At 45.8% G+C, this 111,283-nt stretch overlaps 2 protein-coding genes across 4 annotated transcripts; both read left to right on the top strand.

The window, feature by feature from the left end:
- The first annotated feature begins 15,939 nt into the window (after positions 1-15,939).
- On the top strand, positions 15,940-104,891 carry RNF157 (ring finger protein 157). 2 transcript variants are annotated; one of them, XM_049859036.1, is made up of 20 exons: positions 15,940-16,106; positions 37,219-37,337; positions 72,380-72,468; positions 77,358-77,504; positions 78,095-78,212; positions 79,748-79,814; positions 80,128-80,171; positions 81,134-81,181; positions 83,944-84,015; positions 84,740-84,899; positions 85,084-85,196; positions 87,855-88,093; positions 88,837-88,945; positions 89,192-89,323; positions 91,571-91,682; positions 92,117-92,307; positions 92,567-92,632; positions 93,659-93,707; positions 95,441-95,551; positions 101,139-104,891. In XM_049859036.1, the coding sequence occupies exons 1-20, from the start codon at positions 16,019-16,021 to the stop codon at positions 101,258-101,260; spliced, it is 2,196 nt and encodes a 731-aa protein (XP_049714993.1). In that variant the 5' UTR covers positions 15,940-16,018; the 3' UTR covers positions 101,261-104,891. The 2 variants fall into 2 exon arrangements, with proteins under 2 accessions (XP_049714993.1, XP_049714994.1); XM_049859037.1 differs by lacking the exon at positions 89,192-89,323 and having other exon boundaries at positions 101,139-104,888.
- A 1,044-nt stretch (positions 104,892-105,935) lies between these two features.
- Positions 105,936-110,255, top strand: FOXJ1 (forkhead box J1). Of its 2 annotated transcripts, none has more exons than XM_049859834.1 (3): positions 105,936-106,043; positions 106,571-107,234; positions 109,015-110,255. In XM_049859834.1, the coding sequence occupies exons 2-3, from the start codon at positions 106,737-106,739 to the stop codon at positions 109,771-109,773; spliced, it is 1,257 nt and encodes a 418-aa protein (XP_049715791.1). In that variant the 5' UTR covers positions 105,936-106,043; positions 106,571-106,736; the 3' UTR covers positions 109,774-110,255. The 2 variants fall into 2 exon arrangements, with proteins under 2 accessions (XP_049715791.1, XP_049715792.1); XM_049859835.1 differs by having other exon boundaries at positions 105,940-106,043; positions 106,540-107,234.
- The last annotated feature ends 1,028 nt before the right edge of the window (positions 110,256-111,283 follow it).

Below are 111,283 nucleotides of genomic sequence, written 5' to 3'. Positions count from 1 at the left end.
TAGGATTTGAAATTTAGGGTTTGCCTTTGGGAATTGCGGGGGGTGGGAAAAGAAACAGGAGTTTAAACAGATTGGGGAAGGGGCAGAAGGGATTTAAAAAAAAAAAAAAAAAAAAAAAAAAAACCACTGCCAGCAAGACAAGTTGATTCCGACTCATAGCAACCCTGTAGGATGGAGTAGAGCTGCCCCATAGGGTTTCCAAGGCTGTAATCTTGACGGAAGCAGACTGCCCCATCTTTCTCCTGCAGAGCAGGGGTTTAGGTTAGCAGCTGAGTGCTTAAGCCGCTGCACCACCAGCGCTCCTTCAGAAGAGGTCAGTAAGGTAAATATTGCTAGGGACTCACTGTTAAGAGATACTGTTTCGGGAAAATTGAGTATGCTTTCTCTCTGAACTACTGATTACAGAATGTTTTAACGAGTTAAGGGTGTGCAGGACAGAAGGAGGATGATGCTAAGCAAGCCAAAGTTCTATTTTGACTTTGCCTAAAGTGGATTTGGTGTCCCTGGATGGCAAACGGATCGGCTGCTAAATGAACGGTTGGAGGTTCGAGGCTCCTCTGAAGAAAGGTCTGATGATCTACTGCCTAAAAACCAGCCATTGAAAACCCTTCGGAACACAGTTCTACTATGACACACGTGGGGTCACCATGAGTCAGAATCAACTCCACGGTAACCAGTTAAAGTGTATTTCAGATCGCCATCTAAGAAAACTTGACCGTATAAGAAAATAGTACATAAATAAGGAAAAGATTATATACCCAATGTTTATGTTCTGATGGAAAACAGCCTCGGGCATTATGAGTGGCTCTCCTTTAGTTAGTCTTCTTGTTTGGAAGGAAGGAATAGAGTCAGCTTTTTGCCTGCTGAGACCCGCTTAGGAATTGAAGTCTCTCTGGCTGTAATTGCACTTGTTATTGTTGTTGTTGTTGGGTGACGCCCCACAGCGAGCCTACCTAGGCTGAGATCCAGAGGGTGGCTGCAGAGGCAAGTGCCGCCTTCTCTTCCAGTAAGTGCCAGGTGAAAACAAAAGTGAGCAGCCACGGAGCTCTGGCCACAACAGCCCCAGAACAAGGAAGTATTGTCATTGTGTGGGGCTCCAGTTTTCACAAGTACATACAGGTGTCAAGCATGCCAGGGCCATGAGTAGTAGGATCTGCCCTGGGCTGAGATGGTTCGGGCTCCAGCATAATGACACCCCTGTGAAGCCCTAGGTCTTAAATAAGTCCTCAAGGGAGGCAAGGGTCCTGAAAATGCCCAAATTTCCAACTCTGTTATTGCCTGCACGTCAAGGAAGTCCATCCCCAAGGTCTATTAATGTTTACCATTGCAGAGCACAGGTGAGGGCACCTGAGAGAGGTACAGAGGGCAACCCCCCCTCAGCTGAGGGACTTGGTTCTGATTTTCTTCTGTGGGCATAATAAGGTCCCTCAGGGGAGAGGGAGGGAGAGCAGCAGTGTGCCACCTGTGATTTGTGGTCAAGAGAGGTGAAAGCACTTAATCAATACTTTGGCTTCTGAGAATCTGATTTGAGATGAATGACTGGGGTCAGGCTTCTCTTTCTTGGCTGTGAAATGTAGGAACGTCCCCCTCCTGGGAGCACAGGGGGAATGAGTGAGGTCATGTTTGTAGAGGGCTTTGAGCTGTCAGGATGAAAGCAACTCCCCAAGCACAAGGTACTATTAGCCGAAGGTATTATTATTTTAATCTGAGAGCACAATGTGAGGCAGGTAAAACAGGGCTATAAACACATGTCCATTAATAACAAACAAAACACAGTGGTAGCCTCAAAAGAACAAAATCCTTGTTACGTTAATGGTCTGGGGTGCAGAATGAACAATGATGCAGCAACTGAGACCCTCTTAGCTGGTATTTCCTAGGTGCCCAGGACAAGAAGGGTGTTGTGAATGCAGGTCATAGAGTCAGTCCTGAACCAGGCACACAATACCTGAACCATAACCAACAGCTGCAATTTATCATTACTTCCTGGGAGCCAGGCCCTGTTCCAAGAGCTTTATGTCTATTAACTCCTTCACCCCTCATCACAATCCAGAATCCAATTTCATAGAGGAGGCACAGAGGGGTGGAGCAGATAACCCAAGATCACACAGGAATAAGAGGTAGAGCCAGGCATTGGCCCAGTCTGTTCTAGAATCTTGCAGCTAACCACTACACCATACTGCCTCCTTTAATGCTGCAAGTGCCTCCTTGGCGGGCCTCACAAGGGGGCCCCTTCTAAACCAGAGCTATCAAGGGCACTGGGATTTCCGCTGGGGATGCTTGAAATGAGTGAGCTCTGGATGGCCCAAAAAGGGGAGGAGCTGTCTTGGGCAATGATGTGGGGAGAGGTGGAGAACTGGCATTCCCAACCTCTATTTCTGCCTTGCATTCAATTTCTGTTCCCTTCCCTGCCTCCACCCCTTACTTCCCCATCACAAACAGATCCAACAATGTTGAGAGAGGAAACATGAGTGTTCTCAGGTATGGAAGTCCACCATGTGTAGGCTCCTGTGGGAAGCTTTTTATAACCTCTGCACACCTTGTTTGACTTAGAACTCCTGATGGACAATGGAAAATTCCAACATATAAGATCACACGGATGTATATATGTACATATATGGCTTTATATGTAATCCATGCTCATTGTAAGAGATTTGTAAAATAAAAGTAAAAGCAACCTAAAATATTATCCATAACTCCATCACCCAAAAATAATTATTATTAGCCTTTTTTGTGGCTCTTCTTTCAGAGCTTGTTAAAATCTATCCACATGTGTATTACTACTTTCTGGGCCCCACATTTAACATCTCCTGAACATTTCACTGCCTTGTTAAGTAGTCTCTGATAACATCATTTTGACTGGCTGTAGAGTCACCTGGTATCTCCTGAACATTGCATTACACTGTTACATAGAGTTGGTAAATGTCCTTTGATCAGCAGCATATTATTCCAGAATCTGCCTAACCAATCCTGGTGTTGGGTATGCAGGCTGTTTCCAACGTTGAACTGGTGTAAACATATCTCTTGGCTATGACTTGCCTTTTCTCCTTCCTCGTGCTTCTTACTTGTTTGCCCTGTTACACCTTTCTCCTGCTCTTGAAGTCTAACTTCCATTCATCCTTCAGGTCCCAGCTTGGATTGTGTTTCTTCTTGGGAGCCCTCCCTGATCTCCATTGCTAGACTGATGCCTGCCCCCAGCACCTCCTTCGTTTCCTCCCTTGGAGCACTAGTCCCCGTGTCGGGTATGTGTGTTTACCACCTGTCTCAGGCAATGTGATGGTTAAGGTTGTGTGTCAACTTTGGTTTTGCTTCTCTAGAGAACCCAGCCTAAGACAGGCAGTAAGGATGTTCCTAGTCATAGCTGAGCCATCTTCACCATCCTTGGTACACTTGAGTCTATTGTTGTAGACACCGTGTACTCTGAGTGCCTTCCAACCTACATGGCTCATCTTCTACCACTAGATAGGCTTTTTATTGGAAGTAGGTCACCAGGTCTTTCTTCCTAGGCTGTCTTAGTCTGGAAGCTCTACCAAAATTTGTTCACCATGGGTACCCTGCTGATATGTAAGATATTAGTGGCATAGCTTCCAGGATCATAGCAACATGCAAGCCACTGTGGTATGACAAACTGACAGACCGGCAGTGGTAATAATAGTCACTCTCTGGAGAGAGCATACTATGATCCCAGCTCTGAAATCAGCTCTTTTTTGGGATTATCTCATTTAATACTCACTTGGAAACTCTGGTGGTGTAGTGGTTAAGTGCTAAGGCTTCTAACCAAAGGGTCGGCAGTTCGAATCCGCCAGGCGCTCCTTGGAAACTCTATGAGGCAGTTCTACTTTGTCCTATAGGGTCGCTATGAGTCAGAATCGACTCGACAGCACTGGGTTTGGTTTTTGTTTTTTTTTGACTACCCAATGAGGAAAACCTGGTGGCGTAGTGGTTAAGTACTAACCAAAAGGTTGGCAGTTCGAATCCATCAGGTGCTCCTTGGAAACTCTCTAGGGGAGTTCTACTCTGTCCTATAGGGTCGCTATGAGTCGGAATCGACTCAATGGCAGTAGGTTTGGTTTTTCGGTTTTTGTACTACCCGATGAGGTGGGACGGTGCATATTATCATTTAACAAATGCGAAAAGGGAGGAAGTCGGAGACTTGCCCAAGATTACTCAGCTAGTTTGAGGTGGAGCTGAGATTTGAACCCAGACACGGCGTTAACTCCAGAGCTGGAGCTCTTGAATATCACATTCTACTTTCTAGCCCTTCCCACCCCCTGGAATCTACCTTATCTCTCCCTCAGTGGAACCCAAAAGATACAAAGCTTGTCTGCATTGTTGTAAGTAGCCAGTCCTAGATGATGAGTTCCCGCTGGTTTACACCAGATTAAGTTTTCCTTAAATGTCGTGGTGTGTTCTAAAGGACAAAGGCCACACCACTCCCATCATAAAACCCCCCATAGTTACTGGCATTTCCCCAAAGCAGCACTCATGGTCTGTACACTCTGTCCTGTACCTGCCAGCCCAGTGATAAGGTAGCCCTTCCTCTCGTTGCTAGGTGTGTCTTCTGGCAGGTGAGTCCCTGGTAGTCATTTCAAAGGGATGTTTGGCCAGACCAGGGGTGTAGGAGAAAGGAGGGCAGAGAAATGGCCATCCAAGAAGGGTTCTCCTTCACAGAAGTCCTCAATTGTCTGATAGGGCTCAGGACTCCCAACTGCCTTCTCTTGGTGGGACAGGACTTGATTGGCCTGGAGCTTGTCCCCTCTAGCTCCACCATTGTGTCCAAACCACAGGAGGCCTGTTACTGCGGCAGCTGTGACTCCAGGGATAGACCTGAGCCGCCTTCCTTCCTGACCCGCCTTTTTTTTTTAACTTGAGAAATATAATGTCCACCAAATGCATGTATATAACTTATCTGCACAGTTTAAAAAATAATAAACCATCACCCATGTACCCACCACAGAACTTAAGAATGCCAAGACCAGTTCCTCTGAAGCCTCTTGTGTGACCCACCCTGAATGCATGCCCCCTTTTCCTCCCCAGAATCCTCTATCTTGTATTAACCACTCCCTTGCTTTTCTTTGTCGTTTAATCCCATAGGTATGTATTCCCAGACAACGCATTGTGGGTGTGGTCGACGGATTCCACTGCATAAGCCACTCACTTTTCTGCCAAGCCCAAAGCTCTCTCCACCTACTGTGGTTGGTGGCTTCAGTGGTATCACCTTACCTTGTGGATCACTCACAGCCAGGGCTGCTCTCTTGCTCCCTCTTCCAAGGGCTCAGACAGTGACTCGGACCCAAACTAGCAATCACCAGGAGATAGGCTCCTTAGAGGAGGGAAAACAAGCTGGGAAGGATTTAGACAGAAAAGAGAAAACAAAAGAAAATGATAAAGACCATTGCCATCGAGTTGATTCCTACTTATAGCGACACTACCTGACGGAGTAGAACTGGGCCATAGGGTTTCTACGGTTGTAATCGTTATAGACGCAGACTGCCACATCTTTCTCCTGCTGAGTGGCTGGTTTTGGTTAGCAGCTGAGCACTTAACTCACTGCACCACCAGGGCTCCTTCAGAAGAGGTTGTTTGGTGGGCTTGAACCACCAATCTTTTGGTTAGCAGCCAAGCGCTTAACCACTGCGCCAACAGGGCTCCTTTATTTTCACTTACTTACGTCTAAATCCCAGAGTCACAGAGGGAATTTGAATTGACTAGGACTCATCTATCTGTTGTACTGTGGTGGCTTGTGTGTTGCTACGAAGCTGAAAGCAGTGCCGCCGATATTGCAAATACAGGCAGCGTACCTCACGGTGCACAGGTTTCAGCAGAGCTTCCAGACTAACACAGATGAGGAAAAAAGACCTGGCAATCTCATGTCCAAAAATTAGCCAATAAAAACCTGATGAATCATAACAGAGTATTGTCTGATATTATGCTGGAAGATGAGCCCCCTGGGCTGGAAGGCCCTACACAACAGCCACAACGATGCACTCAAACACGCCAACAATCATGGAGATGGCGACGGACTGGCCGACGTTGCCTTCTGTTGTACCCAGGGTCGCCATGAGTCGGAGCAGACTCGACAACAACTACCAATACAACGCCAGCAGGCAGGAGAGAAACGCTGTTAAAGTGGTGGGGAGCTCTGCGGAGATACTGCTGGGGGGTCAGAGGTTTTCAGGAACACCCATAGAAAAACCCGTTTCCAATGAGTTGATTCTGACTCATAACAACCCTATAGGACAGAGTAGAACTGCCCCATAGGGTTTCCAAGGAACGCCTGGTGGATTCAAACTGCTGACCTTTTGGCTAGCAGCTATAGCTCTTAACTACTACTCCACCAGGGTTTCCTTCAGGAACACAGGAAGCCAGAATACATAGAAAAATATACACATATTAAAGAAATTAAAAAGGGAAAGTAAGCCCTGCAAGAGAAGATTTTGTTTAAAATAAAGCCCCTGTAGCTTCGTAAGTTTGGCAGTGAGAGGACTCCTTCTCCTTCAGTAGCACAGCCCCTCAAGGCCAAAGTGACCACGTGCTATCCTGACCCCAAGTGCCCAAGCCACACTGAGGAGCCTTTGGCCCCGCCCCCTGCTCTGAGAGGTGCCTTTAATAAACACAGGACCATGTCCTGCATAAAGAGGAAGGAAGCATTTACTGAGAACAAGAGCACTGAGCTGTACACAACAGAATTGGGAAACCACCAGAATGTGCCTCATCACCAACAACATCCGTGGCATGCTGTCCTGTGCCCAACATGTCCTGGATCCTGGGAGAAGCTGGAGAAAATCCCATGTCCTGCCTCGGGGAGCTTCCAGACCAGAGCTGACCCACTGACCAGCTTGTGTGTGGGCCCAGTCATCAGAGGGGACTGAGCATGGGGACAGACTCCCCCCAGCAAGGTCTGGTGCCAAGGCAGGCTGTTACGTAAGCACAGGGTCACTGATCACCTCAGCATTTGGAGAAGGGTAGATTACTTCTCTGCCAGGGGTCTTGAGAAGTTTAAGACCCAAAAGGACTTTCCTAGAAGAGAGAAGAGGGAGGTTCAAAGGGCTAGTTGAGAAGCTGATCCTAATTCTGATAAGGAGATAAAGTAGAAGGAAGTGGGTAGGATAAGGAAGCGAGATTAAACTTGGAGACAGGCAAGTTGCAGCGGGGAGCCAGGGAGGAGAACAATCGAGAAGCCCCTTCATTGCCCTTTAACCCTGGCGCCAGTCTGGAGATACCTGGACAGGTTTTCCACATAAGAGCTGGTAGGGTTAGTTGTCAGCGGGTGTGGTTCCGTGGGTAAGAGCTAGGGTTTCCGACTCAGGCAAACCTCAGGCAAATTCCTGCTCTCTTCTGCTAGCTGAGCTTCAGTTTCCTCATCTGGGAAATGGAAACAATAACAGTATTTTTCTCTCAGGGTTGTTTTGAGATAATGATTCAAAAGTGCTTGGACGCAAAGATCTTCATTTTTTAAAAACTCCCCAGGTGACATTAATGCACAGCAAGCATGTGCACACACACACATACACCACATGGGTACACAGAGAGATACACAGACAGAGATACACAGACACACACAGACATAGATATCCTCATACACAGATACACAGACAGACACACGGATACACAGATACATACCTATACACACACAGGCACTCACATAGATAAATGGACATACAGACACACAGATACACACATGGACATACACAGAGACACAAAGACACACACAAATACACAGACTCTCACACAGAGACACACAAACACACACGAATACACAGGCACACACAGTTGCATAGACACATAGATATGCAGACACACAGATGCACAGATACTTACAGATACACATTCACACACACAGACACACAGACATACACACAGATACACACACACGGATACACAGATACAGACACACACAGACACACAACACACACACATAGACATACACAGACACACATACACTCAGATACCCCCACACACAAACTCACACACAGATGCCCTCACACACAAACACACCCACACAGATACCCTCATATACACAAACACTGGTACCACACACACACTTACAACACATACAAAAACAGTCACACAAGACACCTTCACACACAAACACACCCCTCACACACACACTCACACAAACACACACTTGCACACAGACACCCTCACACAAACACCCTCACACACACTCTCACATCCTCACACATGGACAAACACACACTCGTACACAGACACCCTCATACACAAACATACAACACACAGATACCCTCACACACACATATACACAAACATTCACACAGATACCCTCACACACAGACACCCTCACACCCTCACACACACAAACACACACCCAGAGATACCCTCACACCACACACTCACACACAGATACCCTCACACACACAAAACACACTCACAAACACACACTATGCTGGGGGGGGAATGTGCTTGGACAGAGTCTTTGCTCAAAAATGATTACCCTTAATAAGCATTTAAATAGCAGTTTATTTAGTGAGCACTTACCGTGAGGGGGAAACAATGCACCCAGCCCTTCTGGGGGATTTGCAGAAAAAAATTTTTTTTTTAAGGCCAGGGGCAGGTGGTGGTAAACTGGCTCTGGGGAGTGGAGGGAAACCTGGATTTGCAGCCTTTGACGTTTCTATGGTGTAAATACTTTCATTACAGCCGATTTCAAACTACCAACAGTTTAACAACTGGCTGGCAAAATTCCTGAATATTTTAACATTCAGTTCTCCTGAGTGGCCCCAACTCAACGTGCTTTCTCCTAGTTAGCAAATGACATCTGAGTAAGAAGTTAATAGTGACTGAGCCCTCTGACTCAAGCATGCACACACTCAGTCCACAGACCCTGATGCAGACCAAAGGCCCTCAAAGGGCCATTTGGGGGCTGTGGTCACTTCTAGAAGGCACCTGGTCGTGCAGTGGTTAAGTGCTCAGCTGCTAACTGAAAGGTCAGAGGTTCAAACTCATCAGATGGCCTGTAAGGTCCCTTCCAGACCTGACATTCCATCCTGGACAGGCATTTTCAAGAAACCCTGGGAAAAGGAAGAGAATTTGTTCTCATTTTTTAACTCTGCTTTTCTAAGTAACTGCAGTTGCACTCTTGCTTTGTTAAAGAGAGGTGCAGACTGTCACCTCCCTGATCCTCCCACATTCTGCTTTCTCTGGGCAGCAAGAGATCGAAGCGGAGCTTTTCCTTTGCTTTTTTAAACTCTATGGTGGTAAAATATATATATAACAAAATTGTGCTATTTTAGCCATTTTTGGTGTAAAATTCAGTGATATTAATTACATTCACCATGTTGTCCAACCATCACCGCTCACTGATCCATTTCCAAAAGCTTTGCATCATCTCACACAAAAACTCAGTACCTCTCAAGCAATAACTCCCCATCCTGATAACCACTAACCAATGTTTCTCTCTATGCATTTGCCAGTTCTAGACATTTCATATAAGCAGGGATCATGCAATATGAGTCCTCTTGTGTCTCACTTATTTCGCTCACCATAAGGCTTTCAAGGTTCATCTATGTTGCAGCCTGTGTCAGAACTTCATTTCTCTTTACGGCTGGGTAATATTCCATTCAACTGTGTGGATCATAACAAACTATGGATAGCATTGCGAAGAATGGGAATTCCAGAACACTTAAGTGTGCTCATGAGGAACCTTTACATAGATCAAGAGGCGGTTGTTCAGACAGAACAAGAGGATACTGATTGGTTTAACGTCAGGAAAGGTGTGCATCAGGGTTGTATCCTTTCACCATACCTGTTTAATCTGTATGCTGAGCAAATAATACGAGAAGCTGTACTATATGAAGAAGAACGGGGCATCAGGATTGGAGGAAGACTCATTAACAACCTGCATTATGCAGATGACACAACCTTGCTTGCTGAAAGTGAAGAGGACTTGAAGCACTTACTAATGAAGATCAAAGACCACAGCCTTCAGTATGGATTACACCTCAACATAAAGAAAACAAAAATCCTCACAACTGGACCAATGAGCAACATCATGATATATGGAGAAAAGATTGAAGATGTCAAGGATTTCATTTTACTTGGATCCACAATCAACAGCCATGGAAGCAGCAGTCAAGAAATCATAAGATGCATTGCATTGGGTAAATCTGCTGCAAAGGACCTCTTCAAAGTGTTGAAGAGCAAAGATGTCACCCTGAAGACTAAGGTGTGCCTGACCCAAGCCATGGTATCTTCAATCGCATCATAGGCATGTGAAAGCTGGACAATGAATAAGGAAGACCGAATAAATAAGGAAGACCGAATAAATAAGGAAGACTGAATAACAAATCTGTCTTGGAAGAAGTGCAGCCAGAATGCTCCTTAGAGGCAAGGATGGTGAGACTGCGTCTTACATACTTTGGACAGATTGTCAGGAGGGATCGGTCCCAGTAGAAGGACATCATGCTTGGTAGAGTACGGGGTCAGTAGAAAAGAGGAAGACCCTCAATGAGGTGGATTGACACAGTGGCTGCAACAATGAGCTCAAGCATAACAATGGTGCAGGACCCGGCAGTGTTTCGTTCTGTTGTGCATAGGGTCACTATGAGTCGGAACCGACTTGACGCCCCTAACAACAACAACAACAATATTCCATTGTATGTATGTATATCATGGCTGGACTTTCTGCCTACCTGATTAGCTTGCCAGATAAGCCCAACGGGGCAGATGAGTCAGTGCTGGGCTGAAATGTTAATGGCTTCCTCTCTTCACACTGACTTTTCCATGCAAAATGTGCAGCCCCAGCTCAAAAGCAAAAGAAGGACAGGGAAACTAATGAGGAAAAAGGAAGGCAGGAGTAAGCATACAGGGTCTGACATTTGATAGAAACAATCTGACTAAACGAAAACTAGAGTAAAATACAATCCACTCTCCTAATTTCTTTAAACTAGTTCTCGAATAGAATGAACGTCTCAGACCTTGCGTTTCTCCAGACGCTAGATGCCTAGGCAGCAGCGACGACAGATTGGTGAGGCAGGTTAGGCATCTGCAAGGCACTGAGAGCGAGCATCTTCTTAAATTTTACAGCTTAGGTGCCTCACTCTCCTCACCCTAGGAGCTGTGCTGGGCCATGCAAACATTGCCTCCCGTTTTGGCCTGAACTTGAAAAGTAGATGAAGAAGCTACAAACCCAACTGCAGCTTGCAGCCACTGGAATAGTTCTTTGTTAGCAGCACACAGGGAAGTGTGAAATTAACAATAAGGAATTCGCATTAGGCCAGAAGCAAAATAGGAAAGTCAGATGGCTGAGTTCCAAACGGACAAGGTTATTTTCCTCTACAGAGAGCCTTAGGTTTGCCAGCAGAACCGTTTGCAGGGTTCCAAACCATGTATGTTCATCAGACACCAGTCTGGAACAGGCTGTGAAGTTCTCTGCTGGTGGTTTCAGCTTTAACCCCCTGAAGCCGCACGCAAGCCAGGACTGAGAGAGGGGATCAGGGTCTATCTTCTGCTGATTGGCCTTATCTTTTGGACAGTCCCTACCCCTATTCAAGGAACCCTGATGGTACAATGGTTAAGTGCTTGGCTGCTAACTGAAAGGCTGGCAGTTTGAACCCATCGCCAGCTCCAAGGGAGAAGAGACCTGGTGATCTGTTCCTGTAAAGATTACAGCCTAGAAAACTCTATGGGGCAGTTCTACTCTGTCACATACGGTGGCTATGAGTTGGAACCTCGACAGCATCCAACACTGCCCTTACTTAGAACAGCCTGGACTCTAATCTTCCTCCCCCGCAGGGAGTAGGGCAGAAAGGCCAAGCAAAGTGCCGAGAAGAAGCAAGGAGCCTGTCACAGCTCCTCTGGGTCACCCAGGCACCAGCTTTCTGGCCTGCCCAGCAGCCTGCAATGCTGTACTGCAGGGCGGTGTCTGTCAGCTTCTCACCTGCGGGCTCTCCTCCCTGTTACAGTGAATCTCTGGAATGAGTGGATGTGTTACAGGGGTGGAGAAGGCACATTTGGGCTGAAATCAGGACAGCCAAAATGAACAAAATTAAAAGCTCCAAGTGACTAGCTGACCTACAAATCATTTGTCCCCATGCCTCCCCATACTCTCTCCTTTCTCCCTTAGAGAAGAAGCGCTGGGACCTGATAAAATCCTCGGCTTTCACCCGCCTGCCTCCTGCAGATGCTTACAGAAAATCCCTGAGATCCATAAATGTTGGGTTCTCCACTGGGATTCTCCCAAGGGCTGCATCCACAGCAAGGAGATGGATGGGATGCTGTGAGGCTAGTTACATAAAGGACACATGGTGTTTGGATGTAATTTCCCTATGCCCACTGTGCAGCCCATCCCCAGGCCATTTTCCAACTGAAAAGCATTTTTATGGCTCTCTTGATGGCAATTGCTTCTGGATTTTTCCTCCTCTCTGTGCCCTCTTGTCCTTCAGGCTCACTCCCTGGCCCAGATCTCTGGCCAGAGAGCCAAGTGGAGCCGAGGAACAGTCAGAGAAGAATGTGGCCCTTGGCTGTCCCAAGGGCTTGCCGCTTATCTCGCCTTTGCCCTGAGCACTCTCTTTTCCAAAAGAATAACACGAGCTTACATTGTAGACTGTGGAACTCTAACTCAATTAATACACAGAAAAATCCCTTTGATCCAGGAGATTCTTTGAACTACATCTCCCCCCTCATCCTATCCTTTTCTCTTTTGCCTCTTGACCCTGGACCACAGGTCATCACTTCTTTTTCAACTGAGCCTTGATTCTCAGATCTTATCGCATCTTTGCAATAGCCAGTGAGGGCTGTGCTATTTTGTAGACCAGGAAACTAAGTCTCCAATATTAAGGGCTTAGCCCAAGGTTGTTGTTGTTGTTAGGTGTCATCAAGTCACTTCCAACTCATAGCAACCCTATGTACAACGGATGGGAATGCTGCCTGGCCCTGCACCATCCTCTCAATCTTTGCTATGTTTGAGCCCATTATTGCAGCCACTGTGTCAATCCATCTCATTGAGGGTCTTCCAAAGTTACACGACTGGTTAGGGTCTTGAGTTGTCCAGCTCAAAGTCCTGTATTCTTTCTCTATTTCAGTTTCTTCAACTGTAAAATAGGGGGGTGTGAATAACTGTGAGGGTTAAATGCTTAAATCTGTGTAAAGCATTCACTACAGGGCCTGGCACATTCAGCACGCTCAACAAATGCCCACCGATGTGATTGTTCTCCTTTACTCTCCCAGGCACTGGAGTTGTGATTCAGTTGTGGAAGGAGAAACCAAGTTTTAGACTCGGGGAATGTTAGCGAAGATGGGGAATGAACCCAGGGTCCATCTTCCAGGCTCAAAGCAGACCCAGATGGGACCAGATCAGCTTCCTTGTAAGAAACAGGACTGAGCTTCCGATAGAACCACATCCCTGCCCGGCCTTGGCTAGGCAAAGGAAACCCTTAGACATGGATAAACCCAGAAAGGGAAGAGATGACACTTTTATGACATGAGGACAGGAAGAACAAAGGCCTTTAAGCAGAGGCCAAGATTATAAAGCAACATTTTGCACTGGGATGTGCTGAAGGCCTTTGATTTTGAGGCAGTCCCAGATTCTTCCTTTGCCCAGCAATAACAAGGCAGGAACTTGTGTGGTGAAGAGGGTATCAAGGAGGATACCTGCTCCCTTCCACAAGTAGGTCTGAAAGCCTTCTAGTGGTTAGCTTTGAGGGGGGCAGGAAAGGGGATGGGGGAATGAGGGGGCAGCTCTGAACTCTGCACAGCTCCCCTGCTTGGGAGAGGCTGCTGTTTGGCTTGTCTGGGCAGGTATAGCAGTCAGTATAAACAGCCTTCTCCAACATAAATGAAGACAACCAAGGCAATTGGGTGTAGATGCCTTTTAGCATGAGGTCTGTTGGCTACTGCTGAAAAACCAAACCAAACCCACTGCCTTCTAGGTGATTCCAACTCATAAAGACCCTATAGGACAGAGCAGAACTGCCCCATAAAGTTTCTAAGGCTGTAAATCTTAATGGAAGCAGACTGCCACATCTTTCTACCTCAGAGCAGCTGCTGGTGAGTATGAGCCACTGATCTTTACAGTTAGCAGCCAAGCACTTAACCATTGTACCACCAAGGCTCCTTACTGCTGAAATCCAAAAACCCATTGCCACGAGTCGATTCCGATTCATAGTGACCCTATAGGACAGAGTAGAACTGCCCCATAGGGTTTCCTAGGAGTGGCTGGTGGAAACTGCTAACCTTTTAGTTAGCAGCCATAGCTCTTAACCACTGCACCACCAGGGCTCCTCACTGCTGAAAAATACAAAGTATAGTCAGGAAAGAATTGCTGATTTTTGCTGTTGAGTTGGCTCCAACTCATGGTGACCTTATGTGTAACAAAATGAAATATTGACTGGTCCTGCACCACCCTTACAATCTTTGCTCTGTTTGAGATCATTGTTGCAGCTACTGTGTCAATCCATCTCACGGAGGGTTTCCCTCATTTTCTCTGACTCTCTACTTTATCCAACATGATGTCATTTTCTAGTGATTGGTCTTTCCAGATGAGTGTCCAAGTAGGCAAGATGAAGAGTCACCATCTTTGCTTCTAAGCAGCATTCTGGCTGTGCACCCTCCGAGACAAATTTGTTCATCTTCTGGCAGCCCAAGGTCTATTCAAAGAACTAGGCTCTATCAAATGACTTTATAACCCTAATCAAGGGAACTAGACACCCAATGCTGGACTTCAAAAGTTGTCAAAAGGAAACAGGAGCCAGTCATGTTCTAGCAGTTGAAATTTGTGCTGATTCGTCTACTCTTTCAGAGAAAAACACCTGACCCACAAATAAGTGAAAGGTTTAAAGCACAAACATCTGTAATTACACTTTGGAACGATGTCTTCTCGTTGTCCAAGCTTCCCCCTGCTTTGTGTGTTTTTATCAAGAGAAGCCCCTGGCTGCCTGGCCCCATTCCCTCTCCCCAGCTTGCTTCTCTTCTAAAGGAAAGCTATAGGTCTCAAAGGTACAGTTTCCAAGGTGCAGTCCGAGGCTGAATATCTTGATCTTGAGTTGATACTCTGCTAACTCTAGGACTACATAAGCTGTCCAAAGGATCTATAAACAGGAGCTAGCGAGAGGGATGACATCTTCTTAGTTGGTCATCAGCATTAACTAGTTAATCTTACTGACCCCTGGGAGCTCGGGTCCAGGCGTTGGAGGGCATGAGAGATGTGAATACTACAGAATTCTTTATTCCTAGCCCACTGGAACGGCTGTAACTTCAGCTGCGGTTGTTGAGAACGCGTGTGCCCCTCTCCTCCCACTTTGTGAGGTGTCTAACCATTTAGATTTTGCAGATTCTGAGGGTGAAGGATGGAGGAAGCTTCTTTCAGAGCGGGAAGCTGCAGCGGGAGGGGGCCGCACAATTTCGACGTTTGGAACAATGCTGAGCAAACTCCTGGAGAAGGCCGCAGGAGGCGGCTCCCTGCGCGGTAATTTGAGCCGGGGGTAAACAGGGTCGGAGGGGGCAATGCTTCCTCACCTTCCCAGTGGACCCCTCCAGCTCCAGCAGGGTCTTCGGGCGTCCTTTTCCCGCTGGCCCCGCCCCTTCGCGCTGGCCCCGCCTCCGGGCCCCCGCCCCTCCACACAGACCCCGCCTCCATCAGCTGGGCCCCGCCCCGACCGCGCGCCCAGAGGCAGCGACCCCGCGCGCCTGGCCGGGCCGCGACTCCCCGAGCGAAGCACACGCCGCCGGCCCCTGCCGCATCCCACCGCCCATTGGCTGGCCCGGCGCGGACGCTCCCGCCCCGCCTCGCCATTGGCTGGCGCTGCCGCTGTCCCCGCGCGCGAGCCGCCGCTGACATCACGCGGCCTGGAGAGGCGGTGGCGCCCCCGGCCCAGCCCGCACCCCCCCTCGGCAGAGGCGCCGCCGCGGTGCCCGCGGAGGATGGTGCGCGGCGCGCCGGGGGCCCCCCGCCGCCACAGCCGCAGCGCCGCCGCAGAGCCGGCCGCGGCGGGCAGCCGAGTCCCGCACCCGACGCGGGGCGAGCGGCCGCGGTGAGGCGGCGGGCGAGGCCGCCGCAGCGGCCATGGGGGCCCTGACCAGCCGGCAGCACGCGGGCGTGGAGGAGGTGGACATCCCGTCCAATTCCGTGTACCGCTACCCGCCCAAGTCCGGTGAGGGCCTGGGGGCGGTGGGCGCGGACGGACGGGCGGGGGCCTGGGAGCAGGGACAGAAGTGGGGATCCGGGCCGGGCTGCTCCGGTGCTGGAGCCCAGGGGTCCTCGGGGACGCGGGGGGCGAGATCGCTCTAAAACGTCGAGGGCGAGAACGGAGGGGGGTCCAGGCCCCCGGGCGAACCAGAGAGGCAGCTTTTGGAGCCTGGCGGGGTCACCGAGGTCACCGAGCCCCCCAGCGCAGGACGTGAGCAGCCTCCATTGTCGTCTGTCCTGAGACCGTCTGCTCGGTGGGGATGCGGCTCCGGAGAGGTGGGCGCCCGCACAGCCCGGCCCGGTGGGCCACAGAGCTCGGGTCGCCTGCCTTCTCACCCAGTCCCCTATTTCCTCGCAGGGGTGAGGTGAGGCGGGCTTGGCATCTGTCTCAGGTACCTGGGCTAGGTGCTGTCCTTGATCTGCTGCATCCAGCCCTCCGCAAAGGGGACAGCTTCGAATTAGGTTTCTCGTGGACAAGCTTCCATTGCACGCTGGAAGATGGAGGCCGAAATGCGTTTTTGCAGTACTGGTGCTGCTAAAGAGGCTATCAGAAGAGGGAAAAAAGTGTCTAACAGAAGCGTTTGGGAATCCAAGTATCACAGTCACTCCATTTGTCCCTTTGCCAGAGTAGCGGCAAGCCTGGTTTTTTGGAATGGGGTTAGCTCTTGGACCAGGCGGAGGTATTTAAAATGTATAGAAGCGTTGTGCTTGTTTTCCGAATCATTCGTTCAGTTCAAAAGATAAGTGTTTCCAGCGTCCGGGTGGTGGCATAGCATTGGAGATGGAAGATTTGACAGCAGAGGAGAGAGGATCACCAGAACGTAGCCCACCTGACCAAGCACCAGTCAATTCTAAACTGTTAGTGCGTGACCTGGCTGCCTGCTCTTTGTCATCTTTAATTGCTATTCCAGGACTTTCCTGGGGAGACGACTACCAGCCTCTCTGGCTTAGGACCCACTGGGGATTTTGGTAATCTTGCAGCCAGGTGTCAGAACTGGAGCGAGATATTTCTCCTCTGGTTGAATGTAGACACACTAATGGGATAAGCTGGTCTCAACAGTGTATCCAGTCTCTGCCAGGTGAAGGCAGGGACCAGACAATGAACCTGCATCCCTGCAGAGCGTCTGGCAGAGCCATGCTTCTCATGGCTTTTATGCCAAAGAATGAATCCTTGCAGAGAGGAATGAGATTAAGAGCTGTTTTAGAAGAATGGCTGAAGATAAAGCTGTGGATCACTTGTATTTTAATACGTGGAAAAAGAAAACCTTGGGCTAATTATGACTCTGAAGCCAGCAGTAAAGAGGGCATGCATTTTGCAGGAGTATTTGTGGGTTTTTTGGTTTTTTTTCAAATCACTTAGCTTTTATTGATCCGAAGATGGAAAAGGTTTTGCTGAGCTCCGAGTTTTCGATAGCACTTGCTACCTCTGGGGAGTATTCACCTCTCTATCACATATGGGAATTAACATAGAAATCTCTGGAAGCCTATTCCCCAAAGGATATTAATAGAAATATGAATCTTGGATGATGATAAATAAAAGAATAGTTTTATTTTAACTAAAACTTTTCTTAACACTCAATACTTACAGTCTTAAATAATCCTCTCTGCTCTACCAATCTTTTTACCTAATTGTAACTCGCTTTTAGTCAGAAGTTATGTTTGAGGGAAAGCTTTACAGTAAGTGGATAAATTATGTATGTTGAAGGTAAACACAGAAAATATGTCTGAGAACATTCATTTCCTGGTCAGCAAACCCTTGTAATACTACCTGAAGAGATGTATGAACTTGCCAAAATGTTTAAGGCTAGAGGCATTTCCTACCCTTCATCTGACCTTTAAATTGACCTGGTTCTTTATGGGATTATAGTATTTTAGACCTGAAAGTGATCTTAGCATTTGGCCAGACCTACTTATTTCACAGGTAAGAAAATGAATTGGTATGGCAAGGGTCACACAACAGGCTAGTGCTCTTTTTACGAAGCTGTTTGCCTCTGCCTTTTACATGGAATTGGATTTTGAGCTTGTCCTTTATGATTTGTGGAATGGAGGCTGATCTATGTCAGAACTGAAACAAAACTCGGAGGGCTTGTCCCTGCTGAGAAATCAGACTGGGCTGATTTTGAGAAGTTTCTCTCTTCTGGGTAACGATAATGGGACAAAGCAAGAACAGAGTGTGACTGAACGTTGTTGGCTAGGTTCTAAACTGAGCCCATCCTCTGGCACATGGACAGTCGCTAAAGCTGTACCACCTGCGGGATGGTTACTATGGAAAGAAACACTGCCATCTGTCCCTGTAGTGATGGTCACAGCACCACATAGAAATTTCTTTTTCTTTTTTTTATTTTCAATGGCACCTCTAGCTTTTATATGTACATTAAACCTGAAACATCTAAAGTTGCAGAGAATAGCTGATTTCATGTAGGAACTTGGGTTTGTTATCTCATGAAATGGAAAAGTGGCCTTTTCTTTTCTAAAAGTAGGTGGAGATAAAACAGGTTAAATTATTTAGATTGTTTACTTTTTGACTAGGTTACATGGCTCAAAATTTAAAAGAATGAAAAGGCGTACAGTGAAAATCGTGTTCTAACCTCTGTAGCCCATTCACTCAGCTCCCCTTCCTCCTCAAACCCTTCCCATCCTGTGTAACCACTGTTACTGGTCCCTTTGTGGTTAGTCCAGAGTTTCTTGTGTAAATACAAGGATAGCATGCTATTTAGACTGTTGTTTACCTTGTTTTTTTCACTTTCAGAGATGTTGGAGATCTTTTTATACTGTTTCCATATCTGAGCATTTCCTTATTCTTTTTTTTTTTAACTGTATAATATTCCTTGTAGACATGTGCCATCATTGTTTTACATAGCCTCCTATCGATGGACACTTGGCTTTGTCCCAGTCCTTTACTATTGCAGGTAACCAGCAATGAATAATCTTGAACATATGCTCTTAGATGATTTTTAGCGCCGTTAATAAATGCATGAATATTCCTCATTTAAGAAACAGGAAAAATGGTGGGAGTTAGTTTCTGTATAGTATTTCCATATTACAGCAGCAGGCAATTTGACTGTTCTGCTGCACTATTCCACTGCATTTGGTTGTGCCCTTGCAATTTTTGAGTTAGAGCTCATCCATGCTTTTAAAGTCTTCTCTAAGACCTTTGCTTCTTTGACAGCCCACAGATCATTTGTTCAGCAAAGGTGAGGCTTTGCTGAGTTGTGTGTTTTTATGCCCATTTTTTGACAGGAACATCCACATCGATAAAAATCACTAGACCTCCTTCCTCTGGCCAGGAAAAAGTAGGCATACTATAAAGAGAGTTTAAATTGTTTGAATTCAGTACCTGATAAATCTAGTTCGTTTCCTTCTACGTATTTCAGGAAATTTGAAAATAGAGGCAATTTATTTTGCTTAGGTCTTAAGAGGTAAACCTGCAGCTTTTAAAAGCACTGTAAATATTCAGAATGGGAATCAGCATCCTGAGCAGCTAATAACATCATCATTCTCTAAATTTTTGTTGTATCGGAGACATGCATGCTTGTCCCATGGGCCTGTCCTACGGCCAGAAAGGTTGTTAAAACCATGAATAAAAAGTCTTTGCCTGTCAAATAATTATATAAAAGTTTCTCTTAGCTTTTAGGAGCATCAATTTAATATTAGTTTTGAAGCCAGGGATTAAAAGTATGAAATTTACTACAGAATAAAGAATATGTGGTCTGCCACAATTTGTCTGATGCTTTAGGTCCCTCAAATCCATAGTAAATATACTTCATACTATAAAAACCTAAATATTGCTCCATTTAATGATGAAGACATCATGGTCAAATGCTAGGATTTTTTTTTTTGACATTTAAAATGTCATTTTCTTACTTTGCAACCCCCAATATTTTTGCTTTATTTGTGCTTCATTGAGAGTAGACTGATTAGTTTCAGTTCTTTGTCTTAAGACTAAGGGGCTTTGATTTCCTTGTGATGGTGGTTTGTATTGTTCTTTGGCATCTCTCTTTCTATTTATTGTCATTTACACACATTATTGAGCAATATTTTATGGATTATGCTACCCACAGCCATCGAGTCGATTCCAACTGATAGTGACCCTATAGGAGGACAGTGTAGAACTACCCCATTGGATTTCCAAGGCTGTAATCTTCACAGGAACAGACTGCCACATCTTTCTCCTGTGGAGTGGCTGGTAGGTTCGAACTGCCGACCTTTCGGTTAGCAGCCAAGTGCTTTAACCACTGTGCCACCAGTATATAGAGGCACCAGTATATAGAGTCTGATTCTTTTACTCCGTTATTTTGATGCTTCTGGAAGACAGCAGGATAGAAGCCCTCAAATCAGCTCTCTAATTCATGATGTGGGTCACAGATGCGGGTATTAACAACACTAGCTATTTAGTGGCTTCCTATTTTAACTAATTATTCTTGCCAGCCAGGTGCTAATCTCAGGTTCTTAATTGCTGAAAGATTGGTTATGCTGCAAACATGTAAAACAAATTTTAAAATTACATAATTTTTATTAAAAACCATTATTTAAAAATGATGTTTCTTCCAAAATTTTAGTGTTTATTATCTAGTGTCAGAGGTAGAATATATGCATACAGATAAATAATAATAGAGAATACAACATGACCAAGCAGGAATCTATCCCAGGAATGCAAAGTGGGTTTAATTTCTGAAAGTCAGTTGATATAATACACCCTGTTACTAGAATAAAGGACAAAAACTACATGATCATCTTCATATAGAACAACCATTTAATAAAATCCAACTCTCATCCATGATAAAAACTCTCAACAAACTAGGAATACAAAGGAACCTCCCTCAAGCTTATAAAACGGATCTACAAAAAACCCACATTTAACATCACACATGATAGTGAAAGACTGCATGCTTTCCTACTAAGTTTGGGAACAGGCAAGGATGTTTTCTTTCACCACTTCTCTTCAATATTTAGGAGTCACCAGGTGGTACAAACAGTTAACTGGCTTGGCTGCTAACTGAAAGGTTGGTGGTACACATCCCCCCAGGGGCACCTCAGAAGAAAGGCCTGGTGATCTACTTCTGAAAAATCAGCCACTGGGAACCCTGGGGAACACAGTTCTATTCTGACATACGGGGCCGCCATGAGTTGGAATTGACGGCAACAGGTATTCAATATGTAGCGGAGATTCTAGCTAGAACAGTAAGGCAACAAATAAATAAAATTTTAAGAAAATTAAATCCATCCAGATTGTAAAAGAAGTATAAAAGAGTAAATCGTAAAAGAAGAAGCAAAACTTTCTTTATTCAAAGATGACATGATCCTGTATGTAGAAAATACCAAGAAATACACACACAAAATATTAGAACAAATAAATGAGTTTAGCAGGGTTGCAGATGCAAGACCAAATACAGAAAGAAACTATTTTTTACCCAAACAATAAACAATCTGAAAATTAAACAAAACAATTCCATTTCCAATAGCATAAAAAAATAAATTCTTAGGAATAAAATTAACATAAGAAGTACAAGACTAGCACACTGAAAATTCTGAAATGTTGCTAGATTGATGCTTTACTGAAGAAATTTTAAAAGATATGAATAAACAGGTAAACATTTCATGTTCATGAATTGGAAGACTCAGTATTGTTAAGATGCCAACAATGTTCCTCTTGATCTATAATTTTAGTGTCCCCCAACCCCAGTGCCGTCGAGTTGATTCTGACTCATAGCGACCCTATGGGACAGATATAAATTTAGTGTATCCTCCATCAAAATCCCAGGAGGCTTTTTGTAGAAATTGTTAAACTGGTCCTAAAATTTATAGGGACATGCAGAGGACCTAAAATATCCAGTACAGTTTTGGAAAAGAAGAACAAAGTTAGAGGATTCCATCACCCGGTTCCACTACCCAATTTCAAATGTTCCTGTAAAGCCACAGTAATCAAGACACCATGGCGTTGGCACAACTTGAGGCATATAGATCAATGGAACAGAATTGAGAGCCAAAAATAAATGCTTACATCTATAGTAACTGATTTTTGACAAAGGTGCCAAGACAATTCAATGAGAAAAGGATAGTCTTCTCAACCAATGGTGCTGGCATAATTGCAAAAAAAGGGAATTTTGATCATTTCTTCACATCACCAAGAATTAACTCAAAATGGGACACAGAATGAAAAGACAGCCCACAGAAATGGGAGAAAATATTTGCAAATCATATATTTGATAAGGAACTCATATCTGGGCTATATAAAGAATAGTAAAAAGACAACCCAATTAAGAAATGGGCAAAGGATTTGAATAGACATTTCCCCAAAGAAGTCATAGAAATGGTTAATAAGTACGTGAAAAGATGGTTAATATCATTAGCCAATAGGGAAATGCAAATGAAAACCACAATGAGATACCACTTCTAGGGTAGCAACTGTTGATAAGGATGTGGAGAAACTGAGGCCCTCATAGACAGCCGGTGGGAATATGAAATAGTGCACCTGCTGTAGAACACTGTTTGGCAGTTCTTCAAAAGGTTAGTTATATGATGCAGTAGTTCCATTCCTAGGTATATACCCAAGAAAAATGAAAACATGGTCCACACAAAAACTTGTACATGAATGTTCATGGCAGCATTATTCATAATGGCCAAAATGGAAACAACCCAACTGTTTTATCAACTGATGAATGGGTAAATAGAATGTGGTAAAGCCATACAATGGACTATTATTTGGCAATAAAAAGAAATGAAGTACTGATACATGCTACTACATGGATGAACCTTGAGAACATGCTAAGTGAGAGAAGGCCACATATTGTATGAAATGTCCAGAATAGGCAAATCTATAGAGATAGAAATTAAATTAGCAGTAAGCAGGGGCTGGGGGTTGGGGAAAATGAGGAGTGAGTACTGATGGTACAGGTTTTCTTTTCAGGGTAATGGGAATGTTCTAAAATTAGATAGTAGTGTTGGTTGCACAACTCTGAGTATACTATAAACAATAGTACACTTTTAAATGGGCGAATTGTATAGTATGTGAATTATATCAATAAAGCTGTTAAAAATATGGATCATAAAACTAAATGTAAGAGCTAAAACTATAAAACTTCCAGAAGACATTGTGTTGGGTAAAAAGTTCTTAGGTATAACACACCCAAAGTGCAATTGAACTTCTTCAAAATTAAAAATGTTGCTTCAAAAGAAAACATTAAGAAGATGAAAATATTTGCAAATCATGCAACAAATTTGTGTCAAGAATGTATCAAGAACTCTTACAACTCACTATTAAGAAGGCAAACAACCGTATTTAAAAATGTATAAAAGATTTGAGTGGACATTTTACCAAAGAAGATTTAGAAATGGCTAATAAGCACATGGAAAAATGCTCAACATCATTAGTCATCATCATCATTGTTGTTAGTTGCCTTGGAATTGATTCCTACTCATGGCAACCCCTTGTGTGCACAGCAGAACTGCCCCGTAGGATTTTCAAGGCTGTGACCTTTCAGAAGCAGATCACCAGGCCTGTCTTCCGAGGTGCCTCTGGGCAGGTTTGAACTGCCAGCCTATTGGCTAATAGCTGAGTGCTTAACCATTTGTGCCACCCAGGGACTCCTTGCTTGTCTTAGGGTGAGAGTTCCGTTCTCTCCCCATCCTTGCCAACGTGTGTTGTTTTCTGTTTATTTTATCATAGCCATCCTGGTGTTGGTGGAGTGGTATCTCATTGTAGTTTTGATTCGCATCTCTGTAATGGCTAATCATATTGAACATCTTTTCATGTGCTTCTTCCCCATTGGTGTATTTGGTGATGTATCTAAATCTTTGCCCTTTTTTTTTTGATTGCTGTCTTAGGCTCAGTTCTCTGGAGAAGCAAAACCGGGAAAGCATATAAATAACTGTATAGAGAGATTATTTCAAGGCAGTTGTAGAGGCTGGAACACCCCAAGTCTGTGGGTCAGGCTGGAGTTTCTCTTGATTCATGTAGCCACGGGGGTTGGTGAACCCAAGATCAGTAGGTCAGACAGCAGGGCTCTTGCTCACAGGCTGCCAAGACCTATGAATCCCAAGATCAGCAAGCAAGACCACAGGTAAGCTGCTAGCTCAAGTCCCAAGAACCAGAGGTCAGATGAAGAGGAGCCAGCAGGATCCAGAGCGAGCAAAAACCCACGAGCCTTGACAGAATGTCCACTTATTTTCAATGCAGGCCACACATCCAAGGAAACGCCCTTTCAACTGATTGGCTGCTCACAGCAGATCTCATCATGGAGGTAATCACATTATATCAAATGTCAGCATGGAGGTGGTCACGTCATCATACAACTGCCAAACTACATCATAACTGCCAAACTACTGAGACTCATGTCCCAGCCAAGGTGATACACAACCTTAACAATCACACTTGTCTTTAGGGAAATTCAAGTTAAAACCACAGCGAGATACTACTTCAAACCTACTAACATGGCTAAAATGTAAAAGACAGTATCAAATGTTGGTGATAATTCAGAGAATTTGGAAACCTTGTGCATTGCTGGGGCCCTGGTGGTGCAGTAGTTAAGAGGTTAGCTGGTAACCAAAAGATGGGCAGTTTGAATCCATCAGCTGTTCTTTGGAAACCCTCTGGGGCAATTCTACTCTGTCCTATAGGGTCACTATGAGTCGGAATTGACTTGACAGCAATGGGTTTGGTTTTTTTCGTTTTGTGCATTGCTGATGGGATTGTAAGATGGTACAGCCACTTTGGAAAACAGTTTGGCACTTTCCTAAAGATTAAACATAAATTTCCCACGTGGCCCAGCAATTCCACTCCTAGGAAGCTACCCAAAAGAAATGAAAATGTGTGCGCAAAGACGTACACAAATATAGTAGCATTATTCATAATAGCCAAAAACTGGAAATAATCCAAGTGCCCATCATTTGGTGAATGGATAAAAAGAATGTGGTATATTCATACAAATGGAATACTATTCAGCAATTTAAAGGAATGAACTACTGATACATGTTACGATGTGGATAAACCTCAAAAACATTACACTTAGTGAAAAAAGCCATATGGAAGACTACATATCGTATGAGTCCATTTATATGAAATGTCTAGAAAAGCTAGATTTATAGACACAGAAAACAGAATAATGGTTGTCTTCGATCTGGGGAGGGCAGGGGATGGAAGTGGGGATTAATTGTAAACAGGCATGAGGGAACATTTTGGGGTGATTGAAATGTTCTGAAACTAGATTGTGATGGTTATTAAAATCGTTGACTTTTACAATGGGTAAATTTTATGCTTTGTCTGTTGACCTCAGTGAAACTGTTAAAAAACAGTACAGAGGGGTTTATGCCAATTGAATAAAAGAGAACCTCTTGATCCACGAGGGTGAGGTTTTTGGGAACAGATGGCATCGGAGGTAGACTTTGAGGCAGAGCAGAACTTTCAAATAATCCACTGTGAAGAACAGTTTTAGTAATGACCTGGAGATTGGAAGTGTTCTTGATGGAATCAGAGAAAAATGTATAGGTTAGTTGGGTTGGAGCAGAAAGTTCTCCTAGAAAGGTAGTGGGAAATAAAATTTGGGAGGTGGGTAGGGGCAAAAATTGAGAGGGACCAACTGGTGTTCTAAGAAAGATTTATCTCTTAGGGTTATGAACTGTAGAGAATAGACATGATAACCCATTGTGACTGAACCTGGAAAGGGTTGAGGGTCTTGACCAGGATGCTTTGCACAAAACACATGTTCAATGTTTTTGTTGTTTTGATGACTATGATGTTTTTAGCCTGGATGACCAAAGAAATGAGGCACCATTGATAGAAATTAGACATCTGGTGCAGAAGCTGCTCTTGAAGTGAGTCAGCTGGGGCTTTACTGCTCCTCAAAGTCTAGGCAAATTAGAAATCCACACATTTCCTAAAATCATAGAACGTGGGGTTCCAGTGCTTCTCCGTGATTTCTGCAGAATTCCCAAGGTGCTAATGTTCTCATGACCATCTTGGCTCCTAGGTTCCAGCTTGCTGCCTTTGCCTCACACAGATGTGACATCAGCCCATTCTTCAGTTTCTCCAAAAAATTCCGCTGACGTAAAGTATTCAAAGTATAGATTTTATAAAAAAATTTGTGGGGATGATGGAGTTGTGATTACAGTGTAGAAATGCAAATAGCCCCAAAAGAATAATAGACATTATTACCCTTAAACTGTACTTCAGCCAGGAAGTTTTACTGGCTCTTAAGCTCACCAACCCCAGGCTTTCTCTGTCTTAATGTCTCCTTTCTCTTATTTCTCCTTTTTCCCCTCTTCTCTTCACTCTTCCCTCTAAGTAGGAAAACACAATACTCTTCATGCCTTAGATGGAGAAGTTTGGGTTCCATCAACAAGCAACAAAAACATCCATGCCCTTGTTGCTTCACTCTTCATCCTAAATAGCTCATTAAAGTATATCCCAAAAAAGATAGTGCCTTCCCTAAGAGGAATTCTGGTGCCAGCTCTTAAGATAAAATATCCCACCTCCTTCCAGAAGGAAAAGTTATTAATTCAGTGTTAAACATTGAGTTTGAGGCAAAGATGGGATATCCATATGGAAAGATTTGGCAGCTGGTTAAAGATTTTGACTGAAACTCAAAAAAAAAAAAAAAAAGACAAACATTTGTGAGTCAAGTGTGGAAAAGGAGAAGCCAATATTAATTGCCTACTAGGCCTAACGAGCTACAGTACACACGTTACCTTATTTGATTCCAACAATAATCCTTAGAAGGACATATTATCTCCGCTTTACAAATAAAGAAACCAAAACTCAAACAGGTTAAATAATTTGTCCTAGATCAAACAGCATCAGGATCAAACCCAGTTCTGTCTTAAACCAAAGTCTTTGATTTAATGCTATGAAGAGGAGAGAGAGAATGTAGAAAGAAAAGAGGACTGAGCTCTTAGAGACATGCTCATGTTTATGTGTTTATGGGCTGTGGGAAAAATTGGAGCAAGTGAGAGAATGAGTGATCTGAGAGGCAGGAAGAATATTCGAACTTCCTCGGGGTTATGAAAGCCACGGGAAAAAGAGAGCTTCAAGAATGAGTGTTGAAGTTTGCTGAGAAAAGACTGTTGGTTTAATGTTCCAAAGAACAGTTTCAGTAGAGTGGTAGAAACTATTGTAAAGATTTGAGGAATTATTGCATGTGGGATGGAAGCAGAGAGAGGAAGAATGGATGGATGGTAGGTGAGTGGATGGACATTTAAGGTATGGCAGAGGAAAGTCTTTTTGTATTTGTTTCTTAAGTTGGGGAGACCAGAATATGTTTGTATGAGAGGAGTAAAAAGCCCGTGGAGAGAAAGGAATGAAAGTATTGAGGAGGCAGGATGGTTATTGATGAAGTTTCTGAGGAGGTAGAGACAGTTGGGAATTAGAACTCGGGCGAAGAAGCTGACTCTGGAGTGTGGAAAGGAGGAATACTTCCTTGAGACCAGAAGAAAGTGTGGATGGAAATATAGGGAAGTTATAAGGTGTTGAAACTTTTGCAAGGGTGAGAAGGGAGCTTCACACAGTCAAAGGGGTGAAAGCACCCCAAAAGAAGAGAAGAAGAAGGGCAAGGGCACACAGGTTGGGGACTTGACAATGTGGAAGGGGTTTGGATTTATTGATGTGTACTGAAAAGCTGCAGTTTTTAAAACTATATTGTACTGGTTCAGAATAGAATAAAGTCTAGATCTAGGCATATATGGTATAATAAAAATAGCATTTCAAATTAGTGGAGGAAATGGAATATCCAATAAATGGCGTTGGTAAAATTTTCCATTCGAGGAAAAAAAAAAAAAAAAGGATTAAGCCCTCATCCCACACAGCCCACAGAACAAATTCCAGATGCAAAAACAATCAAATAGCAAAAAAAAAGCAACATAGACTGCAAAGAGCAGGGAATGTTTACTAGTAGGGAAATGGTTAATTAAATTAGGGTACTCAATGGAAATACAGTGTAATGGTTAAAAGCATGCATAGGCTCTGGAGTAAAAATAGCTGGCTTGGGGACCTGACACTTCTCTTACTAGCTGTGTGACCTTGGACAAATGAACATTTCTGTGCATTAGTTTCCTCTTCTGTTAAAAAAAAATAATAACACCTACCTCATAGGGTTGTTATAAAAATAGTGTGGGAGCAGTGGCTGACCTCCTGTAACTTCACAAGGGGGAAGGAGAATCAAGATCAACAGCCCAAGGCTGATTCCCGTGAGGCGGAGGTCAAACATGCCTCCTCTATTGCCATCTTTACCAATTGTGACACCGACCGTCTCTCCCACGGCACTCTCTGCTTCTGTGTTGGGTTTGATAATTTGTTGCAGTGGCCACGCAGAACTCAAAAACAATACTCACGGTTATGGGGTTTATTAGGGAAATAACAGTTTACCACTCAGGTTCAGGAATGGTCAGGATACAGTTCTTCCATCAGGGCAGCCTCTTCCCAGCCATGCCCACAGGTACGCCTCTCTCTGGTCCCTCAGCCTCTGCCCTGCTTGGGCAAGTGTTGCAAAGCTTCACCAGTCAACCGTGGCCTGAAGGCACTCAGCTTAAGCTCCTTGGGTGGACAAACCTAGCTCCAACAAATGTCCAGAGGCACCCCACTCCTCCAGCAGCAAGCCTCCTGCCCAACGGCACTCAGCTTTCTCACTCCATGCCCACTGCACCATCTCCTGCTGGTCCTCCCATTTCTCTGCCACTGCTTCTCCCTGTCTTCAGTGTTACAGTCTCTTTGTCTCCTGGGTCTAGGAGGGCTTCAGCATGGGGATCCCAGGTCCAAAGGACGAACTCAACTTGCTCCTGGCTCTTCTTCCTTGGTGATGGTGATGAGATCCTCTCTCTGCCCTGGAATTGGCTTTCTTTTAAGCCTAGTGGGGCAAAACTGACCAAACCCCTTGTTAGGGTTCCATGTACCTTATTAGCATAGCCCCTCCCAGTCAGTTGGTGGAAGTTACAAGACCATGGCAAGAAAGGCCACACAAAAGTGACCCATCACACCACATTTGTGAGATCCATGTAGTGCTTCTTGGTATAGCACCAGCACTGACTAAGCACTCAATAAGGACTTATCATTACCATATGGGACAAACCCCGGGTGGTGGCTCAAACGGTTAAGCGCCTGACAAGATTGGCAGTTTGAACTCACCCAGAGGTGCCTTGAAAGACAGGCCTGGTGATCTGCTTCCAGAAGGCCATACCCTTGAAAACCTGATGGAGCAGTTCTACTCTGCACACACAGGCTCACCATCAGAGTTTATTACACTTCTTTCTTTCTAATGGAGCTTTGGAAAGTAATGATGTTGAAAACAGTACATGTTGTAAGTTTTTTATGTAGGTCTGGAGGTCTTTGCCTTTGTTTCAAAAATACAAAGTCAGGCAATGCATACCATGTGTTTTGTTTTATTTTCATTATACATATTGTATTTTGGTCAGGGAGGGCATACCTTGAACTAATGAACTTATCAGTTCTTCCATTAGACATGGAAAACAAAATATTTAAAATTGATGTGGAAAACAAAATATTTTTGAAACTAAAGTGTCTTTGATTTACAGTTCCTCTTTGCCAGAAAGGAAAAAACTGGGGCTTTTCTGGTTGAACATTCTATCATCAAATGCATTGTTCCTCTTTTTGCTATCACAGTACAGGAAAAGGAATAGGCAGATAATGTTGGTGTCGTGGAGGACCCCGAACACTTGGCTTCTCCTCCACGTACATGTGAAATCAGAGGCACAGTTTCCGTGCTCTCCCCCTCACTCTGTTCTTTGCCTGTGGCTTATAGGGTACAGTGTACAGTTTATGGTAAGGGTTTTGGAGTTGGCCAGATCTGGGCTCAAACCTTGCTTCTGCTGTTTCTTAACTGTGAGACTTTATGTAAGTCACGAACTCTTCCTAGATTCTTCACCTGAAAAGAGGATATAAGAAAACCTGTCTCACAGATGACATTTAAGAGGGATAATTTGGTAAAGTTTTGTATCTTGTTTACAACGTTGTTGTTGTTAGTTGCTGTCTAGTGGATGCCAACTCATGGCAACCCCATGTATGCGGAGTAGAACTGCTCCATAGGGTTCTCAAGGCTATGACCTTTCCATTTACAGTATGAGCTGGCAAATTAAAGCTAAAATTCAACTTATGACAACCACATAAATGTGACATGTGCCAATTTCCTCCTGCCCATATGATTTGTTTTTTACTGAGGTGAAATTCACATAATATAAAATTAACAATTTTAAACTGAGCAATTCAGTGTCCTTGAGAACCTTTACAATGTTGTGCAAACTCCACCTTTGTCTAGCTCCAAAACCTTTTCATCACCCCAAAGTAAAACCCTGTACCCATTAAAAGAAAAAGAGGAAGACCCTCCACGAGATGGATTTACACAGTGGCCGCAACAGTGGGCTCAAACATACTAGCGATTGTGAGAATGGTGCAGGATTGGGCAGTGTTTCGTTCTGTCTTACGTGGAGTCGCTATGAGTCAGACCGACTCAATGGCACCTAACACCAACAACCAATTAAAAGCAGTTACTCCTCAGTCCCACCTCCCCTCAGCCCTGGAAACCACCAATCTCTTTTCTGTCTGTATGGATTTACCTATTCTGGGTATTATATAATATAAATGGAGTCATACAATAAGTGGCCTTTTGTGTTTGGCTTGGTAATTAGCATAATGTTTTTGAGGCTCATCCATGTTGTGGCATGCATCAGATCTTCATTTTCTTTATGTCTGAATAGTATTCCATTATGTCCCATCTTCTTTAGCCATTCATCTGTTGACGGACATTTGAGTTGTCTCCACCTTTGGTTATTGTGAGTAGTGTTGCTATGAGTCCATATGACCTTAATGTTTATTATTTCATTTCTTACGGTTATTTATTTATTTATTTATTTATGGTTATTTTAGACCAACCAGTAAAGGACTATGGGCAACAGCTCGGAAAGCCCTGGTGTTTGCTGATCGTGTACTGTAAAATATGTGGCAATTACAAGTCGATTAAAATAAAGTTTGTACTTCGAGTTTTCTGTTGCTGTACCCCTCCCTCCCCGACTCCCACCTGCTTTCAGTGTATTTATTGAGGAAACGGGGTCATTTGTCTTGTAGAGTTTTCCACGGTCTGAATTTTGCTGATTGCATCCCTGAGCTGTCATTTATCATGTTCTTCTGTTCTTTGTAAACCTTGTAAGTTGGCAGTTGGATCCAGCAGCTCAATCAAATCCATGTTATCTTTAAAATTTTTGAATTGTACATATGTATGTCTTATTTATGTCTTATTTAGCAAGATACCTTGTTGTATTTTACATCAGTAGTCACATGTCCGGTTGCCTTTTTTGATTTAAAAAAAAAACCTGTTGCCGTTGAGGCGATTCCGACTCATAATGTCCGTATAGGACAGAGTAGAACTGCCCCATAGGGTTTCCAAGGAGCAGCTGGTGGATTCAAACCGCTGATCTTTTGGTCAGCAGCCAAGCTCTTAACTACTACGCGGCCAGGGCTTACTTTTGGTTTGGGGTGTTTTTGTGTGTGTGTGTGAGTGATGAGTTATTAATTTATTAAGGGTTGTAGAACAGTGATATTCTAACTTTATCGGTCTTTTTTTTTTGTTTATTAGCTGGAATATTTCTGTAAAGAGAAACTTCTCATCTGCTAATTGGCCACTGACCCAGAGGTTCAGATTGGACGGGAAAGGCAAGATAGGTTGCTCACTGCTTTTCCTTTACCTCCCAGTTTTCCAAATAATGAATCGGTTCACTAGCATCCTCCAGTGGTGACCATCTTTTAAAAAAATTAATATTATTATGAACTCATGAACTTAATGCACAAATTTAATGATTCCAATCCTTGCAGTTATTCTGACCGAAGCTCAAGAGGCCCTATCTTCGGCCAGTGGGAACCTTTCCAAGTCGGCTTCTGAGTCCTGTTGATGTGACCTTGGTAGTCTTTGATAGCGTCCTTGTTATCTTGTGCGAAAAGATCTTCCAGGCTAGTCTTCTACATTTCCTGCCCCAAACCTGGAATGTGTCCTGCACAGAGCCCTGGTTCCTTTTAGTGCAAAATGGCATTCGGAGACCACAGTCTGGGTGCTGGAGGAGCTCACTGCTGCTCTGTTGGTCATTACCTCCAGGCCTTTTGGTGGACACAGCTAGGAAATAGTGTTTGTCTGTAAAGATAAAATACATCATGCGTTTTATAGATACTTCTTTTTTTGAAATAATATTTTATTGTGTTTAAGGTGAAAGTCTACACAGCAGATTAGGTTCCCATTAACAATTTCTACACAAATTATTCAGTGATATTGGTTATGTTTTTCACCATGTGTCATCATTCTCATTCATTCTGTCTGGTTGTAACATTTCCAGTACTCTAGTTTCCCCGCCCCATTACCTTCTTGTCTTTGTTTTAGAGCAGTTTTTGACCATTTGGTCTCACATGCATGGTTTTTTTTAAAGGAGCTCATTACTCATGGGTGATATTCTTTATTTTATGAGCCAGTCAGTTATTTAGCTAAAAGTTATAGATGCTTCTGATTCAAATTCAGGACTGTATGTTTTTTTTCCTTAATGTAGTCTTTCTTTAACTTTCTCCCAGGTGAGAATTCCTGATTCTCAGTGATGTCAGGTATGATAAAATATCACATCATTACTCATTTGCTTTATATCACAGTCTCAGAATAATAATACCAATATTACTACCAATAATATGATTACTATAAACAGTTTTTTTTGCTCTTTTTTCCTCATCCCATGAAGAACCTATTGCTGTTGAGTCGATTCCGTCTCATTGGGACCCTAAAGGACAGAGTAAAACTGCCCCCATAGGGTTTTCAAGGAGCATCCCGTGGATTCGAACTGCTGACCTTTTGGTTAGCAGCTGTAGCTTTTAACCACTATACCGCCAGGGTTTCCCCATTGTATATGTTATAAATTAATGTTTAATTTGGTTTAACTTATGTAAAAATAAACCATATTTTTTTAAAATGGTTGTATGTGGAGAGAGGGAACAAGTTGGAAGATACAGAGTTAGAAACTAGGTTATTCTTGGAATATGCATGGTTTTGTGTAGTTAACGCTGGAACCATGTAAACATTTTACATAATTATAAAATTTAAAAAAGCAATCCCTAAAAATCAAAAATAAATGAAGCAAATTAACCTAAATTAAACGTTTGTTTTTTTAAATATTATGGATATGTATATGTATTCATAAGAAGCCCTGGGGGTGCAGTGATTAAGTGCTTGGCTGCTAACTGCAAGGGCAGTGGTTCAAACCCATCAGCCGCTCCATGGGAAAAAGATGTGGCCCTCTGCTTCCGTAAAGATTACAGCCTTGGAAACCCTATGGGGCAGTTCTGCCCTGTCACGTGGAGTCGCTATGAGTCGGAATCAACTTGACAACAATAGCTTTGTTTTTTTTTTGTATATATATTCATACTGTTAAAAAGTAAAAAAATAATAATTATTATATGTGTGTATATATATAAGTTGACCAGAAGGTAACTTTTATAAGGATTGTTACGTTTTTGGTGTTGGTGTCTGTCGATGTGGCAACGGTACATAGCTGTGTGCTGCCACTATAGAGAGCCTCAACAAGAGACAAAGAGCTTTACCCAGTCTGTCAGTGGGCAGTTTGCTCTATCTCACCAATCCAGTTGAGAGCAAGTTGTTAGAGGGATCCATTTCAAAGAAAGGAAGAAGAGAAATTTTGATTGTCTTAAATTAATTTTTTTCTTTTTACTGTTAAGGGTCTTAGAAGCTTATTCTACTTTAATTCATTACAGGTCTACACATTTAAAGCACCTCCCACTTAACGGCCAAGAGTCTAGAAGAAAACAGCATCAAAGAATTACTAATTAAGTTTTGAACCGGGTTCACGTTAGTTTTAAACTAGAAGTCACCTATATAATTTTGAGAAAATCATTCCCAGTTACAAGTATAAAGCTAGCTTTAACACTTTATTCAACGCATTTTTTTCCTGAAAGGTTGGCTACATTGAATGTTTGTAAATATCATAATTTCAAACTATAAATGAAATTGTATTTTAAGCGCAGCCCGGAAAATGAGGCATTTAAAGGAACTTTGCTTTTTTTTTTTTTTTAACTGAAATGAAAAATCCTTTTATCCATGATTTATTGACCCTAATTTTAGAGTTTTGTATATCTGTGCTCTTTATTTTTAATGCAAGGCAAAACCATCATTGCCTCTACACACCTTTTTTCATAACTTCTTTTAATATTATGGGAAAAAAGACATTTCCAATAGAATGCGGTCAGCTTCTTTAACCTCTAAGATCCCGAGTCATTAGTCCTCTCCTGCTAGGGTCACCCACTTCCACCTGCACACCAGTGATCATGGATTTGATTGCCCCACGTCCCAAACCTGAGTGCTCACAGGTATTGGAAACTCAGTGCTTCCTACACTGAACTCGACGTGTACAACTTCAGGCACCAAACCTGCTTCTTTCTTTTCTTTACTGTGGAGCAAGGCGAGCCATCCTTCAATGTAAACTCTTTAGCGTTTCTAATTTCATCTACTGTATAATAGATATATAATCCCTAATATATAGAAAATATATTTTACTAAGGTTCAGAGGTAAGTGACTCTTAAATTGTTTGAGATGACTGCTGGTACTTAAGGCAGCTAGGCACTTTCCCTCTCTATAAATTATGCACTTGGAAAATAGGGCTAGCAAGTGCTGACATAAATAATTGACAATTAAGCTTTCCTAAATGATCAATTGCACTGTTGTATCACTGCAGATGGGTGGTGTAAAAATGGCACGATGAAGAGGAAGGAGAATCAAGATCAACAGCCTAACGCTGATTCCTATTAGGCAGAGGTCAGACATGCCTCCACCCTCCATACCTTTTACTGATTCTGACACCAACCATCCCTCCCAGGGCACTCTCCACTTCTCTGCTGGGTTGGATAATTTGTTACAGTGGCCACACAGAACTCACAGACAATACTCACACGATTATGGAATTTATTAGGGAAGTAACAGGTTATAATTCAGGTTCAGGAATGCTCAGGATACAGTTGTTCCATCAGGATAGCCTCTCTCTGGCCCTCGTCTTCTTGGCCCTTCGGACCCTCAGCCTGGCCTCTGCCCTGGTCAAGCAAGTGTTACAAAGCCCTTTTAGCTCTGCCAGTAAGTGCCTGGAGACGCCCCATTCCATCAGAAAAGCCTCCCGCCCGAAGGCACTCAGCTCTCTCGCTCTGTGGGTCAGCACACCCACTGTACCCACTTGGCTCCATGGGCTAGGAAGCCCACCATGCCGTCTTCTGCCAGTCTCCTGGTTCTGCAGCCTCTGCTGCCACCATTTCTCTGCCACTGCTTCTTGCCGTCTCTTGCTGTCTTCGGTGTTACAGCTTTCTCTCTGTCTTCTGGGCCTAGGAGGGTCTCAGCACAGGGATTCCAAGTCCAAAGGACATACTCTGCTACTGTCTCTTCTTCGTGGCTACAGTGAGGTCCCCTCTGCTTTGGGATTGACTGTCTTTTAAGCCTAGCAGGATGGCAAAACTGACCAGTCCCCTAATTAGGGTTCCATACATCTTATTTTCATAGTCCCACCCCCACAAGGGTGCTGTGCATCTTATTTACATTATTAGCAATCTAGCTAATCTCCTTGGTGAGCCACAAGTACTTCATTTGCATAATCCACACCCTGTCATTTGATGGGAGTTATGGAGACTGTGGTTAGAAGGGCCAAGGGTCTTACTAAGTCACTGCACCACAGCTGGTCTTTGTGTTTTTAAGCTTGGTGGGTAACTTTTAAGAGTTCCTCAGTGATAGCATTGATTTTGGCTGCTGTAACTCTCAAATAATGTTTCCTTGCTTATGGTTTAATTCAAGAATTGCCTCACTTTGTGGTGATTTTATCCACATTGTTTTGTTTACGTAATAGGTGTTTCTAGGCTAAAGCTCCATGTGTAGAAAATCCAAAAATGAATGTTTGGTTCACTTTTTCTTCTCTGTCTTCCTTCTCCACAGTTTGATACTAATTTTTTAGTTTCCTGTAAATCTTCAGCAAAAATTGCAACTGACTTAGGGACTTTGTATATATATATCCTAGTAGTATAACATGTAAATAAGCTTTTTGCCATCTTTTTAAGTTCTTTGTATTAATTTGAGAATTTGGGGTATATGAGAACATTGATAAGGCATGTTATGGCATGAGTCCCTCACTTAGAACAGCTTACCTTAATGGGAGAATTAGATTGGGGTAAGAGGCATTCGTTTAGTTGTCAAAGTTGAAAAGTATTCCCAGATAGAATTTGCAGTGTTACCTGAGTCTCCCTTTGTTACTCCTCAGCACCATCACATCCTGGCATGGTTCCTGGTCCGTCTGAGTGAGGTTGGTGGGAATTCTGACCTGATTTCATCTGGTAGTGTTGACGGTATCCCTGCCTCCTGCCTGGCTAAGGTGGGGCAAAGGGGACCTACCATGACTCATGTCCTGCAGCTCTGGCCGTCAGCGCTGTTAGTGAATTTGAGGCTGAGGCTTGGCATGCTGTGTGGTAATTGGTAGGTAAAGCCAGGGACAGCTGTATTATTTAAATTCGTATTTTCCTATGAAACAATCATTTATATCTTTTGGAGCAAATTAAAGTATAAAGAGACTTTATTGTAGAGGGTTATGGAGATGTAGATACAGTAGTGGCTGGGTACTGAGACATCTGTGTATGCGTATGAGCTGGTTTATGAAAATCTAACTGAAGAAAGGTATGCGTGTGTACACATGCTAGTACCTGTGGTTAAGATCCCTGGGATAACCGTTTCAAGTGTAAGAAAAAAATCGGTAACAAAATACATATATATGTTCATTAATGTGGGTTGTGTGGCGTTGCTGGTCTTTTACAGACTGATTATGATCAGGAGTCAATGAACGAACGTTGAAAGGAAAACAATGATCTATTTTATGTTTGGTATTTTGGATTCTTCTGCTGTGATTTTACTCATTTTGTGCCATTGTCCAAACTCAAGAAAAGAAGACACTTCTGGAGTTAGGAATTGTTCTAATTATTTGTTTGAAGGGTTAGAAATTTTTTAAAATCAGTGTTTTTACTTCGGTTTGCCTGGTTTCCCTGTGTTTGATTTTTCTGTTTGTCCCACTCCAGGGAGCTATTTTGCCAGCCACTTCATTATGGGAGGAGAGAAGTTTGACTCACCTCATCCTGAAGGTTACCTGTTTGGAGAGAACAGCGACCTGAACTTCCTGGGAAACAGACCAGTAGCGGTATGGTTGTGATCAGCTTACTTCCACATGAAACTTAAGTGGCCAGAAAAACATTCTCACAAAAAAATTTTGCACCCACTGGTTCAGCAATGTTTGTAGCTTGGTCTGAGTTGAGAGGGACCCTAGCAGTCACACCACAGCCTCTTTGGTCATGCTGACCTGTGGAAAGGCTACCAGAGTCTGCCTGAGGGTCAAGATAAGTCTCACAAAAAGAAGCCATCCCGAGGATTCGGCCCTCGACCTAAACGTCAGCTGGAGAGCCCGCCCCCAACCAGGCCAGCCCTCACCTTGCTTTTTTGTTTCTTCTTCACAGCACTTAACACCTTTGAAGCATTTCTTTACTCGGCTCCTTCTATGTTAATTGTCTGATTTCCCTTTCAGAATGTAAACTTCACAGGTCGAGGACTGTTTTCACTGTTGTGTCTCAGCACTTAGAATAAAGCCTGGTACAAGATAAAAACCCATTGCCCTTGAGTCGATTCTGACTCATAGAGATCCTAGAGGACAGAGTAAAACTGCTGCATAGGGTTTCCAGGGAATGCCTGGTCGATTCGAACTGCTGACCTTTTGGTTAGCAGCCATAGCTCTTAACCACTGAACCACCAGGGTTTTCTGGTACATGGTAGTAAAGCTCTTAGTAAATATTTGTTGACTAAATGACTGAAAAAATTTCTCTTGATAGCTTAGTTGATATTAGCATACGTCTCTCCCAGCTATTCATCCAGCTTATTCCGTTGACTTTTACCGAGCCCCTCTCGGCACCCGGCGTGAGGCCTTGTAGTAATGGCAGTGATGTGGCGATGAGGGGCTACTGTGTGCTGAGGAAGGCTCAAGAGGTTTTCATACACTTCTCATCCTTCTCATGAAGACCCACCTGACAGAAGATTTATTCTTACTCCCATTTTACACGTGAGCAAACTGAGGCTCTGGGAAATGAATAATAGTAGTAGCTAACACTGATGAAGTGCATATCATGTCCCAGGCACTGTTCTAAGTTTTTAACATAAAATTTCCCCAAAGCACATAACTAGATCTGTCTGGTGACAGATTAATAACCTTTTCTCTGACTCCCTCTGCCTCAAAATATTCTGTCTTCTTCAAGAAACTCCCAGTTACAGCCGGGCAGACAAAACACCAAACAGGAAATGTTTAAATGAGAATACAGGATCTCAGGTGATTTGCATTCCATGGGAATTGAGAGTGGGAGAAGAGAGCAGCAAGGATGGATGAGTGCTGCTGCTGAGGAGAGGTGGAGGGAGCGGAAGTGAAGAGGGGTTTTGAAGAATGGCTGGGTTTTGACTGGACAAGCAGGAAAGGGGCTTTCCAGGAGCCAGGCACAGGGAGCGCAGGCCTGAAGGCACTAGTTTTTTGTTGAATGGGCAAACATTTACTAGTAACTACTGTGGGCCAGGTACTGTGATCCAGGTACTGTGATAGGCGCTGGGGAGAGAAAGCTGAAATGAGCATGCTCTGTTCTTCCCTGGAACAATGAAACCAGTCTGGTCGGAGTGGACATTTCTTGGTGACCAAACAATATTGGAAAGGTAGGTGGGGACCCTTTCCTGTAGTGTGGGGAATAGCTAAGATTTTTTCGGCAGATGACTGGCCTGGAGAAATTGTTTTTTTTAGGAAGATAAATCTGGTGATGATCTTCCACCTTCAACTCTAGTTGAAAAAAAAAATTGAGGGGTCATGGTCATTCATTATTTTATCCTTTCTATCTGGAGTGACCACTCTTCTAATTCTTAGTCTAGTAGCACTCTTTTCAAAATACCAAATCCCTTCTTCAAATTAAATTATGCCAACAAATACTTATCAAATGCCTGCTCTTTGTGCTATTTCTGCCTGAGCCATCAGAGTGGAAAGAGCTTTCTGTTTTTCTGATCGAGCTGGGTAGGAATTTTTCCTCACTCACCAGGAGTCAGTTCAGGCTTGGAAAATGGCCTTTTCTTCTTACACAGACTTGACATTTCCATCCATTTCTTCCTTTCTTGGTTCTCTCCTCTGGTGTCAGAGGAGTTCATATGCTTTTAACACTCCTGACCTTTCAGTCCGTAAAGACTATTTGAAAACAAATAAATGCTTCTTTACGTTCATTTTGAGGTTTATGCTGGTTGACAAACTTTCTCAAACTGTGGTTGCCTTGTGTACATTTCTGTGTAGGACAATGAATGATAGAATTCTTCCTGCCGCACTGGACGGCAGCCTTGACCTTAAGTTTGAGGATTTTTTCCCAAAGAAGCATCAACATTGGAGTTTTTTTTTTTTGTCATTGTTTCTATGCAGCAGTCATTAAGTATGCTAAATGTCATACAGAGCGATTTTTTCTAAAGACATCATAATTTCATGTTAAGAAAGCAAATCTTAGAGTAACCTCAAATAGGTACTGTCTACAGATAGTGTATAGAACAAATCTAGCACATTTTCCTTGTCTTTCGCCATTTGCTTTTTAATAATAATAATGGCTAACATTCACTAAACACTCTTTGCCAAGCCTTGTTCTAAGCGCTTCATGTGTGTAACCGCATCTTGTCCTCACACCCTAATGAGGCAGGCCTGTTTTCCTCATTTGGCAGCTGAAAAACATGAGACACAGAGAAGTTAATAAAGGTTACAAGGCCTGTAAGTGGTCGACTCAGGATTTGAACCCAGTCAGGTCAGTGCCAGAGCCTGAGCCACTCTACCATTTCTGCTGATAAGGTCAGGTGTACTGAGGCCCTCTGCCCACATCCTGTCCGTGAGTTCATTTGTGTAGATCATCCAGTGCAATTTGTGCCATATGGGTGGATATCTCAAGGGAGAACCGTGGCAGTGCTATGTTCCCTTGGTGTAGCTCTTCAGAGTTCATATTTGGTGTGTAATTCCATCTGTGCCGACCTCTGGGTTTGGCCATTACTGCACATTATACTTGTTTAGGGCAAGGCCCATTGACTGAAGATTGATATATAGCTTGTGTTCTGAAGACCTGACTTCTACTCTCTAGTAACAGAGCTCAGGTATCAGCAAGTAAGCGTCAGGCTACAGAGGAGATGGAACAGCCTTTTAAAGCCATCAGCAGCACAAGGCAAGAGCAGCTCCTCTTTCCAGAGAGAATGAATATGGGGAGTGGAGTGTGTTGAAATCAATTGTTATATTAAAATATGAATGCCATGGACTTCTGGCTTTTGGGACTTGTGGTATTTCCTGTCATTCTGAATGGCCAGACTGAAAAACGGTATCATTCAACTGAGCTATCACTTAGCCTTTAGGATTTACTGGAGCACTGCTGATCTACCACCAAGGATAATCCATCAAAGCCAAATTCATTACCAATTCCTAAGGGTCAGGTTTAAAGAAACTAGAGCGTGTGTATATATAGAAAAGTGGTTGGAATCAAGATTTCAGGTTTTATTTACATCTTACAACTAAACTCTGTAACCTTGGCTCTCAAATTACCCATTTGTAAAGTGGGGATACTTCTGACTTGGTAGGAATGTAATGCTTAAAGAATGACTTGAGATTGCCAGATGAAACGCGTCTGGAGCAATGTTAGCGGTGCTTGCTAACATTTCATGTTGGTTATTTCTACATCTGATGGCTCTGGGGGAGAGAATATACATGGCCTTTAGCATATAACTCTCGTAAGTATTGCTGTATCTGTAAGTGTTTCTGCTTTGGTGCCTGTAGAGAGGAGCTAAAGCCATTGTGTTTATGGATCAGATTCATTTGGCAGACGAAGAGCATATGACACAGATAAGTTAATAAAGGTTACAAAGCCTTTAAAAGTGGTGGACTCAGGATTTGAACTTAGGCAAGCCGGTTCCAGAGCCTGAGCCACTCTGCGTTTCTGCTGATAAGGTCAGGTGTACTCAGGCCCTCTGCCCACCCCTCCCTGCCCTAGGTGGTAGAAGAGCTGGTGCTGTTTTTTGCTCCTTTATTGAGTTAGATCTTGTTCTGTTGAGGTAGATTAGTCCTAAAACCCTAAGTTATTTAGAGGATTTAAACCCAAATCCTAAATTAGTGACTTCAGACTTCTCAGATTCTCAGGTGGCACCTTGACTCTACCTGCCTTTTGCAGCCAGGAGCTCAAATCCTTCCTCTGATCTGAGAGGGAAAGTAGCTGAGCTGTAGTTTGTGCTCAGTGGCTCACATCGCTGTGTCTTCTCAAGTCAGCCCCCATGGATGCGGTTTCTTCCTGCCCAGGCTCCCTGCAACCAGGGCTACCACATCAGAGGCATGCACCGGTGTGTTTTCCTGCTTCCTCTAGTAGAGACAGACCAAAATGTAGTTCAATTCAGTTTCTGTAAATCAAATCCTTTTATTCACATGTGCTCAGGGAGAGGATGTTATTCAAAGGAACTTGACAAGTATATCCGTTTGTGAAGTAGAGTTTTGAGTTGATGTAGGGCCAGTGGCATATCTAGGGCATTGCATCGGCCTTGAGCACGTGGCACTACTGAACAGTTCCTGTTACCCCACTCTGGCCCAACGTCCTTCCTCAAGCACGGTAATGTGTCAGTTAGAAGACTAACAAGCTTGACTTCTTTTTTTGAGCTGATGCTATGGTAAAGTTATCTAAAAGAGGAGTGTCAGATGTTTGGACAGGGGTACCATTTCAGTGTTTGCCATAGGCACCCTTTTCCATAGATAAAGCCACTGGCCTTACCAAGTTAATAGAAACTACTCAGTGGCGCCACAAGTCCAGGGCTGGTGCAATAACTGCCATACCCTAGTTACACTTCTGTAAACGTGTAGAGGTTTGTGGCAAAAAAAAATAACATTATTTTATCAGTCATGTTACCACTCATTCATTGATTCAACAGGTACCGTATTTGAGTCAGACACTGATAGGAACAGGGAATAGAAAGATGAAAAAGACATGGCTGCTGCCCCAAAGGAGCTTGCCCATCCCCATTTTTGAGCCTCAGTTTCCCCATTTATAAAAATATTTTAAATTCAAAAAGTGGTAACTGTTATGATCTGATTTGCAACTTAGGAAGTTAACCGTGTAAATCAGCTCACAGTATAGAGACTGGATCAGAAAGACAGGAGGTAGGGAGACCAGTTAGGGAATGGTTTAGTTTGGCTAAGACACTGAGGCCGGAGCCCAGGTAATGGCATTGGGAATAAAGACAGTGCAGATCCAAGAACTGTGGGCAGTACAAGTTGAGGGGGAGGGTAGTTAAGGCAAAGGGTGCTATGAGGGGCAGCCTGTGCGGTTTGTTTGGAGATTTGTGTGCACCCAGGCCCCAGTGTAACTGGACAAACTGGGCACGTCACAAATGCCCTGACACCTATTGCCTTACAGCCCGAAAGCCCTTGCAAGGAAGGGGTCTCTTTTCCATGTACGTGTGTGTGTGTGTGTGTGTGTGTGTGTGTGTGTCTTCTATATTGGGTTATTTACCTTTTGCATCTTATCTTTTTCCTTTTCCTTCCTTTATAATTGTGCTGCAACTGATTCTGGCCTCTGGTTTGACAATATTTATTAAATTTCTAAATGTGCATACTAACTCAGCTATTTCACTTCTCTTAATCTCTTCTACAGAAATACTTCTGAGGTGTGAAATGTCTCGTGTTTACCATGTATATTGTTTACAGTGTATATTGTAGTGGTGAAAAATTAGAAACAATCTAAATGGCCATTATAGGGGAATGGTTAAATAAACTATAGTACGTCTATACCATGAGTTATTATTCAGCCAAAAATGAGGCCCATCTGTGTATACTGACATGAAAATACGTCCATGTCTTCTTCATTCACTGAAAAATGCTGGTTGTTAATTCTGTACAGTATATTGTATGGAGTCTGATTTAATTTCTGATAAAATGACATTATATGTATACATTTATGTATACATATATGTGAGCATAAAAATACATATAGAGAAGAATGCATTTTAAACTGTTACGGTGGGAACTCTTGGGGCGCATCAGAGATGGGGTATTTGCTTCTCACTTCATGCTGTTCTGTGTTGTTTGCATTTTCTGCAATGAGCCTGTTTTCATTGTATAATTAAAAACACTTAACTGTTTAAAAAGCGAGAGTGGGAATACTTCTGAGCAGAGGAAGGAAACTAAGAGAATATATAGAAGGAGGAAGATGAAGGAAGTTCACAGAATAATGGTTTTACCTTTTTTAAGCGAACTGCAGGAAGGGCGAGGTCCGCTGAGTGTGGTTGGGATGTGTACCAGGAAGCGGCTGGGGGCTGTGGGGACAGCAGAACAACGGAGTAAACGTGGCGAGCGGTGGCGCCCGGCGGCGTTGGTCTGGAGGTGTCAGCATGCCATGATTCACCTTTAGGACATTTGATTCAACATGGAGGCCGCCTGCTTTTTAACAACCTGAGAATAAAAGAAACCCCAGCCTTGAAAAGGGCTAAACTAAGGAATGAATAACCATACTTTATTTTTCTTTTTAATTGTACTTTAGATGAAGGTTTACAGAGCAAATTAGTTTTTCATTAAACTACACACATATTGTTTTGTGACACTGGTTCCAACCCCACGACATTTCAACACTCTCCCCTTCTTGACCTTGGGTTCCCTGTTACCAGCTTTCCTGTCCCCTCCTGCCTTCTAGTCCTTGCCCCTGAGCTGGTGTGCTCATTTAGTCTAATTTTGTTTTCTGGGCCTGTCTAATCTTTGGCTAAAGGGTGAACCTGAAGTGTGACTTCATTACTGAGTTAAAAGCGTGTCAGGGGGCCATGCTCTCGGGGTTTCTCCAGTCTCTCTCAGACCAGTAAGTCTGGTCCTTTTTTGTGCGTTAGAATTTTATTCTCCGTTTTTCTCCAGCTCTGCCTGGGACCCTGTATTGTGATCCCTGTTGGAGCAGCCTCTGGTGATAGTCAGGCACCATCTAGCTGTGCTGGACTCAGTCTGGTGGAGGCCGTGGTAGTTGTGGTCCATTAGTCCTTCGAGAATATTCATGCTTTTTAATGGTTTAGGGCTTTCTGGAGACTTTCACTTCAGGGTTTTTTTTTTTTAAAACAAACAAAAAAAACAGCATTCTTAACAATACTAGTCTCCCTACTTCCAGTCTCTCTCTCCAGAGGCAACCAACCTATCAGCTCAGTACGTGATCTTCTCTGCCTTTTCCACATCGGACGTTCAGTTGTTAGGGCAAGCACGTATGTACGGTGTATGACACCAGTATTGGACTGGGGAAGAAATGACTGTCCAGTCTTAGGAAAGTATGTAAGTGAAAGTATTGTAGGTTTTCAGTTTTGAAATTTAACTTGTTTTGTGTTCTTACGAAAAAAATACCAGAAACTAGACTACAGACGCATTCCATTTATATTACTTTTTATCCTTAATAAAGATGAGGAATTCATCTCAAATGCTTTCTTCTGCAGAAGGTTGCCTCCTGCCACTTAGCTGCTAGAAATGGGTAATTACTAAATATATAAAAAAAAAAATAAGCAGAGGCTATTTAGCAATGTGCAGATAACATCACCATCATACTTCCAAATACCAAGATTTTGTTTTACAGATTTTGCTCAAGAGTTAGTTTCAACTCTCTTGATTCCAGAGATAACACTAAAAAGCTGATGACTTTTATATGGATAGTAGGAGTGGTATTTTTTAGGTAGATCAGAGCAGAGAATGTGAGATTTAATGGTATGTGTTTAGAAAACTGTTGGGTCCAAGCACTTGCTACCTAGCCCTATAAAAGGGATTTTTACGTGGTTTCTGTTCGAGGACAAGGGGTTGGGTTTGGTTTTTGGCCTATCCTAGGAGTTCCCTGACCTGAGGCATCTGTATTTGTGGAGCTGGATTTATGAATTAGACGGGTCAGCCAAAAGGTTAGGCCTTCCACTGACGGGAGCAGGCCGCAGTGAGATGGGGAGGGTGAGTGCGCCCCCAGTGCAGTGAGGGGGGCGGGTAAGTGCACCCCGAGTACGAGTGCGGCGAGAGGGATGCTCTTAGGAAGCCTGACAGATGAGATGACTCTCCCTGCCAGCTGTGCCGTTTTTATTTTAACTTTCATTTTTGAAAACAAACAGCCACTTTTAGTATGCTCTCCGTTGTTGTTTTTTCTCTTCACCTTTTTACTGTGAAATATTTATACATGGGTGTATAAACCACGTATGTGCAGTTTAATGAATTATAAAGCCAACACCCTTGTCACCACCACCAGATCCAGTCAGGGGACATTGCCGGTACACTGCATGCCCTGCCCTGCTTTTTATCAACAGCTTTGTTGTTGTCAGGTGCTGTCAAGTCAATTTCGACTATCACTATGAATAACAGCTTTGTGGAGATATAATTCACTGTGGGGTTCTCTGCCATAGAGTTGCCCTCTTTCCCTTTGTAGTTAATACATATCTTGGGGGAGACACTTTGAGACCACTGCCCGGATTTTTTTTTTCTAAACCGTTTCTGTACGTACCATTTAGTGACATTGATTACGTTCTTTGGTTTATGTAACCATTTGCAGCCACCTGTTCTGAATTGTTCCTCCCCCATTAACATACATTCACCGCCCCTAAGGATCCTATCTCACCTTCGAGTTGCTGTCGTCAATTTGATTCGTATAGATAGATCTTAAAAGATCATAATGCTAAAGGCAGACATTCTTTACTAGTTAAGCTAAACTATTGTTTGGTTTCAGGAAGTCTTCAGGGGATATTTTTGGTTTAAGGTTTAAAAATTATCTCAGGGCAGTAGTTACAGGAGCCATCCAACCTTCACAGCTCCAGGAAATTTGGAATCCATGACACTGCCTGGATTTTTTTTTTTTTTTTTCCCTTGCCCTCTGTATTTATTCTTTTTTTTTTTTAATTGTACTTTAGACGAAGTTTTACAGAACAAACTAGCTTCTTATTAAACAGTTAGTACACATACTGTTTTATGACATTGGTTAACAACCCCACAACATGTCAACACTCTCCCTGCTCGAACTTGGGTTCCCTATTACCAGCTTTCCTGTCCCCTCCTGCGTTCTAGTCCTTGCCCCAGGGCTGGTGTGCCCCTTTAGTCTCATTTTGTTTTATGGGCATGTCTAATCTTTGGCTGAAGGGTGAAGCTCAGGAGTGACTTCATTACTGAGCTAAAAGGGTGTCCAGGGGCCATACTCTGGGGGTTTCTCCAGTCTCTGTCAGGCCAGTAAATCTGGTCTTTTTTTGTGAGTTAGAATTTTCTTCTACATTTTTCTCCAGTTCTGTCCGGGACTCTCTATTGTGATCCCTGTCAGAGCAGTAAGTGGTGGTAGCCGGGCACCATCTAGTTGTACTGGACTCAGTCTGGTGGAGGCCGTGGTAGTTGTGGTCCATTAGTCCTTTGGAGTAATCTTTCCCTTGTGTCTTTAGTTTTCTTCATTCTACCTTTCTCCTGAAAGGGGAGACCAGTGAAGTATCTTAGATGACTGTTCACAGGGTTTTAAGACCCCAGACACTACTCACTAAAGTAGAACGTAGAACATTTTTCTTTGTAAACTATGTTATGCCAGTTGAGCTAGATGTTCTCCAAGACCATGGTCCCCACAGCACTCAGCCTAGTAATTCGGTTCCTCAGGGACTTCCTGGGTTTTTTATGCAAAAACATCAGCTAAATTTGATTGACTCTCTCTTTAGCTAAAAGTGCTGCGTTGGCTGAGGTTAGTACGGTAGAATGTTACTCATGAGAGTACACATTGCTTTGAGATGTGAGAAAGTGAGTCATGGTTTTCTCTCTCTGGCATATAGATTTGTGGATTAAAGATATAGAAGGGGGTTGGAATGTAACCTAAAATTATAAGAGGAGGAAAAAAAAATTCTCTGGAGATGACACTTTGCTGGGGATGAATGAAGATTAGGATATGAGTCTTCAGTAGCGATGAACCTGGTAGATTATTTTTTCTATATATGGGCATATTTTCATGTCAGTGTACTCAGATCAGCCTCATTTTTGGCTGACTAATAGTTCATAGTATAGATGTACTATAATTTATTTAATCATTCTCCAATAGTGGCCATTTTGATGGTTTCTAATTTTTCACCACTGCAAGTAATGCTACAATATACATTGTGAACATGAAACATTTCACACTCTTAAAAGTATTTCTGTGAAAGAGATTCAGAGAAGTGAAACAGCTGGATATACACATCTAAAAAGTTAATACATACTGCCAAACTGAAGGCCAGAAACAGTTGTAGTACAATTTTTGCATATAGCAATAGTTTTTCATTCTCACTGATACATAGTTCCGTGATGTGAATACAGTGTTATTGTTGTGGGCATTTGAACTATCATGAGTATTACTGCTATGAACCTTCTATTACATGGCTTTTGATAAGGTAAGCATATGTGTTAGGGATATCCCTAGGAGTGGAATTACTGGGTCACAGAGTATGCTAAGCAGTTTTCCAAAGTGATTGTTCCAGTGTCCACCCTTGCCAGCAGTTTGAGAAGTTCCCAGCACTAAGTATTTTCCGTCTTTTTCTTTTTAGCCCCTCTGGTGGGTGTGTAGAATTAATTTGCATTTTTCTGATGACTAGTGGAGTTTGTTTGTGAAGTGTCAGGTCAAATCTTTTGTTATTTTTCTATTAGCTTATCTTTCTCAGTAAGGAAGTGAGTCCCATCAGATAAATATATTGTAGGTTCCTTCCTCTAGTCTTGACTCACCTTTTCACTTCTTGCCGGTGTCTTGTGATGAACAGAATTCTAGGTATGAATAGTCCAGTGTATTTTTTTTTTCTTACTTGGTAGTGCTTTTTGTATCCTGTTTAAGAAATCTTTCTTTGCCAAAATCACGAAGATACTTTGTTTCCCTCTAATAGCATTATTTTAACTTTCACATTAAGATTACCAGCCTTCTGTACAACCGATGACTGCCCTGACAGGGAACACAACAGAGAACCCCTGAGGGAGCAGGAGAGCAGTGGGATGCAGACCCCAAATTCTCATAAGACCAGACTTAATGGTCTGACTGTGACTAGAAGGACCCCGGTGGTCATGGCCCCAAGACCTTCTGTTGGCCCAGGACAGGAACTATTCCTGAAGCCAACTCTTCAGACATGGATTGGAGTGGACAATGGGTTGGAGAGGGATGCTGGTGAGGAGTGAGCTTCTTGGATCAGGTGGACATCTGAGACAATGTTGGCATCTCCTGCCTGGAGGGGAGATGAGAAGGTGGAGGGGGTTAGAAGCTGGCGAAATGGACACGAAAAGAGAGAGTGGGGGGAGAGAGTGGGCTGTCTCATTAAAAAAAAAAAAAATTTTATTTTTTTTTGTAATTGGGAGTGTGTAGCAAGGTGTATATGGGTTTTTGTGTGAGAGACTGACTTGATTTGTAAACATTCACTTAAAGCATAATAAAAATTATTTAAAAAAAAAGATTACCAGCCTTCTGGAACTGATTTCTGGGTGTGCTACGAAATACTGTATTTTTATGAAAATAACACGTGCCTTCTAATACCTGGGGCAGAGGGGGCCAGCAGTTGGCAAACAAACGTAGAGGACACGCATTATTTGCATAAAAATACAGTAGGGGCCAGGAGTCTTTTTTTTTCCCCAGTTGGCCCAGTACCAGTTATTGAAAAGACCATCCATCCTTTGCCCACTGCTTTGCAGCGTCACCTTTGTCGTATATTAGGTGACCATGTCTCGTTTCTCCAGTGAAGAATCCTCTCATTTTCACAGGGGTAGGGGATGAAATGCTGGGGAGGATAACAAGACTGATTACCAGCAAGCATTCTGGGAGCTGAGTGGGGAGTAGGGCTGAGAAGGAGATGTTGACTTCCCCCTCTGTTTTCAGAAGAGCCCCTGGCCCTCGCCTGGTATCCCTGGGACAGAGTCCCTCTGGTTTCCTCTCTGATAAACCTCCAGTCTTCTGTTAGATGGGAGAGAGGTGGTCTCCTGGCTGCGTGGTATCTGGGAAAAGATCTAGGGGTCTAGATGTTTTCCTTACAGACTTGCCAAGTCTCCTTGTTTAGCCTCACTCACACCCCCACTTCTAGCAGGGCCTGCTGCCTCCAATTCCTAAGCGTTCCTGGGCTTCAGTGGCACGAAGGTTTCTGCCCCATTTAGACGTCTTGATCGGTTACCACTTGTCTGTGTGTTTCAGCTTCCAAATTTTCGTTGTTACCATTTCCTCTTCCATTCTCTTTGTCCTGGTGGTTTTACACTTTCTTTGTTTAATCCCTCCAGGGTCATTTCAGGAGGAAGCAGGGGTAAAAGCGTGTGTTTAATCTGCTGCGTTAACAGGGTCCTGGCATTAACCTTCACGTCCATTTTTCCAAAGTTTCAAGCCTGTGTAGGGAGGGGGACTGCAAAGCATTGCTTGATTTTAAATGTTCTCTCATTTCTCAAAATGACATCTCAGAATTTGATAACTAAATCCATGTATATGTATATATATATATATATATATAAATGCATAAATAATTTATTGCTTAAGATAGAAAGGGAATGAATAAGCAATACAGTTTAGGTTTTGACAGGATTTTCCTTCTGCAAAAAATAAATAATAGCTGTAGGGTGATCTTTTGTAATCACCTGAGGTCTAGATTTGCAGCAGGGCCCCTGTAATTGTCCCTTTTCTGCCTTCGTACGTTTTTTGTGCTTTCTTTTATGTTGGCCTTGAATTGTGCAGAAGGCTTTTGAATGTTCTTGCGGAAATCAATAAAACTTCAATATTTCACTAGGTACACAGTAACTCCGTGTGAGGTGGAGCCAAATCTGACAGGAGGGGAGGAACATTCTATTGAAACTCCTGCTTTTCAGCTTGACAGAATTTTCTTATTAATCTATATTCAGCTCCAACTACAGTAATTTGTTTTCTTTTAACGCCAGAAATTCATCTTAACTGGAGGGAAACCTAACTGTGTCCAGTACCACACAATCATGGAAGGGGGAACCAGAGTATTTCCATAGGAGTAATTTAAAATAAGAGCTCTTTGCCTGTGAATGTAAACCAGCCACTTCTCAGCTCACTGAGAAGCACCCTGCTTTTCAGGGGCCTTCAGCTTTTGTTTTTTCAGCTTACAGCGATTTAGCTGCCAACCCCACAATCCCTGTGTTCTCCACTCTTAAACACACACACACACACACCCCAGTCCCTGTGTTCTCCACTCTTAAACACATACACACCCACACGCACACATCCACACCCACACACCCCCACCCACCTCCTATGGCAGCTGGATGCCCAGTGTTCTGGCTGAGGTGAATGCGGCGTTTGGTTATTTTTTTTAAGCTTTGTAAAGAATGTGTCTTGTCTTTCTGGAAAGGGCAAAGCTCTAAGAACCGAAAGCAGATCAGTGGTTGCCAGGGACTGGGTGTGGAGGGAGGACTTGACTACAGAGGGGTTCGAAGGAGCTTTTGGGGGTGATGGAAATGTCCTATAGCCGATCCTAATGGTGATTACACAATTGTATGTGTTTGTGAAAATTCCAAGAACTGTACACTAAAGAGGGTGAATTTTCCTGTATGTAAACTGAAACTCTATAAACCTAACTTTAAGAAAGCAATATGCCTTGGGAAGGAGGCGTGGCTAATGGAAACACCGTTGCTTTCTGTGAGGTCTGATTTCCTTGTATCCAGGACTCACTGTCCTCTGCGGACGTGTGCTAACGAGAGACGTAGAAGCCACCCACATGTTCTGTGTGGATGTGGCAGTGGGAGAGGGCGCAGGTCAGCCTTGCTTCTGAGTTGGCAGCCCTCAGCCAGAGAGCTAATCCCGAGTCTCCAGAGTAGCTTCTTAGGTCTCTGCTTGCCAGAGAGCTGTGTGTCCTAGCCTTGGGCTGTTTTCTTCACTGACCTGGATGAGGATTGTTTTGGATAGTGCTGTAGCAGTTACTTTTGTTTGTTAGTTCACTAGGGTCACAGTAGGCAAAAGGAGAGCTTGCTTAACTCTGATTTTATTCTAGATAGTGTCCCCCATTTCCCTTCTCATCATAAACCCAAAATCAAAAAGGGGTTTTCCTTATTGTGGGAGGAATTTAGATGTCTCCATTGGGGGGCAGGGGTTGCTGTTTCCCAGAGCAAATTCCAGTGGGGTATATGGCAGCTTTACAATTACTCTCTTAGCTCATGGCAAAGTGAGATCTGTCTTAATTGTATTTACTCCAGGTGCTTTGGGATTTATAGATAAGAGATACTTATCTAATTGCTGATGTTTTGTTTGTTCAGTCCTTTTTTTGAGTATTCAAAATTGTATTACAGGTAGAGTTCTTGAATGAAGATAACAATATTAATATTATCCATGAAAACCAAAAAGTAGCCCTGCTGGTACAGTGGTTAAGCACTTGGCTATTCAGACTCACCAGCGGCGCTGCAAGAGAAAAGACCTGGCAATCTGCTCCCGGAGAGATTACAGCCTAGGAAATCCTATGGGGTAGTTTTAATCTGTCATATAGGGTTGCTATGAGTCAGAATCGACTTGACAGCACACAACAACAACGATAACCAATATTTCCATAACACTGTATGATTTTCACAACATTTTTATTTAATTGTAATCACTCTACAAGATGGACAGTGTTCCACTGCTATTCATAAAGTTTTCACTGGCTAATGCTTTTCAGAAGTAGACTGCTAGGTCCTTCTTCCTAGTCTGTCTTAGTCTGAAAGCTCAGCTGAAACCTGTTCTCCATGGGTGACCCTGCTGGTATCTGAATACCGGTGGCATAGCTTCCAGCATCACAGCAACACGCAAGCCCCCACAGTACAACAAACTGACAGACACATGAATACCAGAGAATACCAGAAGGATGTTTACCTATGTTTTATTGACTATGCAAAGGCATTCGACTGTGTGGACCATAACAAACAATGGATAACATTGTGAAGAATGGGAATTCCAGAACACTTAATTGTGATCATGAGGAACCTTTACATAGATCAAGAGGCAATTGTTCGGACAGAACAAGGGGATACTGATTGGTTTAAAGTCAGGAAAGGTGTGCGTCAGGGTTGTATTCTTTCACCATACCTATTTAATCTGTATGCTGAACAAATAATACAAGAAGCTGGACTATATGAAGAAGAACGGGGCATCAGGCTTGGAGGAAGACTCATTAACAACCTGCGTTATGCAGATGACACAACCTTGCTTGCTGAAAGTGAAGAGGACTTGAAGCACTTAATAATGAAGATCAAAGACCACAGCCGTCAGTATGGACTGCACCTCAACATAAAGAAAAGAAAAATCCTCACAACTGGACCAATGAGCAACATTATGATAAATGGAGAAGAGATTGAAGTTGTCAAAGATTTCATTTTATTTGTATCCACCATCAACAGCCGTGGAAGCAGCAGTCCAGAAATCAAAAGACACATTGCATTGGGTAAATCTGCTGCAAAGGACCTCTTCAAAGTGTTGAAGAGCAAGGATGTCACCCTGGAGACTAAGGTGCGCCTGACCCAAGCCAGGGTATTTTCAATTGCATCATATGGATGTGAAAGCTGGACAATGAAATAAGGAAGACTGAGGAAGAGTTGACGCCTTTGAATTGTGGTGTTGGCGAAAAATATTGAATATACCACGGACTGCCAAAAGAGCAAACAAATCTGTCTTGGACGAAGTGCAGCCAGAATGCTCCTTAGAGACAAGGATGGTGAGACTGCGTCTTACGTACTTTGGACATGTCAGGAGGGATCAGTCCCTGGAAAAGGACATCATGCTTGGCAGAGTACAGGGTCAGTGGAAAAGAGGAAGACCCTCAGCAAGGTGGATTGACACAGTGGCTGCAGCAATGAGCTCAAGCATAACGATTGTAAGGGTGGCGCAGGACCGGGCAATGTTTCGTTCTGTTGTGCATAGGGTTGCTATGAGTTGGAACCAACTCGATGGCACCTAACAACAACAACAATACAAGATGGACAAAACCAAAAACCAAAACCCTTGCTGTCTAGTCAATTCCAATTCACAGCGACTCTATAAAAAAAAAAAAAAAAATTTTTTTTTTTTTCTATAGGACAGAGTAGAACTGCCCCATAGGGCTTCCAAGGAGCAGCTGGTGGATTCAAACTGCCAACCTTTTGGTTAGCAGCTGAATGCTTAACCGTGGTGCCACCAAGACCCCTACTAGATGGACAGGGACTGTAAGTCCCATTTTACAAATGAGTAGACTGATGCCCAGGGATGTTAAATGACTTGCCCAAAGACTTGATGTATCAAGTAAGTGGAAAAACCAAGGCAAGAACTCAGCTCTTCTGGTTCCTGGTGTTACTCTTCTTTTACCATCCTTTGTCTTCCTTCTGCAGCCTTGTACACAGCTCACTAGCGCAACCAAAGGGGCTTGGCTCCTAGTTGAACTTAAGGCAAATTGCTTCACAAACTCTAGAAATCACTTAGTGGTCTCTGTTTTCCAGTTATTTTGTGAGCATTAATGGTGCTATCTAGTTTAAGGGGCGAATATTCAAAACCCAGTGTCCCCATGAGCACATACTGTACTCCTTTGAAGACCGTACCAACCAAAAACCAAACTCGTTGCTGTTGAGTCGATTCTGACTCATAGCGACCCTACAGGACAGAGTAGAACTGCCCCATAGGGTTTCCAAGGAGTGGCTAGTGGATTCTAACTGCCAACATTTTGGTTAGCAGCATAGCTCTTAACCACTGTGCCACTAGGGCTCCCTGAAGACCTTATCGCTCATATATTTCTTCTGCAGGTGTCCATTTCTGTCCTTTGTGTGTGCTGATCTAATCCTTCTGGGTGATACGAAGATGACTGCAACATGGGTTTTGTCCTTGAACTTATCTCACAAAAAAGGTCAGACACACACACACACGGCTGTAACATAGAGGAGGAAGTGATATCTGATATGTAGACATAGTCTTCTAGGAGCTCAGAGAAAGGAACGTTCCTCTATAATACACATTTTTCTGACTTGAAATAAGTGTCCCACTGGGCGCTTGAACTTTTGGTTTGTCGTTTAACAGCGTGTTTCTCAGCAAACCAGCGCACAAAGCCCGCGGTGGAAGTCAGCAGTGAAACTACAAAGTCTCTGTGTTGTAGGAATTTCCTCGAAATTTCTTTGAAATGTACTGAAACCAAATGCACGCATGCTAACCCCTGTTTCCTGTTGTCATGGTACACCCCATCTTACGGGAAACTGTACTTACTGGTGTTACATTTCAAAGAGAAATTTGGTTACCTTTTTCAGCTCTTAAAGAGAAGCGTAGTAGCCTTAAATTTTAATGAAAGTGTTCTACAAAAGTCTGTAGTACCTTCCTCCCCCAAATAGTTTATAATACCCGAAGTCTTCTGGGTCAAACAGCTTAACAGTTGGCTATAAGCAACTAGCGTCCCTAAGCAGTACACTTATTTCATTCTCTAAAATAGCCTTGCCTGGCCAATCAGGTAAAAGAGAACCCCTGATAATTAGAGCAATTAATCAAACACACGCTTTATCTTTACTTTATTATTTTTTGTAGAATTAAAAAAAATTTTTTTGTTGCGTTTAAGGTGAGAGTTTATACAGCAAGTTAGGCTCCCATTTAACAATTTTTACACAAATTATTCAATGATATTGGTTACATTTTTCACAGTGTGTCATCATTCTCATTCATTCTGTTCTGGTTGTACCATTTCCATTACTCTAGTTTCCCTGCCCTCTTACCTTCTCATCTTTGCTTTAGAGTAATTTTGACCATTTGGTCTTGTATAGATGATTTTTTAAAGGAGCTCATTACTCACAGGTGATAGTCTTTATTTTACGAACCGATCTGTTCTTTAGCTAACCGTTGACCTCAAGGGATAATTTCGGTTTCAGGTTTAAAAAATATCTCAGGATGATTGCCTCAGCCTGTCCAGGAAGTCTGGACTTTTTAAGAATTTGAGTTCTGTTCTACATTTTTCTCTCTTTCTATCAGGATCCATCTCTTATGACCCTGATCAGAATGGTCAATAGTGGTAGCCAGGCACCATCTATTTCTTCTGGTTTCAGGGTAGATGAGGCTGCGGTTTGTGTAGACTATTAATTTGTCCTATAGGCTACTTTCTTCCCTGAGTCTTTGTTTTCCTTCTTTCTCTTTTGTTCTGTACTAGTAGAGGCCAATAATTGTATCTTAGATGGCTGCTCTCAAGCTTTTAAGACCCCAGACACTACTCACCACGTTGGGATGTAGAACATACACTTTATGAAGTGTCTTATGCCAGTTAATTGAGTTGTCCCATGAGACTATGTTCATATTCCTAAGCCTTCAAACTCTGAAAACCAATCTTGCCAGGTGTTTGGTTATGTCTAAGATGTAGCTGTACCTGTGTCCCCTATGTGGTTTATTATATATATGGATATACATGAATGCACACACATACCTGTATGTACATATGTCTCTAAATACTTCTGTCTTTGCATATTTATGTATCCACATAGTCATACTTACATATCCACATATTCATACTTATGTATCCACGTATTCATACTTACATACTTATATGCCTATATACATATTTGTGTAACCTCACCCATATTTTTCATTGTTGTTGCTGTTGATGTTGTTTCCAAATTACATTTGTCATATCCTTTACCAAATACGTCTTTTTCTCTTGTGCACTTCTTAGTGACCTCATTTACCTTGGCCAAGCTGTGTGCACTTCACCTATATTTCATGCTCCCTTTCCCACCACCAAAACTAACAAGTGTCTACTGTGTTGAGAGTGCTCCCCCCACCCCATCTCTGGTAACCACGGATGCGCATTACAGACAGACACATGCTTTATCTGTAGAAGGCAGCACTGATAAATGAACTTTGTGATAAAGGCTGCTATATTTACAGAATACAATGTAGTCCTTAGCTGTATTTTTCATTTATTACAATTTAAAATGCTGACAATACCAAGGATTTATGTTCTTTGCTAGTCCATATTGTAAAATATTTTTAAAAGAGAGAGAACAAGGAGTTAGCCTAGGCACTCAACAGAAGAAATAGTGATAATAATAAATGCTCATGGATAGCATTGATGGTTTATAAAGTTATTTCACCTTTGTGCCGGTTAAGCTGCTGTCTCTTGCCCCAAGCTTCGCTCTGAACTTGGCTTGGTGATGCTGGGCTAGGTCTCTGAAAGCCACGTTTTTCCTTTGTCCACTGGTCCCTGCCACACGCTGCCAACAGGGGGCGCTAGAGGGATCTGCAGGGCTGAAGGAGAAAAGGGGCCTGCTGCTTCCTGGTTGCTTGCTGTTCCTATTAGCATCAATTCTGCAATACTTCTTCACCAGGCGGCTACAAGTGGTTCCAGTCTACAGCTTAAGCCCACCTCCCCCTCCCAAACTCAGAACCAGCTGGAAGATACCTCCTCCTCGAGGTTTGAGTTCCCTTCCAGGCTAGTAGAATCTGATTACCCCATGTCTCTCCTTTGTTCCCCCCAGCCCTAGGGGGTGGGGTAAGTAGAACTGCCCCATAGGGTTTCCAAGACTGTAATCTTTAAGGAAGCAGACTCCCACATCTTTCTCCTGTGGAGCAGCTGGTGGGTTCAAACTGCCAACCTTTTGGTTAGCAGCTGAGATCTTAACCACTGTGCCACCAGGGCTCCTTTTTGGAAGTTTAGCAGGCCAAAATGGAGCAAATGTCACTTTGTTAAACCACCTGCAGAACAGATTTTTCCATCAGGGTTTCCACAGGTCTTAGTAGGAAACCCTGGTGGTGTAGTGGTTAAGTGCTGCGGCTGCCAACCAAAAGGTTGGCAGTTCAAATCCACCAGGCGCTCCTTGGAAACTCTATGAGATAGTCCTCCCCTGCCCTATAGGGTCGCTATGAGTCGGAATCAATTCAACTGCAATGGGTTTTTTTTGTTTTTTGGGTTTTTAGTATTAGTAACTTAAAAATTGAAATTATCAATCACATGCTATAAATTTTTATTTTTATGCTACTTTTTTCTGATTACACGAGGTTTCCATATCTCATGATTAACCCAGCACAAACCAAACCCAGTGCCATCGAGTCGATTCCGACTCAAAGCAACCCTATAGGACAGAGTAGAACTGCCCCATAGAGTTTCCAAGGATCGCCTGGTGGACTTGAACTGCTGATCCTTTGGTTAGCAGCCGTAGCATTTAACCAGTACACCACCAGGGTTTCCATCTCATGATTAGCTAAAGCAAAAAAAATCTCTTTAGGAATACTGATTCAATATTGGTTTTCTTCCGAGGCCTGTATCTGCCAATATATAGCCTAGTCAAAGTAGCCAGGCCTTGCCAGGGCTTAGAATTCTGTATTTCATTGGCTTACAGACTTAATTATTTCTAGATTTAATAATATTATTCTTTTTCTCAAGCCAGAGGTGAGATTCATAGCCTAGTAGACTTCAGAGTTTTTTTCCTTCCAGAAATTTGGGCGAAGGAGACTTGACAACTCCTGTAATTAATCTTGGATTTCACATAGGTAGTTGGAGAGTCAATCTATTTCAGTGGGACACAGAAGGACAGCTTGGAGTTTTTCTACCTGAAGACCAGCTTACTGTTTTTTGTTTTCCGCTTTGGAAATGTGGAGGGGACAAGATTTTGGTTCTCTTGAGCTTCTTAATAATCAACTGTTGAAAACGCCTCTGTTCTTAAGTGACCAGAGAACTAGTACTTGGTGGCGTTAGAACATTCAGATGCTTCTTTGAAGAAAAAATATGTTGACTATTTAAAAGTACCTATTCTGACCGATATTGGTGCTTGCCTCAATGAGCATATTCTTCACGTACAGTATCAGGCATCTGAGAAGCACTTGCTTTAAAAGTGGGCTCTTGTTTCTGAGCTGGGTTGCGTCTCCTGACCAGATGAAATCAGGAAGTCAGGCGTCTAGAATGGGTTGCTTGTCTGAAAGGAGTAGTTTCTCTGGCTGTTAGTCCTTATTTACCAACTTGCCGGAGGGAAAGGATGACTGTATCCACTTGACTAAAAGCACTTCTTTTTCCCTTTTATTTATTTATTTCTTTAAGCTAAAGCACAATAACATTTATGTAGATTTAAAATATACACACATACAAGAGCACTGTCTAATTTCCCAAGATACACACATATCCAAGGCCATATGTTAAACCCGTTGGTCAGTGTGCAGCAAGGGAACTGGAGTAAGTTGGGGGAGGATGGCAAAAAGTACAATAAAACAGAGCTGTATTCGTTTCCTGTGGCTGCTGTAAAAAATTACCACGAACTTAGTGTCTTAAAACAGCACAGATTTATTCTCGTTCAGTTCTGGAGATCAGAAGTCCAAAATCAGTCTCACTGGGTGAAAATCAAGATGTCGGCAGGGCTGGTTCCTTCTGGAGGCTCCAGGGGAGAATCTGTTCTCTTGCCTTTGCCAGCTTCTAGAGACTGCCACATCCCTTGGCTCTTGACCCTTCTTTCCATCTTCAAAACCAGCGGCGTAGCATCCTCACATCTCTTTCTCTGTCTATGGCCCTCCTGGTTCCTCCTGCTATTAAGGACCCTTGTGATTGTATTGGACCCACCTGGGTAACCCATCTCAAGATCCTTAACGTGTCTGCAAAGTCCTTTTTGCCATGTAAGGTACTAGGTTCCAGGGATTAGGACATAGACATCTTTGGGGAAGGATGATATTCAGCCTACCACAGGGGCCTAGATGAGGACAGAATGCCATGAACAAAAGAGAATAAATTTCTCCACTCTCCATAATCCAGTTTTAAAGCACAGTGCTCTGAAGGAGAAGCGTGGGGTGCATGTCGCTGGGACTGTGTCCCTCTCAGAAGGCTCAGGATGGCTTTCCTGAGAATGTGATGTTTGAGCAGATCTCTGAAGGATGGGCATTGAGCAGGGCCAAGAGGGTGAGAAAGAGAAAAGTCTAGGGCCTACTGGCTGTGAGTCTCTTTCAGGAATTCTGTGTTCCTGTGGCCCTTTGTCCCCATCTGGGCTGCTGTGGTGGGATCACTTGCTCACAGGTCTGTCCCCATGCTGGGCACCAGGGACCCTTCCCAGCAGAGCTGCCTCATCCACCTCTCCTCCTTCCCTACTCCTTCCATGGGCTCCAGGTCCCAGCCCCTCTTGCCTTCTCACAGACTGGTACCTTTCTTTATCTCTCTCTTCCTCCTGTGTTCTCAACCTCTCCTTCCAATTCTACTGGGGGTGCAACATGTTCAAGTCATTCCCACCTTAAAAATGAACAAACTCCCCCGTAGTTCCTCATTCTCTCCCCATCTGTGTATTCTCCCCCCTTCCTTCCCTGGCCCAATTCTGGACAGTTGTCCACACTCATGGGGCTCACCTCCTAGCCCCACAGCAATCTGACTTTTGCTTCTATCTCTTGTAGTGAAACAGCATTTGCCAAGATTACCAATGACCTCCTTGTCAACAGATCTGAAGGATATATTTCTTTTCTCATCTGACTTGACTGCAACAGCATTGGACACTGCTGGCCCTTTTCACCTTCTGGAATACCCCTTACTTGGCTTCCATGAACCCTCTTCCTGTGGTTTCCCTCCTTCCTCCTTTCTAACCACTGCTTCCCAGTCTTCCTGGGTTCATTGCTTAAAATTTGATGTTTCTCAGGGTTCTCCAAGGACATTTTCTCATCTCCCTCTGCATATGCCCCCGGGAGCCATCTCCATGGCTTCCAGTACTCCTTATATGCAAAAAAACTTCCAAGCCTGTGTCTCCAAAACTCCAGACCACACATACAGATGTTACAACCATTCACCAGCATCTCTATTTGGATGTTCCTCAGGCATCTCAAACTCACCACATCCAGGAATGCAGGCATCTCCTCTGCCAGTACCCCATTGCCATTCCAGAACTGTAGGAGTCCTTTATTTCTCTTCTGTCTCTCTTGCCCACATCTAATCAGGCACCACGTCTCCTCCACCCTTCCTTCTCTTGTCTCAGGAATCACCTGCTTTTCCCAGTTTGCATTTACTCTGCTGCTTGTGTAGTCCAGGCCACCATCATCTTTGTCTGTTTCTCTCTGTCTCCTTTTTTTTTTGATAGCCCCTTCTACTTAACTACTTAGTACCCAGAAGCAAATTCCTAGATAGAAAATATAATATCTCTGGTAGAAGTCTGCTCTTTTTTTTATTGTGGTAAAATATACCCGTAAAACCTGTTGCCATCGAGTCTATTCTGACTCATAGCGACCCATACAGTTTCCAAGGAGCACCTGGTGGAAGCGAACTGCCAACCTTTTGGTTAGCAGCCGTAGCTCTTAACCACTATGTGGTACAATACAGATCACAAAAATTTTGCTATTTCAAGCAGTCTTAAGTGTACAATTCAGGGACATTAGATACATTCATCAAGCTGTGCAACTGTCACCACTATCCATTTCAAAAAAAATCTTTTTATCATCCCAAACAGGAACCCAGTACCCTTTAAGCAATTTATTTCCCTCCATTTCCTCCTTGCTTATCCTCTGGTAGCCACTGATAAACCTGTGTCTCTATAGATTTCCTGTTCTAGATCATTCATGTAAATGGAGTCAGACAGTATTTGTCCTTTTGAGTCTGACTTCTTTCACCTAGCGTAATGTTTTCAAGGTTCATGTGCATCGTAACATGTGCCAGGACTTCATTTCTCCCTATAGTGAATAATATCCCGTTGTATGCATACACCTCATTTTGCTTGTCCATTGCGCTATTCATGGACATTTGGGCTGTTCCCCCCTTTTCGGTATTATGGATAATGCTGCTATGATCATTTGTGTATGAGTCTTATGTGGACTTATGTTTTCACGTCTCATGGGTATATACCTAGGAGTGGAATTGCTGGGTCATATGGTAGTTCTGTGTTTAACTTTTTTGAGGAACTGCCAAACTGTTTTCCACAGTGGCTACACTATTTTACGTTCCCAGCAGCAATGGATGTAAGTTCCAGTTTCTCCACACATCTTCATCAACAGTTGTTTTCTGTTGTTCTGATAAAAGCCATCCTAGTGGGAGGGAAGTGGCTTTTTTCCCTTTTAACTCTCCTTAAAATTAGCTAAGAGTCGGCATCGACTTGACAGCAACGGGTTTGGGTTTTGGTTTTTTTTAAATTAGCTGGTGTCAGGCAAAATCCTTTGCATCTAAAAACACCTCATATCCAGGAAGGTATTTTAGGAAGGGCAGCATGATTGGGTGGCATTTTATTCTGCTGGGAGGGGCCTGTAACTTGGCAAAGGCCTCATATAAATGGTGACCCAGAAGTTGAATAAGCTTCATTCGTCATTGAAGCAGTAGACACAGCCATGTAGGTGCGTTTGATGTCAGAGCGGTACTGAATTGCTGTTACCAATCTCAGTACTCCTAAACGTGAGTCAAGACCAGACCTTGAGACCATTGCCGTTGAGTTGATTCTGACTCACATTGAACCTATGAGGGCAGAGTAGAACTGCTCCATAGGGTTTCCTAGGCTGTAATCTTTACAGGAACAAATCACCAGTTCTTTACTCCCACAGAGTGGCTGGTGGCTTCAAACCGCTAACCTTTTGATTAGCAGCCAAGCACTTAAGCCAAGAACCAGGGCTTCTTAAGAAGAGGGAGAAAAATGGGTCTGTGATGGTCATTAGCTGAGATCTCTGGAGTTTAGGATGTGTGCTTTACTTTGAGGTGGGGTTTTCACAGTGTTGGCGGGGGCTTTTCTTGTCCTCTGTTAGAATGAACAGAGGGAATTGGCTAACTGGGCATGAAAAACCCGTTGCCATTGAGTCGATTCTGACTCATAGTGACCCTATAGGACAAAGTAAAACTACTCCGTAGGGTTTCCAAGGAGCGGCTAATAGATTTGAAGTGCCAACTTTTGGTTAGCAGCTGAGCTCTAAACCACAGCACCACCCGGGCATACTGTTGTTGTTAGGTGCCCTTGAGTTGGTTGCAACTCATAGTGACCCTAAAGAACAAAGTAGAGCTGCCCCATAGGGTTTCTCCAAGGAGCAGCTGGTGGATTCGAACTGCCAGCCTTTTGGTTAGCAGCCGTGGCTCTTTAACCACAGCACTACCAGTGCTCCTACCAGGGCATACGAGAGTTTAAATATTTTTGAAAATGTCAATATTAGGCATGATGTTATATAGCCATGGCATTTATCCTGACATTTGCCAGGAGAACTAGCAGAGATGTTAAAAAAAAAAAAAAAAAAAACTAGTGCCACAGAGATGTTAGCAGACTATAAATGGACTGCTTTCTTGGGTCGATTTCTTTGGTAACCAAGCCAGAAAACAAAGCTCTTTTGTGTTCATGTTCAAGGTCATCTTGCGACAGCCTCTCGGTGTCTCCTTCATATCTTTGATTTTGAGTGGAAAAAATGTCTTGCGTCTTGTCGCTTTGTGAATTACACATGCTCCTAAGCTCTGGCCAATTGACTCCCCGTGAAGATTGGATGGGAAGTCAGTGAAAAGTGGTTTCACTGCTGCTCATACCACTCCCTCAAGCTCTGGTCTGCAGCAGGCAGGGTACCGTCGGCCAGCTCCGGGCTGCAGCCAGTGAAGGGGGCCCACTTGTGTTCATGTCTCAGCAGCCTTCTCCCCGATGCTGATCGAAGAAAATGTTCTGAAGCATCACCGGTCTGAAAATACCGCCGGTCAGCCTTGGGCACACTCCGTGTGTGGGGGAGGAATGGAGAAAACTGAGAAAATAACCTGGTGACGGGGAGGGCAGGGCTACGGGCACCTTTTCCTTCCCACCTTCTCCATTTCTGTTACAACTGAATTTTCCATAATAGCCATGGATTACTTTTTAGGTGAAAAAAACAAAGATTTTTTTTAATCTTAAAAAAAAAGAAATTTTGTTTAATTTATTTTTGTACATAATGAGGTATTACTAATGCAGAATCCCAGCATCTTTTTTTTTCAGTGTGGCCTCTGAATCTCCTGCATCAGAATCGCTTGGGATGCATATTAAAAATACACATTCCTGGTTCCAACACAGACCAGCTGAATCAGAATTCTAAGGGACGGGGCCCTGGGATCTGTGGTTTTTAAAAGGAGCCCTGTGACTCCCGGGCCCTCTCGAGAGTCAGGAATCACTGACGCAGAGGTGAGCTGGGTGAGCAGAGGTCAGGAAACCATATGTAGACTCTTACTGCCTCTCTGTGGCCACAAAGTGCGCGCTTCCTCGTGCCTCCTAGCGAGACCTTTAATTATTTCCAGAGATGCCCAGACTGTTAACTGTAGTTAATAACGCTGACCTGTCTCTCAAGGACGTATTGGGTAGGTCGACTAAACAATTAATATTTGAATGGTTTATATTAACTGAAGAAAGCTGGAGCTTTCTTTCACCTGTGTGATATGTTACATACCTTAGAATTGACAAGGACAGAATCATAGTTCCCACTTATTTATGCTATAGGAATGTGATCAGGCCTGAAGCTAATCGCAAATGTTAGGAGATTATTTACTTTGTAAAAGCTTTTTATTTTTATTTTAGTGAATGAATTACAGTCCTTTTTATAGACTACTGGGAATTGCTCAGTAATTTAGAACTGGGGTAAGGTATTCTCTCACATGCATTGTAACCGTATTTTCTGTACCAAAATTGGGGTGTTTTAACCCTAGGGGTAGGGGATAGTTTAGCAAAATACTTGAAATCAGAATGGTAAAAAAGAAAATCCAGTATATATGGCTGATATGTACCTACATGTACATGCATACATATGAAAACAAACTCTTTGCCGTTGAGTAGATTCTGACTCATATTGACCCTATAGGACAGAGTAGAACTACCCCAAAGAGTTTCCAAGGCTGTAATCTTACGGAAGCAGACTGCAATATCTTTCTCTAGCTGAGCGGCTGATAGGTTCGAACCACCAACCTTTCGGTTAGCAGCTGAGAGCTTTAACCACTACGCCACCAGGGCTCCTCATACGCATACATATACATAGGTGTATATATCACTTCCATTCAGACTGTGTGTGTGTGTGTGTGTGTGCACATGCATACATATACTTCCATTCAGATCACTGTCTACACTGGCAGTTCCACATTCGGTCACCAGGTGGAACTTTGCCGATGTAAAGCATATGCAGAAGGAAACTGATGAACACCAGGGTAAAGGGCCAAAGAGGACTTTGCTCTGTATATACACAGGACCTTGGCTGACAAACCCCTGCGACCCATCGAAAGAGTTCGTGGCTAAGCCAGTACTCTGCTGGTTCTCCTGTCCTGGCCTTGAGGTATTTGAGATTTTAATTCTGAGATGTGGGCTTATTTCAGTGCAGACACAAGCAGGCCAGTCCTGGGAGGGTGCAGGTGCCAACTACAAACCCTGTCACGGTTCTGGGCCCCTTTGCAGATGGAATTCGGAGAGGTTGGCTTGGTTCATCACTGTGTCCCAGGCCTATGCTGTATCCAGGCCCTGGAAGGTACCCAGTGAGAGTGTCGACTGAATGGGTAAATGTCCTTGTTTTTTGAAAGTAATTTAGAGGAGAATGCATGGTACTTTAGAAATGTCTATCAGTAACGTGTATTTGAGCATCTTGGGTGGAAAGTGAACAGTGACTAGGACATCCACTGCTTCTGCTGTGGCTGCTGGCGGTTCTCCTGACATCATCCTGCCCCAAATGTACGTGGCCATCTTCTGCAAGTGCTGTTGGAGCTTGCTGACCAAAAAGTTTTGCTATGCGATGCTCCAAAAAGGCTTTTCTCTGAAAATTTCTTAGGTCCTCTTGTTAAAATTTAAAAGAAGCGTGGCTTTAGGCATGCTTTCATGTGCACTGCTGACAAAGCATAAGGTGTGATCCAGAGAACTTCCACCAGCTTCCAGATCAGTTCTGTTTGCAGTGGACGTGTAACTTTCAGCCTCCCTATACGCTGCTCAGGTTCCTAGAACACTCCCCGTATCAGAACAACCTGTAGAGCTGCCTCACAGTTGCCAAGGCAACTGCAATAGACGGAGCATGGCTTTTGGAATCAGACATGCCTGGGTTGAAATCCTTGTTCTGCTTGCTACTCATTAGCCCTATTGTTGTTGTTAGGCGCCGTCGAGTCAATTCCGACTCACGGCGACCGTATGTACAGCAGAACAAAATGCTGTTTGGTCCTGCTCCATCCTCACAATCGTTGCTATGTTTGAGTTCATTGTTGTAGCCACTGTATCAATCCATCTGATTGAGGGTCTTCCTCTTTTTCATTGATGCTCTACTTCACCAAGCATGAGGTCCTTCTCCAGGGACTGGTCCCTCCAGATAACATGTCCTTGGATAATTAATTACATGAGTCTTGAGTCCCAGTTTCCTTATCTGCAAAATCGGGAAGTTAATACTGACATTCTTCAACCATGAACATTGGTTGGTTTATTTGGTCAACCAACATATTCTGAACTCCTCTTGTGTTCCAGACTGTCCTCAAGAAGTTTACAATCTGATGGGAATGGCAGCCATGTCTGTTAGTGCTGAGAATAGTAAATAGGAATATATCTAAAGAACCTAGCACAAGTCTTGGCACATAGTAGGTCCCCAGTAAGCTTTTCTCAACATTTTCTTTTTCCACATATAGGTATTGGCAAGCTGTAATTGCAACAGTTATCCAAATTTTACCTGCTGTTTTGGGGCAGCCTTTGCTGGCTAGATGCCTAGATTGGGGAGACTGGAGCCTTACTTCTCTGTCATACAGATGCTGACCCATAGGTGAGGTCTTAAGTCCCTGAGAAGACCATATTTTATTCTTTGTCCATTACTCTTCATCTAAGGCCTATCCTCTTGAAGAATGAAATTGAATTCCAGAAGCTGCATTTAGGTATCCTGTGAAAGACTGTTTAGAGTTTATTCACTCCCGAATGAAGCAAGAAGACATTCCATAAGCTCATAATGAGCTCAGTGAGTGACGTCAGGATACTTCTTGCAGAAGGCTTGTAGACCTTCTGTGTACAAGACAGAAAGGGCTACTGCTTTCCCTTACTGGTCTCGTGCCAGGATGTGTGTACTGAAGAGAAAATAGTTTCTCTGGTCTTCCTCGTCACCACCCAGTCTCCAACTTAGTATACCAAAGGCTGAGAAAATTAACAACTTCACAACGATAAGAAAGCAAGTAGAAACTCTGTAGAAGTGATCTGAGAAAATGATTATTAACACTGAGTACAGTGGTTATTTCATTCAAGGGCTTGGGCAGTAATCTGTCCTGAGCTTCACCTTTTTCACCCCCGAGATGACATGACTTTGCTTTCATTTCATAATTATCATTAGCATATGAATTAAATCTTTGGTTTGAAATTGAAAAAGATACTTCTTTCCTCTTAAGTGTAACTCAGTTATGGTACACCTTTCTATATCTCCAGTACACTGGGGAGATATTGTAGGTGAACAAGAAGGTTCATCAAGGTCTTGATAAGAACTGTAATGAAAAAAGAGTAAGCAAAGAAATAGTTTTGTGTTAATACAGGGGAAATCAGCACAACTGGACTAAACCAAAAGCTAAGAAGCTTCCTGAATACAACCAAACACTTCAAGGAACAGAGTAGCAGGGGTGGGGATCTGGGAGCCATGGTTTCAGGGGACATCTAGGTCAACTGACATAACAAAGTTTATTAAGAAAATGTTCTGCATCCCACTTTGGTGAGTGGCGTCTGGGGTCTTAAAAGCTAGCGAGCGGCCATCTAAGATGCATCAATTGGTCCCAACCCACCTGGAGCAAAGGAGAATGAAGGACACCAAAGACACAAGGAAAATATTAGCCCAAGAGACAGAAAGGACCACATAAACCAGAGACTCCATCAGCCTGAGACCAGAAGAACCAGATGGTGCCCAGCTACCACCAATGACAGCCCTGACAGGGAACACAGTGGAGAGTACCTGATGGAACGGGAGAAAAGTGGGGTGCAGAATTCAAATTCTAGTAAAAACACCAGACTTAATGGTCTGACTGAGACTGGAGGAACCCTGGAAGACATGGCCCCCACACTCTCTGTTAACCCAGAACTAAAACCATTCCCGAAGCCAACTCTTCAGACAAAGATTAGACTGGACTATAAGACATAAGATGACACTCAGGAAGAGCATGCTTCAAGTAGATACATGAGACTAAATGGGCAGCTCCTGTCCAGAGGTGAGGTGAAAAGGCAGAAGGGGACAGGAGCTGGTTGGATGGACACAGGAAATCCAGGGTGGAAAGGAGGAACGTGCTGTCACATTATAGGGAGAGCAACTAGGGTCACATAACAATGTGTGTATAAATTTTTGTTTGAAAAACTGACTTGAGCTGTAAACTTTCACTTAAAGTGCAATAATATATATATATATATATTTTTAAATAGTTTTGTGTTCTCAGATCTTTTAGTAACCTGCACTTTAATCCTTGGAAGGCTCACCTCTAGACTAAGAAGCTGTGCCTAGGACCATCCTAGGAAAAGATAGAGGTAGGATGTGTTCAAACCGCAACTCCGCCTTCTAATCCTTGTGGGATTTTGGGCTAGTTAGGTGAACCTTTTACTACTTCAGTTTGCTTATCTGCAAAATGGGAACAACCATATCTATCTCACAGGCTTATTCCAAAGATCACATCAGATAATGTATGTAAAGGGCTTAGTGTAGTGCCTGGCACATAGTAAGCACACAATAAATGGTCATTATTAAAAAAAAAAAACTTAAAGATGGTGTGTAGAGAGGAAGAGGAGACAAGTCTAAGGTCAGAGAAATACTTTCTTCACTTTGCCTCTGTTTCTTCCCTGTCCTCTCTGAATTTACGAATTCGTTTACCCTTCAAGATGCTAAACCAACTGCAGCCTCATCCATGAAGCCTTCCAGATTACCTCAGCCAGATGTGAGCGATTCCTTTATTTTTGCCTCTTTTGTGTCATTTCTTTCTCTCCAATATTACAGCTGTTTGTCTAACTATGTCATCTGCTTTATAATGCAGGTTCCTGAAAGAGCAGGACCTTCTCTCTATACCTACCAGGAACCCTGGTGGCGTAGTGGTTAAGAGCTACAGCTGCTAACCAAAAGGTCAGCAGTTTGAATCCACCGGGCACTCCTTGGAAACTCTATGGGGCAGTTCTGCTGTGTCCTGTAGGGTCGCTATGAGTCGGAATCGGCTCAAGGGCAATGGGATTTATACCTAGCACTGAGCATTGCGTGTAGATTATGATGGGATAAATGATGAAATGCCACCAAGAAAGAAACTTTGGTAGGTTGGAGCCCAGAAACAAGGTTAGATTTTTTTGTTTGTTTCTTTTTTTATTTTGGAGGGCCTTTAAAGTATAGGAGTAGATTAATTATCTACAAAGGATAATTCTTACAGAAACAATTGATCCCATTAATACTTCTTGAGAGCTGAATAACTTGCTCTTCTTTGCCCATTGCCCATTGCCGTCCAGCAGTCTTTACGGAGGCAGACTGTCACATCTTTCTCCCAAGGAGCGGCTGGTGGGTTCAAACTGACCTTTACAGTTAGCAGCCAAGCACTTTAACCACTGTGCCATAAAAAAAAAAAAAAAAACCACTGCCATCGAGTCGATTCCGACTCATAGCGACCCTATAGGACAGAGTAGAACTGCCCCATAGAGTTTCCAAGGAGCACCTGGTGGATTCAAACTGCCGACCTCTTGGTTAGCAGCTGTAGCACTTAACCACTACACCACCAGGGTTTTGTTACCATAGTTATCATCAAACGTAATACTCAAAATGGAGGCTGAGAGTGCTAGCTTTTTCTTTCATTTTCATTTTCTTTTTCTTTTTTTTGAGGGGGGATGAAGGAAGAAGGGTGAAGAGCGAGGGAAAGCATCTTTTAGTTTGTTTTTTTTTTAACTCAGGTGGGAGGTATGGCTAACACCCAAGTACTTGTGCAAATGAAAACAAATAACTTCACTACTCCAGAAAAAAATTTTAATCCCAAAGTCATTTATTTTGGCTTTAGAATAGACTAACATTTGTGTCAGATTTGCCTGCCTAATTACTTTTTGCTTAAGCTTATTTTAAAGTTGGTTTAAATTCCTTTAGTACGACAGCTTAGGAAAGTGCGGGGTGCTGGGGGATGGGCCACAGATGGGATCTGAACTAGAATTTCTGGTTTCCTGTATAAAAGCCTCCTGACACTGCTGCTAGGAGAGCAGAATTGGAATCCACTTTCTAGACAACAGCTTGGCAAAATATATCTTAAAGCCTTAAAAATATGCTTATCCTTTGACCTAGTAATTCCACTTCTAGGAATTTGTCCTGAGGAAATAGTCAAACAAGAGTAGACACAAGGGTATTCATCACAACATTTATATCAGCCAAAAAAAAAAAGAAAAGAAAGCAATTAAGACATTGAATAATAGGGAATTGATTAAATAAAGTATTTTTGTCTCTACTATGTGCAGACTTCACAAAATGTTTACCATGTCTTGCTAAGTGAAAAAGAAACTAAAATAGCATATACAGTTTTATACAAGATATAGATAGATAAGTAGGTAGATAATAACCTGTTGCCGTCTAGTCGATTCCAACTCATAGCAACCCTGTAGGAATGGGTAGAACTGCCCGATAATCTTTACAGACGAGCGATGTCATTGCTGATGTCAGATGGATCTTGGCTGAAAGCAGAGAGTACCAGAAATATGTTTACCTGTGTTTTATTGACAATGCAAAGGCATTCAACTATGTGGGTCATAATAAATTATGGATAACATTGCAAAGAATGGGAATTACAAAACAATTGTGCTCATGAGGTACCTGTACATAGACCAAGGGGCACTCGTTAGAACAGAACAAGGGGATACTGCATGGTTTAAAGTCAGGAAAGGTGTTCATCAGGGTTGTATCCTTTCACCATACTTACCCAACCTGTATGCTAAGCAAAAATCCGAGAAGCTAGGCTATATGGAGAAGAACACGGCTTCAGGACTGGAGGAAGACTCATTAACAACCTGTGATAACAACCTTCCTTGCTGAAAGTGAAGAAGACTTGAAGCACTTAGTCATGAGGATCAAAGACCACAGCCTTCAGTATGGATTACACCTCAACAAAAATCCTCACAACTGGACCAATAGGCAACATCATGATAAATGGAGAAAAGATTGAAGTTGTCAAGGATTTCATTTTACTTGAATCCACCATCAACACCCACGGAAGCAGCAGTCAAGAAATCAAAAGATGCATTGCATTGGGCAAATCTGCTGCAAAAGACCTCTTTAAAGTGTTAAAAAGCAAAGATGTCACCTCAAAGACTAAGATGCCCCTGGCCCAAGACATGGTATTTTCAATCGTTCATATGCATGTGAAAGCTGAACAGTGAGTAAGGAAGACTGAAGAAGAATGGATGCCTTTGAATTATGGTATTGGCAGAGAATATTGAATATACGGTGGACTGCCAAAAGAATGAACAAATCTGTCTTGGGAGAAGTTCAACCAGAATGCTCCTCAGAAGTGAGGATGGCGAGACTTCATCTCACATACTTTGGACATGTTATCTGGAGGATCCAATCCCTGGAAAAAGACATCATGCTTGGTAAAGTAGAGAGCGAAAAAGAGGAAGACCCTTAATGGGATGGATTGACACAGTGGTTCCAACAGTGGGCTCAAGCATAACAACAATGTGAGGATAGCACAGGACTAGGCAGTGTTTCATTCTGTTGAGCATAGGGTCACTCTGAGTCAGAATCAACTCTGTGGCACCTAACAACAACAGTCTTTATGGAAGGAGCCCTGACGATGCAGTGGTTAAACTCTTGGCTACTAAAAAAAGATTCAAACCCCCAGCCACTCCGCAGGAGAAAGATGTGGCAATCTGCTTCCATAAAGATTACAGCCTTGGAAACCCTGTGGGGCAGTTCTACCCCTATAGGGGTTGCTATGAGTCGGAATCACTCGATGGCAACGGCTTTGGCTTTTTGGTTTGAATCTTTATAGAAGCAAACTGCCACATCTTTCCCCCACGGAGTGGCTGGTGGGTTTGAACCACTGACCTTTCGGTTGGCGGCCAAGTGCTTAACCACTGCACCAGCAGGGTTCCCTGGTAGATAGATACTTAGAAAAAACCTGCAAGGCCGCATTCTGCAGTGTTAACTTCAATATCACTGAGTGGTGGAGTTATGGCAGATTTTGTACTTTTTTTGTGTTTTTTTAAGCTTTCTGCTTGAATATGTACTGCTTTTGTAATTAGAAAAAGCACCTTTCATATTTAAAAGAATATGTGTTTAATATATCAATGAAAAAGTAAGCTGTTGCTATGTAACACCCAGGAAGTGAGTAATGTGAATGCAAATGATTTAGATTGAATGTCGTTTCTCAAGGGTCACACTCCTGCATGTGAATTCGCAGCAGTCACAGTGAGTACGTGAAGTCAGATGCACCAGAGGCTGAATTATGTTTCCCTAGTAAAATGACCACAGTCAGCAAAGATCTATGAAGACACAATTAGATTATAAATGGATGTTCTTGTTTTCTGATGCCAGCATTCTAGAGGCAGGCTCTTCTGTAGCTAGCAGTACCGTGGTTTTGCAATTATATGTAAATTATAATACACACATGTGACTTATACGTAAAAGTTTTGTACTGTCCAAGTATGATTATAACCATACTGGGAACATTTTAAATCATCCTTAGTCTTCTGAAAGCTGTTCTCCGTTAAATTTTTTACTGTTTGCCATTTCTTCATGATCTCTTCATTATTATCAACTCAGAACTCCAGACCCAGAGGTCCGAATGAGGAAGGAGTGTAAGGAAATGGTGAAGACAGCCATAAACCTTTGCTGACCCCAGCGGAGTGCTTGCCCCATGGGGTACAGAGCTCTGCTTTATATGATCAGCTGCTGGACGCCTTTGTCTTTGGCTGTTTGCAAGCTCGGCTCTGTACACAGGATGGCTTCTCCTTTATTTGCGACCCCTAAATTCCTGAGAGGCCTGTGGCTCCACGGGAGGAGAAGGCTCGCAGGTCTCCTTCCTGCCGTCAGAGGTCAGATCAAAAAGCATGTTGTGATTAATTTGGCCACAGTGTGTCCTTTGGTATTTGGAACTTTAGTAGGAGTTTTTGATTATTATCCAAGTTGTAAACGGTACCCCAAATAAAAAAAGAAAAATTCAATAAGCTGCATATAATAGAAAAGCAGATAAATCTGGCTCTTTGGACTCTAAATCGAATCCCAGACCTATCGCTAGCTGTGACCTTGACAGCAAGCTCACTTAGTATGTTGGTGTCTCGGTTTCCTCATTTCAGCAGGAGCCTGGTGCCTTCCCGCCTCCCCTCTGGGTTTTGTGGGCTGTAAAGCTGTGCGGGTCTTAGATACATGCTGACTGCTTACCTTCTGCCACTGTTTCCAACAGTTTCCTTATGCCGCCCCACCTCCCCAAGAACCCGTAAAGACTCTGAGGAGCCTGATCAACATCCGAAAGGACACACTGAGACTAGTCAAGTAAGTTCTCCAGGGCTGTGGCCAGGGCACGGGTCGCCTCCCTGCAGGGACAGGGGGCTCACGAGGAGACACACCAAGCAGTTCCTGCCAGACCTGGAGCCTGACTTTCCTGACCACCAACTCGTGACCCTCCATGGTGTTGACAGCAGCCAGCTCAGCTTCCTTGGGTTAGGCCGGCCAGACCTGTGTGGTTCAGAGCTTGCTGTGATAGTCTGTGTTTGTGAAGAACTTTTCCTCTCCTGGAGCTGGCTGTTATTATCCCCACTTATGGATTAAAAAAATGAATGATGGAGGGCAAAGGTGAATTTGGCAGCACCACTGGCAGACCTATGCAGAAAGGGCACATTTGAACTTACAGTATGAAGTCCTTAGTTTATGGCTTACTATACAGATTTTACTTTTTAATTTATCCTTAATCTCATGTGCTCTTTCTCTTAGGAGCACATGGTGCCCTGGGTTGGTTGTTTAATCACCATCGTCAATATTAATCATCATTAACATTTGCCATCTTTGTGCTACCCAAGGATACTGCCCCCCAGGCCTCCAGTCTACTAGGCTCATCGGTTCCCTGGGAAGACAGATTTGGTTAGGACAGATCTGAGTCCGCATTGTACCCAAATGGACAAGGATGATGACTCGATCATCTTACGCTTGCATACCCAAACCCGTTGCCGTCAAGTTGATTCCAACTCATAGCGACCCTATAGGACAGAATAAAACTGCCCCATAGCATTTCTAAGGAGCGGCTGCCGACCTTTTAGCAGCCGAGGTCTTAACCACTGCACCACCAGGCACCAGGGCTCCTACGCTTGTGTAGGTCAGCCATATTAGCATTACGAAGTTCATTTCTCTCTGTGAAAAAAAAAAAAAAATTTAACATAACAACTTTCTTGAGAGATAGTTCGCATGCAATACAATTTACCCATTTAAAATATAAATTCAATGGCTTTTAGGGTATTCAGAGTTGTGTAACCATCACCATTCTCTAATTTTAGACCATTTTCACACCCCAGAAAGGAATCTCCTCCCCAACCCTAGGCAACCACTAACCTACTTCGTCTCTCTCTGATAATTTTTTATATTTTATTTGTCCCTGAAATGTTTTGCTGCTTCTCAGCTTGAATTTTTCCCATCCCTGGGCCCAGCTCAAGGAGGAGGGCGCCAGGGAGGCCCTTGTCTATGGCAGAACAGTCTGCGCTGGGCTGTCAGCCTCACCGGGCAAGCCTGACAGGAGCAGACTGGACTGAAGATCAGCCAGGCCTCAGAAGCTGCTGGCTGCCAGTGCTCTGTCCTCTTTGTCTCCCTCATCACATGTGGCATGTTCATGTACTTGGTGGAGCTGGGGCTCAGGCCCTGCGCCCTTGTGAAGTCCTGGCCTCTGGCTCAGCTATGTGGCAGCAGCTCTAGAATGGAGTGGAGTGGCTGTGATGTGTGAGGGGAACCGGACTCAGAGGCAGAAGGCCAGCCTGCTTCCCAGCCCTCCTGATGCTCACTCGAACAATCTCTGAGCTTCAGGTGTCTCATCTGTAAAATAGTGATTGTGAGCCCTGCCTTTCGGGGATGTAGTCAAAATTACACACGATAACGGGAGAGAAAAGACCTGTGTTCAGTAAGTATTCAGCGGAAGAGTTTAGCTTTGTTCTTCTGAGATGATGGGGATAGAGTAAATTCTGATTCTCAGATTCCCAGGCAGAGATGGAGGATTGAACAACTACTTTTGCTCCCTCTCAAAACCCGGCTAAATAACACAAAAGTATTTTTAAAAGACAGAGCTCCACAAGCATAGGGAGAGGAGCAACAGTGACAGATGTTAGAAGCTGGGAAGCAGATGGTGAGTGTTAAATGACCTCGGAGACCCAAGAAATCCAGGCGCTGAACTGGCAGTAGGAAGAGCTGGGACTCAACCAGTTTATGCTGAAATGCCCCCAAAAGTCTCCCCACTGGCAGTGCCAGGCACCTCTGGAGGTGGGAGGTGGTGGGAGCCAAAATTAGGAGGATCGGGGAAAGTTCTGTGTAAGAGCAGTCAGTGCGTTCCCTCACATTGCAGCGCCAGACGCCTGCCCCTCTTACACGATGGCAGGTGATTCTCACTGCAGAGGTTAAAACAGAACCTCTAGGCTTGGAGGACCCAGGCCCAGCTAAGGGTCAGACTCAGGAGGATTAAGTGAATTTAGCATCCTGGAGGCTGAGCCCTCCAGCCTGCCTCGCCACCCTGCTTCCAGAATGCCGGCAGCCAGGCCTTTGTCAGGAGAGAGGAAAACTTTTCTCTGGGGAACCTGACCACCCAAGTGGACTGACATTGAGGTCCTTCAACAAGCAGCCCAGCCTGATTGACCCTCAGTGAAACTTAGAGTCCCCAAGCGCCACTGTGTACTCAAAGTTCCAGTCAGCCGTCCCAGAACTCTTAAAGACGAACAGACAACCGAAGATTCCTAGATGGGTAAGGAATGCCTATAATACAAAAGATGGTGACAAAACAAACCAAGAGCAAAAAAGCAACTAACCAGAAACAAAACATGTGCAGGAAGAAGAACCCTTCATTAATAGCCTCAGAGACTAACAGAAAATAGCCTCTTTTTATTTCACAGACACAATGACACAAAGCATTTAGGAAACAAAGTAGGACTCATAAATTAAAAGCAATCACAGAAATGAAAAAGTCAGTAAGAAGTTGAGGTATTTTAGTAAATGGAGCAAAAAGGCAGAGATGGAAAACAGGAGAGGAAAGATATGATTAATAGAGGACTAGTTTAGAAGATCCAGTCCCCAATTAATAGTTCCAGAAAGAGTGAACAGGGAATATAAAAGGGAGAACTCACCAGTGACCTACATAATTTAAGAACATTTTCCAGAAGCCAAGGGCACATGTTTGTAAATTGAAAGGATCTGCGAGTGCCCAGTGCGGTGGATGATAAAGAGGAGGTTCTATAAGCTTTCAAAGGAACAAAGTAGCAGCAGTTGGAATGGCTCACAATTCTTGAGAGCAACACTGGGAGCTAAAGAGTAATGGAGTAATGCTTTCAAATGGGTTTTAAAAAGTGCTTTTACAACCTAGGTGCTTTACTCAGCTAAACTTGCCACGAAGGGTGAGAGTGGAATAAAAACCCCTCAAAAAGCAGATGATAAAAAGATCGTGGCATTATCGCCACTGACCTTGGCATTCCACTTTCCATTAGTCATTTAAGTGAATATTGACTTGGGGTAATGTTTATTTCATTTTCTCTTCAGAAAAAAAATTCATGTCAAGTTATAACATGACTTGAATGCAAACTTAAAGTGTGAAAAAGAAGCTCTCGAAAGTTTATCCCCTCAACACACCCTCTTTCAGGAAGATAAGCTCCACCAAAATGAACAAGTGGCCCAAGAAAGAGGAAGACACGAGACGCAGGAAAAATGAAGGTGCACAGGAGAGGCAAAATGACCAGGGTGATGTGGGAAGAGAGATTCCAAAATGGCGCTGTGTGCCAGAGACAGAAGACCAAGGGCTCAGAGCAGGTCAGAGGGCACCAGATGGTACATCGGAATATCTTGAGAGATTTAACCAGCCAACAGAGAGCTTGGGTTTGAATTAGTGATAAATACATAGACAACTGAGCAACTGAAAAAAGAAAAAAACAAAAAACAAGATGAGTGTTAACTCTGAGAGAAAAAGTTACGCAGGAAAAGAAAAATGATCACAGGTAACTCTGTGGCCAAGCTGTGGAAAATGTTTCTATAATCACAGCAATGTGGATACCTAAATGGGGCAGAGTGAGGGAACAGGGAGAAATCCTCGTTTCCATAGTAGGAAATCAATAGAAAATGCCTAAAATTGAAAAATCAAGTAGTAACTTGAACATGTTATTCAGGAGCATGTGGGTAAATGCCAAAATGATCAGCTAAGAGAGGTGAAAGCGGTTTCCTCTGGAGAGGAGGAAAGGGGGAAGGAGTGGAGCCTATTGCTTTTTGTAACAAGCCTCGTGGAAACTATTTAAACTATGTCATTAACAATTTTGATTAAAAGAAAAACTTAAAAAAAAAAGTCTGGCAAATGCACAAGGATGTTAATTGTAGCAAAAATAACTGTGAAATATCAGAAATAACCTGAATGCCCAACAATGTATAGTGGTAATGAGATACTCTGCAATTATTCAAAATGAAGATCAAGACCTATGTTATGATCATTGAGAGAAATCCACAATAGATTGTTAAGTCAAAAATACAAGATGATGACAGATTTCAAAATGTTAATGTGCTCCCTCCAAAATGCCGAGTCTTCTATTTGTCTGGAAAAAAAGAAAAAGGAATCCAGAAATCAAAGAAGGAACTGGACTACAGGACTAATTGTCTCCAAGAACCACTGTTTCTCCATCTGGAGACCAGAAGAACAAGATGGTACCATTACTGAACATTCTAATCAAGGACACAATAGAAGGATCCTGATAGAAAAGGAGAAAAATGTGGAACAGAACTTCAAATTTTTAAAGAATTCAGACTTACTGGGCCTGTTGAGGCTGGAGGAGTCCACGAGACTATGACCCTGAGTTGCTATCCAAACCTTGAATTTAAACTACCCCCCAGAAGTCACCTTTAGACCAAGTAACAGTTTAGCTCAGAGTAAAGAGTGTCACCCTTAAGTATTGCATTCTTAAAAAAAATTTTTTTTTTTAAATCTATATAAGACCAAAGTGTCAACAGCTATTTTAAAGCAGGGAGTTTAAGTTAACAGAAGTGAAACAAGTAGAACAGCGATAGCGAGAATGTTGACACATGTGAAGAAGGTAACCAAGGTCACTGATCATTATGTCTAGAAACCATGGAATGGGAGCAGATGTTGCTGTGCATATTCCCAACAAAAATAAAATAAAATATGATTTTTTTTAAATGCTCAGCCTTTTGTGGTTCCCTAGATGCACTGAGGAGGTGAAGAGCTCCGGCGAAGAGGCTGGCAAATCCAAGGCCCACTACAACGTGGAGTTCACCTTTGACACAGATGCTCGGGTGGCCATCACCATCTACTACCAGGCCACCGAAGAGTTCCAGAATGGCATTGCCAGGTAAGAGGAAAAGAGACCAGGTGAGCCACTTCCTTCCCGGACAGCTTAGGGTCGTGCCCTATGTGCTCCCCTGGGTGGGAAAACAGTCTTGTCCTACCCAGGTGAGATCTGGTTCCCAAATTCAGATGTTCTACAAAGCCCCACTCTCTTACTTTTCCCCTTCAAATTGTGCCATCTCAGTGGCAGATGGCAGCGCGGCCCTTCAGGTCATTAAGACGCTGTTAGAAATACATTACGCGACCAGTGGATGGTGGGTTGAATAAAAAAAACCCACTGCCGACTCATAGCGACCCTATAGGACAGAGTAGAACTGCCCCATAGAGTTTCCAAGTAGCACCTGGTGGATTTGAACTGCCGACCTTTTGGTTAGCAGCCATAGCACTTAACCACTACACCACCAGGGTTTCTGTGGGTTGAATAGAGAGGTTTAATAGCATTATCAAGCAAGAGCAGAGGAAATGGATTATCAAGGAGGCCTTTTCTATGCCTAGGGCTTGTTGATAATTGAGAACAGGAGTGAGACAGAGGAAATGGTCAGATCTGCTGGGCTGGATTCTAACCTTCGCTTTGCTTCCTGCTTTCATCAATAGCTACATCCCCAAAGACAACAGCCTACAGTCAGAAACGGTGCATTATAAGCGAGGGGTGTGTCAGCAGTTCTGCCTGCCTTCCCACACCGTGGACCCCTCGGAATGGGCTGAAGAGGAGGTAAGCTGTCTACCAGCTGTTGTCAGGTTGACTTCTACTCATGGTGGCCCCATGTGTGTCAGAGCAGAGCTCTGTTGCATAGGATTTTCTTTTTTTATAATTTATTTTGTTGTTCTTGAGAGTATACACAGCAGAACATATACCAATTCAACAGTTTACATGTACAATTCAGTGGTATTGATTACATTCTTCAGGTCGTACAACCATGCTCACCCTCCTGTTCTGAGTTGTTCCTTTCCCATTAATATAAAACTCACTGGCCCCTAAGTTTCCTATCTCATCTTTCAAGTTGCTGTTGTCAGTTTGATCCCATATAGACAGATCTTTAAAAAGCATAATCCTCAAGGCAGACATTTACTAGTTAAGCTAAACTATTGTTCGGTTTTAAGAAGACTTCAGGGGATATTTTTGGTTTAAGGTTTAAGGATTATCTCAGGGCAATAGTTTCAGGGGTTTATCCAGCATCCATAGCTCCAGAAATTCTGGATTCCATGAGAATTTGAAATTCTGTTCTGCATTTTCCTGCTTTTGATCAGGATTCTTCTATAGAATCTTTGATCAAAATGTTTGGTAATAGTAACCGGGCACCATCCAGTTCATCTGGTCTCATGGCAAAGGAGGCAGTTATTTATTCATGGAGGCAGTTAGCCACATATTCCTTTTCCTCCTCCTGTTTCTGCCTCTCCTTCTTCCTCTGCTGCTCCAGGGGAGTGGAGACTAATTTTGTGCCTTGGATAGCCACTTGCAAGCTTTTAAGACCCCAGGCATTATGCAATGAACTAGAAGGTAGAACAGAAGCACAAAACACATCATTAGGCCAATTTACTGGGGTGTCCCGTGCAACCATGATTCTAAACATCCAAACTAAGGAACCAAGTCCCATCAGCTGTTGGTTGTACATAAGCAGCCTCAGCATCTAGTCGTTTTTGTTGTTGTTGTTGTTGTACATAGATCTGTCACACAGCTTTTGCCAGTTCAGTTTTTTGCAGGTGTACCTCCATAGGGTTTTCAGTGGTCGGTTTTCAGAAGTAGATCACGAGTCCTTTTCTTCTGAGGTGCCTCTGAGTGGGCTTGAACCTCCAGCCTTTTGGTTAGTGTTAACCATTTACACCACCCAGGGTCTCTAGGGAAGGTGAAAGACGGCTGGGAGAAAACAGTGCAGCGGCCTCACAAGACTCAGAATGGTCTGCCTAGACAGAGGGCTGCTCACCTTTCAGCCTCGCACTTTCTGCAGGCCCTTATTTCCCGTAGGGGATATAACTAACGTCATTAATTTTTCTATTCCAAAATAGTCTGTTTTGAAAAATCTGTGCTCAGAGAAAAGAACCTGCAGGTTTAAAGGCTTTCCTTTATCTCTGAAATTTTTAAAAAGTTGCTGATGAGTAGCCTTCAGTGAAATGGACTTGAGTATCACGAGGTTGATGAGTGAGGAGCAGAGACAAGGTTACAGCTTCTCAACTGTGCCGCCCTTCACGAGAGGCGCCTGTTCCATTAAATGTGTTAAGTCGTGTTTTTCTTCTCTTCTTCCCCTGCAGCTTGGCTTCGATCTGGACCGGGAGGTTTACCCCTTGGTGGTGCATGCTGTGGTGGATGAAGGCGATGGTAGGGATGATTGATGTCTTCTGGGGCCACACACACTGCCCTTCGTGGTTCACAGTCCTGGCAGCAGCTGCGGCCCTAGAACAGCACACCTGCTCCGAGGGGACCAGCCAGGCAGTTCCCATAGCCTCCTGCATTTGGGATCGCAAGTTCCTTGGGCTGAAGGAACGGTATTGGGTTACATACATGCCTCTTCTGGTGACGGCCTGGCATGTTTAGGTTCACAAGACGATGGAGCATTCAGGGCAATAAATGGGCATCCAGTTGTGGTGTTTGGCGTCCTTCTTCCTCATCCACGTGCCTTTCTTTCTTTCAGAGTATTTTGGCCATTGCCATGTATTGCTGGGCACTTTTGAAAAGGTGAGTGCATAACCCTAGAGGGCCTTGCTTTATTATGTCAGCTCTTTCTTTCGTGTTCGCTGGCTGCCTGGCCTCCGAAGAACAGGCCTGCTGTGAGAGGCTGCAGTGGAGTGGAATGAGCACCAACTGGGGGCTGACCTTGGGTCTGATTCTGGCCCTGCTCCAACTGCTATGTGACCTTCACCTCCATTGACCTCAGTTTCCTCCTCTTAAAATGGAGGGGTTAGGCTAAATAACTGTAAGGCCCTTACATACTAACTAACCAGTTGCTGCCAAGTTGCTGCTGACTCATGGTGACCCCCTATGTGTCAGAGCAGAACTGCTCCATAGGGTTTTCAGTGGCTGAGTTTTTGGAAGTAGATCATCAGGCCTTTCTTCTGAGGCACTTCTAGGTGAACTTGAACCACCAACCTTTTGATTAACAGCCAAGCATGTTAACCATTTGCACAACTCAGGGACTCCTTCCTTATATATTGTTGTTTGCTGTCAAGTTGATTCCAACTCATAGCAAGCCTACAGGACAGAGTAGAACTGCCCCCATAGGGTTTCCTGGGCTATAAATCTTTACAGGAGCAGATCGCCAGGTATTTTCTCCCACAGAGCACCTGGTGGGTTCGAACAGCTTAACCATTGTGCTACCAGGGCTCCTTTCCTTACATATTAGAATTCTGCAATCCCAACTGTGGAGACCCTGCTGGTATAATAGTTAAGAGTTCAGCTGCTAACCAAAAGGTCAGCAGTTCGAATCCCTTAGGTGCTCTTTGGAAACCCTGTGGGGCAATTCTACTCTGTCCTATAGGGTTTCTGTGAGTCGGATTCGACTCAACAGCAGTGGGCTTGGGCTTGGGCTTGGAATTCCAGTTGTGGTTGTCTAAGAGCACGTGTAATTGGGAGAAGTGACAAGAGCATCAGGTGTTTTATCGCCCTCCTTTCTTTGTCATAATGTCGTGTTTTCATTCCAGCACCCAGACGGAACTTTCTGTGTCAAGCCCCTCAAACAGAAGCAAGTAGTAAGTATTTGAGGGCCAGAAACTATTGGTTGGTGCCCCTTCCCTTTTTTTTTTTTTTTTTAACTTTTTTTCACTAAATACTCTTCTTCCTCCTCTCTCCCTTTTTAAAATTTTTCCTGCATTTAAAAAAAAAAATTTATGGTAAAGTATATGTAACGTAAAAATTTGCCATTTTAACCATTTTGAGTGTCCCATTCAGTGGCATTAACTATATCCACAGTGTTGGGTAACCACCACCGCTGTTTATTTCCAAAACGTTCTCATAACCCAAAATAGAAACTCTGTACCCGTTCCGTGGTAACTCTCCATTCCCTCCTCCCAGCTCCGGTAACCGCGGATTCACTTCGTCTCTAGGCGTTTGCTGCCCTAAGTATCTCATCCACGTGGATTCATACGCTCGTTGTCCTTTTGTGTCTGGCGTATTCCGTTTAGCATGTTCTCGTGGTTCATCCATGTCGGAGCGTGTATCAGAACTGCATTTCTCTTGATGGCTGAGTAATATTCCACTGTATGTATATACCACATTCTGTCTGTTCATCTGTTGATGGACACTTGGGTTGCGTCCACTTTTTGGCTATTGTGAATAGTGCTGCAGTGAACACTGGTGTCCAAGTATTTGTTTGAGTCTCTGCTCCCCCTTCTTTCATCAGAGAATAAAAGAAGGACAGGGAGTGCTTTTGTGTGTTAGAAACTACTTGGGTGGCCTGAAAGGAATACTGATTGTTGGCGTCTTTATTGTTCCAGAATTGTTGGTTTCGAAGCAGCCATTATCTGAGCAAAGAACTTGAGAAATGAAAGGCGATTTGTCTCCTGACTTTAGGTTGAGGGAGAACTCTTTTTATTTAAAATGCCAGACTGAAAAACATTTCCAGCAAAGGGATAAAGTATTAGGGTCCAATTCAGGGCCAGTGAGTGCCCATGGCTTAATGTATCCTACCATTCATTTTCCAAAATTTAAGATTTCCTAGCCATCTGGCCCTACCAGAAGGATCAGCAAGTAATGCATGTCTGCTAGATGTCTGACCCCCGGTGTGGGCCAGCACTTTCCTCTCTTGTAGAGGTAGGAGGAGACATCAGATGTACCCCTGGAGTTAATTTGGTCAGGGTGGGCAAGGAGGGAAGAGTGGTGCCTGTGGGAGGGTGGATGAGGGGTAGGCTGTCACAGGGGGGATGTGGATTGGGTAGGAGGCAGGGCATGCCTCTGCTGAGATGCCAACAAAGGCCCCTGCAGATGGCTGGAAGATACCTGAAATTCTTCGTTATTCATCTTTTGAGTTAAGTATTCTCCCATCTTTTAATGGGGTTGATAGTAGTCAATAATGCTTTAGTATAAATTAGTTAGCAATATCCTTTCCAATACAATCATGAGGTTAAAACAAGTTTTGAGAGGAGCAGAGAAAGAAACAGATCCTGAGCCAGAGTACTACGTGGAAAGGCCAGGCCTTGGTGAGTTGCCTCTTGGGAGAGTCCTGATTCTCCCTCCAAGAGGCAGCTTGAGGTCCTGGCCTCGATGGAAAGGGTAGAACAGCTAAAGGTAAATGCTTTATCTGTCTTCTTGCTGCAAGACTGGTGTTAGCAACAGACTTTCAAACTGGAGAAGAGGAATTGAAGTCGGTGAGAGGCTAGGTCTTAGGGGAGGGGATGACTAGGAGCAGAGGCTGGGCAGATGAGAGGAGTGGGCTGGCAAAAAGGAAAGAAGGGAAGAGCCAGCTTTGGTACGGATATGTCCCAGCTCGTGGGAGGGGGTGGGGCATTGGACATTTGGGTTTTAAGAAACAGATGCCCAAGAAGGTGATTTTGCGGCATGTTTGGAATGGGGGGTGGGGCCTAGGGGGCTGAACTGGTCTCTGCTTCAAGATTCTGCTCTTTCTTTTTGCTTCTTCATTTTTTCCTCGCTATTATTCCTTGCCCACATCATCTCCTTTTTTTTTTTTTCTGCGTTTATTTTTTTTGTTGCAACACCTCATTGTGGTTCAGGTTAAAGTTTGCAGAGCAGATTAGTTTCCCATTCAGCAATGGGTATGCAGCTTGTTTTGTGACATTGTTGCAGTCCACTCAAAGTGCCAGCACTCCCCCTTCCTCCCTGGTCCCCCGTTTCCGTTCACCCAGCTTTCCTGCCCCTACCTGCCTCCGGAACTTTGCTTTTGGGCAAATGGTGCCCTTTTGGCCTCATACAGTTGATTGTTCTGAGGCGCACACTCCTCTCTGGTGTCGTTCACTTTATAGGCCTGTCTGTTGTTTGGCTATAACGTGATCTCTGGGAGTGCATTCAGTTCTAAGTTTGAAGGGCATCTAAGGCTCCTGCTTTTATTTTTATGTCTAAGCATAAATTTTATTACATAGCTAATGCTTATTGTATAAAGATTAGAAAATTCAGATAAGCAAAATGAAGAAAGACTTAACCTGTAATTCCACTGCCTACCACTCTGGTAAAGATATGCAAACATGAACGTTCCCTCCCTGTTTCTGGTCTCTGCCTTTCTCAGCAGTCCATGATAGGGGGTGTAGGACTAGCTTTATGGTTGTATTTGTGAAGTTTCATGGTCCCCGTGGAACATAATGGTGGGTGAATTCAACAATGGCTTATTTTCCTCCCTCAAAGAGAAAACCTAAGTAAATAAAAGCACCTTTTGCTTGTCCAAGCCTTTGATTGTTTCCATTGTGAGTCAGTAGTCCTTGGTTACCCAAGGAGGGTCGGGGAGTGTTCCCACTCTTGCCTCTCAGGGCCAGCCTACCCTTGACCTTTTCTGTCTGCTTTCCAGGTAGATGGGGTCAGCTACCTCCTCCAGGAGATCTATGGAATTGAAAACAAGTACAACACACAAGATTCTAAGGTGGGTTTTCCAAACGAGCTCTTCCCTGGAGGTAAAGTAAGAACTTCTCTGGCCTCATGTGTGTCACAGTAGAACTGGGCTCCGTAGGGTTTTCGTTCACTGATTTTTTGAAAGTAGATCGCCGGGCCTTTCTTCCGAGACACCTCTGTTGGACTTGAACCACCAAACTTTTGGTTAGCAGCCAAGCACTTTAATCGTTTGCGCCACCCAGGGACTCTATTCTTACATATTGTTCTGAACCAGAATCTAAGAATTTTGTGTGCAAGCTCTGGAATCATTTAGGTCCCAGGAGGGTACTTTCCTGTTCCTCATTTCATATGGTTATACTTCTTTCACTTTGGCAAAAATAGCCTGGGAGTTGGTTTGGGTTGTTCTTTCCAGCTGTTTCCCAGCTGGGTTCCTTCATTCCTCTTCCACCGTTACCTGTGCAGTCTCCTGGGTCCCTTCAGCTCAGACTGTCAGAGCAGACCAGAGCTGAGCCCCAGAGGGCGAGCTTGTTAGTCCCACCCTCCCAATTTCCTGTAAACATTCCCCAGAATCGGTAAACTCAGTACGTGAAGGCACTTGGTAAACTATAAATAAAAAAAAAAAACTATGAAGTCCAGAGTAAATGCAAGATTTGTGCATATTATTTGTCTCAGCTCCTCAGCCAAGCTGCCTTGTCAATAAAGTGTGTGGCGTGAAGGTCTTTGTGCCATTGGCGAATTTTCTGTTTCCCTGGCAGGTGGCTGAGGACGAAGTGAGTGATAACAGTGCCGAGTGTGTGGTGTGTCTGTCAGATGTCCGGGACACCTTGATCCTGCCCTGTCGCCACCTCTGCCTCTGTAACACCTGTGCAGACACCCTGCGCTATCAGGCCAACAACTGCCCCATCTGCCGGCTCCGTAAGCCCCAGCAGAAGCAGGTGGGAGTGAGGCCGCGTGTCTGCAGACACTGAGACCCAGGCCACTGCTGGGTTCTGGCAAACTGGTGCACGTCTGGGAGGAGCGATACTCCTGGTTTCTGTCTGGGTTCTTGTTCATCCTTTCTCCTGCATCAGGATGTCCTGATTGCCTGCTTTCTTTGCAGCTTTCCGGGCACTGCTCCAGATCCGAGCCATGAGGAAAAAACTGGGCCCCTTGTCCCCAGCTGGCTTTAACCCCATCATCTCATCCCAGACTTCAGACTCAGAAGAGCATTCAGTAAGTCAGGCTCCGAACCACGACCCCCTGGGAAGCAAATGCTCTATAGTCTCCTTGCTGCCTTTTGTCACCTTTCCTTCCTCTTTATGTGACACTGTAGTGTGTGATAAAACCCTGGCACACTGAAGTGGCTGAGATTGTGTTGTGTCAGAACCAACCGATATTACAGCAGAAAATTGGATCCTGGTCGCTACGGCTCCCTTTACCTCCTTGGCCCTTGGTATCTGGTTAATATTTACCACTTCTAGAGCCTTCTGCTAATTGTGCACTCCAGGGGATCTGGCTCTGGAGCTCCCACAAGCAGAAACAAGGGAATGGTTGTCTGGCATCTGAATACAATTCATTATCTTTCTGTGAATGCTTGAAGAAGGTAACTTTTTCTTTCTCCCATTTCTCGGCTTCAGCAGCTGAGAGCCAGCGGACGAAACCACCGACCTTACTTTCACTGTGTGAGCAGTAGTGCTGGGGCCTAGCCTCAGAGCTGGCCCTGACAGCACAGCAGGTACTGCCTTCTGCGGATTAACCTGCAAGGGAAGGCAGCTCTTACTCTGTAAATGGTCTTGGGATAATTCGTTAGCTATTTAAGGAGGAAAATCAGTTTAGTGCTTTACTGCTTACCAGATAATAAATTTCGGAGGGACTAACTAGTTAACTATATTAAAAACCCAGCAAACCAAACAAGACACTAAAAACTGAGAATAAATTATAGATGACTCTTTAGCTGACTTTGGATGGAGGGGACTCTTGAAACGTAAAAGCAATGGAAAACTACAGACAAAGAGAAAAGAACCTGTACATTTTACTACATAAAAAATTTTAAACTTCAAAAGAAGTCGAAAAGCAACCAAAATTAAAAGGCAAAACAATGAATTGATTTTTTAAAAATGTATTCACAACATATATGTCAGAGGGAAGGCTAATTAACATCTTCGATAGCTCATGTGGATAAAAAACATGAAAAAAACAGTAGATGAGTGGGCAAAGGATGTGAACAAGAAATTCTCAGAAGTATAGCTGGCTAACAATCATAGAAAAATAAAGTCCAGCCACACTAAAAATAAAAATGATGCAAATCACAATGAGATGCCATTTTTCACCTTTCAAATTGAACAAAAATTTAAAGACACTCCATGCCAGCAGAGAAGCAATCAAATAGGCTCTTGGTACTGCTAATAGGAGTGTAACTAGGTAGATCATTTTTAGGGTGGGAAAAAAGACAAACACACAAAAAAACAGCTGTATATATCAAGAGCCTTAAAAATATCCATCCTGAGACTAGAGGAACCCCCAAGACTATTGCCCTGAGATACCCTTTCAACCTTGAACTGAAACTACTCCTAGAAGTCACCTTTCAGCTAAATAACAGATTGGTTCATAAAATAAACAGTATCACCTATGAGTACTGTGCTCCTTTAAAAAAAAAAATCGTCTATCTGAGACCAAACGGTCAGCATTTACCCTAAAGCACAGGAGGGGTGCAGAGAAGATCAGGGCGACAGAGAAGCTGGATTAATGTAACCAGAACAACCAGAGTGGAAATACGGAGAATGTTGACACAATGTGGAAAATGTAGCAATGTCACTGAACGATATGTATAGAAATTTTTAAATAGGAACCAGATTTGCTGTGTAAATGTTCACCAAACACTCAATTTTTTTTTAGAAATCCATACCTGATAATCTAAGGTCTAAAAATTTCATAGCAAGAAAGAAATCTGGAAAAGAAAGATTTGTGCACAAGGATGTTCATCAAAGCATTGTTTACACTAGGAAACGTGGGACCAAACTAAATATCCAGCACGAGGAGAACAGTAGGAGCCCTGGTGGTGGTGCAGTGGTTAAGCACTCATCTGCTAATCAAAAGGTTGGCAGTTTGAATCCACCAGCCGCTCCATGGGAGAAAAAACCTGGCAATCTGCTGCTATAAAGACTACAGCCTAGGAAACCGTGTAGGGCAGTACTCCTCTGCCACATGGGGTCGCTATAAGTGGGAATCAATTCGGCAGCATACAGCAACAATAATAGAACAGCTAGGAAACATGTTATTTGAGAAAAGAGGACATATATGAAGAGGTTTCAGAAATAAAAATATTAATGTTTGGTGAAATAAGCAGTTATTATTTACAGTGGATCATAACTATATAAACAGTACAGAGGGAAAAATTGCAAGAAAATACACTAGAATGTTAACCAACGTTATCATTGTCGGGCGGTTTGATTATTGGTGATTTTTTTTCTTTTATGTGTTTACCAAATTTCCTGTGATAAACATGTATTTCTATCATAATCAGAAAAAATAAACATTAAGAAAAAGCTCTTCCGTAAGCAGGCTCTAGGAGCATGCAGTCTTTGACGTTTTATCTTTCCTCTGCCTCTAGCTGCTAACCAAGAGGTCGGCAGTTCGAATCCGCCAGGCGCTCCTTGGAAACTCTATGGGGCAGTTCTACCCTGTCCTATAGGGTCGCTATGAGTCAGAAACAACTCGACGGCAGTGAGTTTGGTTTTGGTTTTTTCTGCCTCTAGTACAGAAGCTGCCTTCGCCAGCACCCAGACCAGATGTAAAAGAAAACACTTTTCCAGTATACAGTAAGAAACATGAGCATGCCACAAGAAGAAGAGTATTTTAATTAATTTTTCAACCTGTCTCTGGTTCCCCTAGTCCTCAGAGAACGTTCCACCAGGTTATGAAGTGGTGTCTCTTCTGGAGGCCCTCAACGGGCCCCTCACACCATCCCCAGCGGTCCCTCCACTTCACATGCTTGGAGATGGCCACCTCTCAGGAATGCTGCCTTCTTATGGCAGTGATGGTCATCTGCCCCCTGTCAGGACGCTCTCCCCCCTCGACCGCCTGTCAGACTGCAGCAGCCAGGGACTCAACCTCAAAAAGAGTCTCTCCAAGTGAGTGCCAGCTCTCAACAACGTTGACTCTGGAATTCTTTGTGAGACACCTTCAGCCCATCTTTCACCCCCTGGGTGCTGGCTCACATCCTGATCCCCAGGGCCTGGTAGACCCTTGGGATCTCCTGAGAATGTCTCAGTCTCACTGAAGACCTGAGGTTAGCCTTTGGAGGGGAAGGAATCCCATCTCTGAAGACAGGAAAACAAGATGGCACATGGGTACTTAGGAGAATTTGGATTAGACAAATCTCTTAAAATAAGTACTTTTTTTTTTTTTAATGGGGATAGAAGAGAAGAGGAGGTTAAGTGCTGTGGAGGTGGAAGCACCATGAAGGTCACTCAGGCGCTGGGGGGCATCACTTAGTATGAGGGCTGAAGGAACTTTGTGATCTTGAACATTTAAGTCCAATTTAGCACAAATCATAATATTTCTGTGGTACAATGCAGGAAGGTATTTTACAGATGAAAATATTGAGATCCTGAAAATGTCAGTGTCTTTTCCCAAGTTCAGACAGCAAGTTACTGAAGGAGCTAAAGCTAAAACGGAGACCTTCTGACCCCCAGAAGAGGTCTCAGTCCATTTCCACTACTTGGTTCCCACCTCCCTATCGTTAAGGTTTGGTTTCCCCTTAATCCTCCCAGCAGCTGTCTTCCTCCGCGAAGTGTGGTTAGTAAGAGCACAGGTGGAGCTCTGGTCTTGCGGTAGGTATTGGATACAGCAGATACCCGCCTGCCTTCTACAGGTCCGTTTCCCAGAATTCTTCTGTGTTGCACGAGGAGGAAGACGAGCGTTCCTACAGCGAGTCTGAGATGCATCTCCCTCAGAGGCGGTCTGCACACCATCTCAGAGAAGTAACGTGCACTTTTCTCCCGTTCTTGGGTATTGGGCTCCGGGCACTTTCCTCCAACCTGCGTGCCTCATCAGGTCCTCTGCTTTCATTCATTCATCAAACACCTTTCTAATGCCCTCTGGGTAGCAGCAGAGGTTTCGTTAGATTCATTCATTCAACAAGGCAGTGAGCCTGTATTATTTACCAGGCACTGTTCTCTGTGCTAGATAGTGGTGGTTCAGTGGTAGAACTCTCACCTTCCATGCAGGAGACCAGGGTTCGATTCCCGGCCAGTGCACCTTCATGCACATCCACCCACCCGTCTGTCAGTGGAGGCTTCCCATCCAGTCCTGTTGTGTATGGGGTCACCACGAGTCAAGAGCTGAATCAGCAGCAGCGAGTAAGGACATTCTCTGTGCTGAGAATAGTAGCAGCGGGAGAACTACAAAATGCCTGCCCTCGTGGAGCTCGTATTCTTGCCAATTGGGGTGGGTTGGGCATTAAAGACAGTAAGTAAAAAATGTGTGTCAGATAGTTCTTAGATAAGGGAGAATGGGCGTGTCAGGGTCAGAGTGGGCCAGGGACGGGACCACGGAGGTGGGAGAGCGAGCCGTGCAGATGTCTGAGAGAGGAGGCTTCCAGGCAGCAAGAACAGCAAGGGAAAGAGCTCTGAGGGAGGGTGTTCTTGGAGCCCCACAGAGGCCAGTGGGAGGCCAGCGTGGTAGAGTGGAAAAGACTGGGATTTCTCCCCATGCATCCCTCCCAGACTTGATTAACCAGAGAGGTTTATTATACACCCTCCTGGCACCATGGTTAAGAGTTACGGCTGCTAACCAAAAGGTTGGCAGTTCAAATCCACCAGCCACTCCTTGGAAACCCTATGGAGCAGTTCTACTCTGTCCCATAGGGTCACTATGAGTTGGAATCGACTCGACAGCACGGGGTTCTCTGAAAGGCGAAGTACAGTGGAGCAGAGAAAGACAATCAAATGGTTCCTGTCATTAGGAGCTCATGGCCCATGAACACCAGCCTCATACTGGCACATACTTGCTGCTCAGTAAATATTTGTTTCCAGAGTCCCTGGGTGGTACAGTTTGAGTCCACCCAGAGGTACCTTGGAAGGCTTGGCTATCTACTTCCAAAAAATCAGCCATTGAAGAATACCCTATGGAGCACAGTTCTACTGACACACATGGGGTCACCATGAGTCAGAATTGATCCACGGCAACTGGTTTTTAAGTATTTGTTGAGTGAATGAATTTTAACTACAGAAAATGATAAGCGCACCCCAAACAAGGACAATAAAGTGCTGTGGCAGAGATGTGAAAGATTATATTAAGTGGAGGAAATCAGAAAAAGTGCTAAGGGTAGCATTTGCGCTGAATCTTGAGAATGGTTAGACGTGAGGAGAAAGGCAAGAGGAATGTTCCAGGGGACAGTACTTGCCCAGGCGCAGAGCAGGAAGCCGGGCTTTGAGCCGACCAGTGATATGGGGAGAGCCTTGCTTCACCAAGGCCCACCTGAGAGAGGGAGGGGGGAGGGGATTCGCCAGGGGACAGACCAGGGGCAGGAAACAGTTCACCAAGCAAGAGCCAATACCTGAGCCAGGCTGAAAAAGAACGCCTGGAGAAAAGCAATGGGTTTAGAGATAGACTCGACCCCACTTTGCACCCTGCCTGAGTCTGGGTAAGGCCTTGTGTCCAGGTAACTGACAAGTGGGGGTCAGGATCAGAAGTGGGAGGAGTGGTTGGGGAGGCAAGGCAGTGTATGTTTGAGGTGGACCGACCTTGAACTCACACCCATCCAATCGGCAAGCCTAGCAGGCGGGGCCCCTGCTGGTGTCTCTTCTTTTGCCTTCAGAAGGAAAGCAGTTCATAATCCTGCGGAAACCTGGGGTGTCCCCAGTGGGATCACCAGGGGCGTGTGGCCCACACTGGGTGACACTGTCAGAGGGGGTGACATCGTCAGAGGGGGTGACACCGTCAGAGGGGGTGACACCGTCAGAGGGGGTGACACCAAAATGACTGTCTATAACATTTTTGTGCAGTGTTTCAGCAGAAATTTATTATTTTTTATAAAAATGTCCCTGTAGCTATAACTTTTTACTTTTTGAACCTTGTAATGCGCTCTGGTCAGAGCTGTTGTTATTACCCAATTACAGCAAGACTTTGAATCACGTGGTTTTGTCCTCCTGTGCCACAAGCACGTGCTGTTCTTTTCGTTGCTACCTGTGTTTTTATAGTGCTGATTTTGTCAAATTCCCTGGTGTTTTAGCTACAATATTGTGGTAATTAGCATGGGGGCGGGTAATACCATGAGTTACCGCACTAGGTAACACCAACCCTGCTGACGCCACTGGATGTCCCCATGTCCCAGCTGCTGGGTGACCTGTGTCACTTGAGCCTCGGCAGCTGCTGCGCCTCAGGCGGAGGTGTGCTGACTGAAGTCAGCTCATCCCCTGGGAGACGCCGTTCAGGCCAGGGATGACAGAAGGAAGAGCAGCTGGCTGGGCTCTGAGTGTCACTCAGTCCCTGAGCTCCCAGCACCCCCTTTCCTCCTCATCCTCACAGAGCCCTTCCTTCACACCCCTCCTCCACACATTTGCCTTGAGCTTACTCACTTTCCCCTTGTGTCCCCCACCCCACAGGAATGTGGCGAGACTCCAGAAAGTGAGAATCTGACCTTGTCCTCGTCAGGAGCTGTTGACCAGTCGTCTTGCACAGGGACCCCTCTCTCATCCACCATCTCTTCCCCAGAAGGTACCTGAGGGAGCGGGGAGCGGTGGGCTTGGGAGCAGCATGTTAATACCCAAGTTGCATGAATGAAGAGGCCCCCCTCCCCCGAGAGGGAAGGGAGGCTTGCTCTCCTGAGATGAGAGGGCGGTCTGTCTGAGCTGTAAGAGTCATGGGTCTTAAATCCTGCCCTACTGTAAGGTTTTCCTGTAACATGAGCAGGAAAAACAAAACTCTGGTTCCTGAGGTTGAGTTCTGAGCTCTGAAATGTAAAGTCACAGAGTCTTGGAAAGCCTTCAATCTCAAACCTTTTGTAGGTAGGGCAAGGTAAGGCCACTACTCCTGGCTGCCTGTGCGCAGGGAGAGAGCACTGCTCCCCGTTAAGCTAACAGAAACCGTGCGACGCCAGTCTCCTGCCTGGTACTGATGCATGGGGTTCCCTTCGACTCTTGTCTCCAAAGACCCTGCCAGCAGCAGCCTGGCCCAGTCGGTCATGTCCATGGCGTCCTCCCAGAGCCAGCACTCCCAGATCAGCACTGACACCATTTCCTCCATGTCCGGCGGCTCCTACATCGCCCCTGGCCCAGAAGAAGAGGGAGAGGCTCTCCCTTCCCCCCAGGCTGCCAGTAGGGCCCCATCAGAGGAAGGAGAGGTAAGGGGAGGGAGACAGGAATCACCTTGCTTCCCTGTAAAAGGTCTGCCAGGGGCTCTGCAGAGCACTCAGAGGAGTGCTGGGGAGAGCAAGGTAATGGTGCTTCACTCCAGGAATTCCTTCTGTGGACTCTCCTGTATCCAGAAATACCGTCTTAGCCCGTTGGGACCAATTTTGTAACTGAAGCTGCGTTGGGTTTGGGTGTGCTCTCTGCTGTCAGGAGAGCTTGGTAGGAGAGCCCTTGATCTTTGTTTTGCAGACGTTGCCACTGGAATCTCCAGATGTCAACCTTGTTGACCTCCCAGCCGAAGAGCAGGATGCAGAGGTAGTGCTCCTGGCGTTGGTTGGGGGTGACCCAAGGGTGGAGAGCTGTGACTCGAAGCCTTCCTAAGTGGCATGCTTGGATTCAGCAAAGGGAGATGTGGTGGAAGCAAGAGTGGCCCAGGCTGAGGTCCAGGGCTGTGGGATAAATACTAGAGGGCAGCAGAGGGCACCCTGACTTGTGGTTGCAGTGATAGGCCTGAAGGGAGTTCAGCAGGTAACTCTTCCATGCCAGACCCTGTTGTTGTTGTTGTTGGGTGCCTTCAAGTCGATTCCGACTTATAGTGACTCCATGTGACAGGGTAGAACTGCCCCATAGGGTTTCATAGGCTGTAATCTTAACGGGAGCGATGGACAGGTCTTTTTCTCTCGGAGTTGCCGGGTGGGTTCAAACCACCAACCTTTCAGTTAGCAGCTAAGCCAGCACGTAACTGTTTGGGCCACCAGGGCTCCTATGCCAGACCCCAGACCTGGAGAATGTGTCCTTCGTTCACTTAGTGGTATTGACACAAGGCGACCCTGTCGCAGATACGTCCTGGCACTGGGGACATGAAGGCATGAGTGACATGGTTTCTGCCTGAACCCCACCCAGGGGGAGGCAGGATGGCAGTGTGGGAAGTCCCTGATGGAGGTGTGGGAAGTGCTGCGGGAGCACCCAGCTCACAGGGGCACTGGAACTTTCTCTTGAGCCGGATAGTCTCACAGGAATATTTGGATAGGGCTTCGGATCCTAAGGGATTTCTGAAGTTTTATGATCAGCTAAGCTATAACCAGGGTATTCCTGGCAGACCACTTCAAGTCTCCATCCGTAATGTGGCTCAGACCTGATCCCTATCAGCCAGCCGGGCCTTCCTGAGCACAGTCTAGCCGGCCAGGGTCCAGCCTTGTGGCATGTTAAACCCTAGTGGGAAGTGCATACTTGTGACGTACACCTGGAGTCAGGCACCAGGAAGATGATCAGCCCTATCTTCAGCCGATCCTTGGACTCACTTGACTGCCGTAGACCCAGAGCATCTTTCTTCTGTCCTAGGGAAATGACGTTCCAGAGGAAGAGGATGGATCTCCCACGCGAGAAGAGGGTAAAAGACCTGGTCCTTTGCTCCTTCTTATGTTCCTTTCTTGGGTGCTCCTGAAAGGGGGAAGAAGGAGTGTGGGTGTGACTCAGTGGCACAGCTCAATGCGTGGTTGCTGGGGGAAGGCTGTCTCCTGGATGACGTATCATAGCAGGATACCCAATGGTCTCAGGGACTTCCCAGCTCTTCTGGGACACAGAGCCCAGGTTGTCAGGATGAGGATGCTGCAGAAGACACACAGTTCTGTGTTCACGTGTAGTAGATCCTGAAGCTTCTCGGGGACCTCCCCTCACCCCCTTCCTGCTGCAGCTTTTCAGCTGAGCCCTGCGGTGCCACTCTAGCAGCCCTGGCGGTTAGTAGAAGCAGGAAGCCAGTTTCTTCCACGTGGAGAAAGGACTATTTGGCAGTCGGTTTGGTTTCGCTTCAGTTGCAAAAACTGTTGACATTTGCTGTAGAAGAGGGATTTAGGAGCCAGCAGACACACTAAAGAGGTGGTCAAGACAGCAGACACACGTTCCTTTAGGAGCTCAGCTCAGGCAGGTGCTCTGTAGGCTGCTGGAATGGTTTCTTTACCATAATTCAGGCCTTAATTCTTTACTGGAAGAAGTTTGTTTCCAGTAAAGCTAGAAAGGAAGGAACAGCCTGCAGAGAGAGGAACTAGGAAGAAGAGGGGCTGGGAAACTCACCCCAGGAAGGAAATCCCAGGTGTTCTGGAACCAGACTTGCTCCCCCTGCTGCTCCGAGGTGCCTCCCTTGAAGGGCACCTCCAAGGCACTTGGGGCCCAGCCTGGACGCAGACTCATCTGCAGATGTCAGCCTAGTTGCTTCTGCTTTAGCACTGGCCGCTGCTTGGGGGGTTTCAGTGCATGTGACCTGACGACTCCCACCTGGCCGGCTGATGGCAAGGATGACACTAAGGCTGTGCCCACCAACCCAAGAGGGGTCTCAGAGGGTCATCAGCCCAGTGCTCAGGACTTCAGAGTCACCTTTGTCGCTTCCCCCATAAAATACCTGGTCCTAAAACATGTAGGGTTGTGGGTTGTTCCCCTGACATGCCATAGCCCACACGTGGATTTATGCTTTCTCCTCTCTCTTTCACCAAGAAAAAAAGGGAAGCTTGAAAAAATAAATTCTAAAACATTCCCCTTCACCTCTTAAATGTCAATCACTTAAAACATACTCGAAATTACAAAATAAATTAAGCCTCAACCAGGAGTAAATCTCAGTTCTGTAAATGTGGTGATTCCGGTCTGATAAGCAGAACTGGGGAACCTGAGACCATTAACTGCTGTCAGACGTATTTACTCATTTTGCAGAGCGTTATGGTCATAAACACACCTGCCCCGCACCAAAGACAGACACAGGCGTGGACAGGAGCAGCTTTGCCAGCCTCATTCTCGTCGGCCTCCCTCTGGCACAGCTCTGTCCTCGGCAGTGGTTCTGTTCCTGTCGAGCCCGTGGGTCCGCGTGGCCCTCCTCAGTGACCTGACTTATTCCCTGCAGAACAATGGATGGAAACGGGCCAACTAGGAACACAGAGCAGGATGGCTTCGAGAACACAGACATACCCACCCAGCCTGATGCCTTTCTTGTCCCCTCTTTACCTACTTAGTTATTGTCTTTTTTTTTAACATGTGATTTGATTTGTGTGTCTCCATCCTTAAGATTTTTATTTTAAGGACAGCAAAGCAGAGGAAAATAAAGCCAGCTCCACGCTAACTGAATTAACTCCGTTACAGGCCAGAGGACAAACGCATTCCTAGGTATGGAGTGTGACAATAACAATGACTTTGACATCGCAAGCGTGAAAGCACTGGACAATAAGCTGTGCTCTGAGGTCTGCTTACCCGGTGAGTGGCAGTCTGCTGAACATGAACTTGGTGGGAGACCATCCGTCTACTCTGACCCCTGCTCTCACCCTGGCCCACCCCATCTCCGGCCCTGCAGTTCCTGGGAAGAAGGCATAGGGTATGCTAAGATGCTAGAAACAAAGGCCCAGAAAAAGTGATAAGGCTTTGGGGGAGTCTTTGAGCTTTTTGCAAAGAGCAACCCCTGCTGTGAGTGAGAAGCAAAAGCCCCTCTCCTTCCATTCTGCCTCACCAGGCCCCTCTGTCAAGAGCATACAGGAACCATGTCAGGTGGCCTGGACTTGCTTTTATCAACAGGAAGTTTGAGGCAGACAAACAACACCTCTCTATGAGGGTCTAGAAAGATAGCCTGAGCCCTTCCAAAGAGAATCCAGAGCTCCTCTGGAAATGTGTTTAAGTTAGGATCAGAGAGGAGCCTGGAAGCTAACTTTCACAGGCTAGCGACTAAGCTGTGCGATCCAGTGAGTCTTGGGTTACCAGTTTTGCTGTACATACTAGACTTGGATCCCAAAGAGGTCAGGGGTCGAGGGTGACTTCGCTCCCTGGAGCCCTAACTTCAGATTTGATCAGGGTGTGATTTGAAGAAATGTGTCTCATGATACTGAACTCTGACTCCAGGGTCACTTCTTATCAAAGAACCGTGTTCATCACGCTCTGAGCACTGGCCTCCTCCGATTCTGCGTGCTCGTTCCACAAACTCCAAGGACAACTTCTTTAGAGTTGAGTCTTTCCCAAGTGGGCTAGATCAGAATTCCCCCTCCTGGTTCCACTCTAGATTGTGCCCCACATTGTGTTGTTTGTAATCCTCTTAAACGTGCCCCAGAATGAAGACTTATTTCACCTTCAGAACAGCCACCTCATGGGTCCAGTGCTTTACTCGCTCAGCGAAGTGGCCGGAGGGGTTGGAACCTCTTGCGGATTGCCACTCTCCATCAGCCGTGTGGGAGGCGCTGGTTCCAGAGACTCAGCCCCGCAAGGCCTGTGGCAGGACAGCTATAATTCTTGGGAGACCATCCTCCAGCCTTTCAAAGGGCTCTTCAGCCGCTTTCTAGTAGTTTGTCCTGTAGATGTTGCCCAGGTCTCTCAATCTTCAGTGAGGCCAAAAGAGGTGGTTTCTGTCCACCTGCCTCTCCACCCTGGGCACAGGGAGGGAGTGTGGCCCCTCAGCCAGTCAGTCCAAGGTACACTTCCCGCCTTCCCACTGCTTACCTTGCTTCTGTCTGTCCATTTGTTTTCCACGTCTTTTTGCCAAACATGAGTCTGTCTGGTTTATTTTCAAATTCATGTGTGTTCTCTAGACTGCGTCTGAAAGTTCATGTTCCCTCTGTGCCACAGTGTCCTCCCTGCCCCGCTCAGCCCCTGACACCAGGCTTTCGGACCTTGCAGACAGCGGGGAGCCTTTTGCTTAGAGCTACAGACAAGGCTTCTATTCCCAACCGGCAAGGGCCTGGAGCCAGTATGCTAAAGTGTTCCCAGGAAAAGTATTTGTGAGAATAAACCGACCCCTGACCAACAAAAATAAATGGGGACACTTCTGTGACAAGGACTACAGGGCGGGTTTGTTTTCAATTGGCATCCTCGGTTGATAACTGGGTGAAGGTGCTAGTGGCCACTCTGCCCTAGCTCTGCCCTGTGTCTGTGGCAGCTCTGTGCTAGTCCTCTCCTCACACTGGGCTTAGGAGAGAAAGCCAAGTTCCTGCCTCCCTTGAGGGCTCCCCCACCCCCACCTTTTTTGGGCAGGGGGAGCTGCTGGGAATTGTTTCAGCCAACCTGCTTGTTGGTATTTATTCCACTTATGGGATTGGGGGAGGGGAGCAAAGCCTGGAAGGAAGAAGCCCTGGGCTTCCTTGTGGTGATTGAGCTGGGTTTCCATTTGGGGTCAGACCAGGTATAAGTCCTTTCAGTGTTCGCTGTATTCTCACCAGAGGCCTCCAGGGCTCTTAATGGGAGGGGGTCGGAGTATCTGCTCTCTGGGGAATATGTTTCTCTGGTTCTGCTGTTAGCATCATACTGGTAGCAAAGCACTGGAGAACTCTGGAAGTATCAGTGGGTCAGTGACAGGAGCTGCCACCTTGGTAGGTCCCTGTGGAATAAATAGGCCTCTTCAGCCCCAGCTATAAGTTCAAATGTCCATCTTACGACTAGGATACTTGTTGGGTGGCTCGGCTTCTCATGCCTGTGGCCAGCTAGTTCCTCATCTGGACAGCCTCTCACGCCTGTGGTCTCTGCTTCAGTCTGTTTCAAGTAGATGCACACTCCTCATGGAGGGCGATGAGAAGTGGAGCCCAGGGGAGGAGCATCCGTGCTCTCCCTGTGCCGAGCACAACCCTCCCACGCTCACAGGTGCTCTGCTGGGAGGCCCAGCTGGTGGCCAGACTGCTCAGGCTCCCTTCCTCACCACTCGTCACCTTTGTGAGATGCTGAGAGGACGCCTGTGTCATTCTGGCCCCTCTTCCCCTAAGAAGCTTCTGGTTCCTCTTGGGCCCCAAGACCAGGGGTCAATTTCTGGTTCTTCACATTGGGCAGGTGGTGTGTTCTGAGGCTGCTTCCAGAAGGTTCTAGCGGACAGGTGTTGGTGGTAAGAAGATTAGAATTGCAAGACCATAATAAGTAGATGTGGTTCCAAAGAACCTGATGGACTATTACACAGGTGGCAGGTTAGTTAGCGCTTGGGGTGGGCGGGGGGAGAAATGATAGTTCTTTAAAGGAAAGCAAAAAAGACAGTTTGGGTCGGTTAGTGGAAACACAAATCTATTTTTAACTGACTGAACTGCACAGGAGTGAACATATCTAGTAGAACCTAAAAATATTTCTGGAGACTGAAATTCAATTTATTCCTCCCCCCTCAAGCTTCATAACCTGAGACAGATGCTACTAGGAAAGTTTTTCATGATGTTAAGAAAAAATCAGAATTAAGTTTCTCTTTCACCTGGAGAGAAGCTGTACAAAGAAAAACGAACTATTATAGCCTTAACATTTACTTAGTGGCTTGGTAGAGGTCACTGGCCTAAATTTTTTCAGGGAAGGGATGTGTACAATTTCCCTAAATGTGCTCCCAAAATCTACCTCTAGAGGTCTCTTCACTCTCCTAGTTCTTTCCCCAAAATGGGAATCCAATGGAAAGTACCTTTATCTTTCTCCCTCAAAGGATTTCAGATCTCCAGGCTCCATTTTCTGGCTGAAGGGCATTGGCTTCGGCCAGACAAAATGGTAGCACTTGCCTCAGGAAGCCTCCCTCAGCATTCCTTCCCGCAGCCAAGCTGGTTGGCTGAACAAGGCTGAGGAGAACGGACGCGGCAGCAGGGTGTTGCTGTGGGCCCTTTAGAAATCTTGTCAGGGGGAAGGGTGCCTCATCTTCGCTGCCAAATCTCCCCTCCCCAGAGTGTGTCAGGAAGCTAGGGAGAGCAGAGACTTCTGATCCATGTCTTGGGTCTGTTCCAGAAGGAGCTGGTTTGGAGCCCTCGTTAAGGGCTCTATAACTAACCGTGGAGTCCGTAGCACAGACTCAGCGATTCCAGCCAGCCTCCGGCACAGCGTCTCAGGCCCACGGTCACGGCGTGCTGGTGGCAGTGATGGAGGTGGTGGTGATGTGGCTGCTGCTGCTGCTTTTACTTCGTGCATGCATGTGTGTCTTCTCTCTCGTTTACCATTTGCTTTTGGTCTTTCCTACTGAACAGCCGCAGCTCCGGAGTCCTGCCCCATAAACATTGAGGAATAGGTATGAGATCTAACAAACTTATAAATGAACTCACAAGTCATTTGGTTTTGGGGTTGCTAAACTGTAAAAGGCAATACTGACTGCCTCGTATCCATCCCATCACACCGAGAGTGCCACCCTTAGAAGGGAAAGGCATTTTTGACCCATGTCCCAGACTCCAGTCTGGGTGTGAAAGATACCCAAGAGTCTCCTGCTCATCTTGTTCCTCTTCCCTTGGGGTCCCCCCCTCCCATGTACTGTTAGAGCTTGAGGAGGTAGCATCACACCAGGACGTTTGCAGTGGGTACCTGCCCAATCCTAGTGTTTCTGCCCTCAAAGGGTTTCGTGTCTTAGGCTGGCCTGACCTCTTAGGCTGACCCCAAGGAGTCATGAGTGCACTCCCTGGAACTTGTGATACAGTGAGCCCTGGGACTACCTCTTGCAGTTGGTCCGTCCGTCCATGGAGTGCACACTATGCTGGACTAGACCCCGTGCTAGGGTCTGGAGACACAGCATGAATAAGACATGCCCTGCCTAGAAGGAGCTTACAGTCTAACGGAGGAGCTTGAGGATTAACGGTCTCTGTGCAGTGTGAGGAGGGGTGGGAGCGCAGGGGGCTGGGGTGCACTCAGGGGAGCCCCTGGACTTCACTGGGCTGAGGTGTACGTGGTGAGGGGAGGGTGCTGGGAGACAAGGCTCAAGAGGTCCACTGTGGCCAGAGGAGGAAAGGCCTTCTGAACCACCCCAAGAAGTGAGGCCTTTACCCCCAGGGCTGGGAAGCCAAGGCCCTACCTTTGCCGGGGAAAGGACCTCTCCAGCTGTCCTGTAGAAAATGCTTCCATAGAGCCAGTCTGTGGACAGGAGAACAGTGAAGAGGAGGAAATCCAGGCGCTAGGTGGTGGGGGTGGGACTGTGTTTCCTACCATGCATTGAGCGCACCCTGTGAGTCAGGTACTTTGCTTACCCCCACCCCCCAAATTATCTCACATAATCTTTAAAGCAATCCCATGAGGTAAGTACTTATCTCCCATTTGATGGATGAGAACACCAAGGCTCAAAGTAAAGTGACTTCCCCAAGGTCAAGCAGTTAGAAAGTTGTAAACAGGGACTTCAGCCCAGACTGGTGTGATGACAGAGTGTAGACATATTAGGAAGCAAGCAAACGAGAGCCCGGATGGACTGACATGAGGGAGAGACACTCGGAGGGTGAAACCTGGGTTTCCTCACACAGGAGCAGCTGCAGATTTGGGGCAGGGTGATGACCTTTGGGGCCCATACCTGTGGGACCCTGAGGCTCTTGGACTAGTGTCTCCTCAGCCTGTTGCTGAGACACAGACAGAGATGGCAAGAGGGCAGGGCAGCTGCCCTCAGCAGACTGGCCTTCTGCAGTATGCCGCTCTGTCCCTGAGCCTGTGGGCAGCTGCTCACCTGGGGCCCATCTCGCTCCCAGTTCCCATGGCAAACACTAACACTTGGGCCCAAATTAACATACTGTTCTCACTCCCTCCACCTCTTCCTGTCCATGGTGGAAATCTCAGCTAGACCCAGTTTCTTTTTTCTTGTTACCACAACATATAGGCAAACTTCAAAACCAAACAATTAAGACATAAAAGTGTGTATCCTAGGGTAAGTTCACAAACAAGGAACTTTTCCATGTTCCTCTCTGACAGTGGCCCCCATGGCAGTGACTGTGCCTGGCCCCATGGAGGCCTCCTCCCAATTCTTTCTTTATGCGAGGTGGCTTGTACACACATAGCTGTTTAGGTAATACATCCTGCCAGCTCCAGGCCGAACTCTTGGCTGCCCGCTGGAGACCCTGTTTGGACCAGGCCAGAGGTCTGGCTCCTGTAACCTTCCTTTTCTCTTCTCCAGGCACCTGGCAGGCTGATGACAACACTGTCAGTCGGAGGAACACCCGGCACCGGCGCTTATCATCCAGCAGCCTGGAGGACCCCGAGGAAAGGCCCTGTGTGTGGGGTCCGTTAGCTGTCTGAAGAGCCCCAGGCCCTGTACCAGGGCTCCCCTGCTGTCCTCGAAGTCCGTCCTGTCCTCACCAGGTCACTGGGCTCCTGGGCTTCCTCATCAAGACATGTGTCGACTCATCCTCACGTGAAAGCTGGATGGTTAGGCCAGCCTGCTCCTTCTCCCAGCTTCGCCTCCTCCTATAACCATGGCCCTTTCCCTTGCAGAGGGACTAGAAGCCCTGCTTTCTCCTGTGGGCTGAAGTCACTCAAACTGTGGCTCATGGGACCCTTTGTGGACTCTCCAGACGTCTCTGATCTTCTGGTGGAGCTGGTTGTTTCTTGTGCACCGTTTTTCTTCCCTTGGGGGTAAGCCCAGAAGACTCAGAGTTTTGGCGGCTTCCGTACAAACACCCATCTGGCATTTTTGGTCTCTGGAACATCAGAAACAATTCAAAACTTCAGTTTGGGTGGGGTTGGGGATGACTCCAGTGAGAAGAGAGCAGCCACATTGCACCATATGTGGAGCCTCCCTCAAAGAGCACTGGGAGCTCCTTCCTCAAGAGCTGTGGTGGCCACCAAAAGGTTGGTTGAAAAAATAGTTCCTCCTCCTAATACCAGAGCTTATCTCCCTTGGCCTTGGTGCCTGTCTGCTTAGGAAGACCTTGAATCTGAGGTCAAGATGATGACCCTTAAGAAGGACCCTTATGATCAGGTGCGTTCACAAATGGCTGGGAATCCATTTCAAGATACACGTCTTCTGACCACTTCTGTGTGCCAGGCACTGGTAGGCACTATCATATATTAGCACTTTCGTCTTAACCACAGCCCTGTGAGGTGGGAGTATTATCCCTATTGCCCCTATCTCCACCCTCTGTTAATAGTTGAAGGAATAGGCTTCCAGCAGTATAGACCTGTGATTCTCAAATCAGTGCCCAGGAACCCCAAAGGAAGTGGTGGAGAGCCTGTGCTAAATCCAGGCAGCAGCCTGGGGCCAGTGGCTGTGGTCTGGGAACTGCATGGCTGAGGCCAGGGCCTTCACCTGGGGGACCCCCTCTCCCTACAAGTTTTCCTCTCCTGCCTTCCAGATCCACTGAACCCGATGGGTGGAGAGGTTGAGTCCCTACTGCTCAAGGAGCCTTCCACAGGCACATTATTTGAGAGATTTAGACATAGTGTCCTTCAAATCATGTGTCCTCACCCTACCCCACCCCAGTGGAACTGCATATAAACCAAAGCCTTGAAAAAGCAAGGCTAGACGAAGCGGAGTCACTCCCTTCCCAACCCTGGTGTTATCAGTGAAGCCCACTAGCTCTTGGAGAGATACTTTGTCCACAGGCTTTTGGAAGATGGTGTTATTTAGTGGTGCATGAGATTATTTGAGAAGCAAAGTTAGATTCAGCAATTCCTTGTGAGGCTGAGGTGTGGACCCTCTTAGTATTGGGCACTGTTACCCTAGAAAACCTTTGCCAGGCTTTTTCCGAGAGTCTTCCTCAAAAAGAGCCCAGCGCCCAGGGGACCCTTTGTACCTTGTGTGTGGCTACAGCCCTGGAGGGAGGGAATGGCCTACACTGCCCTGGTCAAAAATGGGAGGACTGTTGTCCCGACTGAGATGTGACATAGCCAACCCTGGATCAGAGCAGCTGCCTGGAGTTTCACGTCCACCCTCTCTGGAATACCTCAGTAGACTCTGCCGTTGAGGCTTCACTTAATCTTCTTTATTTCCGTCAACATTTTACAGTCCCTTTTGTATTTAACCAGGATAAGTTGAGCAATAACCCCATTTCTGATTTCCTTGAAGTTGGAGTCCCAAAAGCACCAGGCAGTGGGGAGCTTCCCTGAGCCTGGGGCAAGGCACACAGACCCGCCTCCCCTCCCTGCAGGTAGTATTCACAGTGTGGTGTGACCTAGGAGGATCCCAAGGAGAAGCTGAGATGAAGGAGAGTCAAATAAACAGTAGCCACAGGGCCAGGAACCCTAGGAGGAAGCAATTATCGTCACCCCTTCCTTGAGGATCTGGGTCCTTCCTCACGGGATGTGCTTGGCCCTCTCCCAGGACAATCATCAGAAAGGTCCCTGAAGGCTCTACACTGTTGGTGGGACTGTAAAATGGTATAACCACTATGAAAAATATGGCACCTCCTCAAAAAGCTAGAAATAGAAATACCTTATCCAGCAATTCCACTCCTAGGTATATATCCTAGAGAAATAAGAGCAGTGACACGAATAGATATATGCACACCTATGTTCATCGCAGCATTATTCACAATAGCAAAACGATGGAAACAGCCTAAGTGCCCATCAAGGGATAAAAGGATAAATTGTGGTACATACGCACAATGCCATACTACACAACTATAAAGAATAATGATGACTCTGAAGCATTTTATAACATGGATGAATCTGGAGGACATTATGCTGAGTGAAATAATTCAATCACAAAAGGACAAATATATGGCATCCCATGAAAAATCACGAACAGGTATACCCACAGAAAACAATGTGCTTTGCTGGTTACTGGGGGAGGAAGGGGGAACCACTTTCTAGATAGTAACCAAAAAAAAAGAAAAGAAACCGCTGCTGGCAAGTCGATTCCTACTCATAGCGACCCTATAGGACAGTAGAACCGTCCCATAGGGTTTCTAAGGAGCAGCTGGTGGATTCAAACTGCCAACCGCTTAGAAGCCAAGCTCTTAACCACTGTGCCACCAGGGCTCCTTCTAGATAGTAAAAACACTGGTAATTTTTGGTGATGGGAAAGGTAGTACCCAATATGGGTGAAGTCTGCACTTGTCCAAGGTAAATGAAGACACTAAGAAGTACCTAAGAATAAGGGACAATTTCAGTAAAAGATCCCTGAAGGAATCTTAGGGGGAGCCTGGCCTTGGGCCCACTCCTCCTCCTCAGCCCTTAGTAGCAGATAGACACACCTGGGTTAGAAGTGGCTGGTTGATCCTTGTTTCTCAGTTTCTATTTCCTCTTTCTTTTTTTAACCTTGTTTTCATGTAGCTCTTTGGCAAGCAGAACATCCCATGCAAAGGGCCTGTCCCCTAGTCAGCCTGATGGGGACCAGGCCAGAGCCCACCCTATTGTCCCAGTCCTTCATCTGCAGGGACACAGTCATGTCAAAAGCAGATCACCAGAGAAAATGGGGTGGGCTTGGCTTCTAACTGGAGGATACCCATGACCTGACCACAAAGGCCAGGGGCTCCTTCCTGCCCCTCTCTGATGGAGCAAGTGACCCCACCAAACCACTGTTTTCCCTTCTACCCAGTTCCACCAAACCAGAGTTTACACCCACACTGGGGAGGGGGGGCGTCTCCTGGGCACACACCCGCACACAAAAGCTGCCTCACCAGGGAGTTAGGATCCTGACCACCTGTCTCTGGCATGCTGGTTGCTCATTCTGTGCAGGTGTGTGTGTGTGTGTGTGTGTGCCACCATGCATCCCTTACTCCCTGGAGGACGCTCATGGGCACACTACAGTGGGGACATCAAGGACGTAATATTTATGTATTGCTGCATGATTCTCAAAAATGAATAAAAGTGCTTACAAGGGAAGGAGAGCTGCTAACTGGGAAGGTGGCTTATTTGTGAACCGTTCTGTCTGGTTTTCTCCGGTGTTCTTTGTATTTTTTATTTAAGAGACTCTAAAGGTGAAGGAGTGGAGAGAGCAAGAGGTAGGGAAGACATGCTCCAGGGTGGAAGTTACCTGGCCATTCCCTGGGTTTCTCGGGTTTTCTGGGCAGCATCTTCTGGCTCCCCCCTCCCCCAGCTGCTCTGCAGAGGCCAGAGAAAGGCGCCCCACCCCACGCCCTCTGCAGCCGCCTTAAACCGGAGAACTGCCGACACGCAGCCCCTCAATAATTAAAGAGCGGGGAAGTCAGTAACAGGAGGGAGGCCAGGGCAAGGGAGGGGGGCTGGCCACAGTCCCTGGTATCCCTCTACCCCTTAGTCCCTATTGCTTAAAGGTAGGTGAAATTAATGGGGCAAATGACCCCGCTAAGACAACTTGGCAGCCCGTGGCTTTTCTGAGTCTCCCCTGCCGGCTCTGCTTCCTCAGCTACCTGGGAAGGGGAGAGAGCACTTCCGCAGAAACCTCTGGAATGTCAGCTCCTGGGATTGGATAGGAGTGGGTAGGGAGCCGCTTACCGGGAGACACTGGTTGCCCTACCCGCCTCGGTGTGACATATCTGCGGGCATGAGCGGCAGGCGGCATCGTCGGGCACCAGAGACGACATTCGGGGTCGGGAGAGAGGGAAGGCCGCGGAAACATGAGAAAGTGCCACTCGCGGCCCAGAAGCGAGGAAAGAAAACCCCGAGGATACGGTTCCCGATCCTGAGCCTCGCGTCGCCCTCGCGCCCGGCTTGGTCCCAGGCGCCGCCGACACCCAGGGCGGGCGGTCGGGCGGCGGCGGTTCGCGGCCTCCGGCGGGAGCTCGGGGCCCGCGGGCGGGAAGGCGCGGCGCCGGGCGCGGGGGGCTGGGCGGGCGGGAGAGCGCGGCCGGAGGAGGGAGGTCGCGGAGAGTTACCGCCAGAGAGCGTGGCAAGTGCAGATCTCCTAGGAGACGTGCTGGCCAATGGAAACAGCGGAAGCTGTTTATGGGGGCGGAGCGTCGCCATGGCAGCAGGAGAAGCCTTTTGGAGCGGCTACTTAATGCAGGTCCCGGGGCCGCGGGCGCTCAGTGAGGCGCCGTCGGGCGGGGGTACGACGAGGGGCGCTGACCAGGCCCTCGAGCTGGGGGCGGAGAGCCACAGGGGGTGGGAGGAACTTCTTCCAGAACCTTCCTTTGGCCCGGGCTGCGCTCTGAGCCAGGTAAGGGACTGGGAGGGCTGTGGACCAAGGGCAGGGAGGTCGTCTGTACCAAGCCCGCTCTCCCATCCGTCCCCGACGGAAGTGGGGATCCCAGGGGCTGACATTTGGGGAGTTAGGGTAACTCACCGCTCGCTCCCCCGTAACTCTATGCTGTTGCCGTCCTTTCCCGGGACCCCCTCATTCTAATGTCACTTTTCAAGGATCTGACGACCTCCCACTCCCTGCCCCGTCATATTGCTTTCGCTTCGCTCAATTTCCATTTGTTGGGGAGGGTACAGATTTCCCGCTCTTCTGGAAAAAGGGGTGCCCCTACCCTCTTCCCACATTTGGCCAATAAAGTCTCCTCTAAAATGGAGAGAGAGGTAGACGTCCGGGGGCTGGACCCGAGGGCACTGTTTCTGCTTCCCTGACCCCGACACTAACAGGTTCTCTCCAGCTTGGGGGCGATTTGAGCAGAGCCCCCCCCTTACACACACCCTATCCCCTGCGGGTGAAGGAGAGTGCCCAGCCCCCTGTGGTCCCCGCAGGCGACCACTCACACTTCCGGAGGCGGCAGCCCTCAGGCCGCGGGATGGACGCGCGCGTCCGGGCGGCAGTGTAACTGGAGCCGTGGGGTCAGAGACCGGCGAGCGCGGCGCGCCCTTCGGCTCAGACCGTGGATGGTGACCGCCCCCTCGGAGAGCCCTCGCAGACATGGCGGAGAGCTGGCTGCGCCTCCCGGGAGCGGGGCCGGCAGAGGAGGCCGCGCCCGAGAGCGGCCTAGAGGAGCCCGACGCCCTGGATGACAGCCTTACCAGCCTGCAGTGGCTGCAGGAGTTCTCCATTCTCAGCGCTAAGGCCCCCGCCCTGCCCCCGGGGGGCGCCGACCCCCACGGCTACCACCAGGTGCCAGGCTCGGTAGCGCCCGGGTCCCCCCTGGCGGCCGACCCCGCCTGCCTAGGGCCGCCGCACACGCCAGGCAAGCCCACTTCGTCCAGCACGTCGAGGAGCGCGCCCCTGGGAATGCAGGCCCCGCCCCCCGACGACGTGGACTACGCTACCAACCCGCATGTGAAACCGCCCTACTCGTACGCCACGCTCATCTGCATGGCCATGCAGGCCAGCAAGGCCACCAAGATCACCCTCTCGGCCATCTACAAGTGGATCACGGACAACTTCTGCTACTTCCGCCACGCTGATCCCACCTGGCAGGTAGGGGAGGCGCGGGCGGCGGCCGCTCCTTCCCCACCCCTCCCTATGCCCTGATCTGGACTCCGTTCCCAGCACTCCCACCCTAGGACGCCCATCCCAGATCCACCGGTTACTGCGGGGTCGCGGGGCAGCGGGGGCAGGACGAAGGCCGTCGAGGAGGTCCTCCAAAGAGCCCTGTTCTTGGAACTGCCCATCCCTTGCAGAGAGAGAGGAGGGAGAATTCAGGGCGCAGAGAGCCTTAGGGTGCAGATGTTGAGGCTCAAGGGAAGAACTTGTCCTTCATGCAGCAGGCCCAGTCTAAGACAAGGGCTAGACAATGCCTGGAACATAGCCTCCTGGAAGAGATGGGGTGAGGGGGCACAAAATATTCTTATCCCAAGTCCTAGAATTCCTAGACACAGCCTTGCCCAAGGACAGTTTGTCAGGGCTGGACTCCAGAACGGAAGCTGGGGCATGGCCTTCCCCGCCAGGCACTGCGAGGCATGGCCTTTGCTGGCACTGGGGTCGGCGGAGGGCTAGGGCTGTGGGGTGTAAAGACCAGCTGTCCCCACCAAGGAGCATGGGGTCTTCATAGAGCTGCCATCCCAGCCCCGCGCTCCACCCCTGCCCCAGCTTCCTGCCTCTACTCTCCCCACCCCTCTTCTCAGCCAGCCTCCCCCGGGGGACAATTACCTGAGCCAGGTGCTCTCCACAGGGGCTCTGCCTGCCGCTCTGGCTTCATGTTCCAAGTCTCCAGAACCTGGCACAGAGCAGCCAAGGGGCCCTGGCCACCATGTAAACATCCCAGCCTCACCAGGGGGACACTACCCACCTATACATCCCACTGTCCTGGCCCCAGACCCACTCCTCCCCCAGCATGGTTTCCACAAACCAAGTACCTACAAACCAATGAGGCAGGACGGTGGGCTTGAGACCAGACAGACACTGCCCTGAGAGTCTTCCATCGGCTGGATCAGAAGCTAACTGGGGACACAGGCCCCCAAGGACACCCAGGCTGGGCAGGGTGTCTTCCCTGGGTCCCTCATGGGGGCAGGCCACGGCATCCCAGTCCCAAGACATCCTTCGTTTGCTTGGGCTCTGACCGTTAGGCCCTGGGAAAGGAAGCAGAGACCCACATCCTGCCATACCCCAGGCACGGACCTGGGCCCTGGGAATGAGCCTGGGGCCCAGGAATGAGCACTATGCCATTGGCTGAGTAATAATCAACGAAGAGGGCCCTAGAGGGTGAGGGCCCAGGCCAGCAGCTGGCTCAACAAACAAGGAAAGTCACTAGTTCCCCCATACCACATCCCTGCACGTGCACACATGGACAGACATGCACACGCACACACACATACCCCATCGGTCGCCTAGCCCCCTCCTCACCCCACCCACTCACTTCACAAACAGAGCCAACCAGGCCCGGGAATCTGGAGATGGGGTCCAGGCCCTGGGGGAGCTGAGGGCTTTGGCCAGAGGCCTCAAATGGTGGGGTAAGGGAGGGAGGGCAGGTGGTGGGAGGGTTAGGGGGCACTGAGAGCCACCCTGCAGCTCAGGCTCGGATGACTGAGCAAGCAGATATCCCGGCAACAGGGACAAAAGCCCCCGACTGCACTCCCGGCTCCCCGTGCCCTGGCTGGTGTCCCAGCCGCCCAGTCAGACCAGCTCATCCATCCTCCCCTCCTCCTCCTCCGTCAGGGAGGAGATGGCGGGTGCAAGAGAACCAGGTGCCACCCCACCACCAGCCCTTCCCACTGAGCTGGCGGTCACTGTCTCTCTTCTGCTCTCTTTCTGTGCTCAGAATTCCATCCGCCACAACCTGTCCTTGAACAAGTGCTTCATCAAGGTGCCCCGGGAGAAGGACGAGCCAGGCAAGGGGGGCTTCTGGCGCATTGACCCCCAGTACGCAGAGCGGCTGCTGAGTGGGGCCTTCAAGAAGCGGCGGCTGCCCCCAGTCCACATCCACCCTGCCTTTGTCCGTCAGGCCTCACAGGAGCCCAGCACCGCCTCCTGGGCCAGGCCGCTGACCGTCAACACCGAGGCCCAGCAGCTGCTTCGGGAGTTTGAGGAGGCCACAGGGGAGGTGGGCTGGGCTTCCGGCGAGGGCAGGCCTGGGCACAAGCGCAAGCAGCCGCTGCCCAAGCGGGTGGCCAAGGTCCCAAGGCCACCCAGCACCCTGCTGCTGACCCAGGAGGAGCAGGGTGAGCTGGAGCCCCTCAAAGGCAACTTTGACTGGGAGGCCATCTTCACGCTGGATGGAGAGCTGGGCTCCCTGGAGGGCCTGGAGCTGAGCCCGCCACTGAGCCCTGCCTCACACGGCGACGTGGACCTCACCGTCCACGGCCACCACATCGACTGCCCCGCTACCTGGGGGCCCCCGGTAGAGCAGGCTGCCGACAGCCTGGACTTTGATGAGACCTTCCTGGCCACGTCCTTCCTGCAGCACCCCTGGGACGAGAGTGGCAGTGGCTGCCTGCCCCCAGAGCCCCTCTTTGAGGCTGGGGATGCCACCCTGGCTGCCGACCTACAGGACTGGACCAGCGTGGGCGCCTTCTTGTAAGAGGCCAGGCCCCACCCCACCTCGGGACAGCGCCCAAGTCAGGGCCCAGAACTGTCCCCCAGCACAGGCTCATGGACACCCCACCACCGAGGCAGAGTCTGTGCCAGGCCTCCCGAGTCTGGACCCAAGAGGCCACACCGTCCCAGCCCGGGTGGCCTCAAATTCAAGCCCAGGAGGCTGAGAACTGGGAGCCCCGGACAGTGCCTCCCCAGCCCCACACATACCATACACACAGTGTTTCATAGAGCGCCTCTCCTCCACCCCAAGGACTGACCACAGGACCCTGTGCTGTGCCAGCGGGGCCTGAAGTGGCCGGGCCCAGGTGGGGAAGAACAGAACAGAGGCCTCCCCAGAGCACCCCAGCCTCAACACTGCTTCTCTCCCCCCACCCCCCCCCCTTCCCCAGGTCTCTATCCAGAGAAAGTTCCCAGGTACAACAGATACTAATTAGGTGACAGCAAATTAAGCCCTTGGAGGCCTCTCAGGGCAAAGCCTCCCCGGGGTGGGGGGGTGGGGCAGCGGATGGGGGAGGTGGGCAGAGGACAGACGGGGGCAGGGCAGGCAGAAGAGACAAATGCCTGGGAGTGCAGGGGGGACAAGGAGTTCTCTATGCCTCTGGGGTCTTTGCCTGGCCCCATCCTTAGGGGTCAAGCCGAGAATGTAAACGCTAATCTTTACATACTACTTGAAGCTGAGCACAGCGGCAGCAGGAAATTGGGGCTCTGGGTGGTCAGGGGTCAGGGGCAGCCAAGCTGAGGGGGAACAGACAGACTAATGTAGTGCACATAGCGATAGCTAGGACTTAACGGAGGGGAACGCCAAGCTGGCTGGAACCACTGGGACCAAGAGGGGTGGGCAGTGGTCCCCTCCCCTGCCTGCACTTCAGGGGTGGGGTCCTCTCACACTTAGGCTCATGCTGTGTTCCACATCCACTCTTCTGCCCCATGGGACAATTTAACCTTTTTCATGGACAGTTATTTACAATAAAAAAAATTTTAAAATAAAATTTTTTAAAACCTGAAAATAAGCTTGCTCTGGGCTTTTTTGGGAAAAAAAGAAGGGAGGCGTTTGGGGTGGGGGGCAGGGGGCCTTCTCTTCCTGTCAGAGGAGGGCTTGGCTGGGAGGAAGGTGGGGGTGGCTACCGGGGGCCTCCAGAGGGGGCCGTGACAAACTCCCCACAGCCTTACTTTCCCCAGGGAGAACACGAGGGAGAGGTGGCCCTCGGGGGTGCCCTGAGTCCTGGGCCTCAGTGACTCCATCTGCGCAATGGGGAGAACTGCCCACAGCCCTGGGGGGCAGGCGACAAAGCAAGGAGGTGCAGGTCCCTCCACCCTGGCCCCTAGGGAATCACAAAGTCCCAAGTGTGCCCAGAGCCTGTCCCCCACCTCGAGGGCCTGCCCGGGCTCGCCCGCTCAAGCCCTGCGCCAGGCTCGGGCCTGCCTGCACTGCTGGCCTCCCTTGGTCCTCTCCTGCATGGCGGGGTGTGAGGTCAGAGGCCCCAGCTCCCTGG

Source organism: Elephas maximus, chromosome 19, assembly GCF_024166365.1.
Source record: "Elephas maximus indicus isolate mEleMax1 chromosome 19, mEleMax1 primary haplotype, whole genome shotgun sequence".
Lineage (NCBI taxonomy): Eukaryota > Metazoa > Chordata > Mammalia > Proboscidea > Elephantidae > Elephas > Elephas maximus.
The sequence above is the reverse complement of the archived record's forward strand: the minus strand, read 5'-3'. Positions and strand labels throughout refer to the sequence as shown.

Excerpts from the sequence above, each read along its gene's own strand:
- RNF157 (XM_049859036.1), top strand. The coding sequence starts at position 16,019 with ATGGGGGCCCTGACCAGCCGGCAGCACGCGGGCGTGGAGGAGGTGGAC. Across the intron at positions 89,324-91,570 it reads AGCTGAATCAGCAGCAGCGA|GAATGTGGCGAGACTCCAGA; the intron begins GTAAGGACATTC and ends CCCACCCCACAG. Across the intron at positions 93,708-95,440 it reads ATCTCCCACGCGAGAAGAGG|GCCAGAGGACAAACGCATTC; the intron begins GTAAAAGACCTG and ends ACTCCGTTACAG.
- FOXJ1 (XM_049859834.1), top strand. The coding sequence starts at position 106,737 with ATGGCGGAGAGCTGGCTGCGCCTCCCGGGAGCGGGGCCGGCAGAGGAG. Across the intron at positions 107,235-109,014 it reads ACGCTGATCCCACCTGGCAG|AATTCCATCCGCCACAACCT; the intron begins GTAGGGGAGGCG and ends TTCTGTGCTCAG.